At 39.0% G+C, this 144179-nt stretch overlaps 2 protein-coding genes and 1 long non-coding RNA gene across 4 annotated transcripts; 1 reads left to right on the top strand and 2 right to left on the bottom strand.

Moving 5' to 3' along the window:
* Window positions 1-27423: 27423 nt before the first annotated feature.
* On the bottom strand, window positions 27424-42685 carry TBR1 (T-box brain transcription factor 1). Its single transcript, XM_034426209.3, has 6 exons — window positions 41628-42685; window positions 40340-40494; window positions 39796-39917; window positions 38928-39086; window positions 37128-37189; window positions 27424-32509 (listed from the first exon to the last, which is right to left on the bottom strand). The coding sequence occupies exons 1-6, from the start codon at window positions 42539-42541 to the stop codon at window positions 31579-31581; spliced, it is 2343 nt and encodes a 780-aa protein (XP_034282100.2). The 5' UTR covers window positions 42542-42685; the 3' UTR covers window positions 27424-31578.
* LOC148116589 (uncharacterized) lies at window positions 32186-35037 on the top strand. Its single transcript, XR_015731131.1, has 2 exons — window positions 32186-32268; window positions 33121-35037. It is a non-coding gene; the product is annotated as an uncharacterized LOC148116589 (long non-coding RNA).
* A 6411-nt stretch (window positions 42686-49096) lies between the features above and the next one.
* PSMD14 (proteasome 26S subunit, non-ATPase 14) lies at window positions 49097-110632 on the bottom strand. Of its 2 annotated transcripts, none has more exons than XM_034426185.3 (13): window positions 110411-110632; window positions 106302-106355; window positions 101742-101820; window positions 100114-100166; window positions 85744-85815; window positions 84467-84586; window positions 83542-83612; window positions 82486-82636; window positions 58832-58939; window positions 55847-55921; window positions 52972-53097; window positions 52242-52304; window positions 49097-50595 (listed from the first exon to the last, which is right to left on the bottom strand). In XM_034426185.3, the coding sequence occupies exons 4-13, from the start codon at window positions 100159-100161 to the stop codon at window positions 50497-50499; spliced, it is 933 nt and encodes a 310-aa protein (XP_034282076.1). In that variant the 5' UTR covers window positions 100162-100166; window positions 101742-101820; window positions 106302-106355; window positions 110411-110632; the 3' UTR covers window positions 49097-50496. The 2 variants fall into 2 exon arrangements, with proteins under 2 accessions (XP_034282076.1, XP_034282086.1); XM_034426195.3 differs by having other exon boundaries at window positions 101742-101817.
* Between the last annotated feature and the right edge of the window lie 33547 nt (window positions 110633-144179).

Here is a 144179-nt window from a genome sequence, read left to right as displayed (position 1 = left end):
GCTCCCGGTTGGGACCGGATTGCCTGATCCGGTAGTGATGGAGGCGGGTGGTTCAGAGAACCAATAGCAAAAATCCCTGCCCCCCCCCCCATTACCCAGCTGAGCCGCACAATCATCAGAGGCTTGTTTTTTATTTTTAAAAGCATTTTTTCTGTAACTTCTTTGGCTGAAAAAATGGTTTTAAAAGTAAAAAAAAAAAAAAAGTTGGCCACGCCCATTCAGTCATATTACACCCCCAACCAGTAGTAACAAATTTTACATTTCACCACTGCTGCAGTTGTAAAGTTAAACCAGAGGTGGGTTTCAGCAGGTTCTGACCAGTTCTGGAGAACCGGTAGCCGAAATTTTGAGTAGTTCGGAGAACCGGTAAATACCACTTCTGACTGGCCCCGCCCCCATCTATTCTCTGCCTCCTGAGTCCCAGCTGATCGGGAGGAAATGGGGATTTTGCAGTAACCTTCCCCTGGAGTGGGGAGGGAATGGAGACTTTACAGTATCCTTCCCCTGCCATGCCCACCAAGCCACTGCCCACAGAACTGGTAGTAAGAAAAATTTGAATCCCACCACTGAGTTAAACACATGGTTGTTAAGTGAATCTGGCTTCCCCGATGACTTTGCTTGTCAAAAGTTTGCAAAAGGTGATCACATGACCTTGGGACCCTGCAATCATCATAAGTATATGTCAGTTGTCAAGCATCTGAATTTTGATCACATGATCATGGGGCTGCTACAAAGGTTGTAAGTGTGAAAAATGGCCATAAGTCATTTTTTTTCCCAGTGCTGTGGTAATTTTGTGAGTCAAGGACTGTCTGTACCTTCCCTATTATTATTATTATTATTATTATTATTATTATTATTATTATTATTATTATTTGTATACCGCCCTTCTCCAGCAGGACTCAGGGCGGTGAACAGCCAGAATAAAACAGAACATACAAAATTTAAAAACAGTTTAAAAAATAATTAAATATTTTTGGCCACAATTTAAAACAACCCAATTAAAATCAATTCAATTTAACCGAAACAGTGGGATCAAGCCAACCTGGCTAGGTGAAATAAATAAGTTTTCAGGGCCCAACGAAAAGTCTGGAGGTCTGGTATTGTGCGTATCTCTGGGGGGAGGTTGTTCCAGAGGGCGGGCGCCACCACAGAGAAGGCTCTCCCCCTGGGGGTCGCCAGTCGACATTGTCTGGCGGACAGCACCCTGAGGATGCCCTCTCTGTGCGAGCGTACTGGCCAGTGGGAGGTATGCCCTCTATGCAAGGGATCTCACAATCCCGATATTAGCTTTCAAACATGATGCGTAGTTTTCGTTTTATATCTTTCCTGCTAATTTGGAAGGTAAAGTGGACCTGCTATCTTGCTTCTTTTCCTTGTTGATGTAACACCTCACTTCCCTCACTTCTCAACATCTCAACTTTCCAGAATAAGCATCATGTTGTGCCCAAAAGACTTGGCCTCCTTCAAAAGCTTGTCTAGTACTGTCTGGCTCTCATACACAACTTTCTCTACGCTCCTTTTATGTCTTCATTCTGAGGGCAATTCTCCATAGCTAAGCTGCTGCTCCCAGCTGTTTTTGAAGCCAAATTCCTGAGTCGAGATTGCTGTGTTTGGCAAAAAATTAAACTGGTGCTCAGACCAAAGTATTGCCACTGTAGGATCTGACTGGACGTTCCCCTACTTCATGCCCTTCCTATCCATGTAAGAAAGGCAAGACGTGATGGTTTGCTTGTGTTGAATCTCTCAGTGTTTGATTTTATTTCCTTTTATTCTTCCTTCTTAGTCTTTGTCCTTTTCCTTTGTTTTCCCAAATATCTGCACACATGGACACCTTCCTATTCCCTTCCCGAATTCTCTTCTTGACACTTAACATAAACTCTTTTTTCCCCCTTCCTTTATCCATAGTGTACTATCATTTGATGCTGTAATGATTAAAGCAAAGGGAAAGGTTTTCCGTTTGTTCCTACAGTATATCCCACTCACTGGTGAAATCCAAATTTTTTTACTACCGGTTCTGGGTGTGGCGTGGCTTGGTAGACGGAGTAGGGGAAGGATACTGCAAAATCCCCATTCCCACCCCACTCTGGGAGCAGACAGAGGTGGTATTTGTGGTGATACCAGAGGTGGTATCAAAATTTCCACTACCAGTTCTCTGAACTGCTCAAAATTTCTGCTACCAGTTCTCTAGAACCTGTCAGAACCTGCTGGATTTCACCCCTGATCCCATTGTAGGACCATAGAAACTTTATAGCAGTGCCTCCCAACCTTTTTTTCCTTCATTACCACAAATTGCCTCCCAGAAAGTTCTTTTTACCCAGTGGAGGTGAAACACTTTAAGTCAATTTAAAGTGACTTTAAATATTGTGATTGGGCAACGGCTTTGTACGGTGCTACCCAAAGAAAAGCCACCTTTACCCAATTTGGGGTAAAGTTTGGGAAACACTACTTTATAGCAAGAGAGAATGGATGGTTCAACTTCAAAGAATCCAAGTAGCGTTCACTTAACTTTTATGATTTCATTCCAATGTGCCTACAGAGATTGGAGGGACAAGAAGGAAAAAGAAGTGTTGCTATATAATGGGCCAAGAATGGAAAAGCATAGAGAGCATGTTTCATCTGTTGGACAGAAACTAGAGCATATAGGATGTGGTGGAATGTAGTCCAGATTCCCAGAAGGATGGGAGTACATGCCAACAAATAAAAGAAAGCTGAGAGGAAGAGGGTCAGGCAAACTCCTCCCTAGAAGTTCTCAGACTAAATCTTTGACAAAGCAAGTAGCTTACTTTAGTTTGGTAAGATTCTGTCTATAAGTGAGGAATAATAAAGTAAACTGCTTAGAAATACTCTCCATGTCTTCCTTGGATTTTGGAGGCTGACATCGCCTCTGATTTGGCCTACTGCAGACTGGTAACTCAAAATATTAATATTCACACCACTGTCTCTTCTTCCATAATGCACTGGCTGATGATGTGCCAGCATTAAACAGCAGCAACTGACTCTTTCTGGGTCAGTTTTGAAACAGGTTTAGCTCAGTATTGTAACATTTTAAAAAAACGTATAGTCTCCTTCACTCTTCCAAGTAGAAAGAGAAAGTTCCATGGTTTGTTTTTTGATTACTGGGTCTCTGGAAGAAAGGCCTGAATTTTATAGTTTCTGCATTAACCCATCAGTTCACAAACTGTTAATAGAACCCTCAGAATAGCCTCAAATAATCACAGATCACACACGGGTTTCCTATTTTTGTTTTCATACTTTCTCAGCTTTTAACGATCGTCAAATTAGAATTTATTAATAATCAATGCATATGCTCAACAAAAAAAGACGACCATTTTCATTGCAAAGGAAGATCAATTTTTGATGTATTAATCTGTTCCACATATCCACAGAAAGGTTCTTAATTTTTTGATTATATGTGGTGTATAAAGAATTAGAAGACATTTTAAACTTAGAACAGAACAAACATCTTGAAAATATTTCATTGGAATGTCAAGAATTCCACATCCCCATAGAGGAAAACGCAACACAATGGAAGCTCACAATAAGCCCTTGCACCTTTATTTTTTGTCCTGGTAAGGTAAAAGTAGCTAATGGTGTATACGGGTTACAATAAAAGCTTGTTAACACTCCATTTTGTAACAAACTAAACTCAAGAATGCTAACAGTCCTAATAAAGGAGAATATTTGTAGCTCAGGATTGAAATGAGGGGTCCTAGCACTGAACACCCATCACTAGCACTGATGATGTTGCCTGATTTGGGTACTGAAACGTCAGGAGGTGATGTTATTGTATAAGATTAATAATATGGCAAAATGTACAACTAAGAAATTAAATATTTATTAGTCCAATTTATATGCCGCCCTTCTCCATAGACTCAGGGCGGCTTACAATGCATTATAGCAATATCCTGCATACTTTTATGTATATACCTGCTTATTAGGGCTTTCACCTCCCCAAGCGGTGTTGTTCTATACAAAGTTGTCTTATTTCCCCCACAATCTGCGTCCTCAATTTACCTACCTCGAAAGGATGGAAGGCTGAGTCAACCTTGAGCCTGGTGAGATTTGAACTTGCACTAATTGCAGGCAGCTGGCAGCTAAGTGCTAGCACTTAACAGCACTTAGTCCACTGCACCACCGAGGCTCATATCCTCAAATAGAGGATGTTTTGAATACAAAAAGAAGCACATTAGATGCACACATAAGGTTAATCTATTTGAAAAAACACATAAACAATTGGTGATACTATAAAAAGATAAATCTCACAATTGTTGTTAGTGAAGTGATGAATCTAACCATTTTTAATCTGGCAACTAGGTGTAATAAAATAAAAGAGGACTATATTTCCTCCTGCTGTAAAAGAGAGAACTGAATAAAAAAGATTATATAATTTAGGAAGCATTATGTTGTTAAATACAGTTTTTAAGAAAAATATTAAAATGAAATAAAAGATGACACAGACAGACAGCAATCACTCATTAATAATTAAAGAGAATTGAGCTAGTCAATACTGAAATGTATCCAACATCCATACAACTCCTACATCCCATTTTGATGAGACTAGTGGCATGTAAGAAAATATTCCTAACAACCAGCTCTGATTTTAAGGAAAAAGATCTAATTTAGCAGGCATAATGCAGACTTGTGTTTGTTTCATATGAATGGTACAATCTTCATTACTATTTTGATTTCTAGCAGGCAGACAATATAGTCTCAGTCTTCATTATCTGAAAAAAAAAAATCCCATGATATTCAAATAGATTTATTCTGATCAAACATCCGTACAAGTATTGTTTCAACATATCATTCGCCAGAGACATATTAATCCTGATCAGGGTGAATTTCTAAAATAAAAAAATAGGTCTATAATATGACAATGAAACTGAATAGCACTGAGATCAATAATGTTGAGGAAACCTTATTGTTTGGAGAGTTCCAAAGCTTACTAGAGCTTCTAAACATGCAGGTGTCGTTAAAATTCAGATGGCATAATGTTTGAATCCCATGCATTGTATATCGCTATTAAGCAGTGTAATTTTTACCATTAATCATTATTTTTCTTGATGCATACTGAAGAGATTTTCAGTGCACTGCTGATAGCATAATTAATGTTTCTTAATACGGCTTTATCCTGCTTTTACTTTGGGTCAGCTCACGGCAGCATGCATACTTAGTGTCACTGCCTTCTATCCAGTGGTGGGTTGCCCCCGGTTCAGACCGGCTCTATAGAACCGGTAGTAAAACAGGCAGGAGGCTCTGCCCACTGACCCCAACGTCATCAGAACATCTTCTGCAGGCACAGAAACGCACGCGGCCCCATTGCGAACCAGTAGTAAAGGTAGTTAGAACCCACCCGTGCTCCTATCTTCCCCAAAGCAAACTTGCCAAGTAGGTTGCAGTGGCTCAGAACTCCTACTCGGTGTAGGTAATTCTAGCTCTCAAGGTAGAGGGGAAGAGAGCTGTGATAGACGAGAAAAAAGCTTTTCTGTGGCTGATACCCAGTTGTGGATATTAGCTGTATCCAGGAGAACACACATGGCTGGTGGTTTGATTCCTTTCCTTCTTGTTGTCATAACTGCAACCCACAAATCTGCTCGGAAAGGTTGGAAGACAATCTGAAATAAATGACTGGAGGCACACGGGGACAAGAAAAAAGACAGCAGGGAAAGCTCACATTGTGCAAGCAGATGTCTGTTCATGTGACACCAGACATAGCCTTAGATAAGCAGCTGATCAAAAATATTATATTGTTTCAGTTAATACTCTAGTTATCTAAACGCTTGACGTGTCTCCCAATTCTGATTATTCTGATACTTTGAGAACATCACTGCATAGTTTTAAGAGCACCGTCGATGTAATGGGTTTCATGGAATGAAACTTCCATATGATCTAACTCAGTGATCTAGCTGGAGTAGTTTTTTTCTTCTTCTTCAAATGAGTGAGCTTTTTTCCCTAGCTAAATCAGTGCAAATCTTTCTACCGTTAAATGCCAACCACCCATACATCCTAATTTGTATTATTTCTTTTGTCAATAGTTGGAAACTGAAACATTACAAAGCAAAAATGTTATCGTTCCATTTACACCAGGAGACTCTTTAAACATAAATTTACATATCCCTCAGCTAAGACCTGAGCTTGTCGATCGAAAGGTCAGCACTTCAGCGGTTCGAATCTCTAGTGCCTCGTAACAGGGTGAGCTCCTGTTACTTGTCTCAGCTTCTGCCAACCTGGCAGTTTGAAAGCACGTAAAAAATGCAAGTCGAAAAATAGGGACCACCTTTGGTGGGAAGGTAAGTGTTCCGTGGGCCTTTGGCATTTAGTCATGCCAGCCACATGACCAGAGACGTCTTCGGACAGCGCTGGCTCTTTGGCTTTGAAACAGAAATGAGCACCGCCCCTAGAGTTGGGAACAACTAGTACATATATGCGAGGGGAAGCTTTACCTTTACCTTTATTTTCATGTAGTATTATGAGATTACTAAATTTTTCTGGTAAGCATTATGAATAGCAAGGTTTTGTCTTGAAGCAAGACTTAATTTAGTGTTAGTAAATTCTACTCCATGGATAGAAAAACATAATGAAACTTGAAGAATACTGTGTAAGAATGCAGTGCCATTCTGGTTACAGGTAGTCCTCTAATTACGACCAGAATTGAACCCAAAATTTATGTTGCTAAATGAGAAATGTTTTAAGTAAGTTTTGCTCCATTTTACAATTTTTCTTGCCACATTTGTTAAGTGAATCACTGCAGTTGTTCAATGAGTAACATGGATGTGAAGTGAATCTGATTTAACCATTGACTTTGCTTGTCGGAAGGTCGCAGAAACGGATCGTATGACCCTGCGACACAACAACCATCATAAATATGAACCATTTGCCAAGAGTCTGAATGGAAATCACATGACCATGGGGATATGCTGCAGCGGTCATAAGTGTGAAACATGGTCATATGTCACTTTTTCCAGCGATGTTGTAACTTTGAACAGTCACTAAGTGAACTGTTGTAAGTTGAGGACTACCTGTAGTATGAATATAGAAAAAAGTCTGACATGAGTGAGGTACAATAATGAGAATTAGGGCATAATTCAAGGGGCTGATTTGTTGTTATAGAAATGGCTATATTAATTATTAAGTATAAATCACATTAAGTATGTAAAAATAAAAAGTTGAGTCTATAATGTTGCTATTTTATTCTACTGTACTCAAAAAAGTTGGAAGTCAATGCTTTTCTTTCTTTATTTCCCCTTTTTTCCTTGTACCTTACTCTTCTTTCTCTTCCCTTTTCCCCTCCCCCTTTTTCCCACTATTTTCATTTTCTCTTGTATTTTATATCTTGATAAGCTTAATACAATTATTAATAACCAGGAAGGGGATAAAGTCATTCCATCCTGCCGCATAGATGAGATGTAGATTCAAATCCCCATCCTGAACCAATACAGAGGTCCTCAACTTACATTCATTGGCATCCTTCAGTCTCAAGAGACTATGGTATCGTGCTCTGGAAAGAGGTCCTAAAAGAGCCTCTCGTGTGACTAAAAAGGCCAATTCAAGAATGGCAATCCCTTCCACACTGAGGACAGATACATTCTGTCCCCTGCCCAGCCCCCAGATTTCGCTGGTTCCAGGACTGCCTCTTTGCCTCAGCCTGCCGAACAAGTGTCTCTTTTTATTTATTGACCATTCACAGTTAAAAGAGCCCTGAAAAAATTGACTTATGACTGTTTTTCACACTTACAACTGTTGCGACACCCCCATGGCCACATGATCAACATTCAGATGATTGGCAATTGACTCATATTTATGACGGTTGCTGTGTCCCGGCGTCATGTGATCACTTTTTGAGACTGTCTTACAAGCGAAGTCAATGGAGAAGCCAGATTCACTCAACAAGTGTGTTATTAACTTAATAACTGCAGTGATTCACTTAACAACTGTAAATTGCTAAGCAACTGCAAATCGTTGTTTGCCCATAAAATAGGACAAAATTCACTTAACAAATGTTTCACTTAGCAACAGAAATGTTGGGCTCAGTCGTGGTTGTACGTCAAGGACTACCCGTAAAGTACTGTACCGCTGTATTTGAAAATGTATTTGAATGTGACACTTCAAGAAGGAATTCCAAATAAATCATAGAAGTGGACTATAAATAAAATAATGTTAACTGTGATTTACATTCAACCTCTTTTTCGCAGATTAAAAACCTTTTTTTATTATTTACTGCTTGATTTTAAGAAAAACCCCTTAAGTATCTCTGTTCCTGGCAATCTTAATCCAACCAGGCAAAATAGATTCAATACTGAAAATGACACCCATTTATGTGAGACGTCTTTCTCAGGAGTTTTAGCCACACGAGAGCAGATTGGGAAATGGGACGCAGGTTTAATCCACTGGCTGAATGGAAAAAAGGAATATGATTATGCCCTCCGCTATCAGGAGCCCTGGTGGCATAGTGAAGTACTGCAGGCAAATGCTACCCACAGCCTGGAGTTTGATCCTGACGTGGCTCAAGGTTGATTCAATCTTCCATTCTTCTGAGGTCAGTAAAATGAGGGCCCAGGCAATTTGCTGACATTGTAAACCACCCGGAGAGTGCTATAAAGTGCTATATAAACTATATAAAGTAGTATATAAGTCTAAATGCTATTACTATCTAGATGGATCTCTTCTGTCAGGCTACAGAAAAAGGAGAGATGGAAGGTAGCGATTTCCATCAGTTCTTTAAACATCTCTTCCATTTGACTTCTGCTATTCATGAGTTGAGATGTCCCTTGGCAAATGCATGTAACTTTAACCAAATGGTGTCTGGCTTTGTTATTTCCCTCTTCATCCTCTTACAATGTTTCTCAATGTTTTAGAATGTAAGGCTGAAGGCAGAAACCACCTAATTTTGACAAAATAATCTTTTTAGCTGAAAAGTGGGGAGTTTTTCTTTTTATACAATAACAGCCATAGTGGCTGTGGTCTCGCAAAACACTTTGAGACAGAAAACTGATACTGGAAAGGTTTCTGCAGAAGTGGGTTTCAGCAGGTTCTGACCAGTTCTGGAGAACCGGTAGCCGAAATTTTGAGTAGTTCGGAGAACCAGTAGTAAAAATTCTGACTGGCCCCGCCCCCATTTATTCTCTGCCTCTCAAGTCCCAGCTGAGGAGGGGATTTTGCAGTAACCTTCCCCTGGAGTGGGGAGGGAATGGAGATTTTACAGTATCCTTCCCCTGCCACGCCCACCAAGTCATGCGATGCCACGCCCACCAAGCCACACCCACAGAACCAGTAGTAAAAAAATTTGAAACCTACCACTGGGTTTCTGCCTACCATGATGCTCTCCAAATCAAAAAAACTTTATTGCAGTCATTAACCAGCAGGAAGAAAGAAGAGAAGAAAGTAGTTTTCAAATATCCAGAGCAATCAAAAATAAATGAGGAGGAGCGATACATAGGAAAATATGCTAGAAAGTTTCATTTGTTTTTTTAACTAAAATCTAGAATTATAGAGCCCCTGACAAATCTGAGGAAGGTGTGGTGCTCTCCATACCTCAATTTACTTTGGTCTTTTGGAGGAGAGCAGGTGGGTACACATCCAATCAGGGCATTGGGCTGCTGCCCCCCCACCCACCCAATCATTTTAATTTTATGAGAATGCCTCCATGCAAAGATAGTAGCACTCTTGGAAGCAATAATAATGCATGTTAGCTTTTCTTTTGATTGTTTAATGGAAAACACCATAAAAAAATATTAGGTGAGGCACATTGGTTACCAAAGGAGATGTCACTAGGCACACTGGAGCCTTTGAAGTTAAGATCCCAAATAAAAGCTCTCTTTTTTTGGCCCATTTAGGCACTCAGTCAACATGACAAAACAAATATAGAAGGATTGATTCATTTGAGGAAGAAATTTAATATAATCATGTCAGTACGGTGATCTCCATTACCCCAAATTTCCAAATTAGAAAGCAGTCCTCCACGAGGGACTTCGTAATACTATATGAAGATGGACTCGCTGAATATATAGAGATACAGAAGTTAAAGCCCACACTGGAAATATGTTTGGTAATCTCTGACTTCATTTGCAAATCAGCCAGATGGCAATTAGTGTGGAGGTGTATTTTATTCAGCTTGGAGGACACAGGTTAGCTTTCACTGAAGGATATTGGCTCTGGCTAGGAAAGGGTGAATAAGGTCTCAAAAAGAGGGGGGAGGAAATCAGGATCTTATATTGTAATAATTACTAAAAATGCCTATGATCAACTCCAGAGAGACCAGCAGAGTGAAAATGAAGGTGATGAGGAAAAAGAGAGAGGCAGCTCTAGGGTCAAAATGCTGTTAAACTACATCATGCAGGCAACCCACTTGAGCTTTGCTTTAACACATCCAATAATGAGCTGTGCCCATTTAGACCTTGGGCAACAAATCCAACCTTTTGGAAAAGATGTGATAGAGTTATAGATTGCATTTGTTGCTCTGTTTGTAGCCAAGAGTCTAGCTTAGTGTCTAGGAGAACTTGATAGAACCTCTCTGAACTGGCAAACACTCAGAAGCACTCAACCTGTTTTTCATTCCTTCACTATTCTCGACACAGAAAATCCATTCATCTTAAAGGAAGCTTGGGCTTAGTGATCTACTGGGTAAATAAATTAATCTTCTCCCCTCTACCAATACTGCATTTCCAGATATTTCCTTGCACACACACACATAAACACCTACCAGTCAATACATAAGATAGGATACATATTGTTGAGGATAAGTTGTTAAAGTGAATTTGAAATGTGCTTCCCAAAATATCATTTACACATTTACCAGATGGTAAAATAAACATGTAAATTGTTATCAAGTATACACCAACTTCATCCTGCAAATTTTAGGCACCAGAGGGATGGTGTAAAAATTGTTGCATATTGTGTTACTTGTTCATTTAATAGTTTATTAGCATTTTAAAGTAAATATGTATAATCTTCCCTTTTTAAAAAAGGCATTGATATTTTAAAAATAATTCTTAACAACTTAACACTTCTCCAGTTATGCAGCAGTTCCAAGTCCCACAATGTAAAAATCAGGGACATGCTTAAATTTGTAGCTTGTACTGTGAGATGATAAAGGAAGGGTAATTATACTAACCAGAAATTAATTTTGTAGAGAAAGGAGCATTTTAAAAAATGGCTGACAGCATTACCTTTGGAGCAAATAGGAAAGAGGAACAGGGTGGGGTGGGTACTAAGCACTGTAATTTAACACCAGCTGTCTGCAGTTAAAGTAAGATCGAATCTTGACAGGCTCAAGGTTGACTCAGCCTTCCATCCTTTCTAAGGTAGGTAAATTGAGGACCCAGTTTGTGGGGGCAATAAGCTGACTTTGTATAAAAAGTATATAAAAGTATGAAGGCTATTGCTTAAAGCACTGTAAGCCACCCTGAGTCTCCGGAGAAGGGCGGCATATAAATCAAATTAAAAAAAAATCAACTAACATATGAATACTGCTGATTTAAATAAAAATCCACTGCTGATTTTAGAGATCCACTGAAACAGTTCTCTTTTATCTTTAGAAAGATTAAAACCTTCTAAACGTCATCTGAAAAAGCTCCCTAGAATTACTAGGGGTAATAATGCCTTCCTCACTTTCTTCTCTGTGTAGATTTATTTATTCTACTACAGCTATAATGTGGATTGTTTAATTTTGGCTCAGTATGTTAGGTGAACTGAGCTATTACGGTTTGATTTAGAGGTTAATGTATGTTTATAGGTTAGCATTATGGTTGGACCAGACCACTACATTAAACACAATGAATAAATCTAGCCATAACATCTAAGCTTCAGGTGGATCAACTTAAACATTGGTGCAACCATAATCATGGAGATCTGAACCCCCAAAGCAAGTGGTTTTTATCCTTCAGCTATGGAAAGATCATAGAATCCTAGATTTGGAAGGGGTTATTTCCAACCCCTCACTCTGTGGAGGCATCCAGATTACCACGTCCCAGAGAGAGTTGTAGGCTAAACAACTCTCAGAGGCTAAAGAATAAGCCAAATTTAAGACATCTGGCTGGTTTGAATACAAAGTAATATACTATCCAAGTCAGGGAGCAGCATTCCTACATTCATTGAAATAAAAACCTCTATTGCTCTCTCTTTCTGTAAATAAAAATTTACATATATTACTCACATTTTGTGACATTCTTTATTTCCTGCCTGAGCTGTCCCTTTCACTTCTAATTCATGATAAGTATACCCCTGGCCAAAGATTCCTGAGGTAGTAGATGCATGTAGGAAAATAGCTTTCTGGGGGGGAACTTCCCAGTGTATGGTGCACTTAGCAATCTTGCACTATTGGTAGTTTAAGAAAATTCTGTCTGGACTGAGACTCTTGAGAACAACTTGCACAGTGCTCAAACCACCGGCTATGAGGTCCTGCCACTGGACAATTCCCCTGCTGCTGTTTCCTCCCACCTCTCTCTTTCAGGAAAGCAACTCATTTTTTTCCCTGAAGAGATGTGTGTGTGTGTGTGTGTGTGTGTGTGTGTGTGTGTGTGTGTGTGTGTATGCATATTCTTTCTAGCCAGGTTTTACCTACGTAAACTAAGTTGTTCTATATCTATCTATCTATCTATATTCATACACATAAACACATGGGATGCACTCTCTCTTTCTCTACCTCACATACTGCACAAAATGTCTATGGAGATTCTCAGTCATCCAGGTCATGGTTGTCCCAAAGGTACTTTTTCAAGAAGCAACTGGACTTTCTGGTTTTTCCTTTGGAGAAGTTTTGCCCACCATCCAGTCAGAGCTGAAGAAGCTTCTTGGATGAGAAGCAAAACGTCTTCAAAGAAAAACCAGAAAGTCCAGTTGCCTCTTGAAAAAGCACCTATGAAACACACGGCACAAAAGGTAATTTTACATATACAAATGTATATATAAGTAGTCCTTGATTTACAACCACAACTGAGCCCAAAATTACTGTTGCCAAGTGAGACATTTGTTAAGTGAATTTTGCCCCATTTTATGACCTTTCTTGCCACAGCTGTTAAGTGAATCCCTACAGCTGTTATGTTAGTAAGATAGTTGTTAAGTGAATCTGGCTTCCCCATTGACTTTGCTCGTCAGAAGGTCACAAAAGGTGATCACATGTCTCCAAGACACTGCAACCGTCATAAATAGGAACCAGTTGCCAATCATTCTAATTTTGATCACCTGACCATGGGGATGCTGCAACAGTCGAAGTGTGAAAAATGGTAATAAGGAATTTGGATTTTAAAGCTGGTTGTTGTGCTGCAACGAACTTGTACAATAACAAGCTTAAAAACCCAGATTCCTTTCCTGCTGCCTTTTAGAGCTACGGTAATGTCTTCTCAAGGTACTTTTAGCAGTGAAGCTTCAACAGATACTAGAAAGATGGGCCTGGGAGGTCATCCCTTAATTTGGAGAGTTTGCTACTTCAGTTCAGTGGGGCCTGTCTTAATTCTCCCTTCAGCCTGTTCTACTATTCCTCTTTACTGAGACCTTGCAAAGAGAAAATCGCTGGAAATCACAGCAATAAATCCCAGCAGAAACTTTTTTTTTTTTATAAATACTCCTTTACTTTTTTTATAAATACTCCTTTACTTTACTCTCCTACTTCTCCATGACTTTGGAAAGGTTTGGAAGGTCTTTGGTGAGAATGGGCTGAGATAAAGGTTGGCACTGGAGCAGTTTGCCTCTTGAAGGTGCTCACTTCCACTAGTTTTAGAGGTGGGAAAAAAATAAAGATTATGCTTCCAAACTGTCAAATTTGTATTCACATTGCTCTGACAGAACTCCAATGGAGAGATAATTAATTCTCACATACAGTCATCTTTATGTACGCTTTCGTTTTAACACTAGAACTGTCTGCTCTTTTGTAATCAGACGGTATGCTGATGAATTTATCCATGTTCTCCATACACCTGTGACCTAGGAATGACTGAAACAGATCTCACACAAATAACACAAGTTGTATTTGACCTTCTTCAGAGCTCACATACGGAAGCTATCAATGCGCAGACCACATGTCTATTTAGAAATACTTCTGCTATTGTCATTCTTCAGCCATTTGTCTGTTCACAATTTTTTTTTGTGCAATATCTTTTTCCATGCTCATCTTGCCCTTCAGCATTAGATTTCTATGCTTAGGATTTTATTGCTGTCTTGCATACATAACAGACTCGTCGCTTCAGGCAAAAGGGCAACAAAATCCATGTTATTTTAAATATGCTAGGTGCTGTATCTTTTCTCTCTCTTGGTTTTTCCTTACCCAAAGTAAATGCCTCGGGAAGTGACTCTAGTCTAGGCGGACTTAGAGAAAGCTCCGCTGTTTCTGGCTCTAGATGCCAGTAGATCAGTGGTGGGTTGCTCCCGGTTCGCACCGGTTCGCAAGAACCGGTAGTAAAAATTTGTAGTAGTTCGGAAAACCGGTAATAACATTGGCTGGCCACAGCCCCGAACCAATCCCTGGCCCGGTCACCGCTCGCTTACCCCACCCACCACATCAAAGGTTGTTTTTTTTTACTTTTAAAAGCATTTTTTCTACAACCTCTTCAGCTGAAAAAATGCTTTTAAAAGTAAAAAAAAAAAGCCTCCCATGATCACGCGGCTCAGCTGGGATCGTCAGAGGCTTTTGAAAGCATTTTTTTTGCAATCTCTTCAGCCGAAGAGGTTGTAGGAAAAAAAATGCCTTCAAAAGCCTCTGGCAATCCCAGCTGAGTTGCCTGATCATCAGAGGCTCCTAAAGCATTTTTTTCTGCAACCTCTTAAGGTTGTAGAAAAAATGCTTTTAAAAGTAAAAAAAAAAGTTGGCCACGCCCACCCAGTCACATTACCGCCCCGACCAAGCCACACCCACAAAATAAGCCATGCCCACACAACTGGTAGTAAAAAATTTTACAACCCACTCCTGCACTAGATGTGTTGTTGCTCCTGCTGTTCTGACCTAGGCTTCCTGAGTCAGTAAAACACATGAGTAGTCCCAAAAACCTGTTTTATATTAACAGCTGTGAATTCTGGTCATTCACAGATGAGTCCCAAATAGTTGTAAAGAGTCCTTCAGGATAAGGCTGATAATCACCCATCTTTATCTCTCTTGACACGCTGCCAAAGACCTAATTGGCAAAGCCACACAGAGTCCAGAATCAAACAGAGCTTCAGACTTTAAACTGCACAGAATTAACAACATTGCTTCCTGCAAAGGTCCACGTGCCTTTGCTCCTCTTTTAAGTCTTATGGGAGGGGCCAATCATCTCCAAGCCCTACTCCCGAGTTGTCTCTTTTCTTTTAACTGTTCTTGCCTTCTGGCAGCTCTGTGCATGCGTGCACTGGGAACAGGCTCCCCCTGTTCCTCTGCCTCATTGAGGTCCGACTCTGGAGGCTCCAGAAGCAGTATGTACCTCCCAGATAGCCCTTTCTCTGCCTCCGACACAGAGCCCTCGTCCGAGCCTTCCCCAGACACCAGGACTGGCCCATGTTCCTCCCCAGCCTCCTCACTGTCCGACTCTGCTGCCAGCTCCTCAGGCTGCTGGTGGACCACAATACCTGTCAGATATCTTAGTCAGTTGGAATCAGCAAACCACCAAAAAATATTTGCACTTGCACGATGCCATGCACTTCTATTGGCCATTCTGTATTGCAAGACTCTGTCCCTGCAGCTCAGGAGTGGTGGAGACTGTGAGTCACATGCTCCTTCGATGTTCCTTTTATACGGAGATTAGGAAAAAACATATTCTGCCAATAACTGCTAGGTATCCTGGCTGCTCCAACACTACCTATCTTCAGTGGCTGCTTAAGGATGAACAGTCCATAACTACAGCACAGGTGGCCAAATTCTACGCAGCAGCACTGGGGATTCATCGCAAATATGTGTCTTCTCCACCATAGCGATGTATATAACAATTGTGGCTAACCCTTTGCACTGCTTAGTCATTTCGCTTTTAGCGTTGAACCCACAATGGGCCACACAAGTATAGGGATTGTAACTATCGTATAGTCAGACCGTGTATAATGGACACTGGATTTTATTATAGATTTAATTGTCATTTATTATTTTATACTAGAATTCTTAAGTGTATATATATATTGAGTGCTTTTATTTGTTCTGGTCAAAGACTGTAATAATTAATTGATTGATTGACTAGTCTTGGGAAGATAGAGGCTTTGTGTGGTTTTTTTTTAAAGTCCTTGGAGTCCAAATTTTAAAACTGATGCAGCAATTTCTGATGCCCCAAAATCACTTTATTTTACATTTAAATATCACACCCAGAAATGTATATTTATGTTACATCCTCCGCAGGGGTGTAATTTACTTTCTCTTTGAAATAATTCAGAAATGACTGTTCTGTTTTTCCTCCTTAGAAATTAGTGAAACTAAATCCTAACATATATTTTTTTCAGGCTAATAGGATATCGTTCTACATTATTTGATGCATTACAAAATCAGGGTTTAATGTAAATGATTGCAGACACAACTACATATTTATACAGTGCCGATGTAAAGTGACTAAATAAATAAATAAATAAATCTAATTTCACATATTCTTTACCTGTTCATCCTGCCCTTTCCCAAAAGAATGACAATACCTCAAATGACATGCCTGAATCGGCTGTATATGCAGGCATGAAAATTTACTTGTCTCTTCTGCTTCAGGAATCTCAGGGTGGGGACGACTTATTCCCAAAAAATATGTCACAATTTATTTCTAAGTCTTTTTGGAATATATGTAGATTTTACTGTTATAAACTAAGGGTACCTTGATACTATAACTGCTTCTATTCCCCTTGCTCCTTAAGAACAATCTGAGTATGAGCCATGATTGTCTTCTGCTAATTCTGACAGCACAGAGGAGAAATTGTTCCTCATCTTCATTCGAGGCAAAAGATAATAAAAAATACATTACTCCTCCCTCTAAATCTATATTTCATGTTGTGGACCACTTTGTGGCTGCGTACAAAAGAAGAAACAGGAATCCTAGAAATTCCCCTGGGAAGGTCATAGAGAGTTGCTTTCAAATTGGTGCTGAATCCTATGCGGCAGTGCTCTAATATTAAAAGAATGGCATTGGGTAATTCCCACAGCTACCCCAAAAGATTCCCCACTTCCAGCAGGAAGAGGATCCACCATCCCAACCACTTCCTTGGATTTGCATAGCTCTCCCCTGATGGCTAGATAACCACAGCCTCACCACTTAGCCTCGGTTCAGCAGCTGGATGGTTGCTCAAGGAAGTCCTCAGGGCAATGCTTTGTGAAGTGATTGTGGGGAGGCCACAACTGGGGAAGCCATTCCAGAAAGCCATCTGCCTGTGATAATTTACTCCCAGTTGCAAATCAGGAGGAGAATTAGGAAGCCCCTAAATTGTTACATGTCCCCAATTTAAAGCTTCACTTCATCAAACAATCAGACCAGCTGCATGTAGTCCTTGACTTACAACTGGTCGCTTAGCAACTGTTCAAACTTATGACAGACCTCCCCAAAAGGAACTTACAACTTTAAAGTTCCAACATCTCCCACATGACCATATATTGGGCGCTTGGCCAGCCCACATATTTGACTTGCTCTCATATGAGTATGATTTACATTTTTGCCAGAAACCAGCATTTACTTCCAGTTTCATGCAAAAACAACCCCACAGTGAACAATGGGTTTACTTAACTACCATAGAGTTCACCTAACAGTTTCAGTGTTTGCTTTATGACTGCCATGTTCGCTATACAACCACTGCAAAAAAAAAAAAGAGATAAAAATCAGTCTGGTCATATGGTCACTCCAGAGGTGGGTTCTACTTACCTTTACTACCGGTTTGCAATGGGATCGTGCATGCACAGATCGCCTATGATGACATCCGGGGCGGTGGGCGGAGCCTCCCACCGGTTTTACTACCGGTTCTTTATGAGTGTCACAACATTCAGTCATAACTGCCAGGCTCAACTAGTGGTGAAATCCAAATTTTTTTTACTACTGGTGTTGTCACAAAGAAAAGGGAGCCAAACTATTCTCCAAAGCACCTGAGGGTAGAACAAGAAGCAATGGGTGGAAACTAATCAAGGAGAGAAGCAACTTAGAACTAAAGAGAAATTTCCTGACAGTTAGAACAATTAATCAGTGGAACAACTTGCCTGCAGAAGTTGTGAATGCTCCAACACTGGAAGTTTTTAAGAAGATGTTGGATAACCATTTGTCTGAAGTGGTGTAGGGTTTCCTGCCTAAGCAGGGGTTGGACTAGAAGACCTCCAAGGTCCCTTCCAACTCTGTTATTCTATTCTATATAGTCTGTCACCTCAATTCCCATTTCTGGTCCTGACTCCAGAACCCTTGATTACATTGCTCTCTGCTTTACCATCTTAATGAAGAAAGCCAATGATAACTGCAGCCTAAGCCTTAAAAGGAGATCTCATAAAGACATCTCCCACCAAAATGTCATTTGTTTTTTGCTTTGTCCAATGAGATTGCCTATTCTCAGTGCATTGTGGCTCTAACCAACTTGGTCCTTTAGCAACTGCCCCCCCCCCTCCAAATGACATACCCGCCTGGCCTACACAATAGTTGAATAAAGCAGTTCCAGTACGTTAATACATTACCGAGAGCAGAGTTTTTACTCTAATCACTATTTATTCCCATTTGAAAAATGAATTTATTTATTTATTCAATTTCTATATCCACCCGAAGAGGCTGGCTATAGGAGGCGGCAAAATTAAGGGATAATTGGCTCCACAAGGGGATCAAACTAGTTTATTATTATAACTATTAGATAATAGGTATGTAGTTATTATACATTATATAATTATCAAATAATTATTTAATTATTAAATAATTGGAAATAGTATAATTTATTTCCATTTTACAGAATAAGAAGGAAACACTGAGGCCTAATTGAAACCTGAAGGGCTCTCACACAGGTATACAGCAATGCCGTCTCCCACAGCTGAACTAGTTATAAGGTACTAAACAATTACATTCTACGGGCCTGATCCTGCATTTTTAGAGTATGTTTAAGCATTTCTATAGCTACGTCCCTGTATTTTTAAGGTGAATTTGCAGTGTTCCTTATACTATAAACTCCCCTGTATTTTATAAAGGAGTACATTAAAGTAAATAATATGCATTTGGTATTAGTTAGATCATTCATAATGGAATCTGGAATTTACTGCTGCTCTTTACATTTACAGGGACAAACTATTAATTAGATAAAGAGGATTCTAAGACACAGGGCAGCCCAAAAAATGACACGTCTCACAAAGAAGCTATTTTTCCCTTTTATTAATGAACCCAAAAGTTAAATGTATTTAAATGTTATGTGATTAACACTGAACAGACAACCAACACTATTTTTTTATTCTTAGTATGCAGGTTCTCCTTTCCTCTTTGTTAAATATCATCACTGGGTCCAAAATGTCACATGCAGCCAACAACCATTGAAGTCAGGAATGCGGCTCACAGTTATTCATACAGAAATCCAAGTAAAATCAAGGTTACTCACATACATATGAATCAAAATGATCCTCAAGAAATTAAATTAAGACATTAACATGAAGAACACAGCACCTCTAGGAGTGTTAATGAGAGTATACCAGAGGGAACAAAACTGAGCCTAAAGTTGATGAAATGTATTTATTAAGATGGAATATATCAACTGTCTTGCACAATCAATACCAGCCATCCATTTCACATCAAGCAGGGAGAAAATGTTATTAATCTCCCTTTTTGGGGGAAGTTCAGGGGACTGAAATAAGAAGTGCTTCTTTTCCCTGGCAATGTTGGCCCTGTGAATAGCCTCCTGGTAAAGATCAGGCCAGCCTCTTCCTTGTTAACCTTTTGGAAGCTACGGGTACTTAAGATGGAACTGTTTCAGAGAGTGTGCGTCCCATTTTGTGATGTCCTCTTTGTTTCATCTTTTTTTATTGTTTGTACTTTTTTATTTTTTGGTTCAGTGTTGTTTCTATTGCTTTTATAGAAATGTGTTCCATGAATGTTTTAATCAGATTTTCTGTGTTTTGTAAGCTGCCATGAATTTTTTGATTGCCATGGGATAGAAATGTGTAAAAATAAATATTTCAAATATCACTTCGATCATGAACCCATTTGGTGGGTTAGGCAAGTCGGTGTTCTTGTAGTTTCATCCTTCCCATCTATAAAATGCTTATAATGATTATCTTATATACTTAATGTTACTGAAAAATATTTCTACTTTGTCCCGAGCACCTAAGAACATGCATTACATGATTTATAAGAGCATTTCTTGCATACACAACTATTAAAGTTTGAAATATCCATGTTTTCTAATGGATACAAATATACCTTCTAGTAGATATTTGAAAGTGCACATTGAAAGAAACCTGCATTCATCATTTCTGTATTTCTGTATTTTGGGTACGTAGTATATTGTACAGCATATTATAGCTTTGCCAGAACACGAAACTCTAACAGACTTGCAGCTCAACTCATACATGTCTGAAATATCAGTAGTTTACTTAATGCTAGGTCAACAGCAGAAAAAGTCACAAGCAATTTTATGTCCTAATTATCTTTGGAATAAGGTAAGATACATGCTTTATGTGGTCATTAATCCATACCCCTCCAAGAGGAATGGGTTCTGTACATATAAACTGTTCTTGGGCACAAAAGCATGATGCTGCTTCATCATACAGCAATTTGTATGTTGAAATCTCATAAGGCTCAATATATTTTGGCTGGGTTGCTACAAGTGATTTATTTATCAAATTTATATAGTCACCCATCTCTCCTAAAAGGGACTTCATGTAAGTCAGACAAAGTTCAATGTGTTATGTAAACCACAGGCATGGATTGTTTTATTGTGCAAACATATCCACTAATTATAATTCCAAGCACACACCATGGGACAAATGACTTGCATCTTCCTGGCATCTTCTCATGCATAAATCCAAATAAACAGAGGTTGGCAGCAAAGATTCATAATTTTCTGAATCTTTTTACAGCCATCTGGATTGCACAGCTCAGATCTAGCTTTGTTTTTTAAAAAAAAAAAAAACAGTTCTGGTCCAAATACTAAACTCCACTTACTGGAATTTAAGGCTACAGCTCTAACCATGCTTTCAATCTATTGAGTTTAACAGGGATTATTTTGAGTGTACATGTAGTAGGAGTGTATAGGCCACTACCTCAGCAAGCTAATTTGGAAGTAAAGTGTAACATCATGGACTATTTTCAGTAAATAGTCCTGGTCTGTAAATGCTATCAGATGTGAGCCCCACCAGAATTACTTTTAAATAAATTGTTTAAAATGGCAAACAGAGGCAGTGCAACCCTTTGACTGTTAAAAAGTACTGAACTTTCATTTCAAGCATACTTCACTTTGAATCAAAAAGTGAAATTTACTTTTCCCCACCCCATTAAAAACATCCAGGAACAGAAAGCTTATATATTGAACTGAACACTTCATATGTTTTCTATTATTTGCAACAAGTACAGTATGCCTTAAGTGTGTGTGTGGGGGGGGGGGGAACGGGACCCTTTTTATAAACCAAAGCACAGAAAATAAGTCCAGAAGCATAATGTTATGAGGAAACTGATGATGGAAATGGATCATAAACTAGCAGATCTGAGCAGAGTAGCCTGTATCCTATTTACTTCACCCCAAAGATGCTGACTCAAGAGGAGCTTAAAATAAGGGAGGAATTGGAATATTATATACCTACAGTTCCCCAACTGATGACTCCCAAATATTTCAGGATTACCAATCCCAAATTCCCCAGCCAATTTCCTGAAAGGTTGGAGATGTGTAGCCTGAAGGCCTCTTAGAAGACACTAGGATGAAAACTGCTTCACATTACATATACTTGAGAATAAACTCAACTGGGTTAAATTTACTTTGATATGAATAGCAACTAGTAAACTAGAAAATCAAAATCTGGCATGAAACTGGAAATGCATGTATTTATTTACTTTTTAGTCTGGAAACAAGATCAGTGTTATTCCAAATAAGATGAAGATGGTACAGTATGGCTTCTAGCTACATTCATCCTTTTACTTGAAGCTCTAATTTAAAACATAGATTACTTCTTTAAAAACAAAAACTGTTCCATCCTTTTTGACCAGAAGGACTAGGAGGAAACAAAAAGAATTCACACACATCAGTTCTTTCCTCAAATGTTAGATTACAAACTCCATCATCCACACCCAGGACAGGAATCAGGGGTCATAATGTCCCACATCTACAGGCTGGGAAAGGCTCTGCTTATTACAGACGAATCTGCAGGTACAAACATTAATTTGCACTAAAACTGCTCTGATATAAAAATATAGAAAGACAGCAGAGAGAGAGAGAGAGAGAGGGAAAATATTCAGTGGTTCTGTCCCACAGTCTGAATTCACACAATATGCTAAGGCAGGTTTTCAACATGATGTGTGTAGTATGTCCTAATTACCAAGTTCATACAACATGCTGAGATTTGGGCTCTTGTTCCTTTTTTTGCCCGCCAGTAAGTTCACACACCAATCGATGATGTCCGTTTATTTTGCCAGTCTCGCACTTTCATTCCAAGGGAATGGGTGAGGGTTACTGATCCGTGGTTGGTAGTTCCTCCTGTGAATGTTTATAACCATGCCGCACATTAAGGATCTCCCACTTATTTCGACAGTCTCTTTGATGGCAAAACTTTTGGGAGACGTTTTGTCACTAAGTGGTGGGCAAAAAGGGAACAAGAGCCGAGCGAGCTTCAAAACCCTGCTTGTCCCTGGCTCGGTAAACCGAATTCTCACTTCGCCCCCTAAGATGTAACCTGGTTTGGCTTAGGTTTGGCTTGCTGTGTTGTGTGAATCCAATCAGAGTTAGTATCCTGTTGGGTAGAGAATTTGGTGAGAACTTTTAATAAAAGAGTGGCCGGCCTGGAGAAGAACAGATCAAACAACGTTGGGTGGAAAAAGTAAAAAAAAAAAAAAATTGCCACGCTGCTCGTGGGGAAGGGGGTGGGAATACCCGCCAAAATACTTGACCCTTGAAAACACTCTGCCCACGCAGACACACCTGCCTCTTCCTTTAGGCGTAGCAGACACCGCCTCCTTCCCTGGTCACGCCAGGGGCCTGTTAAATCCAAGCCTTCTGTCCTTCTCCTTTCCTCCCCGAAATCGCCCACGCGAAAGAGCGCAACTTCGGAAAGGTTTCCAAAAATATGCAGGCCCTCCTCCGGCACAGCGCAGGGGCTGCGCGCGCGTGGGCCTCTGACGTGCGCGAGAGCGAAGGCTGGAGCGACCCACTCGGAGGCTGCCGCTGAGCCGCTGCGGATTTTCTGCGAAGGGCCGGCGGATTGCAGGCAGCTTCGACTTCATTTTTAGTTCTGTTCGCCTCGAATAACGAAACGGACCACATTTTCTCTCTCTCTCTCTCTCCAGAGGATCAGATTCTTAGGTTTTAATCTTTGACCATAAGTTTAACGAGGTTTACTTCTGAGTAGATTTGGATTGCGTTGCATTGGGAGGGAGCAATGAGGTTGCAAATAAAATTGTAGATTTTTTGTTTTTTTTCTCCTGAAGCTTTCCTTAAAAGACGGGACAAGCTTTTAAAGCTTATTGGCACACGATTTTCAGAGAATGGAAAGAATACAGAGAGAAAGAGTTTTATGTTGGTTTCGGCAGGTTTAGTCTGCTTCAGTAAATACACCACAAAGTATTGTGACATCTTGTAAGACTAATAAAACTTCTGAATGATAGTTATGCCACATCAGATAACAAAACTTTTTTTTTTAAAAAAAATACATTTCTTTTGTCTTTAAGGTACCACATGTTTTTCCTTACATTTTTAAGGTGGTAATGAGATTTTACTTTTGGAGGAGAGGAAGCCCTATTTGAATCACTGGGATTTAGTTTTAAGTAAACATCTCCAAGTTGGATGCTAAATTTATAGGAATTTTAACCAACTCAGAGTGTTGAGAACTGGACAGAATATTAAATAATTACCGTAACTAATTATTTGTTCATACAGCTATGTTTTTTTTTTAAATAAATCATATTTGACAGAATTCACATTGCACACTAAGACATAAGCCATGCCAATTATGCTATATTTACACCACGTACCAAATGATTTTAAAAACCCCACCCATTATGGTTCAGTGTATTATACAAACTACAAAGTTGATAGGATTGTTTGTTAGGCTGCAATCACATTTGAGAGTAAATCCGAATGATTGAAGAAGAGCTTCCAACTAAACAGGTATCTGGTTGCACTGTTTGTCTACTTCCGTTAAAGCCAGACTCTTTATAAAACTGGTGGATCAATATGATTTTATTGTTTATTATCCTGGACACTGACTAGGAGCTGAGGTCCAAGCTTATACTCATCCATGGAAACATAGGGGGTGACTCTGCCCCAGTGATTGACATAGCTCTATGCCAAAATGTGGTTGGCCTGTTTGGGGTCTTGCATCTTGTAGCAACTCAGCTATTATTCCTAAACCATGGTTCATGTCTTAGTGTATTGTGTGAACCCATCAAATTTCAGTTGGGGAACCCAAACATTACAATTCAACCCAGTGTATTCCAAAGCATTGGGGGGGGGGTGTTATATTTTATAAAGGAACATTGTATTCTCTCTCCCTCCCTCTCCCTCTCCCTCTCCCTCTCCCTCTCCCTCTCCCTCTCCCTCCCTCCCTCTCTCCAGTATATTACATCCACCTGCTTGAGTTATCAGGAACAATCATCTATTGAATTAGTGCACATTGATTATGATTATGGAAAAATATGAGAGAAACCAGCAGTTGATTGTTGTCAGTATAAGTATGTGTGTATCTCAGCAGTTAAAGACACAGTGAAACTTTGAAATAGCAAAGAGAGATATACATTTTCCTAGGTGAATAGCTGAGACTCAACCATGTTTTTTCTCTATGCACTTTTCCCACATTCTCTTTTCGGTTAAGATTTCTATTTCACAAGATATTAAGTAAAAGAAGCCTGTCTCCAATGGACCATTGACTAGATCTAATTAATATCTTTGTTTGAAGAACTCCACAGTTATTGTCTGAGATTATAAACCTGCCTTCTCTCATGCTGCCCTCGAAATGTGCTGTTGGGACAATGACTCCCATTATCTCCAATCAACATGAGTTATATAGACTGGCAAGGATGGGAATTGTAGATCCAACATATCTGGAGAGTACAAATGAGAGAATCTTAAATATATTGGGGAGCCAGAACATGGGACTTGATGAAAGAGAGATCCTAATCCATCATTCTTATTTCCTAATCCTTGCAACAAAGACAGGTCTCTCACAAAATGTCTGAATTCTGTTTTCCAAATGCAAAAAATTAAATTCATTCCCTGAATAAAATTTGGATATTGCAAAGCATTTCAGAATAGCTACTGCTATTCCAACTTTTAGAGAAAGGTCATTCCAATATATTGCCTTGAAATTTCTTGAAATACTACTCTTTGTCCAAAACATAAAAAAAAAAAAGGAGTAATTAAATGGTGTGTATTTCACATTGGGATTTGAACAAAGGAAAGAGGAGGGAAGCCAAGACAAGCAATTGTCCTGACTTATGACAATACTCACTGACTAGTCATTAAAACACATATTTACTCATTTAAAAAGATTAACATTCAATGTTATACTTAATTACTCATACATAAAGATCCACATTTAGTCTGAGCAAAATAATAATACAAAAATAAATTCAGAGAAATCAAACATTCCTAAGGGGATCTGGAACATGTACTATGATCTGCCTTCTTTTGACTATGCTTTTTGTTAGGTCCATATAGTTCCTTAAAACATTTGCTACAATAAGTCAACCTCTTGTAACAAAGCACATCTAACACAAGTGGGAATATTTGTCCTACCGGTACTAATAGTTGCAGTTGTTAATTTCTCTTTATTAATATAAAAACCTGAAAAGTTTTCTCTTTCAAGTTCCAAATGTTATCTGTCTAGGTTCCTCCATGATGCTAAAGCTTCAGAAAAACCAATCACAATATGGTTTAGCATGCTATTGAAGCCTTTCTATAAACCATTTTCCAAGTCAAGAATTCCAGAATTTTACAGCATAATTTAGTTATTGTTGTAGAGACATATTTGGATAAAGGCAGGGTTTTTATCACTATAGTGATACGTGGATGACACAATTTTATACATCCACTAAGGTTACTGTCAATAATCAAATGTTGTATACAATTGATTTCTATTGCTTCTGGCTTATGATCTGCACAGTTGAAGAAAACCAGTGAGTCGGGCTGAATCTGGAGGTCAATGTCTGTCTCCAGATATTGCAGAGACAGCAGAGGAATAGCAGAGGAATTCACTAAAAAGGAACTTTCTTTTCCAGAATATACTCCATTTAAAAGCTTCATTAGATGAGATGGTTGTTATGCAATTTGGCAATACATTCTCATTAAATCTGATAGTTTTAAGAGCAAGTTTGTACGTGAGAATTACAAATCATAATTCTCTAGTACCTCATGTGATGGCTGAACAAGATACAGTTTTCAAAATTAGGCAGAAATAATAGGAAATTAAACTAAAAACTATTACTACCGTATAACAAAGATTAATGTTATACCTAAAAGCTCTTGAGAGTTCTCTGTTAAACCCCTGTTTTCTAACCGGCTGTCCTTTTACAGAGTATGTAAAAGGCTTTTCTGAAATCATTTAACTTTTTTTTTTTTTAGAATAATTGGTCATTGACAAATATTATCACACATTTAAAAAAAGAAAAAAAAATCTTTAGTTTCACAGTTTAAAGATAAATTTCCCCTTCATGGCAGAAGGCAAAGAAAGTGGAATAATATAATGCAGTTCATGACAAGGAGAATAACAATCCATCAAGAGACCTCTAGTGGCAGGTTGCAGAATCACTCAATAGTGTGGCCGAGTGCACACATAACACACAAACGAATAGATCCCAGCCTCAAATTTAATTCCTCAATTCCTTTAGTTTTTTTAGAAGAAGTCAGATACTACAGGCAATCTCAGATGTCCTAATCCTGGGAAATTGGAGATTTCTTCAACAGTTCACATGCAGTAAGACAGAAAGGGAAAAAATTATTTCATAGGATCTACTGTTAACTACTTCCGTTTTTTATAGAATTCTTAATCAGCACATTATATTTTACCTCAGTTTTAGTGATTCTAAACTGCAAATGTTTACATTTTTCCCCACTGTCAAATTTTTTTTTAGCTGCATTGCAACCATAAATTTTCCCCAAAGTAACTTACATCTGGATGCACCCTTTTTTTTTTTAGCTCATTGCATAGCGGGACAGGATATGATTGTACTTGTCCAAGCTGCAGCGTAAAGGTGAGAAAAACAGAAATACGTTATTTTTTGTGTTGAAGATCAAGTAGCTGGTATTAGAGGAAATAAATTGTTCCTGCTCCGTTTGTTAAAAATTTCCATCTACTCCCAGCACTTGTACTATTCTTAGTTTACTCAGATCTTCCAAAAGGAGCTACACATAAAGACTGTCTATTTTTTCCAAGTTTTATTATGCTTTTTGTACACAGACAATATAAATGGGTGAAAAAACAAAACATTTTTCCCGGTTACTTGTAATTTGAAGAAACAATTATTTATCTACACAAACAAAACAAATGTGTAAGGGAGGTTTCTTTTTTTAAAAAAAAAAAAAGGAGAAAGAAAAATGTCCATCAATTACAGAAGGACATAAATATATATATATACAGGATGAAAGTCCTGAATTTCTATTTGGGAAGGTTTCTTTGCCGATTGCAAGTTAGCCTTGATCATTTTGCCTGCTGTCTATTTCACAGTTCATTTCTCGCCCCCACCCACCCACAATATTTAAACATGGGTTGATCAATTATATATTTCCTACACAAAATTTTGAAGACTCACTACTCTACATCAACAAGGGGAAAGACTAAATTGAGTGTAAAACTCTTGACTGAACGAGAAAATTAAAAAGAAAAAGAAGAGGTCAGAGAGGGAGGTGGGAAATTAAATTTCTTCAAACTGGTGCTGCCTATTCCCAAAAAAAACTCTTTCAGAGATACTTCCTTATGCATAGAACAAAACGAAACAAAACAAAAATTCAAACTAAATGCATTTTTTTTCTTTTTTTAAAATATACAACTCACAAAAGTCATTTTCACTGGACTACACTACGGGCACCAACAGGTCAATAGCTTAGCATTGGTTGTAGTTTGTTCATTACAAAGATTTACAGTCGTCATAACTGAAGTGGGGGAGGGGGAGGAGAGAAAAATATTGGAACAAGAGCACCTGCACGCCAACCAGGGATGGGCTTAGGAATCAGTGAGGGGACAGAAAAGGGCATAAGGAGAATATGATCATTAGATGGGTAATGTGAAATGCTTCTTGGAACTGAACTGGGCTTTCAAGGAGCTGTTCCACTCTCTCTGGCCACCTGTCTCTAATAGAGTGTTAAACTGTGATGCTTAGTTGATAAAAGAGTCAATGGCCCTGTGGGCAAATCCCCTTCCCATACACCCACTTGCACACCTGATTGAGCACAACCTACAATCTAATTGAAATAGCGCCTCCATGACCCAGCGTAAGATTCACCTGAGTTACTCTGCAAGAGCCCATCCCAACTGGAGTGATTCCTACTGGAATTTGAGTCCTAACTCTCTAGCCCTGTAAACTAAATTACTGTATATCAGTTTTAGTTTAAGTCAACTAGCAGTGAAATCACAGGTAGGTTTACTTGGAAGGAAGTGCCTTTTTTTTTCATCAGAGTTGGAATAGTTCCTTAGTACGATGCCAATCTAACATAGCCTGCTAGGGCTGTGCTGGTAGGTTCATACAACATGCCAAGCCAGCAAGTCAGACTTACTTGTAGCTCAGTGTATTGAATGAAATGTGCAATACCTTATAGGTAAATTGTCACTGAAATCAAATGACAGGTTAATGCAGTGTGTTATGCGAACCAAGGCAGAGTTTTTAGCCCAGGTTTCATCTTAACTTTTGTTTTTGAACTTTTAAAGTGCTTTATTTAGAATTCATATCTCCCCATCTCTTTAAGTTGGTGTCCCTACCCATTTCAGTAAAGTTTGCTCCCAGTCACAGGTACCTGGAGAGACCACCTGCTTATTCCGAGTACTCCTACGACTACACTTGTTAATATGAGTAAATTAAGGGAAAAGTCCATTAGTGTCCTGCTGAAGCCAGCGGGGTCTCATCTATTTATAGACGCCGAGCTATTAAACGAAAGCTTTACTTTTATTGAGAATAAGTTCTGATCAGGCAAGAGATGTTGCATCCAGAAAAGGGAATTGAAGCATTATTCTCCTTGTGGGAAGCGAAATCCTACTGAGAGAAGTAGGAGTAATTTCCGCCATTACACAGCGCTTTGCGAAGGACAACGACGCTAAGATCGCACAAACTCGGAGGAGACTTCCTTCCAAGGAAACGCGAGTGGAACCAGCTGGGAAGAAGCAGCTCGGGACGTTTCCTGACTGGCGATTTCTAGTGTCATCGTACCATCGCTGTTGTCATGTATCAGGAGGGTAGGAAGATGGGCTTCGCATCACCACAGCTGATGGTGCGGTGATACTGTCGAACAACAGTAAGGAAACGGCATAAGACCTCCTTTCCAGCTGTTTTCGAGATATTATTATATGGAATAAATTTAATGGAATATGCTGCTGAATAAGTGCCTATAGAATTATATGGAGTTTAAAGCCCATAGTGGGAATTCGGCACGCTCCTATGGATTCCTCTTGATCCTAATCCGAGTAAACATCTTTAAGGCTGCGTTTTAAACTTGATTCACTCACACCCCAACTGAAGCACCTGCTCTACGTGTGTTTATTTTAATCATGGTTGGCCAGATAAACCACAATTGGCTGGATGTCTAGGAGAAGCATACACCATTACACCAAGCATATACTATTATAGCTTTAGTGCAATGTGTGAACAAAAACTACTGCATTTCTTCCTCAAAATACTTTAGATAAGGTCAAGTTTCGCACATATTCCCAATCAAGACACGGAAGCAAAAAGGCGCTTTTTACTTGAAAGGAAACTTCACTTAAAATGCAAGGCAACTAACACGAAGCTTGTTAAATTTCTATTCCAACACCAGAAAGCCAAATATCGCCTTCTAAAATCAACATAAATCCTATCCTACGGAATCCACGCTTGAAATTTAGTGTTGATTAAATCAGAAATTATTTCGGTGAGAAGCACAGTAAGGTCTGGCATGCATTTAAGTAAAATTAAGTCCTACAGAGGTGTGATTATTTAGATGTTAACTGTTAGATATTTGGATCCATTCGGACAATTTTATCAGGCTTAGCTTTGTTGAAATGATTATAAGTTTAATTTTGTTTATTCAAGTTTAAGTCACTTTGGACAATGCTATAAAAATACTGACACACTTCCTAACCACACACCCGACTTTGTCCTAATATTATTATGCAAGTGTGTGGGTGAAGATAAATGAGAAAAAAGGGAAAGGGGTTTTTAGATATTTTAGGCTTTGCTTAGAGCAGCCAAATCCTACTGTAGGACTCCTTACTCGTTATTTGAGAACTGTACATATACATTTCCACTGTGATTATCCCGGAATAAGGAAGGGAAAAGGGAAAGGAGGAATATCCCTTCGAGTTTTAAGCATATGGTGCAAGGACAGAAAAACGGTTAGTTTGCCTGTTGAACCTTAAACCAAGTTTACTCGGAATTACGACCCATTAAGTCCAAGCAGGGGAACGGTTGTTTTTCTAATCTAAATGAACAGGGAACCGGAGATGTGGAGGAGAGGGATCTAGGAGAACCCCAAATTTACTAAGAAACCCTTTAAAGGCCCGCACAATACCCTTTCATCTTGCCCACCGTTTTAATACGGCAGAATAAAAAGCATCTGCTATCCACCTTCCTGATCAAAGAATGTGCAGGATCCTAAGGAGAGCTGCGAGCCCTTCGCTGTAAAAGCTATTAAACGTCGTGGGGCTAATTTCAAACAAATGCGTGCATGTGACTGAGCTGCTGCTCGCTAGATGGAAGGTCATTCGCTCTCGTGCGCTATCGAGTTAAGTTTAGGGTAGCTTTAAAAAGGTTTGAATGCCCGTGTCGCCCGCCAGCTAACGTTTAGGAAGGGACACACACCCCCCCCCCTTTACCACACCGAACGTGGGATGGGCACAGGGATAATTAAAGGGTTTTCTTAGGATTTTGGAATAATCTACCTATTCGAAACACCCGAGATTGAGATCTGGTTTTTTTTTTAAAAAAATTAAAAAATGCTTGGGCCAAGGGAAAAACCACGACACGGTTTGTTCTGTGCGGGGAAGGGTTGGGGGGGGTCGCTAAGGAAAGAGACATACAAGGTGGAGAATGAAGTGTCATGATTTTCAGCATTTCGTTGTCATCCACCTCCTACTGAAGAGACGTTGGGACGGCCCCACGGTTTGCGGGCTTTCTGCGTGTGCGAGGAAAGGGGGGGCGGGGGGGGAGAGAGAGAGAGAGAAAGAGAGAGAGAGACTGCGCGTGCGCGGTTGTAGGTGCGTGGCCAGCCAGAGCCGCTTTCAAGTGACCGGGAGAACCAGCGCTCGACCCGGCGCGCAGCGCAAAGCGCCGGCTGCTTCGGACGGGACGGGACTGGCGGGCGGGAGGGGGCGTGGCCAGAGGCGTCTCCTCTCTAGCTGTGCGAGTAGAAGCCGTAGTAGCCGATGTCCTTGGCGCAGGTCTTGTCGCAGTCCCTGGGGGCCAAGGCGGGCTCGCTCTTGAGGGGCGAAGAGCTCTCGGAGGCCGGGGTGCCCACGGGAGAAAGCCGCCGGCGCTTGGCCTGCTCGTAAATCCCAGAGTCGGTGGAATCGATGGACTTGATGGACGAGGGGGTCTCGATCCAGCTGGAGTCGGACAAGTCCTTCGGGGGCTTGGAGTCCTCGGCGGGCGGCCCGGCAGCGGGCGGCGGCGGCGGCGCCACCAAAGGGGAGCGCTCAGGGGGCGCCAGGCTGTCGGGTTCCTCCCCGCCGCCAGCCCCGGCGGGCAAATAGGGGTTTCCTCCAGCGCGGGCACCGCTGCTGTTAGGCCAACACGACAAGGATTTGGCGCAATACTGGGGCGGGCTGCGCGCCCCCCAGCCCGAGGGGTCCGGGTAGTAGCCGAGCGGGCGAGCGGTGCAGCCGGCCGCCTGCAACGGGAGAGCCTTGACGCCGGCGGCGGCGTAAGATAATAGCGTGGCGGCGTTTCCCGCCAAATCTCCGGCGGGGTCGTAGGCCGAGGCGGCCGCGAAGTCCAGCCTATTGTTGGCGGGCGTGACGAACCAGCGCTGGGGCGAAGGCGCGGCGGGCTCTTCGGCTTGCTGTGGAGACAGCAGCCCGTTAGGGTGAGGCACGCCTCGATCCGGCACAGGCCCTCCGGGTCCCACGCCGCCTCCGGCGCCCGCTCCCGGGTGGTGGTGGTGGTGGAAGCCGCGGGATTTGGCGTAGTTGCTGACGAACTGGTCCTGCAGGAAGGAGCCCGCCGCGGCCGCCGCCATCGCGTAACGAGCCCCCGGCACGATCTGAGAGCGGGGAGAGTCATTGGGCGACGGGGTCAAGCGGTCCATGTCGCAGCCCGTGTAGATCCTGGGGAGGACAAAGGGCAGGGAAACAAAGCAGAAAGGAAGGGAAGGTGACTGGGCGGATTGGCGAGATGGGGAGGGCAAGAGCCGGTCCTTCCCTCCCCCCCACCCCCCAGCCCAAAACAGGGCGTGCATTCAAACCACTGAAGGATCGCGGGGCTTAACATCTGCCTGAGCTGGTAATTCAGCCTGCGAGTGAAAGTTGGACTACAGTTCTCCACCCCCCACTTGTCCAAAACTGGCAGAGACGGCTCTACATTGGGGAAAGCTCGAGGCCTTCTTTCACTAATCCACTTAATTTATTCCGAGAGTGTCTCTGAGCACGTGCAAAGTAGCCGAACCACCACTGCTGGAGCACCATCTCGCCCTTAAAACTAAATGGCAAGATAGCCCAGCACCGTTGCCTCTTGCATTGACGATATAAATAGGGCGTCTCTATCGCGATATATTGCCCCGGTGACTGCTGGCTGGAGCTCTAGAGACTGGAAATACACTGTGATCGGTGTCCCAGTGACTGAAGAGGTCTTTTAGGCAAGCTAGATTTAAAAGGTATCTCTGGTTTTACAATTCCTGCCTTCATGGACCAGGGATGCTATTTTGCCTTTCTCGCTGCAGGCATCGCAACTCAAAACTACTCCACCCCTCTGCCGCGCAAGAACTACGTGAGATGCCGAGAGTGGGTGCCCGGGTCTCTCCAAACTGTGCCAAAATCAGGGCAAGGTTTTTTGATGGACGGAGGTTTTCTCCAACCTCTGCAGAAACTTCCCCAGGTGTAGCTTAGCGGAAGAGAATTCAACAGACTGCGGACCCGGGATAAAAAGCCCTCCAGGGGTCAATGAGGACGGCCAATAAGAGACAGTGGCTTAGCTAAGGACATGCTTAGAATCCTAAAAGCTTGAGATTCTGGATTGCCCTAGAAATCAACATGCTCGCAGAAATTAAGACCAGAGACCACGCTGAGGACAGAAGCACAAAAGACTAAAATTCTCCGACTGGAGAGAGGGGTGAAGAATAGACTCTCTACACATTTGATTTCTGCTCTGAGGCGTATAAACCAGTCTAGCTGTTTCTCCACAACTGCTTTTCAGATGAGTTGGGCTGAGAATAATAGAAATGGTAATCCAATGCAACAAGGGGAGGTTACTCCAGAGATTCCAAAACTAATGAGAGATTAATGAGACAGGGGTCCTTAAAATGAGTGTAGAAAATAGAAACCCAATGAAACTAACTTTCTTTGGGGAGGAGAAAAAATACTGTTTAAAGTTGTGGAGAGCCGCTCTGGGAGAGAATGGAAGTACCATGGAAATGGTGGACCTCCAGAATTTAAAAATCAGAAGCAACTGATTAACTTATGTGGCCACTAGACTATATCTGGAAACCCTCCTGGATGCAGATCTTTACATAAATTCCAAAGGGCTATAGGCTTGACATTGTGAACTTACAGCACTGCAAAGCTTCAAAATTGTAGAATTTGTTTCAGGTAACACTTTGTATTAGAATAGCTTTTCCCTTTATAAGCACTCGGCAGCCAAATCCAGATACAAGAGTTTTGCTTTACTAGGAGTAAGCTGTATTTCTACCCTGGGTCTAATTAAACAGGATGACCTCGCAAAAAGTAAGGACTCCCAGAACTTCCCACATAAGGCTACTTTTCCTAACCATTAAATGAAATAGAGGCCACACATAATATGAAGCTCCGAGTTTCCAACAAGGTCTCCACCCTTGGACATCCAGAAAAGAAGAAACTCACTACACAGCTTTTTTGAGCCCAGGATCCAACAGAGGCCTGATCTGCTTGATAACTAACCAAGATATGAAACAATAGATTGTGTTGGGTTCACTAATACACACATAGTAAGTTGCTTTAAAACATGTTTTAAAAAGCCCTTTTAAGGGAAGAGGGAAATCACGTCTGAAATTCTCCCTGGTTAACTGAGTCAATCCCCATTACCTGCTGTTAAAACTGCTGTTGAATTTGAAAGGGAGCTCCCTATCTATTTTCCCAGAATTTGTCCTTCCTTTAGTGGGACAAGTGGCCACAGGCCCAGATACTCCTGTTCCAGAGCCATTTGGTAGGAACTGCAGGCAGGACAGTCTGGGCACATTTATCCCAAGGGATTTATTTTTATTTATTTTTATTATTTCTCTCCTTTGTTATTTTGAGAACTCAAGATAACAAAATATAGCTAATACTCCTTTCTCCTATTTCCCCCCACAAACAGCAGTTGGGCTAAGAGAGAATGACTGGCCCAAAGTCACCCAGCTGACTTTCATGTCTAAAGTGAGACTAGAACTCACAGTCTCCTGGTTTCCAGTCGGTGCCTTAACCGCTGCACCAAACTGGCTCTCTAGCTCTCCCTGGCAGCTTCCAGTGTGCCAGTAGCAGGGCAAGAGAGCTAGCAATACACTCTCATTCAAAATCCATGCCATCATCAACTGTCTATCAAAGGGGACGGATGGACAAATGATTGCATCCTTTTCTTCTGGATTAATCAATCCAGATAAACTACCTCACCTTTGGCTTCCTCCTCAGGATTGTGGCTTGTCTGATTTTGTTGTCATTGTCATGAATTGGGGTGGGGTGGATTAGAGTTAAATTGTGGATTTTTAATGTTCTATGCAACCCAGAGTCACTGTGTGTGAGTTGGGCGGCTATATAAATGTATTTAATTAATGAACACATAAATGGATGAAGAAAAGGCACTCAGTCCTGGCAGTAGCAGGAGAAAGTTTATAACTTGCTTGGAGCAAGCTGGTTAATGAATCCTGCTGTACTTCAGCCCGATTTAGTCTCACTAGCATTTCATTGATGCTTTTCAGCTTCCGGGTTTGGTGCCCCCTCCCACATTGGTTCTGGCCACCGTGACCTTACACCCTAGTGAGATATCTAGTTGGTGAATCACTCCTGGAGATTGGAGAACTTCGGGACAGGAAAGCAAGGTAGATGTACAATGTGACACCTTTTGGGAGCATTCTCCACTGTAATTTCGTATATCTTGGGACATCTTTTTTGTCTCCTGATCTGCTCCCCAATCAACCACACTTTCATTTAAATGTATGCAACTATTACTCCCATGAGTCTGGGAACAGATGACTGGGAATTTTGGGAGTTCTAATCCAACTCACTTGTAGGGCATTGGAATGCCAGGTTGTCAACCTTTCAGCTGCCCTAGTTTTGTTTCCTTCAAGGCAAAACTTCAAAAGAACTGTCTTGCCCCCCCCCCACTTCCCAAAGGCCTATTTTCCTGAGGACAGCTGGCTCAGCACTCTTTCTACCTTTTTCTCCAGACAAAATGAAGGTGCTTGCCAGCCCCCATTGCTCACTCTTAGCTGGGAATGCTAACCCCTACTTCAGTTATTTTTGAATAATCTGAGTAGATTGTGACAAATTTCAGGAGTCATGCTGGACATCAGCATCCAGGTCACCTAGAAAGAGGTCTTTCCTTCCCTTCTTTCAAGCTCAGTTTGGAGCTTTACCCCTCTGCCAACCCCGAGATGGTTTGCCTATTTACAGTAGAAGGGAAACACCAGGCAGTCTCTTGGCATTGGTGAATAACAAAGCTTCCTTGAGTGCCTTTTTCAGCGGAAAGGTGGACTACAAAACAATACCAATAGTACTATTGCTATTGCCACAAGACCCTGATTTTATCCTCACGCTAAGAGGGGGGGGGGGAGGAGGAGTTGAGAGGAATAAATGACTAGTTTCTTCTAACGCTTAGTTTAAAATTAAATACAGGCTTCAGGACATCAGCAACACCTCCGCAGTGTTTGTAATTGGAGATAATCCGGGAGAAGTCCAACCAAACAACGGGGTACTGATTAGACAGAGACCCGCTGGGGGTAATGGAGTTCTTCGGGGCTGAGGAAGAACTCTGGGCATCTCGCGCCTGAATCCTAATTGCTTGTTTCCAAGGGCCTGGTTTTTCGGAGGAAGGTTATAGAGTTTGTAGTCGGGACTGATATTATCTCACTAGATAACGAGCTGCTTCTGGCGACCCAGTGGAAAGTTCCTGCTGCTTACATTCAAAATATTCCCTTCACTTTAAATTCTGTCCGCTTCGTATTCCAGGAAGAGTTCGAAAGCTCTCCCTGGATCCAAAAGGGCTTAAATAGGACAGCGGCAGGCGCGGGGGGGTGGGGGTGTCTGCAAGTCTAATGCTAACTCAGAATGATTGGGGTCTTCATCGGTGGAGTAGGCAAGGGAGCAACTATCTTCGTGCCCTGCTGCAAAAAAACCACTCATCCTTTGGGATTTACCGCCTTAGGTTGCGCGTTAAACAAATACAAGTTTTACTCTATGGACGGTCTTTACGGAGAAAAGACAAAATGCAAAGCTGAGAGCCACGGATCTCTCCCGTAGCAAAGCCTTCAAAGGGCATTTTAAGAGTTTCATACACGCCCGCCATTGTAGCCACTGTTCCTCTAGTTCACATGCTAAGTCTGCGCGCTCCCCCAGTGGATTTATCCTAAAGGTATCCCCAATAGCACATATAATAACCCGCTCTCGAAAGTCCTAGGGTCTTCTTTGGATAAGTAAAAAAAAAAAAACCAACCCACCCGACATCCATTTAATAGGGCTGGACGTGCCAGGGCCAATGAATGGCTCAAGACAAGGAACTTACGTGTCGTAGTTGTCTCGGAAGCCTTTTGCGAAGGGGTTGTGATCGATCTTCAGCTGTGTGATCTACAGAGGAGAGGGGAGGAGGGAGAAAGAGTCAAACAGTGGTCTCTCCTCTACTGATTCTCTGTGTAAGATAAGCAGATGCCTAGCTTTTTTTTTTTTTCCCCCAGAGTGGATTAATTCTTTTTAAGAGAACAACGCTGGTCATTTCCTTGTGAGAATTTCTCTCATGAAGAGAAAAGGTCTGGAAATAAATGAGGGCTAAGTGGCCTCTTCCCCAGCACGTGCACCACACAATCTTCCCTGCGATGTTAGTCATTCTGAAGGATCAACGGGGATCTGGGAGCAGAGAAACTTTGTCTTCCAGTTGGCTTTTTGTTCTGCCTCAAGGTAGTTCTGACAACCTCCTTGGAAGGACCACAAAGTCAAGGTCCGGTTTAGGTACCTTTACGCTTCTTATCTAGAATTAAATTCCTCCTAATTAGATAAGACTAATAAGACTCACTTCGGAACAATTCCGCCGAGGATAGCTATGCGAGAGATTAGCATCTAGACACATGCTTGGAATGTGTCACAAGACTTTTACTAGCCAGTCGAATAAAACGTTTAGCCCAGGGAACATTGTAGAAACTAAATCTGGACCAACAGCTCTGGATCATTTGCAGTGAAATGGAAGGTTCTCTGAATCGCAGGAGTTTTTTTTGACAATGACAGCAATATAGTAGCATATACTTGCTATGGTTAATTTAATGTAATGCTCTTTTTCCTAGTTTCGATAGAGGCTAAACTACAAATGAACTACAGGTTCCCCCCCCCCATAATACTAAGCTGAAATGTGGTTGACTAGTTTGCTATTCAGTAGGTCGAATAAACACATCCATCCCTTGGCTAATTATATGGTCCTGGTGAACTAAAACTAATCTTTCCTATGTCTAGTAAAAACACATAATAGAGTCCCCAAACCTGTAGTTGGCTCGTTGGCGATTTAGAGTCTAACACAAAGAAGGTGGTGATTAAAGTCAGACTTTAGATAGAATTTGTTAGTATGGGTTGCTATACCCGTTTCCTGGAAATTAATTTAACTGAGGCCCGAGCCCTTGGGTTTTTTTTTAAATTATTATTATTTATTTCTTTTGCGGATGCATGTGGCATTTTCAGGGCCTACAATAGAGAGGCAAAAGGTGCCCTCCACAAATCAAGGCTCAAATATCCTGGATCCAGCCAAGTTATTTTGGCATTCCTCTCGCCTTCTGCGATACTCAAAAGCTGTAGTCATGCATTAAACAACGACCAATCTGCTGCCCTTCAAAGGCGCGCCAAACCTGCTCTTGAGACCGTGGCTTCACCCTAGGGCCGGCTTTACCTTAGGCCGCAAAAGTAAACAGTTCCAAACAAATCTGACCGGGAAAAGGAGAGGTAACTTTGCTCGTGGAGGACGATGAAGGGCGAAAACCAGTCTATAGAGAGGTTCATGCTTTCAAAGCTGGTTAAAACGCCCAGCTTAAAGCGATCTGAAATATTTAATGCTCTAGGAGAAACTGAGAGGCTCCTTCCCCAACCCACCCACCCACCTTTTTTTTTTTTTTTTTTTTTTACAATTGGGGTGGGAAGAATCGGGACTCGAAAGCAGGCTTGAATGATTTCGCAAGCAGTTTAGACAATTAATCCACCGCCATCACTTTGTGGTCTGAAATCATGATTCGCCTCCACCCTCCCGGCCTCCATAGCTGCACTTGTGCCCCCCCCCCGCCCCCAAATCCCGAAAAGGCCCAGAACCGAGCGAGTGAGAAAAGCACTTTACATCGGTGTTCTGATAGGCAGTGACGGCGATGAACTGCGTCTCAGGGAAAGTGAAGGTCTGAACCCGACCCGGCTGGCTGGTGTCTTCAGTGCCGTCTTCGTTCACCTCCACCACGTGCAGGCGAGGCTGATATTTGTGGAGGGACTGCAGGACCACCATCTGCAGACGGAGAAAAAGAGTAAGGGGGAGCGAGGAGAAAAGTCGGGGGCTGGTTTTTTTTTTTACTTTGCATGGGAGAAGGGGACCAACTTTATATTCCAGATCGTCTCCCAGATCTCCCGAGAAGCCGAACCCCCACACCAGTCTTGCCTTCTCCAAACTTCTCAATCCCTCCCCAGTTTCGCGGTTCTAAGGAGGATCGCTCGCCGGATTTCGCCACCTGTTCCAAAAGCGCGGATCTGCACCTCGCTTCCACACACCCCACTCCCCGCAAGTTACTAGAAAGCTGAAATTAAGAACGGGAGGGAAAAAGGAAAGAGCCCGGACACGCCAGGCTATTCCTCTGATCCGGACTCCTCTCTCCCCGCCTCTCTTATTTTTTCCTCTCTTTAACTGAAACGCAATGCCTGGGGAGAAAAAAAAAAGCCGAGGCCGTTTTAGCAGCTTTCCACCGGCTCGATTCCGAAGCCTTCGCCTGGGAGAAGACGGTCTCCTGCTCACACTCTGGTGCAAGCGCATCTCCCTCGCTTAACCTGTCTATTGAATTGGCCTCTTTTCCCCCCTCCAGGTTTGTACAATAGGGGATGGATTTGCAGAAAAAGCTCACGCGCAAATGAAATGAATGTGGAGCGCAGGATGGGATGCCCGCGCGTGCAATCTCTTGGCCATGCAGGGCGCAGTGCCGCCTCTCTCGAGTCCCAAAACTGACCTGCCCATTGTTGTTGGACGCCCCTTTATTGTTGGTCAATTTCAGTTTCCCGAAGGAGATTTCTTGGCGCATCCAATGGGCTCCTGTGTTGGGCGAGTCCGGGTGCATGTAGACACGGTTTCCTGAAGATGAGAACTCCGGGTTTGTCAAAGAGCAAACAAATGTTGGAGAGAAAGACATTCACACAATGAATCTTCCCTTCCTTCTTTTCCTTCTCCCCACTCTAACCTTTCTTATATGATTCCTACAATTTCCCCAGATATCCCAGTTTCGAAAAGACAAAATTGCTCCTTCGTTTTAATTTACTATTATATGGTATGCTTTTAGGTATTTCAACTCGGGAAACCAAAGGAAAGAAAGCGGGAATGGGGGGGGGAGCCAGGGGAAGACCTTCAGTTTTAGCCTCCCCCTAAGTTTTGTGTAGCCTTACCGGCCCAAGAAGGTCCACTAATGAAGTCTTCTCACCTAAGCCACCCGAGCCTAGGATGCAAGTCTTTGTGCGCACCCACGTACCAGGGAAAAGAGGACCCGAGGAAGGACTTGCCTTGCACGTTGGTGTCCGCTTTGCCACAAGGTACCCATTTGCCGCCTTGGAACCGCCAGTGGTTTGGGTCGGCCAGGATGACATCCACAAAAATATTGTAGTGAGCCGTGGGATCCAGACCCGAAATATTAAAACTTAAGAAAGGGAACATTCGCCTGTTTTAAGAAAGAAGGCGGGGAAAGGAGGGTGAGGAAAAGTGACGGGATTGAAAAGGAGGGAGATCATAATTTTATAAATACATAACTGTCCCCCTAAAATTCTCAAAAACCTTTTCTTGAGCGAATGTTGCAGAGGAAAGTACCCGAAGGGTGCACCGATTTTAGGCATCTCGCTCCGCGCCTTTTTGTCTAGCGGATCGAGCCTGGGAGGAAAAGGTCCTCTGCGTACTCATCTCCAAGTGAATCCGGCTGAAATCGAGGGTTATTTCCGAGGAAACCGGGCTGGCGGGTTGGCACATCGGCTTGTAACCCAAAAAGATCCTCGCGGGTTTCTACTGTAATTTGCCCGGAAGTAAGTCCCAGCGATTTCATTGCCTTTTGCCTTCAACTGATGGACTGTCAAATTTCAATGTGCAAAAACCAACCGAGAAGTGATGGACTTCCCCATCATTCGGGGATCAGCAAAGGAAGCGAGGCGAAGCCCTTGATCGCCAGAAAGTGCGGCAGAAATGGCCCAAGGTACACCGGAGACCCCGGCGCCCGTTCCCAAGAGGGAAGCAATCATTCTTCGTATTGTTTATGACTCTTAAATAAGTCAGAGCGAGGAAAGAAAATATCGTAAATAAATGGGGGGGGGGGCTTATAGGCCCAAATATGTATTTATATATATATATATAAAACTAAGAACTGGATTATTCCAGCCCCAAAAACGAGATTGCCATTATTTTTAATCTTAAAAACCTGAAGCAAAATGAAAGGATATGGGAAAAGGAAAGAAAAAGGAAAGAAAAAGAACACGAGAGGTCTACAGCCAAAGGAGAAGGAGAAAGAATAATGACGACAATAGCAATAATATTAAGAGTTGATGAAGATGCAGATGAAGATGATAACACAAGAGGTGCGGGACAAGAAGAGAGGAAAAAATGGCAAAAAATAATAATAATACTTTGAGCAGAGCCCGGAGTCTCGGCAGGAAAGCCGACTTTTCCCGCGGCCAGGCACCCGGGCTCGGGTTCGGAGGGTGCTCTTGCTCGCCCTTTCCCGGTCCCTCAGCCTCCCTCGTCCTCCTCCGCTTTCTTCTCGGCGGCGTTGCGCCTGGCTGGCATCCTTCGACCGCAGCCGCCGCTTACCTGCCTTGCTTGGTAATGATCATCTCGGTCTGGTGCCGGTGGAACTTCAGCCAGAGCGGCCTGTTGCATAGGTAGACTTGCGCCTTGCCGGGGACGAGGCCAGCCTGGGCAGAGGGGAACTGATAGAAGGGCGAGCCTTGGTAGGAATGACCGTACTGCTGCGGATAAGGGTAGCCGGCAGCCGGGTAGCCTTGAGGCGCCGCGGAGTTGGAGAGCAGGCTGTTGTATGCTCCGTTGGCGATGACCGGGTGGTGCGCCATGTAGCGGCTGGGGCTGGCGAGCGAGAAGGCGGCCGCGTGGTTGTGCTGACCCGGGTAGGGGAACATGGTAGCGGCGGTGGCCGGGGGAGCCGAGGCAGCGGCCGGGGGCTGGCCGGAGGAAGCTGGCGTGGAGAGCAGGTATCGATCCGCCGCGGCTGCGGCCGCCGCCGCCGCTGCTGCTGCTGCCGCTGCCGCAGCCGCCGCCGCTCCATCGAAGGTTGGACGGAGCTGCTCCTGGCCGCCGCCGCCGTCCAAGACGACAGGCGAGAGTTTGGCGCGCTGCTGTTGCTGCTGCTGCTGCTGCTGCTGCTGAGGCGGCGGCGGCGGCGGCGGCTGCTGGGCGTCCCCTGGCGGGTCTTTGGAGTCAGGGAAATTGTCTGCCTCGGCCTGATTCGTCATCCCCCCCCTGGCGAGTTTTTTCAGAGGTGAACTTCTCTCCAGGTTGTCAGCGCTCGCCGAAAGGAGGGCGGCGGCGGCGGCGGCAGCCGGATGGTGATGGGGGTGCGGGTGGAGGTGCTCGTGCAAGACAAGCTCGGATCCGCCCGCGGCAGGCGGGTAAGCGCCGCCGCCGCCACCGCCGCCGCCAGCGCTCACATGGAGAAATTTCTTGGAGAGCATCATCGACGGAGGCGACAGACAATGCTCCAGCTGCATGGCTCCAGACCCGGCCCGCTTTTTGGCCAAAGCCTGCCCGGGGTAGCGTAACGGTAGCACGGGGTCGCTTGGGGGCGGGGGACGGGAATCGCTTAGGGCCCCCAGCTCATCATCCCGGGACCCTCGGCGGCGAGGGACCCAAAGCAGCTTCTCCCACCACCCAAGGCTGGTCCCGATCTGAAGCCACGGTTCCCTCCCCCCCCCTCGCCACCACCAAAAGCACCGCTCCCTGGGAGAAGAGATTGGCCAATTGACACCGTGCAGCAATCAGCCAAGCCGCACTTTTGATCTCCCTGGTTGCCGAACGCATGAAACGGCTCCTGCCATTGGTTAACCGCTGACAGTAATTTAATTAGATAGACGTTAATTAGGATAATCACCTGGCTCCCGGTCGCGCGACGATCGAGGCAAATGAATATATATACATATACTTTTTACTGTATGTATATATGTATATATATATATATATATATATATATATATATATATATATATATATATATATATATACGCACAGAGATATATACAGTAATATAGATATATATAGATATATATAATACTTTTTAGAATTATTTGTGTGTGTGTGACGAATAAAGAGAGATCCTACGCAGCCCTCCACTATCCTCTGTGGCTACAGTGTAAGAAGTCTTGAGAGAGAGAATTTGGGGTACTGGCGTCCCGCCCCTCTCCTTTCGCGCCAGCCTCCTTTCTGGCTACGCGACTCGGGGCTTTCAGGAGCCCCGAAACAGAGCCACCCCTCTCTGGGCTTCCTAGCGTCGCGTTTTCTTTCGCCTCGGAGGCAGCTCCAAAGCCCCCGCGGCGTTCGGAGGCGCTTCGTCAGAGGGAGAGGAGAGGCCCCACCTCCTCCTTAAGGTGAAGCGCTTGGACGGGCCGCCTTGTCCCAGAGTTTTCCCTGAGGGAACGGCCGGAAGATTGACCGGCCCGGTTTCCCGCGCATTCTGACCCAAGAGCTGCCCCGTTCCTGGTCCAAGCGGGAGCTCGGGCTCTTCCCCAGGCCCGCTTCTCCACGCGCCCTGCCTGCCCGCCCGAAGGAATCGCCGACCAGCCGCAGAAAACGAGCGACTGCGCCACGGCGCCTCTTCCCCCACCGCCATCCGCAAACACCCCAACTCTGATTCTCTCTCTTTTGCTTTTGAAAGAAGCGTCATCTGAAGTGCCTGAATGACTGACTTGCCTTGAAGTTGACGCTTGGCTTCCTCGGTAAATAAATATTTTATTTGCGCGCAGGCATGCGGGGTAAAGGAAGGGGGGGAGAGAGAGAGAGAGAGAAAGAGACGCTCCGAGAAAAACACGATAACAAACCAGCATCCAGTCAGAACTCGATTTTTTCCCCTCTTCTCTTTCCCCCCGTGGCCCTCTCCCTTCTTTCCTTTAGGCTTATGTTCCTTCGGTGTTTTGAATACTTTTCCCCTCACGCCCAGCTCTCTTCTGTGATAATAAGCTTGTCACAAGTAATTACCTGGATTTTTTTGTAGGAATAAATTAACGTCTTGCTAGAATGAGAGGGGGAAAAATGCTTCGGGATTGGTTTGTGTGGGGGGGAAGGGGGGCTTGGGGAGTTCACACACGCACCTTTAAAACAGTAATAAAGGTTTGAGAAAAACCGAGCTTGGATAAAACACGGAGGTGGCCCATTGGATTCGATTAAAAACACACACAAACACACTCACAACCCTCGGTCTGGAAGTCCAGAGGCCACCAGGCTGCGTGTTCCCTCAGCCATTGTTCATCAAAAAAAAACCTTTCTCGGGTAAGTTTGCCTTGAGAGGAATTTCCCACTTTAAAAATCGCTCGAAACTTGCCCGAATTGTCTCCGGGGTTTTTTAACCACATTATATATATATTTTAAAAAGCATAGGAAAGGTATATAATAGCAGACGTAACAGTAACGATAATCATAACCGCAACCAAGAGAAAATGAGAGCGGCTAGGAGGAGCGAATCGGACTCTCCGAGTACGTAGGAGCCCTTGGCCGTTGCGCTTCTTCCTCCTCCTCCTCCTCCTCCTCTTTTACTTTTCGCTGTGGAGACCAGGATGGTCCCTGATTGGCTGTCCGTTCCACTAATCACAGGTTGGCAATTTGGGGCAAGCTGGGGGCCGTATTATAAGTGGTCAGTTTTTCTTTACCATTTAAAAAAACAAACAAAACTGTTTTAGATTACAGCTAAAATTGAGAATACCAGGCTTCCCCCCCCCGAAATTAATTCCACCCATCTCTTCCCATATGACGGTGACTGTTTTTCCAACAAAGAGCTGGAGGAAGATTGGAAACCTAGCATTTGGCACTGCAAATTTTAGTTGAATCACAGGTTATTTATTGTACTGCCTACTTGAATTTCAAAATTTGCTTGAGGTTTCACAATTCCCCCCCCTCTCTCTTTTTTTTTTTTTTTTTTTTTGCCATTCTGACACACAATGTTTGATGCAGATTAAACATTGGGAGGAGAGTCATTAGAATAAGTGGGTGGGTTTATTATATAAACCCCGGAATTCAAGCTCTGCTTTTAAAAAGCTGGAATTCATATTCATATTTCTTAGCTGAACTTATTCTATATGAAAGTTAATTCCACATTTCCAGAATTAATCTCTTCCAATGTCACAATACAGATAGGAATAACATTTTAAAAGGGGGAATGAGAGTTCTTAGGAAAATGACAAAATATACTTCCCTAATGTGTTATTGAAAAATGTTTCAGTTCAACAAAAGATATCCAGTCAATTAAGCAAAGTTTAGTCTCTTGTCTTACTCCCATAATGAATGAGACTTTGTGGGTTTTTCTTTTTTCTTTTAACCATACTGTTACAAGCAAAACTTCAGAGTCTACCACATGCAATCAGTGGACAGAAATCTGGCAGTGTGTATGCCTTACTCCTATATAAATCAGTACAGAATTCTAGCCCCAAAGTGGTAACACACTTCAGTCTCCTGTTTCCCAAGACATTCTGTTGTAGCCCATAAAGTTGCCATATTGCAACAACAACAAGAAGTTTCAAAGGGAAACTCTCAAACAAAGCTGCTAAGTTGGAGTTAATTAATACATTCCCTGAGGAACAGTTCTTGTTGGTCTGTTTCAGCAAAAGCTTATGCCACAATCTAGTCATTAGTGTTTTAAGGTGGTGTAAGTTGTGAGCAATGCAATCTTGTGGTACTAATGTCAGGCATAAGAACTACCTTGTTGCAGGAAGTACTTTTGTCACACTTCCACTGTTTTGAGTGAGCAACAATTTACTTGAGCTGTAACAAATTGTGTTGTTGCTTGAATATAGCAGTACATTAAACAAATACACTGGGAATAATGGAAAAATCAAGGCCTGCGTAATTCAAAATAGCTTGTGAGCCTTGTGAGCTTTGAAGAAACCTGACATGATTAAACTTCTAAGTACCTTTCATTTGATGTCCTACTAATGGTCACAACAAGTTTATGGTAGGTTTTATGTAGAGGATGGAAGATGAGCTACAGTAAGGAGACCGAGATCTGTAGATTGAATACATGCTAAAAATAATATCCCTATCAATTAAAAATGGTGAGAACTTGTGATTTTTAACATAGGAAGCCATTGTTTTGCATGATATAAATACTTCAAATCTACGGCTGAATGATCAACACTAAATTCACATTTTGTTTTCTAGTGCCGTTTGTTTATTCCAGGTTTATTCAGTTGGAATGTTTAAATTCCATATTCTGTTATTAATATATAGTTCCATCTTTTTCTAAGAAACATATATGTATGCATAAATGTGCTTGTGTGCCATACATCTTGAAAGAGCTAATAAAATCCATATTTTTAATGCTTAAAAAATTCATTCTTAAATTTCAGATCAGTTTTCATCACCAATAGGCAATACTCATGTGTATTAATTCTGTAGCAATTAACACTACTAGAGAAAAGATTGCCATATACAAACTCTTATTCTAAAACTGGTTAACAAGGCCCAACATAATGCAGATTTTGACATTAAAAAATGCCTCATCTGACCAAAAGAAAGGTGGAAGATAAATTAAAATATTAACAGAGTGCTGTATCTCTTAGAATTGAATTGGTGCAAGAACTATTAATTGGTGCAAGAACTATTGCAATTTCTAGCTTTTTAAAAAAAAAACTGCATCCAGACCCCCAAAGTTCATTATTACATTTCCATTAATTGACTGAATAGGTTTCAGTTGATAATTAAGGAGTTCTGGTCAACCTAAAGCACGGGTGTCAAACTTGCGGCATCACGTTGCTATCATCGGACATTTTTCCCATTCACGAAGGTGGAGTGGGCATGGCCTGCATGTGATGCATCCGGCCTGTGGGCTGCCAGTTTGACACCCCTCACCTAAAGGCTGGATAAGTTCAGTAGTGAGAGATTACTTAGAGTACTCTCAGCTCTCAGTGCTCTCTCAGCTTGATTGTTTGCTTTCAGATGTGACATTTCCTGCTATGTTAGAGTTATGTTATTAAACTTGCTATACTGCCAACTATACTAAGTTCTTGGTCATTTAAAATTGTCAGAGAAAAATACTTGATGTCTCTGGATTTGTTTGCTTGCAGACCTTCATTTACCCTACTAAATTGCATCATCAGTGTTAGTAAGTGTGCGGTTTAGTTCCTATACTTATATACCAGTGATGGTTAACCTTTTTGGTGCCAAGTGCCCACGCAAATGCACATGCCAGGACCCCCAAAATGCAATGCAAGTGCCCACCGTGCATGCGCCCCCCCCCCCCCGCGTATTTCCAAGCATTTCTAAGAATGGATAAGTTGATCTCACTTTATTTAAGCAGCTTTATATGTCATCAGTTTAACTTTAAAGCAGATATGCGTACACTCACTCTCTCAGACCTTTTTAGATGTCTTGAGCTACATCTCTAATCAGGTTTATTCAGCAAGGCCAGTCAGAAACACCTGGAGTGCACTATGCTGTCACCATGCATTAGGAACAATAACAAAGGTTAAAATAAATGTAACATTGTATAGAACATATTTACAATATATGATGTAACATTAAAATGTTTGTGTCCATTTACACATTATTTATAACTCACCTTTCTGCCCAAAGTGACTTAACGAAGTTTAAATTAACATGCAAGCTGTTTTAATACTAAATCCAACTTAAAACATTGTAAACAGGATGTAACTTGGAAGGAAACATTACTTCTGACTTCTGATGAAGTACATTCATGGCCTGGAATGGCACAGGAGTAGCTCTCCATCACAGATCAGAAGCTGAGGGAATATCTTCACATTTATTCCTGAAGATATTAAGTGCAAAACAAGGCTGAACTATTCCATTTGATTGTCAGATTCTCTTTTGTTTGTTTGACTGGTCAATGTTTTATATTGTATCCAGTAATTAACTAGCTGCAAGTGGTGATTTTTTTAGTGCAAGTGTCACACCATTATTGCATTTTGTCCCAGTTAGCTTCTGCATTTCACCAATTGAAGTTTCAAGGTATTATCAGAGACAGACACACAGAATATTTATTAATAGTCAAGGTGGGATATAACTATTCCATGGGAAATTTATGACCAATCTGATTTGGGGAAAAAATGTAGCTGATAGTTGGCCATAATTTTGGAAATTCACTATGTCAACTATGTATTCAGTGACAGGTAGATCAGGCCTTTTCATGTCAATGGGAGATCTCTGTGGGACACTGTAGGTCAGCATCTTAGACAGAGGAAGGAGCAGAAATATAAAATAGTATCCTAAATGCCTAATCCTGCCACACAGAATAGTATAATGGATGGTATTTTTTAAAAAACGGTCCCAAAAAGATTGAGTAGGCTGCACTCTCCCTGTCCATTTCAGTATGGGTGATCACTTAATGATCAAAGCATTATCAATACCATATACCAGTCAAAAGCCTAATTAAAAATGGTCCAGATTCTCAGCATAATCTAGGTGCATCTGGAGCTGTGAGGTTATCATATTTATGATTACCATTTCCAGTAATGAAATGTCTTGAGACTAGCCTATAATTGCACAGATCTGCTGGATCAAGGGAAGATTTCTAAAAAAGAAAATAATAAAAAATAAGTCTAATAACTGCCTCCTTCAGGCAGGGGGTAACATTTCCTATCCTCAAGGAAGTGTTAATTAGCTAGAAAGCATTGCAGAGTATTGATGTTTCACTCCATGACTATTGGAAATTCTGCTCAGTGCTTACCTAAATTGATATTTCTTTTATAAAATAAAATATTTCAAATTTAAAGTATGCCAAAGAGAAAAACCTCATCTTGGAAATAATATTAAGCTCTTGTATAAGAGCATGTATAGGGAGCACATTAAATAAAGCAATTATATATTAGGGTTTTTTTTAAATGTTATATTTATAAAAATAATAAAGGTGGGATAAAAATCAACAAATAATTGATTTCTGTTGACTTATACAGGGACCATAGCGAATAAAGCAATTACATATTAGGGTTTTTTAAATGTGTATTCATAAAAATAAAGACAGAATAAAAACAAAAAAATAAAAAATAGTAGTGAGAGGGTTAAATATATCAATTATACAAATAAAAAAAATAATTACACTCAGAGTATTTATTAGCAATTGGTATTCCTTTATTCATTTATAAACTTGTACTTCATTTACAAATTAAAAATTGGTTTCCATAACAGTATCTCATAAAGCAGTCAATATTTTTTCCTTTAGTTGTGTAGATATTGGAAAGCCCCCCCCCCCCGCTTTCTTTCAAAAATGTCTATTTTTCAGTTAAAAAGAAAAAAATTCCAAAATAAATTGTAATTTAATGTTTCAGCATGCACTTCAATGGTATTTACAGAGTAGGTTGACAAAGAATATCCATATTTTGATGACCTTGTCTGTAACAGACTTGTTGTAACTTTTCAGATGTTAGTTCCAGGCTTTTATTATCTTCTGTGCTTTGTTCATACACTGTAGAGCCATTTATACTTATTTGAAGAGAGGAAAGTTGGGGATGGGGACAGAAAAGTATACTTTTTGGGAAGTCTACTGAGTTCTGTGTTTGACAAAGCAGATGTGGAAGTTACAGAAATGTCATTAGACAGAAGGTTCAACAAAATTTATGACCAGGTTTTCATTGGCATTTTGGCAAGATTAATAGCATGTGTCTCATCTCCATTGTTTCCTGTCTACAAGTATTGTTCAAATGTATCAAATTGATGTTAACTATCATCACTATCTGCAATTACTATTTGTTAGGTCAGAGCCAGACAGTCTCAAATTATATTTAAAAACCATATGCAACTCTACCCTCCTTGTGGTGAATGGTCCTGATCCATTGTTAAAGGCAACCGAAACAGGTTTAAGCCTACCTGATGTCACATCCCTCTGATTTAAAAGCTTTAATCCAGGGGCTTTTAGAAACAAACACTATAGTTAGTCATGGGAAGTGCTTTGCATTTGTCTACAAGCTTTTCCGTTTCTTTCTTGTATTGCAAGGTCGAGACCAAGCTGGTAAAAATACTGTGGGACTTAACCGTGATTCATATAAAAGGGATCTGAAATCTGAGTAAGTTTTTGAAAAAAATCATGTCCATGGCACAGGTCTTTATAGATCATCAGTTGACCAAAAGGCATTTTTCTCCTTGTTGAATTTTGTACAGTATTGTCAATAATTGATTTTCTCAGTTACAATGTCAGCAAAACACTGAGTTTAATAGACTTTTTAAAAAGCTATATAGCAATAATTAATGTATATATGTGCTGCCAATTATCTTCAAAAATTAAAATGAAAATACACTTTTTAACCCGGTTCTTGAATTTTTTTAGAATCTGCAGAGATCTTGCATTAAAAAAATAGCCAAAGTAATTGCACAACGTAGATGAAAAGGTGTTAGAGTGATGCTCTTAGACTGCAAATGATGCCAGATGTCTCTGACATCCAAATATATCTTAGCCTCAGTGCTTTAAACAATGGATGATTATAGTCATCAAATAACATTTATAAGTAAGACATTATTTAAATACAACAGTATCCAACATTGCTGCTAAACACTGGACAATGTTGCAAGTCATCAGCACATCCACATGTTCTTCTAAATGGCGTTTAGGATCCTAAAATATAATGTTAAAAGATTGTTTATAATTTATTGAAATAACACATTTACAAATGGTGGTTTCCATTTAATGCAGTACTGATACAGTTAAGAAGCAATTAAAGTTCAGAGTTCTATTATGCAAGCATTGCTGAAATTATGAGCTGTTAGATTGGCCAGGGCTGCATATTGTTTATATCTGCCTGAGTACTGTCCCAATATTGATATAAAATTGGAATTTTGAACACTTGGATTTACATTTCTTTCTATATATTAGTTATTTATTAAATTTGTTATACTATCAACTATAGTATTTTCTTGGTCATTTAATATTATCAGATATAAATACTGTAGAGTCATTGATGCTCTATAAATTTGGTTATTTATTTCAGATGTTTTATTGCCCAATTTAAGAAATGGTGGTGCTATGTGCAAAGTTTTAAAAGGTATTAGTCAGCAAACTAATTATTTTATACTGTGCAAATACTTTAATACTATTTATTTATTTAGCGTATGGCAAATGCTAATGTCTAGCTTTAACAACTTTAATACTGCCCAGCTTAAAGAACTCTTGATGATTTACATTCCAGAGTTTGGTTTCATATTGAAATTTTTTTATCACATCTTAATCACTACTATGCTGACAGTTTACTGGAGCCATGAGCTTGTCTAAAATAGACTTTCAAAACACTCAGGTCATTTTACAAATGATTTTTCTTGAAAACCAAGCTATCTTGTAAACCTAGGCCAAATATGATGTACTTTTATATATATGATTATATATGATTTAAATATGATTTACTTTTATATAGCGATACAGAAGTAACAATGATGTATATACATCTCATATGCTGTATAATATATTTAACTACTTATATATATATATATATATCACATTTGTAAATTACTAGTCAATTTAAATAATAACTCCATCATAACATTCTTTATTTATCAAGTTCATTACTGAAATCAATGGGAGCTTTGCCATTTGCTTCCAATGGAACTGGGATTTCATCCCATGTTATTTTAAGATATACTCACTCAAAACAAAAGCACTTTCCAATTAAATAAATGAAAACAAACCATAAAATACACTTAAAGGGGGGGGGAACCCTATGTTAACATAGAAAACCTGAAGTACCACTATTGTGTTATTTTCAGAAGTGTTTAATGTTTAATTTATGCATAGTTTGCCACTGGAGTGAAAAAAAAGTATGTCCATGTCTAGATTGGTTAACGTGGTTTCATTAAGGAGTAGATTAGCTTGGAATATGGATTCCTCAACGAATCCAAATCTCTCCTCATGCTTTCCTGAATCCCTTCCATCAGGCATGTGATGAAAAAATAACTTTACAATCCTCATATTTATGATCCTGACAGCAAAGGAAAGCTACATTAAGATAATAAGCACAGTCTTGGTATCACTTGGTGTCTGCTTCACTTAACCAGATTTCTGGTCCCAATTGTGGTTGCTAAATAAGGACTGCCTGGATATATCAGTGGCAGATGTCAAATGTCCACTGTTGATATACTTTTAAGTCACCAACTTTAAGTAATTATAGTGGAAATAAATGGCTGTTATAGAAATTAAGAACAAAAAAAATCACCCATGTATGATTAAATAAACACACAAGTAATTTTTTTCATGCCAGTGTAATTCCTCACCTGCTTGCCAACATTTTTTATTGCCAGCTGTTCAGGTGTCATTTTATCCTCTTCTTCCACAGCCTGTAAAACAAATGTAGAAAAGGTTAGTATTTAGTATCTTATTATTTCAAAAGCTTTTCAAAATATAAACTTTGTCTTTTTCCATTGAAGCTGAAGCTTTAATGTTATTTTAAGGGACACACACGTACAAAAACTCCTCACTGTGGTGGTTCAACAAAGGAACTAACTAGTACATCAGGATAGAAGTCAACGCCTTCCTCAAAATTATTTGAATGGTTTTTAGAAGCACTCAGTACGGTGTGGTTAATATCAGTTTGGTCAGAGCAACATACCTTCTCAATATAATGAAAAGAGAACAAAACCAGAAAGAACATGGATTATACAAATGTCACTGATTCTAACACAAGTTCCTCTAACAACATAAGCAAGAAGTCTTTTCACTACTCTTGATCTGCACATCTTTTCACAAAACTCAGTATTTCATTGCTGTTGACTGCAGCAATGACTTGGGTTTTTAAAAAATTAAAAGCCAAGGTCTGTCCATTTCCAAAATGTTAAAATAAGTTGTGCTAATTTCTTGAAATGATTAATGACATTTTATTTTTTCAAGGTTGTGTTTTTTTTCCTCCATATTACATTGGAATCAATTTTTGAATCGATGCTTCCAGAAGCTCATCTGACAAATCATATGGTCAAATAATTGTCTGGCAGAGGCCCAATATGGTACCTTGTTATAGTTCTTTGCTAGTTCCAGCATTTCCTTTACCACGGTTTCATTGAGCTTACAGTGTTCGCTGTAGTCCTGAAGGGTTAAACCTTCCATCCAACTTTTCTTATGTAAATTCAGTAACATCTACCCAAAAGAAAAAAAAGAAGAAAAACAATAGAGAGCAAATAGTAAAATAACTGTATTTGTGGCTTATGCAGGAAAATAATTTATACATTTTGAACATGAAAGTGGTATTAGGAGGACATATGAGAAATCACAAATATCTACTGGGTTAGACCTAAGTTCTTTGTTAATTTATTTATTATTAAATTTATATGTTGCCTGTCGGTATCCAGAAAAACTCTGGTTAAAGGTTTAATGTTTCTTAATTTTTAATCATTTTGTATTATCTCATTATTATGCTATAAATCACTCACAGTAAGACGGGTGGTATATAAATTTAATAAATAAGTATAAATAAATAATACAAACATGTCTTAAGATGAGTTCTAATCCAGAACCGGGGGGGGAGGGGGGGAGAAAGGGTCAGATGACTGGGATATTTAATAATGTTCTTTTCCTTTCTAACTCCCAGCAAGACCACTGACTTTTTTTAAAAGTGATTCCTCCCTCCATTCTTTAACGTAGAGGGGCAGGAGAAAACATGGCACAACAACAGGTAATCTACAAGACTGCTGAATCCTTCATTTCAAGGGGTACAACATTCCAGTGCCAGACCAGAAGCATTTTGTCTATAGGAGGCAGAATATGGAGTTAAAACTACCTCAGTTATGTTTTATCATAATAAATACAAAGAGATACAAAAGTTTCTAACATAGGAGAGTTTAAATTTAGAAAACTGGTGTCAAGCCCGAATTACCTAGGCTACCTCAGATAACTTTTTATGTCTCATAGATTAGATCACCATAGACTTAACTATCCATTCCCTATGAGTCCATCTGAGAAGATAAAAATTGTTTGCTATGTAAGGTCACTGTGAAATTTGAACCCACACTCATAGGGGGATTTATGAAGACATGATTGAGTGCTAAAACATGTTTGGGTTCATGTGGTTTTAGGCCTTTTGCCAGACTATCAGCTTCCAATAAATAATTGGTGTTAAAACGGCAGAAGTCCTATTCTCAGCCATGAGTATGAAATCATGAATACAGACAAGGAAGATATAGGAAACATGGATGCCAGGACACTGGGCAAAGCCTGCATACCTTGATGAAAATAATTTTCATTTCTTAAACCCTTTTAAAATCACACTTGACAATTACTGTTATCACCTTTATAAAAGTGTATGCAGTGAAATGCACCAAAGTAATGTTTCCATAGCTTAATTTTAAAGCTCAACCTCAAGAATACAGAGAAAAAAAGATGATGTACTGTACATACCAAGATGCAAAAAACCCCAGCTCAAATATCACTTTTTCCATGTCTTGAAAGTACAGGTATATCACATAGAGCATCTAAGATCACAAAGCTGTTCCCTACATCAACAAAATTGCCCTCCTGTGTTTACTACAGCAGTGAGAATTTGAAGCAGCGAAGACCTTAGCACTTGATTCTTGCAAGCCCAACTGAGCTCCTGGTGAGAAGACTGCTTTTCGGTTTGAATCTGTCACCTTCAAGAACACTACTGAACACTTATGATTGAACAATGACCTTAGTTAATGTCTACATTCTCCTATAAAGATAATTAGTGTGGAAAGGTATCTGAACAGTTACAGTGCCTCTAAAATCAACTTTAATCATGAACAGATGGAATCTATTGTGGGCATAAAAACTAAAATGTCTGCATTGGGAAGAATTAGCAAACTTGGAAAAAAAGGATACAGAGAGCTATGTTTTTAGTTAAACTACTGGAATTATAGATACACAAGTATACATATATACTTTTTTGTGGAATATTTGTAGGGGGAAAAATTATACCTGTGGCTGATCTAACAAGATGTTCACCGAATTTACCTCAGAAAATGAAAGAAATATTGTAATTTTATTTTTTTTAAAGAATAATAGTGGTAGTCCTGATGTTACACAAGAAGCTCCTTGAGCAAAGCTGCCAGTGCTCAGTCAAGCAAATGTTTGAGATGGCTGGTAAACTTATTTAATATGCTTTGCAAAATAAATCTTCAATCAATTGCTGCCATTTATATGTTTGTTGGTTGTAAATATTCAAGAATAGCTGAATTATTTTTGGATGGATTATATGGATAAGCTGGCTTGTGTAATCAGGTTTGAACTATGTAAGAAAAGAGTGTATATGCTTTTAAAAATAAATAAAGGCAAGAAAATTAACAGATTCATTGTAATAGCACTACAAAAACAGAAAATAGCTTTCAGAAACATGTAGCTTTAAAAATAGAATAGCCATATTTTTATCATAATTTAAACAAAGATGTTCATAAATTGTCTAAGTCAGACTGATTTTTGCCAACCACATATTTACTAGCACATTGACTACTTATGCATGCAGATGCCTTCTGGAAGAAATGTTGCTTTCGACCACAGAGTTCACATTGAGACTTTATTTGGGGTGACAATGGATCAGCTATATGACATTAGGCAGAAGTGGAGACCCCAAATTATTGTGGTTAATAAATTTCAACAGCATTTTCTTACTAGCTGGACAGGAATAATAAAAAATGGGTTGTGTTAATCCTTAAAATAGACTCAATATAATTTGGAAAAATACCCTATAAAAACAAAGGAAAAATATCTTGAGGTAATTAACCTCTCCAACCATACCCCAATATATATTGGTAATACTGCCCCATCCGCTGTAGCTCTTGGTCAGAAAAATTCCCCTGCTGTGATAAAGAATCGAAGTGACAAATATATTTTTTGTTGTTAGTAACTGGAAATATTCTAGGAAAACAGAGCTTGCCTTCTGTTCTAATTCATTCTTCCTGTAGTTGATAGTAATGGAATAGTAATGTCTGTTCAACCCATGGATTAAAGCCTAGAAAGAGAATGTTTAAAAAGAATTACTAAAATGCACCTGATCATTTCTGCCAAACAAAACAGAACAGTTATCTTAAAATACTGCATTCAGGCTGTGTGTTATTTGAACTCCCCCCCCTCAAAATATGCAGCTACTTAAATATATCTAGATGTTCTGGTGTTGTAAACTCAATGAAACATATTTTAAAGGCAGGGAAATAAATATACAATAGGGCAGAGATACTTTTAAAATAGTAGCTGGCATACAGTATAATTAATCATTGTCCTAATTAATGGGTTTAACTTAAACAGATTTAAGTTGTTTTGTAGTGTGAATCTATAGTAGGGATGGCATATAAATGGTGTGGAACACATAAATATACCACAGATTATAACTGTGGAGCATTTATAATGCAAAAGTTTTTTAAATGATTATAGGCAAACCAGCAGGAATCTGTATATCTGTTAAAATTCAATTCTGATTTGATTCTCTAGTTCAAACAAAAGTTAAATCAATGCCCAGAACTATTTCTGATTAGGATCCAAAAAAGCCACAGATGTACAAAGCAGAATTAAATCCTCAACTGAATACTGCTGCTAAGCTTTTCTTCTGTTGCCAGTGTTTCCATTGAAGAGCAGCCTACCTCTTCAGTAGTGGAAGCAGCTGTATTACATTTTATGAGGAGATATTACCAAACATTATGCAGATCCCTTTTTGGTAGTTCTTTTCCTAACAAATGGGATGTAGTAAGTTGAATAATTTTAGAGGAAATGTTTAAATATACTGTACAGTAAGTCAGGGTACAGCCGAAACAAGCAAAAAGCAATCTTATAGGCTAACTATACTTGTATATAACAGCCGAACTGAAAGTAAGATACCGGTACTTCTTAACTTTCCAAAAGCAAACAATAAAAAATAGAAAAATTAGGAAGCAGTAAAATACCGTGGGGTTTGCATAAGAGGTCATTACATACTGCCTTGAAAGGCCCAGTAATATATTCTCTAGAAACATACAAGCACAGGCTTGCCTGCACCCAATCAAAAACATTAGAGGGTTCTTCCATACTCATTAGGCTTTGTAGTTTGTACCAATTCTAATCGGGAGTAATTTTATTCATTCCTATTAAATAGAAATTCTTTGGTATTGAAAAAGTTGTTCTATTTTATTAGGGAAATCGGTAGATAATTATTCATGAAGCCCATATAGTTTTTGAAATATGAGCATAAACTATTGACAGATATAAGATTGTCAAGATAAGAACAAAAATTGCAAGTCAACAGTAGTATTTGCTGTTTTCAACTACAAGTACTGTGTTTGCAGCATGTGTTGCTATTAGAAGTCCTGTAATTAATCTTCAGAGAAATAATTAGACTTCTGGTGGCAACTAAGTGGGATTTTTAAAATTCATTTTAAAAGAAAAATAATATTTTTGGCAATATTACCTTTAGAGTAGGAAAATGATAATGACAAAGCAATAAGCACTCACGGGGGAATACTTGTTTAAGAAACAAAATACTTTCTGCATGGAAGTCTGTTTACATCCATCACTTACTATGGATAAGTAGATCTCACATTCAATGTTATTTATAAGGTTAATTTAGTATCTTGGTCTGAAACTTACAAAACGAACAACAAGCTGCATAATTACGTCCTCTTTCCTTCTAGCAAGTTCCCAGAACAAATTCCCTTACTCTCAGCTCATCCAGAAGATTTAAATGCATCCATACAAAACTTCACTGCAGCTAAGACAACACTGTGTTCTCTAACATTATTTAAGTCATCTTAAAACCTGGACCAGTGGGGAATATGAGAGGCATTGCTTGTAATTAAGAGAACTACTGTAATTCTTAACAGTAAACAAAAATATAAATTCATCTGCAGTGATGATGGAATGGGAACATGCTTGATGACTACTTCATATTTCTAAAATGTAGTTTAAAAATTAACATCTTTATAAAGGAAAGATGGAGTCAATTAATAACAATATGAAATTTTATTTCCTGAGAGATTTCATCCTTTCTGACCTGCAGTCTTGAGGTTCCAACTTATTTATTTAGGAAATAGTAAACAATTACGTATTTATTACAAAATCATTATTATACTTGGTTGTGCAGTTCAGCAGATGTTTAGATCACCAATATGGCATTTTTATCCACCTATCAAATCCTTCCAAAGCATCTGGGGTTGTTATTATTTTTATTAGGAAATAAGTTTAAGAATAGTAATTTGCAATCCTTTGCATATTTCATGGAAGTAACTCCATTAAAAGACATAAACTATACTTAAGGATTTCATTCTGAAATTATTTTCTGGATTCTGCCCAATACTATGAGAGGGCTTTTGGATTTATTGCCATACATTCGAAGTTACTGATAGATATCATCCATGGTCTATAGGCTCATGAAGGAAAATACACAAGTCCCCTGCCTGTTCTCAGGGACACTATAAACAAAGCCTCTTGAGGAAAAACAAGCAACATCTTCTGAAATGAAAACGTATTTGTGGCATATATGTACTGTAGTCAGTATCTGTTTTCCAAAAAATAATCTAAACTGGCCTGGTGATCACTGTATCCATAAGGAAAATTAAGGCGAAGAGTAACAGAACCCATAAACATCAATAAGGCACTGCCTTCCCTATCATATAATAGTCACAAACATGCATATATGATTTGCAAATGATTTGAACAGTTTAGCGAAAAAATCTGCAGACAATTTCTAAAACAATATAGCACATTTTATCAGGATAGGTAAAGGTAAAGAGTAGTACATATTACTAACATCTTCATGCCATCTGAAATTATTAAAAATTCAAGAAGTAATCACTAGATCTAAATCTTTATCAAAGTAAATTTTGTGTTTGTCTGTATATTCATAGGCATACACATTTTAAGCTACATTCAACGTAAATACATTAATATTAAATACCTGGATAGATGGCTTGTTTAAGTGACCCAGATTTGAAGTTGTTTGTCTTGGTTCATGTCCTAAGACCATCATATTAGCATTGATTAATCTGAAGGCATCGATAACAACCTGTAAAAACAAGACAGAAAAGTCAATTCTCTGAAGAAAATGCAAGTGATTGCACCAAGGAACAGCAGAGACATCACAATCAAGTCACATCTGTTTTTGGTCTTTTTCCAGAAAATTATTTAATTATAATATTAATAAAAAAGAACCGCCTGCTGGCTCTGCCATCAGCAGCACACCAACTCAGTTTAGTATTGCAAGAGGACACCAATTACTACATTTTTCAAGGTGATGAGAGAAAATAAATTAAGTTTCATGCTCTCTTACCCGCTTTTGATAGTTATGTTTACATACATACATATATACACACAATGTAACTTTAAAAACATCTTCTCTACTCAAATTGAATAATAGGGAGACTAACTCTGAAACTGAGCACAAGCTAAGGGACTCTGTGTAAAGCCCAGTCGTGTCACATCAATTATACCAACGGAACACTTGAAATGACAACAAAATTATAGCCAGCAAGGAACTTGCCCCATGTATTCCCTCCTAGTCAGATGCTTTTTATTTCCTGCAAGTAAGAAAGAGGCTACACACTGTCGGATGGATTATGATGACCTTGTCAGTGTCATGGCCAAGAGTAAAAGAGAGCAAAAAAATAAGGCAAACAAAAATAAGGTCACAATGATAATACTACAGCTGGTAACTTTCAAAACTTTATGATTTCTTCTTAATTCTGTAAAATGCCATAAATGGTTCCCTGGTTCTAAGAAAGATAGAATGTGGAGCAATACAGATTAAAGATTGGAAAGGAGATTTTCAAACTATGCTCTGTGGTACTCTAAATCTTAATGGGTTCTGTGAGAGACTAAGGATGGGGGGGAATGTTTCACTCAAATGAGTCAATTTTATGTCACTAAAACTTTGCCTTTGATTGGAAGTGGCAAGATTTTTTTTTCTTAAGGTAACAGTTCTGTAGCCTGAAAAGCTTCAGGTTCAGAGGTTTGAAAACCTCTGAACTAGAGTATTACTCATACAGAGTCGAGCCATTTCTCAATTTATCTGAGCTCAACATTCTAAGAACATACACATGTCTGTGTTGTTTAGGATGAGCTGTACATTTAACAGCCTGCAGTCTGCTTCTCACAGGTGCCTTTTGGAAAGGTGTTCTCTCCGCTGTACACAATGTCCTACACAATGATATACAGTATAAGGAAGTGAATGAACGTGGCTGTAAATTTCAACTGGAGAAACATAAGAGTGGTTTTCAATAAATATGCATGCATTTGCATATGATGAATTGTCCAAGAACAGCAATCATTTCCCTATGTGTATAATGTTTTTGTATAGAAGCAGCATTTTACTCCAAATGCTGCTTCTATACAAAACAGTGGCACGAAGAGAGACGACGATCATATCGTTACCCAAAGGAAAGCATAAGGAAGAAGTTGGAGGCTCAATAGCATCCAATGAGATATCTAAGGCTAAAATAAATGAAGGTTTTAAAAAAAAACAAATTTGTGACCATCAACAAAAAATAATTATGAAACTACACAATTGTTTAGCCCTTATTTCAGTTTATTCTGATGGGCAGGCAGCAGATAGGAACTTAAGCTGTCTTCTGTATCTCTTTTGCAGCAGAAGTACCAGATAAATGCATAAATGTTACTCAAAAATGATGTGAGATAATTTATAGTCATTATGCTTTTTCACAAGGGCAAGACAGCTACAACCAATATATTAATGCTCTAAAGATATGAAATATGCATCATCTACACATTTTACTGCTCAATAAACAAGAGAGTTGAATGGGAATCCTGCACACAAAAGTTGCTTTAAGCACTGAATAAATGAAATAAACTGAAATCTCAGTTTGTTGTCATAATGATCTTGCTTTTAAATTAGAGTTCATCTGGTCTTCATATTTTACTTCACACAATGTTCAATCTGTACATTTTAATATGGTTACCAATGATGAAAACAATATATAACATCTGAGTTGCACATTGCACTAAGCCATGCTGTAGCTTATTTGTTTTAACTTAGCATGTTATGTGAATCTGATGATTGTTTGCAAGCTACAGACATACTATTTATTCAACAAGCAATGATTAAAACAGTCTTTCACCCCACTAGTGTCACGGGTTCCAAATTTTGAACATATTATATCAGTTAGCCCATTTGAGGTACCTTGGTTCGAAAACTGTTCCCCTATGATTTACTGTTTGCTCAATTAAAGGTTACAGATAATAGGTTTTAGTGGTATAGAGATGCTAAAGCCCCAAGATGAAGCACTGGCATTTCCATTTTAGGACTAGGAATGCATTTACATAAAACTCTAAAGACATAAGAAGCCTATGTTCTCACACAAATTTCATCAATATGGCTCCCACTAAAATATGGAATTTCAGCAACAGACTCTGCCCCCTCATGGGGTGAAACAAATTAATTTTTTTTAAAAATCCTATTTTTTTCTAACTTGTTCTAGAATTAAGAAAATCTCAGGAACAGGTATATAGATTTTATAACTTATTCATCCTACTCTTCTTGCTCACAAATCCTACAGAACACCCTTACTCCTTACTCCTAGGTCTATATTAAACAGAGTGTTTCTGTTTTCAAGCAACTTTGGCCTTTAATAACATTATACAGTAGCATTAACTTGTGCAGAGAGAACCTAGGGGGCGAGGGGAGTGAGCATAAATTTATGTGGGGTTTTTTTCAGATCACCCAATCATAATTTTAAGGATCTTGCCCCTTCCCTAAGAAATTTGCTTAGACTCTGATTCTGAAATGTGTGAATGGATAGAACTTGATTCTCCTTAGCAGTAGTTCCTAAAGGTAGAAAATGTCTTTATGCGGTAACCCAATGCTCTGCATATTGCTGCCTCATGACCACTTTTGGATACCAGTTGCACTCCATGTGCCATTTCAAGAAATACGTTTATGGTTATTGTCACAAACAAAACTATTGACCAAATAATGAGGGGATTAGATTTATAGTACAAAAATACTGACATTGTAATCCTTCTGATTTCCTGTCAGCTTCCTCACTGACTTTGCTTATTGGAACCTGGCAGAGAGTGTCAGAAATCATGATCACTATCAGCAATGCTGTAATGACCACAAGTTTGCAAATACAACTGGTCTGAAGATTCTTAATATTTCAATGCTATGACAGTAATGGGTCCCAGATTTTATATGCATTTTTTTAGTTAGTACATTTGAGGTACCTTGATTTAAAACTTTTTGCGTTATGATGCACTGTTTGGCTAACTGAAGATTCCAAAACAGACAGGAGAGTTTAGTAGTATATGGATTGAGTCTTATAAATCTCCCAAACTCATGAAGCAGCATTTCAGCCATATGTTCTAATTTTTGAACACCTGTAAATGCCCAACCACATAGGAGTATAAATTAAAAGTAAGCAAAAACAGAACTAAATATCCTACACTGTAGTCCTCTAGAGATTTACTCGATAAGAAATGACACAAATAAAGAATTTACTCAGAGGGGAAGTTACAATTACTTGGCACTGTATCAGAATCACAAGGTGCTTTGTATTTTAGAGTACTACTAACACTTACGTTCCTAGAATGGATTAGAACTGACTGCTCCACTAGAAAACATGGAACCTATCCAAGACAGCAGTGTTTTATAAGAGAATTGTTTCTACTCAGATTTGAGCTCCATATGCACTTTTCACGATGAGCTATTTGAATGGATGCTAAAAAGTGGCCATACATCAGTTTTGCAAGTGTGCTGGGATTACAGTGGCCCATTTTTACAAGGTCATTTTTAATAATCTTTCTGAGAAATGCCTTCAGCCATCTAGTGTTCTGCAGTGGAATTTCAAGGAGAAAATTGTTTTGGAACAGACTAGATACATTCGAGTTTAAAAAATTTTATTGTGTAGAATATGGGCTAACAATTCTAAATACCAATGTAACTGCATTTGTTTATTTCATTGTATTTTTGATCAGTAGTTGTATATGTTTGGGTGGAAAATGCTGTGCTTATGGGCTTGCACTACAAAATGTTACTGTGCTTAATTCCGTACTGTATTCTTATTATTTTTTTAATAAACTACTGGACAAAAGTATGACTTGAGTGACATTTTGCTTCTACTTAACAGCATCAATTCAACCCATAAGGAGGAACATTTTAACTACACCAAGATTAAAGGAATTCACTGCAATCACTATAGCAACTGTCTTAGGGAAAACTAACATGCTGAACAACCTGCAGCCTAAAATTAGATCTGGGACGCAATAAAAAGCATAAATGCAGCAACACACCCTACATTTTGATTTCTAAGCTATCTTATAATTGCTTTTTTTTGCACAGTAAGAACAAATAAGTTCCTTCTTTAGAGAATCGTATAAGAATAAATAGGCTCATTAATGTCCAGTACGCTAATGAGCAATGGATGAAGGAGGTGTTAATTATGCTACAGTAAGATTCAAGGATAAAGCCCTGGTGAGCTCTTGGATATATGTTGTAGCTTAAGCCTTCACTAGGTTTGTGTACTTTGAAGTTCTCTGCAAAGCACGATAGCAATGTAGTAACCTTACAGTCTGCAAAAGAAATTTTCACAGGCAGCTGGATCACAGGGTCAATTGAAGGGGGGGGGGGAATTAGTACTGCTTTAATTTTGTTAGCATTTGACTGTTTTAAAATCTTAGCTTCCTTTGACCACAATGATTTCTAAGTGCATTAAAATGCAGCCTAAAGGCTTAATGCAAAATTACTTCTTCCAAAGATGAAGAAATAAAGACCTTCCTCTAATGCCATGGTGGGGAAAAGGGTATAGATTAAGGTAGCTTTTTATTATTACATGATATTTGCTCCGATTCTTCTCACCAACTGGACGATTTAATTCTGCCTGGTGCAAGTGCCTTGAGACTTTGCAGAGGTCACTTCAACAGTAGACAGCTTATAACAAAACCATTAGCGGTTTGGCTAGCTTAAGGAAACCTCTTACTTTTCTTTTTTTGTTTATTATCACTGCATGAATCTGCAGCATATGATAGTTTATAATTTCTCAGGCTTGTTAAATTCATGTTAAAGGTCTGTTTTCTTGTTGAATAAATTTTGTTCATATAATGCTGCCTATTTCATACAGTGAGTCTTTAATAGCACCTTTGGTCTATGCGCAACTCACAGATCAAAACAGAGGACTAAAATAGGGGTTGATGATGCTATTTACATGTGTGATTCCTGCTGTCTTCTTGTTAGTAGCTTTAATATAATAGAAGACCTTGTCTGTTTTGTAATTAACACATCTTTACTGGAGAGATATTTGGAAGTGATTGCTGTGAATATACTGGTTAGTAAAATAAACACAATCACACACCACTTTCTGTTATCAGACAAATTTGTGAATTGTACACATTATACTCCAGATCAACAAACTGTGATATAACAGCCAAAGAGAAGACACATTTATATAACCCTATATTTTTTTCTGAAAACATGCATTCATTCTGACCTTGTAAATATAATTAGTTTGTAGGATGCATGGAATTAAAAAGCATAGATTCTTTAGTAATTGCAATGACTGCAAGTAGATACCCAATATTTGAAAACTACATAAAAAAAATCAAAACCACATTTTTATTTACATCTGTTTCTTACAAATCATCACTATCTGGAAAATACTATCCATCTTACTTTCAGTTGTTATTCAAATCAATAATCTACACCATCGCTTACCTTTATCAAAAGATGGCTTTCAAACAGCTCTTCTAGTAACTTTTTCACCAAATCATCCTACTGTTATATACAAATCCATCTCTGGACACTGTTTCTAGCATATTTTTATTACTTACAAGTCTTTCAGCAATGCATTTATTTGTTATAATTAAGCTTTTTCCAGAGGTATTACAATTGACAAGTGCCCATATATCTCCAGATATTTACTTCTTAAATAACTCAACATATCACTACAGTACTTTTGGTGGGGGGGGGGAGGGAGAACAAACTCCTAATATGGGTGTAATATCTTAAGTGATGGACTGCAATCAGTTAATTTAGCACTGTTAGTTAGAACTGAAGCCCTTTCTGACGTCGCTGTATTTGAGGAAAATGTCCCCGAAGCCCCATGGCAAATAGAAGCTATCTTTCAAAAATGCATTAAGGTGCTTTGCAATTCAAGCATCCAGCCATTGTTCATGCACATTTATAAGTAAACAGCATTGTATAAGAAATCCTGTGTAAAGGCTATAATATAACTATTGCCAGGTGTGGAAGGAGAAGTGATGTCCCATCTAAAATCTCCTTTATCACCTGCAACTGAACTGTTATCGACTGCTTAGTTGGTTTCTAGATTCTTTGAAAAATTAAATGGAACTATGACCCTCAAAGTGCAGCTGAAGTTTATGACCACTTTGATATTTATGCTGGTGTGCACACTTAAACAACCGTGACCAAAGAACATCTTGGGTCCCCTCTAAGCCCACAGCATAAAAAATTCAGAGAAATCTTACTTTTATGCCATTTCCAATGAAAAGCACTAAGAACAGAAATTGACTCATGCCAAATGCATACCACCGAATTGCTGTGATTGTGAGTTTTGAGGTCTTACACATGGTAATTATTTATAAAAATGTCAATTTTAGCTCTGAAAAAAAGATTCCTAGGAGTGCATACATTTTCTTTCTTTATCCTTGGAGGATTTGCTTGCTTTGGTCAGGTTTACTATGCAACCTGAATATCCAGAATGGAGAGACAGCTACAGAATAATACATTTAGTCTGACAAGCAAAGGCATGCATTTGTAACCCCAAAAGCAGAAAAACCACAAGTTTCCAAGCTTTATGTCTTTCCAAAGAGAGATGGATTATTCTACATCTCCCATGGTAAAAGGCATTTAAAAATTAATACTATTAAATCAAAAGTGTACTCAAAAAAACTTTTTCATTTAGAAAAAGGAAATAAACTAAAATAACCCTTTCAGTTTAACAAGCAAAAATAACTGTCTGCTCTGAAGTATACCAAATTGAGTGTTATTGCATTAAAAAAACACCTTCAGCATGAAGTTTCTCTATGTTTAATGAAGCGTTCTATTTGGAACTTTTATTCAACTATCTAATATAACTACACACAGCTGAGAAGGCAATAAAAAACCCAACCATGCAATTATTATTTGTATGCCATATATATGTATATTTTATCTATAAAATAATTACTAGGCAGAAAGAAAACATGAGATAAAAATGGAAGAGAAATGAAGCTGGAAATACACAAGAGCTTAATTCAAATGAACTTCCAACTGCAAATGAGCTGCAAACTCATACATTTCTTTATCCTCCTTCCCCCTCCACATGCTAACACAGTACACATTTTTCTCTATTGCTTGTTTAGTACTAACCAAAGTTCACTGCGATGTCAAGCTTATTAGAGCCTACATTCCAGATGGAGAATCAGAAACCAGCCAAGTTTAATTTCTGGATATGTTTCAGAATGTCCACTGATTCAGTCAAACATGGCAAACCACAGTTTAAGCTGAACATGTGAAGCTACAGAGGGAATAAGATTCTAGCTGTGTGGATCCATATCTTCTGGGGGTTTTTTTTCTTCAGAATATGGACTAATCATGAGAGGTAAAATATGGTTATATAGTTGTGCATAGTTACAAATGCTAGCTAGTACTTACTATCATTCAGCTGAAGTTCTTAGTAAAGAATATGTGAAATTGATACCTCTCAGACATCAATAAACAGATTCAATCTCCTATGTATGAATCTCTCTTCTGTAAAGTGAGTTTTTTCCCCCAGAATTCCCCAAGCAACTTAGCCATTGGTGAGTGTTCTAGAAATTGAATTACAGGTAGTCCTCGATTTACAACAGTTTGCTTAGAGACGGTTCAAAGTTACAACGGCACTGAAAAAAGTGAGATGTGACCATTTTTCATACTTATGACCGTTTCAGCATCCCCCTGGTCACGTGGTTTACAATTGACTCACATTTATGACCGTTGCAGTGTCTCAGGGTCATGTGATTCCCTTTTACAACCTTCTGATAAGCAAAGTCAATAAGGCAGATTCACTTAACAACTGTTTTACTTGCTTAACAACTGCAGTGATTCATTTAACAACTGTGGCAAGAAAGGCAAAATTGAGGCAAAATTCACTTACAAACGTCTCACTTAGCAACAGAATTTTTGGACTCAATTGTAATCGTAAGTTGAGGACTACCTGTATAAGTTACCTGCACTCCTTGCTCACAATTCTAAATTTGTCCAGTGTGTTACTATATAATGAGGGGGTGAACTAGCATCGGATTCTCTGTCAGTTTTTAAAAATGGGCAACCCACTGATTTTGATAAAAGGAGAATATTTCTAGGATTGAAATAAGGGCTCCTTGGTGTTTGCTGTGCTTGGTTGTTTTCTTATAGACGGTTCATTACCCAAACTAGGTAACATATTCTAGGGAGTGGGGCTTGCTCTCATTTTATATTCTAGTGCAGGGCTGTTAAACTCGCGGCCCTTGGGCCGATGCATCACACACTGGCCACGCCCGGTTTAGCAAGGGGAATTTTTTTTTTTGATACGTCACAACACCACCATGATGCAAGTTTGACACTCCTGTTCTAGTGGCTTGCCCTGTCAGTGTTGGTGGGAGTGGTTTTGGTGGTTCTTTGGTTGGGATATTTACTGTTAACTTGTTCAAAAGTTGCTTGATTGGGATATTGTTTACTTCTTGATTGTTGCTCTAACATTAATCTAGGTGTTAATCTCTGCTCATCTGGATGTTGATTGCTGGTGAGGGGGTGTTCTGGTCTTTGGTTTGTTGATTGTCTCTTCTGAATGGTATCAAGATGTTGTTTGTCTATATGACACTAATGGTCGATTTGTCAAAGTGCCTGGCTTCCAGGAAATCTCTCACATTTTTGGACTTGGCTTGGTCTAGGATGGCCATAGTTTCCCAGTTGAAACTATGGTCAAGTCTGTCCATGTGTTGTGAAATTAAGAAGTTTTCATTGTATCTTCTGATTTCTAGTTGATGTTCATGGATGCACTCTGCTAAGTCTTCTGCCTGTTTGTCCTATGTAGTGGCTATTACTTGTACCGTATGTTGTAGAAGATCCCTGGGTTTTTTTCTGGGGCTGTTGAGTCTTTTGATTTCCTTAGGATGTTTTGGACATGTTTAGTTGGTTTGTATGCTATGCGGTGTTTATAATAGTCTGTTGATGGATTTTGAGATGTTTTTGATGTATGGCAGTGTTATCCTTTTCATAGTTGTGCTGGTTGTACTATATTGCATTGAGTGGTCAGGAAACATTTTGATGAAGGTGTGTGGATATTCATTTTGTTGGAAGATGTTGCATAGATGATCTACTGTATTTCCTTTTTCTGATGTTCAAAGTTGTTGCAGTGTGTTTATGTTAGTCTAAATAATGTTCTTACACAGCTTCTCTTGTGGGAGGTTGGGTTGTCACTTTGGTAGTGGAGCACTTGATGGGTGTGGGTGGTTTTCAATAAACCTGTGTTGCCATTGCTATCTCTGCTGATAAGGATATTCAGAAAGGATAATGTGTTGTTTTCTTCTTCTCCTGTGAATGTTGTACCTCTGAAGATGTTAATGGTTGCAGTGTGTTCTCTAATTGGCCCTTTTTTATTATTATGACAAAGGTCATCTACATATTAGATCCATATTTTGAGTTGTATGCATGGGAGTGCTATCAATTCCAGGCATTGCATTATGGTCTCTGCTATGAGTCTTGAAAGCAGTGATCCCATGGCTGTCCCTGTTTTGTTGATATATCTGTCCATCAAATTGAAGGTAAGTGGTTAGGCAGAGGTTGATAAGATCCATGATTCTGGGTATTTCTGTCTTGGTGTATTTGGTTATTAGGTCGAGTATGCTGTGGACAGCTTTCACGGACTCTTCGGTTATTATTATTATTTAATAATAATGTATGGCATATCATACATAGACTAGCAATATATATTAATATTTCATCCAGATTAATAAAACACAATGAAATAAAAGTGTTAAAAGGATCTATGTTCAAATTCCAATGTTTAGGCCATCTAACCAATGAAGCACATCATCATTTATTATTTTTAAAAAATCAGATACTGGACTGGTATATGCCCTCAGCTTACAACCAGTCATGATGGGATCTATAGTTTGACATGGGATCCTGCAGTCACATTGAGAGGTGAATACTATGCCACATTCATACAGTGAATTCTGGCAGATGCCATATAAAGTACAAATCCTATTCAGGAAGAGGGAGTCAAATTATTCTCCAAAGCATCAGAGGGCAGGACAAGAAATAATGGTTGGAAACTGATCAAAGAGAGAAGCAACCTGGAATTAAGGAGAAACTTCCTAACAGTTAGGGACAATTAACCAGTGGAACAGCTTGCCTTCAGAAATCATAGGGGCTCCATCACTGGAGGTTTTTAAGAAAAGACTGGGCAGTCACTTGTCTGAGATTGTATAGGTTTTCCTGCTTGAGAAGGGGGCTGGACTAGAAGACCCCCGTATTCTATTCTAGTCTAATCTTTTTTTGTGGGATAATTTATACGTCTGGGCATTCAACAACTCATTGGGAATCAATATGAAAGTTGTTGGGCAAATGTTGTGGGCTTCCTGGATTTAAGTTTTCTGGCTAATAAATGAGGAAAGTCAGCATGGTAGGTAGGAATTGTTTATAATTTTCTGTATTCTCTCACTAGTGTATCTTGCCTTTATAAAGTTGGCAATGCTATATGGCTCAGAACAGGAAGTCAGATTATCAGAGTGGTTTTAATACAGTGGTTGTAATCCTCATGGTGTTGTTGAGTTTGGCATCTAGCCTATTAGCATGGCAGCTATAAAGCCATTCAGGGGCACAGTATTCTGCTGCGTAGATCAGCCCTAGTGCTGATGACCTGAGGGTGGGAGCTGAAGCCCCCCATTTAGTTCTACATAATTTTTGAAGTATGTTGCTCCTAGTATTGATTTTTGCCACCATATTCTCTAGTTATATCTTATAGGTGAGAGTCTGGTCCAATGTTACTTCAAGGTACTTTGGACGGGTGTTATAGGGTAGTAAATTGTTGTTGAAGCAGAATTTAGGGATTTCATATGCTAGTTTGTTGTTAAGGTGGAAGCACATAGTTATTGTTTCACTAGTACTAGAGTAAGCTTCCAATCAGTGAAGAATTTTTCCAAGGTCTTAAGATTTTTGGACAGGAGACTGTCACTTCTATGTGGTGGGTTTTTGGTTTTTTTTGTACTGCTATGGCCAAATCATCAGCATATCCAAATTTGCATACTCTTGTCGCCAGTGTATCTGATATATCTAAGTTTGTATGTTTGGCTAATTCTGGGTCTATAGATGTGATTATGGATGCTAGCCGCTGATTTTCTGAAATTTTATTTAGACAGCCAATTGTATCATTATTTTCATCTACTTGCGTGCCTAAAGATCCCATTTATTACAGAAATTGTTCAGAGCCAAATTGTGATATTGAAACTAGCTTTAATACAGGTCAGCTTTTAATACACCCTAATTAATACAGTTTAAAATGAGTGCCCTAGAATTCTGATCTAGCAAAGGTCTTTTTGGATCAGAATCAGTGGAATCCTCATTTTTAGTAACCATAGATTTAGCCATGTTTGCCATTTACTATTTCATTTTAATGTTCTGTTTCTTCTCCATTGTTGGATTTTCTTTCTTTTTCTTTCGTATGCTGCCCAGTCATACAAGTTGTGAAGCCATATAAATGCTTTAAAAAAACAAACAAACTTTTGCAATCTCTCTCCTGTTCCCTACTAGGCACCCTATAAATGCTACTGGAAATAGAAGTACAGATAACTTAACTAAAGCTATGTAAATTAGTTCCAAGCCATTCAGTCACATATTTGGGGTTGTCCTTTCTTTCATTACAGATCTGAAAGAATCAATTACAATGGTACCTTGATACTCGACTGCTTTGAAACTTGTCAGATTTGGTACTCAACATATTTGATGTGAAAATTTTGTCCTGGTACTCGTTTGTTTGGTACGCGAGGTGCAAGCTAGAATTTGTTTGTGTCGGCGGCCTCATGACCCTTTCCAGCCAAAACAAATTTGTTTGATACTCGTCATTTTTGGTACTCGTTGTGCCTCCCGGAATCAATTAACAAGTACCGAGGTACCACTGTACTTGTTCATTGTAATGCACAAAGTTCAGAGAATCAGCATTGTAGGTTTTTTTTAAAAAGTGGTCTTTTCAGGTCTGTTAAATTTTGAGTATTTACCCAAATAAGAATTATTTCATCAAAATAACTTAGATTAAAGTATTTTAAAATGGGAAGCATTCACTGCAGAATAACAAATATAAACATTAAACTGAAGCAATTTACATTTAAAAGTACTACGGCTGAATCTAGAGCTACTAATTCAGCTATTAATTCAACAGAAATTATATCAGGAGAAAACTTGTCCAGTTTACAACCATGCTTAACATTAAAAAAAACCCACAATTTATGAATTATTGAACATTGTTCAGCAGGACTCTCCAAACATGAAGCAGCAAGAAGGGAAAGCCCAGATTAGAAAAAATAGAGAAAACCATTGTAGAAAATATTAAAAATGCCTTGACGGACAGAGGGAAGATCTGTTATAAAGGCAATGTATATACAACTAAAAGTTTCCTGTCCTGGCAATCTATATATGTCTAAAACTCTCCTGTTGGTTTGATTATTTGTAACCTTCAGCTGGGTGAAATAGTGCATCAGGGCAACAATTTTTGAATAAATATACCACAAATGGGCTAACTTACAGAATGCATCTAAAATGTGGGATCCATGACACCCGTAGGACTGAAATTTGGCAAAGTTGTGGCTGCTTCAGTGTTGCAATGGTCAGCAGCAGTCACATGATCATCATTTCAATGCTCCCTATAAACTTCCCATAAGGAAAATCTAGGGCAGTGGTTCTCAACCTTCCTAATGCCGCGACCCTTTAATACAGTTCCTCATGTTGTGGTGACCCCCAACCAGGGGTGGGTTCTAATTTTTTTTACTACCAGTTCTGTGGGCATGGCTTATTTTGTGGGCATGGCTAGCTGGTCATGTGACTGGGTGGGCGTGGCTAGCTGGTCATGTGACTGGGTGGCCATGGCTATGTGTATAGGGACTACTCAAAGGGTTGAAAAAAGTCATTTCTGACAGGTCCTCGCACTTTTGACTGATCCTCACACTTATGACCATCCTCACATTTATGCCTGTGCAGCATTCTTAACAACCATGTCACTCATTTCACAACTGCTTCTCTTCACCATGGTGACAAGATAGGGCAAAAACGTAAAATGTGAGGACAGTCGTAAGTTCGAGGACTCGTCAAAAGTGCGAGGACCAGTCAAAAATAACTTTTTCAGCCCTCTGAGTAGTCCATATGCATAAAAGGATACAGCAATAGAGAGGGATGAAGGAAGGGAAGCAAAATTAGAGTAGGGGTGAGGGTAAGAGAGGGAGGAAGAGAGGAGGAGAAGGAGAAAGGAAGAGGAAGTAGGGAGGAGAAGTGGGGGAAGAGAAAGTAAGAAGGAAAGAAAAAAGAGAGGTGGTAGGTTTGAGGAGAAAGATTGCTGTACAATAAAAAAGATGAAAGGGAAGAAAACCAACCCCAAACAAATATGAAGATATTAAGATAAAGAATGAATTGTTAAACTTTAAAGAATAAAAGAGAACAAATATGAATAAATAGCAATAAGTAGAAACACACATACAAATATACAATGTATTTTCTTTGAACAGAGTATTTGGCCGGTTCACAAATTTAAACAGTGTTTAGTCATTTCAATTAAATTTACAATTTCTATATTTCCTTTTTGCCATATTTATTCATCATCTATTTTTTAAAAAAACCAATATTACCCTTCATTCTCATCTCTAATCTTAATCAAATTCAATTTTTCCCTTCTATTCTATATTATACCCCTTCGCATTGTCATCCAGTTTTATATCCATCCTCACAATGGTTAATTATGTAATTATGTAATACAGTTGTTTAATACAAATTCAACACTTTAATATAAATCAATTAGTTATATAACTATCTTTTTTGTATATTAATCAATATGAACATGAATATTCCAATTATTTCCATGCAATCCAATTTCTTACAAATCAATTAATTATATTTACCAATAATAATAAACCCAATAATTTCCCCCATATATTCCTCCAAACCACAACTTAACCATTTCTGCTTTCAACACAATATACAATTAATAGTATCTCAATTATTACAATTCCCTAGTTAAATAGAGCTTTTTTTCTTTTTGTGTTTTAAAATCTTGAACCTCCTTTTTTCCCATTGTTTGCAGTTTTGCACCTACCTTTTTTTGGTGAGGAAAAGAAAAAGAAATCTCTCTCTGCCTCATTTTGTCACGTTTGCAGCAAAGACCCTCCTTTACTTTCATTTTCGTTTTTTCAGCATAGCTAGGGGAAAAAAAATCTGCTCCAGATTTTTTTCTCCCTGCAACAGAGCCCTCCACAAAACAGCTGAGAACAAATCAGCTGAGAGTAGAGGCTGATCTTATCAACTTGTGGTAATTAACCTATGCTGAAGCTGAAAGGGGCTGTTTTTCTATTTTTGTAAGCACCGGTCTACTCATTTGTTTTCTTTTAACACTGATCAGCTATGGGGCGACCCTTTGAAGCCCCGCAGCAAGAATTTAAACAGTTTTTTTCCCTCTAGCCATCAGCTGGGACTCAGGAGGCAGCAATAGATTGGGAGTGGGCGGGGTAAGCGAACGGCCGGCGATCCAACAGAGGCAGAAAGTGAGGGTGAGTGAAGGCATGGGGGGGGGCGAGAGAGGGCTTTGGCGACCCCTGTGAAATGGCCGTTCGACCCCCAAAGCGGTCACGACCCCCAGGTTGAGAACCGCTGAACTAGGGGGAAGCTGGCAGGAAGACAGAAGTCACTCCTACGCCCACTGACATTTTGCCCGACCATGGTCATTCTGTTTCTCAGTTTAGTAAGAAAATATTTCTGAACAGGTTAAAGATTGTGTAGTAATTACATAAATGAAGCTTTAGCTCATACTAACAAAGAGATTTTCAAAAATGCCTTAGACAGCCTCTCTTTTTTATATGAAAATAAAGAAGAGAGAGGAAGTACATTCAGAGTTGCAAGATTCTGTTACTATAGCTTTTAAAAAAAATAAAAGTAGCTTTATGCCTACATGGTTTCTCTTAGTGTGGTCTACTTGTGGGACTGACAGTTATGCAGGCTAGGAAAAAGAAATTAGCTGGCTCTGGGAACAAAGTGGAACAAACTGTGGATGGCAGACAGTATACTAACATTGAGAATCACCGAAGGTAAAGGTTGGATGGCTGGAAAGAACTGCCAGAGGGAGTATGAATGACAAAAGGGGTAGGAGAGAATAGACTAATATTAGTTAATTGATTTGAGAGTAAGAAACATTGATGAAGGATTCTTCAGATATTGCTGCCCATCATGGCTCTAAACCAGAGGTCCTCAAACTATGGCCCACGGGCTGGATCTGGCCCACCGACCCAATGTATCTGGCCTATGGAGTGGAGGGGTTCAGCCCCGCCCCTCGCCCCACCACTCGCCCCTCTCCTCCCAGCCACTCCCCACGTGGCTGGCTTTTCCTGGCTGACGGGGGCCTGGGGAGGAGGTCCCTTGCCTACTGCACGTCGCCCACATCGCCCCTCCTCCAGCTGTCACCCTTATCTTCCACTATCCAGCCACACTTCCCACTTCTGCTCATTTCAATGGTTCAATGCTTACCACACCGCTGCTGCCGCAAAGGTAAGGTCGAAGGGTATGGGTGGGCGGGCCCACAGGTGGAGGCGTGTTGCCCTGGAGGGTGGGCGGGTGAGCCGCCACAGCCGGGTCCCCTTGTCACAGAGAAGAACCAACTTCAGGATGTCTCTGCTAGCAGCCGCAGTCTTCTTCACATGGGATTGCCCAGCAGCTTCACATGAGATCGCCCACTTAGGCCAGGGCAACTTTGGGGAAGAGGGCTCTGATGCTTCCATCTCCCACATGCCCCCCTCCCCACCGCCGTTCTGGCCACAGTTTCAAAAATTGGGAGGGGCGTGCAGGAAGAGAAAATGCAGCAAAACTTGCAAGAGCGGAGATGGGAGAACAAAGCAAGCGAGTGAAACTTCGGCCTGCTGGCTCACCTCCAAGGAAAGCCCTCTGGGACGGCAGTGGCAGCACACGTGGCTGCAAGAGGGAGAGAGACTGGGTGAGACCCAGACACTTTCTGGCTCCCCTTGTCACAGAAGCATCAACCCCACACTCTCCGCTCTTCGTTAGCAGCTGCCCTGTTTTTCACATAGGATCGCCCAAGAGGGAGGAGGAAGAGGGAGAAGGGGGCAGCTGCTAACAGAGAGGAGAGAGTGCGGGATTGATGCTTCTGTGACAAGGGGAGCCAGAAGACATCTGGGTCTTCCTCTCGCAGCCACTTGTGTTGCCGCTGCCGTTCCAGAGGCTGCCTCGAGAGTGAAGGACAATGAAGAGGCCAGCTGGCAGGCCGAAGGTTTACTTGCTTGCTTTGTTCTCCTATTTCTGCTCTTGCAAGTTTTGCTGCCTTTTCTATTCCCGCACGGCCCTCCCGATCTTTCAGAGTGCGGCCAGGTTGGCGGCAGAGAGGGAAGGGAGCGCAAGAAAGATGGCTGTATCAGAAGCCTCCCTGGCTCTTCTCTGAAGCATCTCGCCAAATCTTGCTTGGGACGCTAGCGGCGGCATTTCGGACAGGACGGCGGGGGGGGCTAACGAAGCTTCCCAGAACACCACCTGGCATGGCTGGCGGCAGGACTGACACACGTGGGGAGGGAGAGGAGCACACGAAAGACGGTGGAGTCAGAAGCCTCCCTGGCTCTTCTCTGAAGCATCTCGCCAAATCTTGCTTGGGACGCTTGCAGCAGCATTTCAGATAGGTGTTCTGCCCGAGCTCCGGATTCCTGAGGATATTGACACACACCAACGGTCCTTATCAAATTTATTATGTAGCAAGAATAAACCAAAGTCCAGCAAAGGTTGGCAACCAGCCCAGAAAACAAGATACAATAAAGACTTTTCCAAAAATGCTCTGATGATAATTACAAGTTGTTTTCAGCAAGAAACTTACTAATGGCATGTGACTTAAATAGGCTAAGGGAGTGGCCAATTATCCTCAAGCCTTACTCTTGAGGAGACCTCTTCCTCCTGAGTAGCCACTCCTGCCTTTTGGCAGCCCTGTGTGCTCAAGCATTGAGGAGAGGCTCCTCCACTTCGCTCTCTCCACTTGAAAGAGCCTCTGGAGGTTCTGAAGGCCCAGGCTGAGTCTCTGCCTCTGGCACCACATCCTCTTCAGCCTCCTCATTGTCCGACGTGAGCACCAGCTGCGCAGGCTGCTGGCGCAACCCACCAGCCTCCTCGTTGTTGGGATCAGCCACGATCCGCGTAGACCGCTGGTGGGCTACAACACTAGGACAGCGGGGGAGGGACTAGCAATCCTTCCCGGAACACCATCTAGGATGGCTGGCGGCAGGACTGACATGCGTGGGGAGGGAGGGGAGTGCGTGAAAGATGGTGGTGTCAGAAGCCTCCCTGACTCTTCCCCAAAGCACCTTGCATCAGCCGAATCCCCTGCCCTGAATGCCGCCACTGCTGCTCCCCGCCTTTCTTGGGACACTCACCCTTTGCTGCCCAGTTCCGGTGGGGCAGAAAAAGTTTAATTATAATATCTGCCTCTGGGGAGCACGCCGAGGGGGAGCTGGAGTGGCAAAATCCCTTCCAGGAGGCCCTCGTGATAAAGAAGGCTTGTCAACCTTATTTTGCTTGTCAGATGGCAGTGAGGCAACGTCACCAGCACGACCTCCCCCCCAACTTCTGGCCCTGTGGATGGCATCTCTGCTGTGAACGGGTTTGCAGGGTGGTGGTGGGAGCAGGAGCCCTGCACTAAAAGTGGTTTCCTTCTTCCTCACTCAAGAAAAGGGTTTTTTTGGCACAGCATTCTGAAAAAGCAGCATTGTAGATTTTAAGTTTTCTTAATTGGAAAATGTGAGCACATTTCCCGTGCTCCCCTATCCCTCTTCTTAGGTTTCAGATTGAGGCTATGGGCTCCCTGATCAAGAGCGGGGCTGAGGGGAAGCCAGCCTTAATTTCAATAGCCAAACTGGGGTCTGGGATGGGGAGGGGGAGAGAGAGGCAGCACTTTCTGGGAAGGCAGGCCAGTCTAGTAATTCCTCATTTTGCCTTTCCCCCCACCAATTAAGGGGGAAGGCAGGCTACTATACTTGGTAGTCTAGCTCAGCTCAGGAAGGCAGTGGCAGAAGGGGCTTCCCTGGGTCTCATGGCTGCTGCTTCAGCCACAATGAAATATGTTATCTTGGCAAAGGAGCTATTGGGGAGGGGGCAGAGGAATCAAGCCCAGAAGAGAAGCATCCCTTTCCTTCTTCTCTTTTCTGGAACTGAGCAGCAGTGGAGGGAGAGCAAAAGGAGCCAGTGCTGGTTGGGGGACTTGGCCGGGGAACAGTCCCAAGTATGTGGAAGGCTGCTGCTGAGGGGTGCTGTTGTGGCCCGCCAGTGGCCTGCGCGGATTGTGGCTGATCCCGATGAGGAGGCTGGTGTGGGGTCGTGCCAGCAGCCTGCGCAGCAGGCACTCGCGTTGGACAGCAAGGAGGCTGAAGAGGATATGGTGCCAGAGGCAGAGACTCAGCCAGGGCCTTCAGAACCTCCAGAGGCTCCTTCAAGTGGAGAGAGCGAAGTGGAGGAGCCTCTCCTCAATGCTTGAGCACGCAGGGCTGCCAAAAGGCAGGAGTGGCTACTCAGGAGGAGGTCTCCTCGAGAGTAAGGCTTGAGGATAATTGGCCACTCCCTTAGCCTATTTAAGTCACACACTGTTAGTAAGTTTCTTGCTTGTTTCTTGTAATTATCATCAGAGCATTTTTGGAAAAGTCTTATCTTGCTTTCTGGGTTGGTTGCCAACCTTTGCCGGACTTTGGTTTATTCTTGCTACTTAATAAATTTGATAAGGACCGTTGGTGTGTGTCTATATCCTCGGAAATCCAGAGCTGGGGCAGAACAAGTGCCTGTTTCCAGGTTCTGGAGTAGACCTGTTCCTTTGCCTCTCCAAGGAGGCCCAGCTCTTGGGCTGAGTCCCTTGCCTCCACCCACGCAAAACAAGGAGAGGCAATGCCTTCCCTGGTTTGTTCTATTTGTTGATTGTAAGCTCCTTGGGGCTGAGAAAAATTGCTGCAAAACCGAGTTTCCTGAAGTGGACCACTAGACTCCTAAACAACTTAAAAAATGATCTAGTAAAAGGAAAAGTCAATCAAAAGAGCAACATGCAAACAAAAGCAAAACAATACACTCCTAGGAACAAAACAAATTAAAGTTTAATTTGTGTGTATTCTTTAGACTGTTAAATTGGCCACGCCCACCTAGTCACAAGATGTAGCCACGCCCACCCAGTCACATGACCACCTACCCATGCCCACCCAGCTGGTCCAGCCCCGCAACAGTCTGAGGGACCATGAATTGGCCCCCTGTTTTAAAAGTTTGAGGAGCGCTGCTCTAAACAGAACTATAGAGAATATAGTCTCTAAATAGAACTTGAGTTCTATGCATAGAATTCAACTGAACCATTTTTGAAAGTTACTCATAATACATAATAGGATTGCTCATGTAACCAACATTTGTATAAAGATAAGACATTTTATAAAGATGGGGACATTTCAGCTCCTCCTTTCTAGTGAATGTTTCTACTGTAAGTATTTTAAGGATTCTTCCTCTATATTTTAGAGACACATTGGTTTAGTGGAAGGAAGGTACATTTGGCTGAAATTGAATCAACAGAATAACAGAGTATGTTATATATATAGGAATATTGTAGATGAGGGGTTTGCATCCATTGTTATATGCAAACCCCTCCACCTAAATATTGAAGTCCAAAAACTTGTCATTTTCTGACACTATGAAGTTATTACACTCTCAGTTGGCTTACAGGCCAAATAACTCTCCAGATGTAGAACCAGTTAAGTGCTAGCTGTATACAACTAATTAGCGAAGAGCTAGTTTTTGGAGACCATACAAAAGTGGAGTAGCCAATGAAGACAAACCATCAGAAGCACAAAAAATTAAGTCTTAAGAAAAACTGAAGCTACAGAAACATCAAGAGATCAGATGATCCAATGTGGCTTGGGGAGAAGCAAAGACATACTAAAGTGTGCCATGCTAGTGTTCAGAGCAGATGGAACACAACAGTTCTTGGTGTTTGCAGTTAAAAATCAACAAGGTATTTCTACAAACCACACTCAAGAAATCAGCTCTGCCAAGAATCTTGTATAAATTCAGGCTTTGATGAAATGGAAGTATACATTAAGATAGTACATTGAAATTGAGTTTGGTTTTTGGAAGGGAATTTGATATATTTTCCAAAGTTATAGAAGTGGGCATGTATTTGGGATTGTCATACTTTCAACTAGCTGCTTTCTTTTTGTCAATCTCAAAGTATTTGGAACAATAACTAATCTGAAGATACTCTTTTAACCTTTATCTGTACTTTTTTTTCTTTCCAATAAAATTATCCTTCCAGATCTTTTCAATTCTTTCTGTGCTTGGGGCATCAAAGTGTGTGATTCGGGTTTCTTTTCTTATGATGATAGTAGCAGATATTGGGTTATAAAAATGAAAAAGCTGTTTCTATTTTTCTGGAAAAAGAAAGGAATAGGAATTGGATTCCATCTTCCTCAATGTGGTTGATTATAGGGGCCTCCGGGGTAGGTACGGCAAACTGAAGACATCTCCATGAAAGTGGAGCTGACAACTGAAGAAAGACCAAGGAACCAGTGAGTAGACTGGCTCCATGGAACATCTTTGGATAAGGTGATGATGGGAGATCACCCACGCATGCTCCAGATGGTTGCTGCTTGCAAGAAGACCACAGGATATAAGTTTTGCATGGGTTTGAGCACTGAGAGATAACGAGATCATCCCTCTTGCTCAAAATGTAGCACAGCCTTTTAAAGGATGCTTCATTTGCAAACCTCATTTTCTACTCACTTTCAGAAATTGTCTATTAACCATTTTAAAGCTATTGAAGACCTTCAGAATGACAAATTGAAAAAGTCATCAAATGCAGGCATGTTCTTGATACCAGTTAATACTGGTACTTAGAACATGACTCAAAACATCAGAAACCTTAAAGGAGATCTTTGAAGAATGGAGTCAGAAATTAAAAATTATAATGTCAACACTGTTTTTATGGATATACAATGTCTAAAATATGTTATGAAGAATGACAGGTGTGGAACAAATACCAGAAGTAGAATTACAAATGACATGCCAGGATAATGATTTGGAAAAGGAAACTTCACTGGATATACAAAAGAAACTGGTTAGTTTTAAGAATCAAAATGATTAACCAAGAGAATGGCCAGGAAAATGTTTTCTATTGTTATAAAAATGGCTTTTAAAGTCTTGAAGGAATTTGTGCAATGGGATAAATAAGAATCAAAGAGAAATCAAATCCTGCAATATTTGAATTAAATATTAAGACTGTTAGAAGTAAAAGAAAGGAATATAAAGTTGGCTTATTTGATCAAAGTTAAGTAAGACATGCTCTGTCAAATCTTTGTGAACTTTTTGCAGATTGAAAAGTTGATATTTTATGGATTTGCTTATAAATAAAGGATTAGGTATAGAATGAAGGCACCATGTTCAGGAAGGCTATTTGGTAACGTTGAAAGTAAATAGGTAACTAAAACACTCCTTGCAGGATAGGTAAAAGCATACACCAGCATTTTCACTGCAACATTCTGGCCCAAGTTCTGAAGTTTCTAGTAAATATAAAACTTCACTACAATAATGTTGATTAAATGCAATACCATCAGGTCTGAGGCCTTGTCAGAAACAGTTGGCACAACAAGTTAAGCAAAAATACTCCTATATTTCAGCTGCTACCTAATATTCAGGTGCACAAAGGAGCTGGAGAATATTCTCAAGTATTAATCTGATTCGTCAGGAAAGGAGATATTCTATGAAAACTTGTAGAATTCATTCTCCGAACTATAAGCACATCTCTCTTATTAAGTTCAATTTTAGAAAATATAGATATTAACTTTTTAAGAATTTTAGAGAAATACAAAAGCTTACCCAATCAACTATAAATATATTCAATCAATTATAGAAGTGTCTAATGAGATAGGATTATATTAGACAGATTTATCAAGAAAAGTTAGTGAATTACAAAAAATGCTTGGGAATATAGAATATAGAAACATCCACAATGCCCAAATCCTCACTGTAGTTGTCAACCTTTATATGAATCAATGGGCAATCTGTAATAATACAAAAGCATAATTTTGTATCATAGGGGAAATTTTGAAGCTGAGAAGTACTTTCTTTGCCTTAGATTTTTTTTTCTCCTTTCCTAGTATCATTGTAACCTGAAATGCTAAGCATAATTTTGTATTTTACAATTACATATTTAAGTCACCTCATTTGAGGTTTTTTGTTGGGGAGAGGGATTGTTAACTGGACACACATATAGAAATATACTAACATTTAAAAAGAAAATCAACAGTTAACTTGTCCATATGTTGCTATTATTATACTCATACAAGTGATCATTTCATTCTATCAAGAAAGTGGCAACATTTATAGTTGGTTAACCAGCTTACGATCACAGATCCATTAACACAAAAACTTAAATACTTAAAATATTTATAACATTGCACAAATGTCATACATATTAATTGAATGACTATTCTGTAATACAATAGGAAAGCATGCTGAAACAAAACACCTCAGCAGTATTTTAAAGCAGTAACCATCTAGCCAATTTCTGTATGTTCTGTAGTTTTTCTAATCCACTCTCCCTGTGGCTGAGCAAAATCGAATTGCCTCTCACATTTGCAGACAGCTCTGTGAAGGTGATAATAGAGCTGCTCCCTGCTGTCATGAGGCAGGAAATAGGAAAATGGCATATGGGGCTAGAAAGAAATAAAAAAAGAATCAAACAAGAACAAAAGAGATTTCAACAAAGGACAAACTATAACCCAATATGCTTTGCAAGTTAATCTCTTTTCATAAGGATTCTGCATAATCATTCATCTGCAAACTTGCCCTAAAATGTGAATGGTTGCAAAGTTGTTAGGGAAATTTTTATTTTGGAGAATATGCAAAAAGTACCCTATTCTATCTCAAGAATGAACATTATGTATCTCTAGAGAAGGATTTAATCTATCTTGACCTGCTATTTCATTTTGAAAAGACTGAAGGTTTTACCAACCTAAATTGTATTTATGGTCTTGACCCTAAGATAGAAACTGTATTAGATTTAATAGAAATGCCTACTATGTAGAAAAGTTTTTTTTTAGTTTCTTTTTAATTTACCCATAAAGACCAAAGAGTTCTTCAAGAACAAAAGTACAGAAAATAATTAAAGGAAGTGAAAAATTTCTATATACATCAAGATAGGTATATTTAATTTAAGCAAAAAAAGGGGAAAGATAGTTCTCATATTTTTATCTGAAGAGATGGTTGAAATAACATATTTTCCTGATTTTTCCATGTAAAAGAATCCATAATACAAGATGTGATTAAAAAAAACATTAAAAGAGGCACTTCCCCCCATTAATAGGGGGGAAGCTAGCACATACCTTTCCTTTTACACTCTGAATGGGATCCACTACTACTGCCACAGCTCTTTCTGAAAGGGCCTCAAAACTCTGTTGAGTATTGATATCCACACCAGACAACCAACAGCCAAAACCAGGATGACTATGATACCAGCCAACAACCATCTCAGGCCTGGAAAAAAGGAGGCATTGGTAAGTTCAATTATTTGCAGCAGGATATATGAAAGGCAACAGTGTAATTTATAGAAGCATAAGAAAATACTAAAGTAAAAAAAAGTGCCAGGAGAAACATTTATATTTATGCTCACCACATTATAATAAAAACATGAAAATGTGGTGAAGAAGTGCTAGCATTAAGGGAGGTGTAGTAACAAGTGTAGGTCAGGCTCTCAGTTTTTCATCCTGTTACCACCCCTCCCATCCAATTTTTATCCTTTCCACATTTTGGGAAATATCTCCTCTGAACACATTAGAGCCAAGTTGGCTTTTCACCGCAGAATATCTATTTCAAGCATGGATGATAGGATCAAACGACATCAAAAGATTAAATATCAATTAAAGCAGAAGTAGAGATTTCCTCAAAAAGCAATTTGCACTGTTCTCTTTGGTGGTCAAGACTTTTGTTAACATTAATTCTTATAAGCTTTTATATCAGTATAAAAATTTCAGCACAAAGATGGCACCTGTTGAGACATTCCAAATGAAGTCCTGATTTTTAAAAAAAATATTTTGAATTGTTTTTTTCCAAATACTTTTTGTTGGGTATACAGAACAATGGTTGAAAAGTTGGAAAAGGGTGGTTAGTTGTTACCTTTTCTATTGTGTTAATACAGAAATTTAACCTTATTGAATATTGTAATTGCTCCATACATGAAGAAAAACAGCGATAGGAATCTGAAAACACTTGGTTGGCTTTTGACAATATATTAAATCCATTATTAAATGTAAGCAATCTATCATATAAACCGCTCAGAAGAAACAAGGTTATATTTAAACACTAATAAATTTAGGACAGGAAATCAAGAGGACTTGGTTGTTATTGTAACATATTTTATAGTCAATAAAGAAAATCCTAACCTTCCAGTCTGTTTTAACATATCCAACATTTTGGCTTGAAACACAGGATCAACTGCCTCCACACTGACTCCCTGCATTTGGAAGCAGATTAACAAAGGCAATTTTAGGTACAAGTAAACTTTCATGATCGATTCAGGACATAATAATATGATCTACTAACAAAGAGAGATGTCAGAAATCACAAAAATATTTCTTTTAATGAACACACTTAATTCATTTGTATTCATTGCTCTCTTTTAGGAGTGCACAGCAATTTAAGCCTAGAAGATTCTAAGAAGTGAGCTGTGACTGCTTTGTTTAAAATACCTTACTTCATCCCCTACCATGTATCCAGTCTAATCATGCTTTGAGAGCAATTTAAAAAGTAAATCATCACTATTTATGGCACTTAGCCAGTAGCTTTCAGATAAAAATCCAGCTTTTTAATTAATATCCCAAGTGTATAAATGTAATATTTTTTTAAAAATAAAATTGAAGAGGAGTCAAAAATGGATTTAGTCTAGAATCCCTACATGAGCACAAGAGGGCAAAGTCTGACACCCCTCCCCCCCTTGAATGCCATTCAACCTTATCTAGTCTCAACCAGTTTGAGAAGATCCTGTGTATAGGCTTAAGCAATAAAACAATTAATTGAAATCTTCAAGTATGGGCCTGGTTGTTTGTGCCTGACAGATTGAACCTTTCATATTGTTTACCATAGACTTTAATGCTTCATGCAACTGACAACATCTAGTTACAAACCAACATAGCTATTCATGATTGGAAAAGATATATAGAACATAAAGAATCGCGTTATTTATAAGTTCGGATATATGCACTGCATGTATGAATATTTTCTTCAAAAAATTAAGCATGTTGGGGAAGAACATTTTTGAGGTACAATTATAACAGTGTTATAGCACATGTGCTAACTGAAAGAACTCACCGTTCCTGACTGTGGCATAGCAAACACATCAATCACTCTGACAGTGTAGTCATCAACAAATTCTCCAAGCATTAGTCCCATAACTTCCATGGGAACACCAGCTCGACCATGCTTCAACATCTGGAAAGATCAGAATTCTACTGAATAATATTTAAGGAACAGGTGCTTGATTCTCTGGTGATTTTTAAATTACTTTTCTATTATAGATTCACATCTTTAAGAGCTGTAAGGCCAAAAGCATCTTTCTTTGAAAATACTATAGTATCACTTGTCTTACACAAAGATTCATAGCAAAATATTATTAGTGAAATCAAGTTTCTGATAGCAATGGACTGGCAAGAGAATGGTTCATATCTCAGAAGATGATGCCTTTAAAAAAGAGAAGCGAGTACTTTATAAAATATATGATTCCTTCCAATGCCTATTAGTTCTGTTTGTATGAAACAATCTACAAAAATTTATGCTCAAAATATCTTCATTGGAAAAAGAACCTGGAGACCTATGAAGAGTATAACACAGAACAGTGAGATACTGGTGGGGAAAATCTCTGCTTTTATAGCACAAATGTTGTCTCTGACCATAAAATAGCTTTTCTCTTCTTTGATCAGTGTGCCAGTTATTCCCCAGGTCTGAGAACAACAGACTAACTATCATAATCAATGCCCTGCTAGCTTCTCATTTAGGGTCCTGCAATACAGTATATGCCATATAGTGGGACTTATAAAGATAGTACCATTTTACTTTGTATCCTATATTGTACCATATATAAAAACCATGAATAATTTGAATAATTCACATTTAGAGGTTATGTGTAAAGCATCTATAGGCATGGAACAGATAGCTGCCCAAAGTAGTAAAATTAAAGCTACTTACCAGTGTCATCAACCACTTAAAATATACAGTGGAGAAAAAAATGAAGAACAAAGAACCCATAAAGAGTTCAATGAGAACTGAACATACTCATTAAATGCTAAGTGTTGAGCAATTTTTACTGGCCAGGAGGAAAAATTGAATGGAAGTTAAGAATATGAGAAATGACTGTATCTGAAAGGTAGCGTTATCTAGATGTTGTTTGACCACGTCACTCTCAGCATCCTTTGCCATTGCTGTGAGCTGTACTTTTGCAACACCTGGAGAGCTTCTGATTTCCCATTTCTCATACCTGATTTTTAAATACCCCTGAAAATGTAACTTTTGATATAAGACACAGCAGAAACATCCCGCTTATAATATATTCAGTGCTTTACACAATACTTAAAAAACACACAAATATTTACCTTTAGAAGTGCAAGCGAAGAAATGTAAACTTGCTCAGCTGTGTCAACTGCAGGTGCATCCGTTGGAGGTCCCTAGATAAAAAAACAACACTCTATAATATACACAACTCTATTTTATAAATAAAATGAGCTTCATCTAAAAAGACACTGCAGGAATACGTTTGGTTCTATTAAATGCATAATTTTGAAACAAAAATGGTAGCAGCAATCCCAAACCCCTACTCTACTATTGAAAGGTTTCAACTTTTTCTTCCCTGACCATTTAAAAAGACTCATGTGAAGAATACAAGGCTATTGTGGTTGTTTCCATCTATGTGAAACACTCAATATTCTTCCCTGCACATATGAAAACAAGCTTAGTAAGACACTGAACTATGAATTAGAAGACCTACTGGTTATTCAAACTCTGCATCTGTCATAAGCTCCTGTTTTTCACTAGCTGGCTTCACACTACAATACCCCAGTGCCATGGTTTGATGAATAAGCAAAGTGGTTATTTCTATATATTAAGCCAAAACCTTACATGTCTCATTGTATCCTAGCACAATATGTGAACCCTATGACTGTTAGTATTGGCCCTGAACCTATGAAGATTACACAGATCCTTCTCCCATTCATACAATGCCGATTATTATTTATATATTTCTCAATTCCAGTCAAATCTATTTGGTTGTGCAGTATTTATCTAGCCAGAATAATAATAATAATAAATTATACATACTGTTCTTTCTCCCTCTCTCTCTCCTTCTCACATACACACAATCTCCAATTAACTACATGTTTCTTACAGTGGTGTGAATATAAATGCTGCTAGGCTAGCATGATTAACTGGCACCAACACAAACACAATTTCCCTTTGCTTCATCAGTTTTTAGTTAAAGAGAACTTGGAAAAAGGCTACAGGAGCATTTTGCAGATCCATTGGTGCAGTGAGAGAAAAAATGGACCTCCAATCCCTAGGCAGAAAAGCTGTGAACAAAATACTCTGCTCTTTGCTTTATGAGTAGCTAATAAAAAATTAGCACAATTGTCCCAGGTGTGAATGACGACCAAAACCAAAATTATGTATTGTTCAAGTGCAGAATGCCATCTATAGCACCGCAAAATTAAAATTATGCAATTCCTATTAATAATGACGTAGTACAAAATATTTTTTTAATTGTGGTTTGTGACCAAGGATAACTTCACAGGACCCACCACCACCAATACATGCTAATGATCAAGCATGCAATAAGCATTTCTATTTAACACTTTATTAGTTTGCTTCATTATATTTAAAATTAAACTATTTAAATATAATGAAGATGTACTTAGCCCTAAAATATCAATATGTGAATTTTCAAAGATGAAGTAGATATCTACAAGAGATTCAAAGAATTCAGCCCACAATTTAGAAATCCTGCTTTTAACTCCTGCAAATGACCTCACTCTAAATACTACAAATGAGAGAACAATTCATGGCAACAGCTGTACAATGAAACAGAAGTTTCATGATAGCCATTATGAAAATAATTAATAGAGAGCATAGGTAACTATTAAGAATGTTTTATAAGGAAGGACTATATTAGAAAATATAAAATTTAGTGGCAGAAAGTTTGCTAACAAAGTTTCAGTGATTTTGATCTCTCCACATTACAGCTCAGAACTCTGGAATACTCAATTCTATTTCCTCCTTTTATACACAATCATCATTTTCAATTAATTTTTGAAAAAAAGCAGTATTACTGTTAAATAATTTGGATTTATCACACAATTGGTGCTTATATTACTATTTAAAATAATACTAAATACAGAATGTAACTTCTAATATTTCATTCTGCTAATATCCGTTTTTGAACTATTTTGTTATTTTGTATATTTGCTTAGAGAAGATCTTTTTCCCTAGGAGTTTCTAAATATTAGTGCTTTGCCCTCACTGATGTCAACAAAGTTTCTTAATTTAACCACAAGTTAATATACAACTATATAGTATTCCCTCTTCTTCCTAAACAAATTTCTCTAATGTGCTCTATAGCAAATACTGTATTCAATTAGTTGATTTAAAATCTTATGCCAAATATTATGATTAACAAGAAAAAACTAGATAGTTTCATTTGATATAAGCCAACAGCCATTTGGTCAACAGGACTTCTCATTTTACTTATAGTGCTTAATCTTGAGGGTTTCTCAATAGTTAAAATAGATCTGGTGTTCAGGATGTTAATAACGGCAAATGAATCGATTCCATTGCATGTTGTCATTCCACTGGTATATGTTACTCAGATACAATTAAGAATCAATTCTTTTATCCTAGGCTTGCTATCTTTAACTAGTCTCAAATGTGCCAATTCAGCTATAGAGCCTATTTGCATATTCATTTGAAAATATAGTGTTTTGTATAAGAGTGCATAATTGCTACCCCTATCATACACTTTTTTGAATATTATTACAGTATTTCAGAATGAATACTTTCAGAGCAATGACACAAATATGATTCATTATGGTACTGTTTTGAAGCAAAATTCTGCATATCTATTTAAACAAAACTGTATTTAAAATCTTCAATCATGTAAATTGTTTAGTTACCATCCTAAGTACAAAAGTAAATATTTTTTTACTTTTGTAATAATTACTACAGTAATTTACAGCAAATTATTTTTAAGAGACTAGAAGAAACACACAGATACTGATCCAATCAAGTACGATGGCCAGAAAATGACTGTCTGTAGATAGCAAGACGCATTGGGCACCCTTAGTTTCACCAGAATGATGGATTATTTTATAATCTTCTGTACCTATGTATAAGCTCACTGACATCTGTATGCCACTAACTGTAGAAGATTCTTGTGTTTTCTCCTCTACTTTCCCTTCCCATTTACAATTGGGCAACATTAATGAAGATGCACAGCACTTGTATATTAAATTGTTAAGATTATACATCAAACCACATCTGCCTGTCATTTTCCATTCCAACCAGTGATCTACAAAGGTGATGAAAAGTAAATATACTTTTCGCTGATATACCAGATGCATGAGAATCCCCAGAGAATCAATGTGCTAACATCATCACCAAAGACTAAAACCGAAGCAAGCCTTTAAATTTGGTCGTTTACTTTCAACTAAAGTAAGCCATAAAAATAAAATAACACAACTTTATGGCTTTTAAAAGTTCTTTTGTATCCAGTGCATACAAAAACAAGTGAGGAAAATCATTCCTGATTATACTTTTTAAGAAAAGAAACAGATGCTTCTTTCTGACTAAACTGTCTACCAAGTGTTAGACAGTGAACTGACCTGCCTGCAGGGCAATCGCATCAGCTGTAAGCTGCATCAATCATTTCTTTTAGCCATTCCTTATTAGCTAATGCAGAATTTAAGGTAGCTTTTTACAATTAAAAAAACATTTTGGCATTTTAAAATACATATACAATGTTTCTAAAAACCTAATAGAAGAAAGATCAAGACAATCAATCCAGTGAGATTAAAATGAGGCATTACTTTTCTTCATGAGCATTCGAATATAATCCAACTATAAAAGCTGTGACTTTTCCTTGGGCAGCCCTTGTTGACTAAGTGTTAAAAAAGGCATTTGCCATTCTAACAGCATAAAACTAATGCCTTAAAGTGTTATCTACTCAGGCCTTTTAGCAAATTTGTTAACACTTTTAGGTATATTACTCCACCTTTCTCTTAGTGTGAACTGGTATCAATTATTTAGCCAGTTTTATTATGTTATTAGAATACCTGCTGATTTATCATGAATCAAAGTGTCATTTTAGAGCACTGCCCTTTACATCACCATACATTTCTTTAAATGTAAATGATGGAAAATAAATAAAGCCACAGCTACAAAAAGAACCACAGACCTAGAAATCACTTAAAACTCCTACTGAATAATCTTCCTCATTTAACCGTGCTACATTTTTTAAAAAAAGTTTTTAAATGTGGAAAAAGTGGTCCAAGTCTTAAAAATGTCATTATAAAGGATACCACTGTAACAAAATTATTAGATAGCTAGATCCAATGTTATTTCCATCCATTCTTTTTAGGTAAAACCCCTTTAAAATATAAACACAACAAAACAGACATAAGCAAATGTACAACTATCCAACACTGTCATGTTTATTCTTACCCAATAAAATAAAAATAGGAACCTTTTAATACTTAATTTTGTGAGTATTAAACAACTAGTGTGAAAAACAAGATGCATGTAAACTACTTCTACTGCCTCTGCCTCAATGACTAGCTGAGACAACCTGTTATAGGAGGTGTTAATTGGCAATAGGAGTGCAAGTCAGAAGCATGTTCCCCATCGTCCTAACCCAGCAAGGCTAGGTCATTAAAGTGGAAATGAATTCTTTCATGCTGACTTAACTCTTGGAGTACAGATTTTCAGCTGTTACACCTACAGACAATTGAGAGTGTGTGCTACTTCAGATGGCACAAAAAGAGGCATTTTCCTCTTAAAAATAATTGTATTATGTATACGGTTTATTATGCACTATATACCAGAAGTAATCTGTGAATGATCTAATGGTTAAGGCACACATGACTAAATGGAGACGTACAAGTAATCAAGGGTACAAGTATTCTGAAATGCACAACAGTCTGCAGACTTACAATAGAAGTCTGGGACAAACGATTTTCTTTAACAAAGGAAATGGAAACATGTTACTGCAATTCTGCCTAATTGTATCAGAAGTTGCAAATATCTTTCTCAAGATATTAGGCACAATTGACAATAAGATTTAGGAATGGAAAAGCACAGAAACAGAATGAAGTAAATAACTAAGGAACTTTATATTTTTACTAATAATTGGGCCACCTAAGAATAATTTGAGTAACATGAATATATGGAGTAGAACACAAATAAGAGGCTTAGACTTCTGCTCCACTGTAAGGTTCATCAAGCAATGTTCAACCAGTTATATAACCTTTTCCATGACTCTTGATCTGTAGAGCTGGATTGTATACACTGGTCCTTCTCCTTTAGTTTCATGCATACCTGGATTCACTCTCTGGGTGTTGCCTTACTGTAAGCAGGTGACAATTGAATCAGAGGTCTCAGAGTATAAATTTGAAAGAAAGCAGAATTTCTGCACAACTGGAGACAGGACTTACAGGATCCCTAGGTGCACAATAGACTCTATACATCTTAAAGGAACATGCATAGAACTCCCATTCAGACTTGTTCAGATCAACAAGTAAAGATTTGGGACTGAAGTCTGTGTGTACTGATGATATGGCGTGCATGGCCAGTAAGTGAAACTCATCTATTACATTCTTTTAAACCTTGTGAGCTTTAGGTTAAACATCACAGAAGGTTAAGGAAGGCAAACACTGAGTGACTGACAGATCTGCCCTGAAATCAGAGTGATCTTTTCAATTAGGCCATTCTTGCAATTTCTTTAGCTGTTGAAAGATTTTGGATAAACTAGAAATATTTTTGTTTTATAATTCACTTTCACAATCCCAAGTTGAGCATTGATTCTATTTTAATTGGTATACAGGTAGTCCTCAACTTATGGTCACTTAGCAACTGCTTAAGGTTATGACAGACCTCCAAAAAAGTTATACAGGATTCAAAATTCTGACAACATCCACCTTCCTCACCTGACCACATTTTGGTTGTTCGGCAATTGGCCCTCATGGCTATTCGCTGTGTCCTGCAATCACATGGCTGCAATTTACTTTTTTTTTTCTTTTTTTTTTTGCCAGAAACCAGTGTTTACTTTATTTTTCTGGCAAAAAAGTGCTCCATGCTGAACTGTGGACTTCCTTATTGACTGTTGTGTTTATTTAATAACCTTGTTTTATGATTCACTCCATTTCCACTTCCAGATTCTCATGTTGAGCAGTGATTCTATTTTTAACCGGTGAACAGGTAGTCCTTGACTTATAATCAATCACTTAGCAACCCCTTAACATTACAACAGGCTTCAGACTCAAATTTCTGACAAACCCCATCTCCCCGGTCATCTGGCTACATTTTCGGTATTCAGCAATCAGTGCTCAATGACGGCCATTTGCTGTGTCTTGCAATCACTGAAATTTACAATGATTTCACTGGAAACCAGTCTTTACTTTCAGTTTTCAGATGGAAAAAATGTTCCATAGCAAACAGGAAGCTTGCTTAATGACCTGTGTTTGCTTAATGACCATTCAAAAAAAAAGGTCATAAAACTGGGCACAGTCATTATAGGCCGCTTAATGACCATCACAAACTATGACCAAAATTGTAGACTCAAAGCTGCTCCACTTTATGAAAGGCATTATAAAAGTGAATTAACCCTTTATACTTCCATCTTAATCAGCAACAATCAACTCCAGTGCAGCCATAACAGATATCATAATTTGTTACAAACACCTGTTCTTTTTGCACAAAACATTTTTAATTGTGCCCATTACAAACTTGTTAGCAGTTTTTCATTGCAGGGACTACTACTGTTGCAAATTTCATCAGTTTGTCTCAGTCAGACAGCTATATATTTACATATATTTAAAATTAGCATGGATTAAAAATCATTGTATCAACCTGTATGACATTTTGCACATATCACCTTCCCATCAACCTGCTTGCCAATTTTATTCTAGATGGCTAAAAAGCAAAGGCGATATAGACAGTTATGTTCCTTCCATATTAGAGTATAGAATAATAAAGATCATTTTTCTAATTTACATTTCTGTTCCTGGCAATGATCCAGAATATCTATGTCCAGTCCAATCCAGAATACACTGGACTACTTCTTGAACATTAAATTAGGCCCACAGATTATACTAGTTAATATCTGCACTCTACTAAGTAACAAACCATAAAAGAGTCTACTTTATGAAATGTAGTGAGAAACTGCGTAGTTGATTAAATAAGGTTATAGCAGTCCGTAAGTACATGTGAAAGAAATTAGGATGGAAGAAGCCAAAACAATACAGGAACAAAGTATCTTTTTTTATAGTAAGGTACTCTAAGATTTCCTTCTTAGGTACAGTAGAAATTATTTTCCATCCATGAGATTATCAGAACATTAAAAACAGAACAGCTACAGACATTTACAATGCTTTAAAGAGTATCAAGAGAAAGGATGTGGAATATTGATTATATCTGTGTTTTGGATTTTATGACTTAAAATAATCTAAATAATAATAATAATCTATATAAATTATTTGAGAGAAAATGCATGACCGAGAGAGCAGCAGTCAAAGAGGGAAGAGTCAATGTTTAAAAAGTGGAAATGCAAACAGGTTGACATGGTGACTCTTCTCTGAGCAAAGCCATATTGAAAGCTATATTTTTTGGAAAGGAAAAAAAGGCTGCAAGTAGTTGTCTATGCCTCATTGTTGGATCATTTCAATATTTATACAGATTTCTATTATTTTTATTTCATGGGGGAAACTTTAAAGACATTTAAACTCAGTTATATTACTGAAGAATTTAAATACAATAGTAAAACACTTTAGCATAGGGATTCAGTCCATATTTGTCAAGCAAAAGGCATTCTTTCCTATCTTCAAAGGTGGATTTGTAGTATGTAGGATAGCCCAATATGCTTAGCCCAATACATAGGAAGAAATGTGTAAGCTAGAAACAAGTTTTCTTCTTTTTTCCTTTTTGGGAGCAAGACTGGGCTTCTACTCACAGCTTCATGTTTTCAAAATTTACTTAAAGAACAGAACAGGAAAGGGCAGTCTGAGCATAATAAGACCAATATAAAAAGTCCCCTCATCTTGCATTTATATCTTTTTTCAAGAAACTATTTAGGAAAAGATGTGGACCAATATTCTTTAATATGTTTTTATTCTATCTTTTAAATCTGACTGATCATATTTATAAAAGGTTACAGCTTTAGAAATGTCACTACAGTTAAATAAAAATACAAAATTTATCTGTAGGCAGATAAATGGCAAAGTAAAAGATATTACAGTAATTCCTAATACATCAGACTATTGAAATATCAAACTTCATAAAGCTTTCAAAGGAGAGACCTAAGGCAGTATTTGAAAGCAACCTTACTATATTGATCTTGAAATATTAAAAGGAACAGTCCTTACATTTAGTCCTTTTAAAAGGCATCACTATTACATAATCCAAAATGAAATTAGATTACAGGGTTAAGATCTACATATATTAGACCAGTTGTAGATTCAACAAGATTTTTAGATCAGTGGCAGGTCTTTTAAGTGCTACAGGTTTTATCAATTCTACAGCATCAAGCAGTGCAGCACTTGAAACCTTTCAAAGTGACAGTTTTCAAGTGCCATGTACAATGCCCTAATCTGGAAGTGTCCCAACCAACCCATCTGATCAACAATTTCACAGATGGAAGCACTTGATGGCTAATTGGCAAGCCGATTATTCAAACAAAATAGCTATTTGCAATTCTTGCTTCTTTATTTCCAGTAGAAGTGCTAACACGGCTAAGAGACAGGTCACCCCTCCTCCATGCTCATTTTTAAAATAAAAGATCTACCTTTCTAGCTATTCCCCCTGGGTACCATTTAAAGCACTGAACTGAAGTTGCACTAAGCAAATATGACAAGATATAGTGTTCTGTATAGAAGGACAGACTTTTTAGCGTTTCGGTTACTCTTTTTGAGGGCTGTATACAGTGTTACTCTGGGTTATTTACCCACCCACGTCATCATGTCACCAGCTGTCAGTGCTATTGTGCACTCGAAATGACATTTTAAAATTCAGAAGAGGAAATGCAGTAAGAACACTTAATTTAAATTTACCAAATAACATGGGTAAATTCTGAACCATTGCTGAGAACATTGCAATTGTATAGCTATGTCCTATATCTTACATGCTTTGTGTACATTATGGATACCAGCAAATGTAAGAACAAGAGAATGGTTCTAATGCTGCTCATTATAAAGGTTATGAACACGCATGGATATCTACATCTGCTATTTGGGAAGTGAGAATTATTTGCTCTTCTGCATGTTTGTTGCAAAAAAAAGTAGTGCAGAATACTGTGTATGTACAGTATTACAACTTTAACTTTAAAAAAATACAATCCATGAAAACATTCTTGAAAATTCACCCATACCCTACCTTCCTTAATATACACTTTGGTGTCAGAAAAAGTGCAATCAACTAGTTTAAAAGACTGTTAACCCTTTTCTCCAAAAGGTAATAGTCACATTCAAATGTACTGTGGAATCCAAAATCAATGTTCTGGGAACTCAGCTGAAAGCAAACTATGAATTCAACAAACCGTAGTTTATCATAGGCATGTATCTTTTCTTCTTGGGCACAGAAAAGAGAGATATGGGGGTACCCACTTCTAAAGCTTGAATGCAGAGTTCTTCAACTGATAATCAGAAATATGTAGTGTGTCATAGCCAGGAACAGCAAAACTATATCCATATTTAGTCTAAATCCAAAAGGTATCACAAAAATATCCAGGTGGTCTCAAAAACATGTAACAGGTCAGATTTTGACTTTTATATGCTTCATTGAAACAGACAGGTAGAGCAGAAAATGGTACTAATTAATATATTTAGACCTTTCATCAATCTTCTATACTGGTGCAGATTCTTTTAGTTTACACAATTGTAGGTATACTATTTTATTTCTTTGCAACAATAGGAATTCTTTGCTTAAGAATTTAAACTGCTTTCAAAAACCGAGGAAATTTCAAAAGTAGTTTGGGTCTAATTCTAAAGGTGTATGCTGGATGTTGGAATTGTTTATCTAGACTTTTGTCATAATTATGCAATATTATACACAGTATGCAATATTTTAGATAAGGTGCTTTTAAATTTAGAAATATATTTTAAAAATTCAAATCAAGTCAGTCATGGGCATACAAATCTCATTCTCATCTTTAAATTGGACATGCATTCAATCATTATGTATAATCATGGCAAAATATATAGTTTATAAGCAACCAAACTATATTCTACTTAAAAGAGAGTAATCTTAACACATCACACAAATAAAAGTTTATCCCACATAATGTGCATTACTTTTCATGAAGAAAAGTTTCAAATATTATAAATATTATCACCAGTATTTACTGTATTCTAAATTGTATGGGAAAACAGGGAACAATACATACAATCCTCATGTTAAAATGCTCTGGGAGATAAAGCCATTAACACATTTTACCTTCAAAAGTAAAGAAAGTATTTGAATGAGAATTTGTTATAATAGAAAACAATTCAAATATAACCAATCAGACATATCTTTTTAACCCAAAGAAATCTTTTTAAAACATAGAAAGACTATGTATCATTGATAGTTCTGTGAGGTCCCATCATATAAGGATAGCTGGCATGCATAATGACTGCAACTTTCAAATTGCTGAAATCCTACCAATTACAGCAGTCACATGTCTAAATCTAATCTTGAGATAAAAAGTAAAAAGTTCAGCTCAATTCTTGATGATTGCATCCATCCTTGGCGGGATTGCATCAATGGATTTCCTAGGCTTCTGTTTTTGTTTTTCTGTTTTTTTTTTCAAAATCCCAGTTGAACCGAGAGCCTGGGATTCTGGTCCACTATAGAAATGCTAACCAGACCAACTCTGCTCACCTTCCAAGTTTATCTACTAAGGTACAAAAATCCTCAGAGAAATCTAGTTATACCAGAAATTAACAATCCTGTACAGTCCTGTAAGTGATGATGGAGTCCAAATCCAAGCATGGATTATAAGCAGGTAAAAGAGACTCAAAATCTATTTTCACATATAAATTGCAATTTATTATTACAATATTCATGATATGGACTCTTACAACAGTGGCATTTGTTCTAGCATCTATCTCCACTTACAGAAAAATGGTATCATTTTTCCCAATTTCTCCTTCCTCTTGGGGCTCTCCGAACTACATGCCACCACCACTTCCCTGTTGAATCCTCTGATTGTTCAGAATAGCTTTTAGAAGGCAGGGGGATACAGAAACAATTAGTGAAAGTCGTCTTATTTTGCTGATAGGGCATTAACAAGCAGAGATGTATCAGAATTTCATGATTTTCCAAAGGTCTTCTATTCAGCTTTTAGTCTAAAAAATACCTTCAACACCTCTGTAGCAGGATTTTTTTCCCATGTTATCAAAGACTTGTTTCTACCATTGCATTTCAGACTTCCATACATTAATAATATTCTACATGTAAGAAAATACTGCAGATTGCACCCCTAAGGTGTTTATGCTCATGGAAAGACTTGATTTTAGTGGAAGCCTCAACTAACTAAAACTGGAAGAAACCATTTCTCCTATTGTCTGTAAACCTCCAAATCTGTCCTCAAATATTTGAGAACCTCCAGACCAGCATGAAACAGAGTATGGAGGAAAACACTCAGCAAAATTCTTTACTTTTGTTTGAAAAGATTTAATGCTTTGCAGTTTGGAATGGCAGTACAGTTCCCATTCAATCAGAGGCTCCAGGCAACCAGTATTCAGTCTTCCATGTTTAGATGCAAGTTGCCTCTAGATTTCTGCCTTCCTGGACAAATTGAACTAGCTTCATACCTTGGACAATCCATTTTATAAAAAGGTGTCAGTCATAATGAGACTGATTACTTTAATTATGTTGTCATTACTTAACCAAAGGAGGCTGAAAGCTACCAATTTCCTTGCTTATTTTAAAAATATGTTGACTTATTTATCACAAACCCGCACTATCAAAATAGATCCGCGCAAGAGACAAAAAACCACAAGGTTGAGGCTTTTTCCCTAGTATTTGTCATGTATGATTGCAGAGTCTACTTATTATTTGTGTTACCTTGTTCTTACAAGAAAGCTATCAGTACATGATGCAACAAGATCTTATGCAGAGTGGTGTGCTGATTAGGACTGAACTGGAAGTGACTGGCCCAAGGATACACATCTGGCTTTCATGCCTAAGCGACGACTTGGGTTTCCTCACTCCTAGTCTAGCACCTTAACCATTACACCATGCTGCATTGCAAGAACAAAGTAACAGTTAATATATTAAATTCAGCATGTGTCTCTTTTCCTAATTTTCTAACTAAGAAAAACTTCAATAATTATGAATCTCTTATTGTGTTAAAGAATGAGGCTCAGGAGAAGTGTTCCAATTGTATAGTGTTAAAAAATGTATTTTTAAACAGTATTCACTGAGAAGCACCTGGAAGAAAGTGCAAAATGCAAATACTTGCTATAAAATTTAAAAAGAAAAGCTCTGCTTTGGGTAATACACTATACTCTTGATTAGTTGTACAATCACCTAAAATAAATACCTAAACTAATAGCGCAATCTTAAAAATTCTATGAAATATTCAATTTCAGGGAGAAAAATAATGTCTGTATCCTAAGATACCTTGTATTAAAGCAGAAAGTCTATAATTGAAAATAGGGAGAAATATAAACGCAGCTCACAGTATGAAGTCAAAAGGAATAGTTTTACATCTAGCTCCTTAGCCATTGGGTAGCCAAAAGAATACCTTCATCTGTAAAGTTTGCTCATGCATTAAGATATTCAGAAGTCCATTGATAGTTCTGAGTATTAGAAATATATTATGCATTTACAAAACAGCAAGCCTTCTCTGTGGTGGCACTCTAAATTTGGAATGTCTTCACAACAGAGAGATAATTTGCTTTCCTTTCAGCATCTTGTCTGAACAATCCGTTTTGCTGAGGCATTTTACATTTACATTAAAAAATACACCAAAGTATTCATTAGGGCACTTGTTGGTTGAAGAGTTCTGATGATCTTTCTTACAATTTTATTACTGCTGTAGATCGTATTTTAAAATAATATGCAAACTATAAATGATTTATCAATTTAAAAATGACAGTAAGTAATCTGTATAGCACTAATAAAATCAACACTGCTATTTGATAAAATGGTTCTCATTTATCTGTTTTGAAATCAGTGGGTAGCAGTTGTATAAACATCCACAGGCATCTTTTCAACTGAAATGTATTTGAATATAAGTAGCTCAGGTTGGTAGTTGGGCTGTTGGGCTGAGCTCCAAGCTTGGCAATTTGGTTGCCAACGTTTCGTCACCATTCAAGGAGACATCATCAGTCTCCTTGAATGTGCTTGTCTGTCAAGAGCACTGGTCTTTAAATACCTTTTTATGTTATGCAAATTAGCGTGGATGTTGTTTGTTCAGCTACTTCTGAGTTATGGACTGACTTTGGACTGTTTGATTGACTGGCTGTTGTTACTGAGGCATGGTCTTTGGTTTTAAGTACTGTCTGTGTGATGTAAATTAGTGTTGTTTGTTTGGATACTGCTGAGTCATGGTCTGGTTTTGGTCTATTTGAATGGCTGGTTGTTGTTACTGAGATGTGGTCCGACTTCTTGTGAGCCAGGTCGGACCACATCTTAGTAACAACAACCAGAGCAACAACAAACCAAAGACCATGCCTCAGTAACAACAGCCAGCCAATCAAACAGTCCAAAATCAGACCAAAAGAAAATCCACGCTAATTTGCATTATATAAGGTATTTAAAGACCAGTGCTCTGACGGACGAGTACAATTTGAAGCGCACTGATGATATCTCCTCAAATGGTGAGAAAACGTTGGCAACCAAATTGCCAAGCTTGGAGCTCAGACCAACAGCCCAATCTTTTCAACTACTGTTTATATGGATAAGTCAAGAACATGATTGAAACTGTCATTCCTGTAGAAATGAGAAAGCTTAATCTGGATGACAAGAGTGAAAAAGATGGCGTATTCCATAACTGGATCCAATGATGTGATTATGTTTTATTGCTGATATTCTTCCTGTGGGAGGATTTTTAATCTCTTGCAAACCTGATCCAGAAAGCTGGATAACACTTTGGGGCAGATCTGGGATCTCACTTTGAGGTGATAGAGCAGAAGTGACAGCCCTGTCGCAACAGCATAAATGAGCACATGCAAACGGTTTGAGAATAACATCTGCCTAACTAATTGGGGAAGATTTTGTTTATAAAATCATGTGAAATTTTCCAGTACCTGATGGATCAGAATGTATAATACCGTGTTTGTCCAAAAATAAGACCCTGTCTTATATTTTTTTTGAACCCTGAAATAAGCGCTTGGCCTTATTGCCATGTGCTCAAAAGCCTGATTGGGTTTATTATCAGGGGATGTCTTATTTTGGGGGAAACCAGGCATATGACAAATAAAAAGATCTTGCTTCTTAATAAAAGTGAGCAAATATAAGTTCTGTTTGGAAAATTAAAGTCAGTGTCAAACTTTAAGGTGAAGGAGGATACTGCAATGTTTTGTTACAGCAAATGTGCAGGTATTCTTTTACAATGTGACAGATAATCTATCAAAAACATATGCTTACTTTTCTGCACTTACTATACATACCATTTCTGGAATTGTAATTCTGTAATTCCTCAAATGGTTATTTTTCCAGGGAGGGGCAAGATTTAAGTTTGTAATCTAAATTCAAAAAAGGTTACTGGTAATCTGGATACTAACCTGTCCTAGACCAGGCATTCCTCCTCCAAGTCGTAGAAGTCGATCCATATTTCCTAAAGAAACAAACAGATAGCATACCTAGGTTCTAATGTGTTTACCAAACTGTTCTCCATAAAATTCACCTTCAGTCACTCATTATGTCAAAAATATTGGTCGTAATTACAACACAACATCAGACTTCCTGTTAATTAACACCACATATTAATTCAAGAAGCTGTCTTCCATACTAATTAACAACTGCACTTTAAGCGTACTGATTTTGGGTATCCCCAGTTTTAAAAAAGATAAGCTTTTTTGTTTAACTCTCTTTTTTATTGCAAAATTCATTTATTTCCTCCTCTGATCCCACCTACCCCCAAAAAGCATCTGCACAGCAAACCAAAGAAAACTCAACACCAGCAGATTAATTTCCTTCAATTTATCCAGAACACATCAATATAAAAATAATTCAAAAGTGAAGATTTTTAACATCCTCATTAGTAAGTTCTGTGCTAATTAACTTACAGCTTGTCAGTTAGCATCAAAACTGCATGTGAAAGACACTGAACAGATTAGATTTCTGAATTAGCATCAAAAGCTTTTTTTAATGAACTCATTACACCAAAAGAACACCATAAAGTAAACATTAAATGCCTTTAGTTAAAATATTAAGGGCTACATAGTTGTTGCATATATCATTAAATATGAAATACTGTGGAAAGAAAATGAATCTCATTGCTGTTTGTTATATTGCTTTAATAGTAAAATATTTAACATGCAACATGGTAATATGACTGGAAACATTTTTAATACTATTAGCATGTCACCAAGTGCCGACTTCTGGATGAATAAAAACATCTAGCATTCCTCACTAAGACTGTGCAAATCATTTAAAGGAGCATTTCACTCAAATTTTTTGAACAGCCCAAGTCTCCACCATTGTCCATATTGGCTAGAATTGCTTGGAGCTGTAGTTTACCAACATCTGGCAGGTCCTAGTTACCACCTGTGACCTAGACTGAATACAATATTCAAGAGGGCTTTCCAAAGCCTTTAGGAGATGCTTCTGAAACAACAGGACAGAAGCTGCTCTGTGTGCACATCTGAGTAGAGTCAGTTAGGAGCAAAAGATGTAACTGCTGCTATGAAGTGCTTTTCATGAACTTTAATGCAGTAAGCAAGATGGCCTGAAGTTCTAGGTTAATATCCATCTCTAGCTACATGCTGCTCTCTATGTCTCTGGTCTTACCACATTATGTCTAACTGTAGCCAGGCAAAAGCAAAAGCTTAAAAATACTAAAGGTTTCCCTAAAGATTTTTAAAAAATCAGAATTATAATCATGCCCACAGGGCATAATCCAAAAGAATTCTCATTACTTTTAATTAAAGTTAATTATCTCAAATCATCATCAAGGATCCAGTTAATACAATGTGAATATAGGATCCAATTAATACAATGTGAATATTTTGGTAAAGATCAATCAATAAAAGTTAATTTTTCTTCATAACTCATGATCTGAACTGAGACTGAATACACAAATATTTACATGGCCCTTCTCAATATCCTTGATGCTAGAATGACATTTTTGAGCAATTTAAATAGAACTGCCACGAACCAGTTCATGTACTTAATTTTACATTGTACTCACCTGGTTTTCAGCTTTTTTCTATAATGTTTTTCCAGTTCTTAGTGAAGTCTCCAAATTTAGATGCAAAGTGAAGCTCCTACTAAACACAAGTTAATTAAGTTAATTAATCAAGATATCGTTCAAAAAACCTTCATTTTATATCCTGAAACACTGTTTCAACTCTAAGCAAACTTTTACAGTATAAGAATGTTCTATTAACAAAAGACAACCAACCTATACAGGTAGTCCTCAACTTACAACAGTTCACTTAGTGACTGCTTGAAGTTTCAACAGCACTGAAAAAAGTGACGTGATCATTTTTTACACTTATGACCATTGCAGCATCCCCATGGTCACGTGATTTACATTTGGATGCTTGACAACTGGTTCATATTTATGACAGTTGCAGTGTCCCAGGATCATCTTTTGCAACCTTCTGACAAGCAAAGACAATGGGGAAGCCAGATTCACTTAACAACCGTGTTATTAATTTAAAACTTAAGTGATTCACTTAACAAAATTTTACAACAAAGTTGTAAAATGGGACAAAACTTACTTAACAAATTTCTCACTTAACAACATAAATGTTGGGCTCAATTGTGGTCGTGAGTTGAGGACTATCTGTTCTTAATTTTCTATCTACTTCACAAAATATCAGCCCAATCTATCTTTAATTGCACCTAGGGCTACTCTACACTTAGGGCAATAAGCTGACTTTGTATAAATATACAAAAGTATGAAGGCTATTGCTTAACGCATTGTAAGCTGCCCTGAGTCTTTGGAGAAGGGCAGCATATAAATTAAAGCAAAAATAAATAAATAAATAAATCACTTAACAATCACATGATTTGTTTAACAACTGGGGCAAAAAAAATTGTAAAATGGGGCAAAATTCACTTAACAACTGTCTTGCTTACCAACAGAAATTTTGGGCTCAATTGTGGTCATAAGTTGAGGACTACCTGTACACGTTTTTCCAAAAACAAAAAACACCCCCTCCCCAAAAGAAAAATGGGGTAAGTGGGATTTCGGCTATTACTTCTCCAATCTCTGTGAAATTAGAGAACTGGAAGCAAATACTGGAAGCCATTCTCCCTGCTTTTCCTGCTTGGGAGAAGGGAAGCAGGTCTTTTGGTGCCAGTTCTCTTGTATATAAAAAGATCTACTCCCCACCGCCCCAGAGGTTCAGCTGTACTGCAAGAGTGCCACCCAGTGATGCTTCCCCCCACAGTAGAGCTGCTCCCATCTTAGGCCCTGCAAGATTTAAGCCTGAGGGAACTGTCCAGCAATCAACTGTAAACCACTGAGATACATCAAGGCATCACAATTCCAGCACTCTTATCAGTTGATTGGTAGACAAATAAAATACACACACAAATAAAATAAAATAATAAAACAAAACAAAACAAAACAAAGCTATTCCTGGCAACACTGTTGGCAGAACTAGCAGCCTTGTGAGGAAGTCATAGTGAAACTACCTACAGCTTCCTGGCAGCATTGCCAGCAACCCTACATGGAAATCACCAGTAGCTCCACCATGCCTCTGCCTGCAGAAGAGCAGCTGGTAGCCCCATGCTGGAGCTGCTCTTTCACTGGCACCTATGGGCACAGCTTTACTCAGAAGTGCCTCTTTCACTCTACTTCCCTTCCCTTGTTGGAAGGTAAGTGGCTCTTTGGTGTTTTCCGCTCTGCTAGGGGAAATGGAGAGCTGGCACTAAAAAGACCTTCCCTTCTTTCTTTTCCTCTACGAGACGTGTTGGGGGGGGAGGGGAGAATTTTCTGCCAATTCTCCAAATCCCATGGAACGATCGCTCCATAGAATTGGAAATCTGACAGCTGTGGACCCATCCCTGAATCAACTGAAAGTTTAATTTGTTTTTTAAATCAATAGTCTTGTGAATCTGGAGGGGAGTTTGTGGTCAAATAGAAATTGTCTGAAATAAATTAATTTCTTTTTAATCATAAAATGTTGATAAAATTCTGTTTTGTGCATGTTAGACGAGTTAGACAAAGTTAATAAAGGCAATGCATATGTGGGTTTCTATGGAGAGTCTCAATCATCCAGGTCATGGTTGTCCCAAAGGTCCTTTTCAAAAGGCAGCTGCATTTTCTTTTTTGTTTTTTTGTTCATTAAAAGCATTTTGCTTCCATTCCCCACCATTCAGTCAAAACTAAAGAAGCTTCTTGGATGAGAAGCAAAACTTTTTTAAGGGGAAAAAATCAAGCAAGTCCAGTTGCCTTTTGAAAAGCACTTTGGGATAAATGTAGGTTGTTGCTAGAGATGCAATTTTAAATTTGAAGTATTAATACATATATCAGTATTTGTCCTTGTGCCAGAGTTTGGGCTGAAGTATCAGTATTGTTAACATAATATTGGAACAACCATTTGCTGCTTAAATATACTCTGTTCTGCTTAGTTATATCCAGCATTCAGAGTCATCAAGAATTCTGGGTTTTTCATGCATGGGAAATCGTCAAAAAGTATTATTATACAACACTGAAAGGAGAAATCTATTCCTAACTGCAGGAACAGATTGTTCAAATCTACAAACCATTTGCATTACATTTCTCAAGACAGAATTTATAAGGTTGTTTTGTCCAGGTCCTGCTTTCTTTTCTTTGCCCCATTTCCCCCAATAAGATGGTTTGTTTCAAGTTAAGAAAATAATGTATATTTTCTTTTCTTCGTAATTAGTTTAATGCAATGAAATATCTTAAAATATTGCAGAAAGGCAGAATGCAGAAAAATATGATGATGCTGAAGAAGACATGGGCTATTTCATCTTGGAGTTAGATCTCTTAATATATGCTATGGGCAGGGTGGATTTGATTTAAATCGAGTTGATTTAGATCACGATTTAAATCATGATTTAAATCACTAGTAAAAAGGCTTGATTTAAATCAACTTGATTTAAATCATAACTTTTAAAGAGCAACTGTCATCTCTGCTACTCCTTTGACCCACTGTTGACTCATCGATAGTCCCAGTGGTGCAGAATATACAGCCTCATGCTACGTAACTAAGCTCCATTTCATGCTGAATAAACTAAATTATTTATGTATCTTAAATAGAAAACTATCTTACGATCGATTTTTACCCCAAAAGTTTTTTATTAAAATAAATTCGATAAAAATAAAAAAAAATCCGATTTAAATAAAAAAAATCCGATTTTGTTGATTTTTTTTAAAAAAATCATTGATTTTTATCCACCCTGGCTATGGGTCAAACTTAAATAAACTTTTTTTAAACATCTCAGGCTATCATATTATAGAGCCTAAAAAACAAAATAGTTTCAATTTGGCAAATAAAGTTAGAGTTGTTTATTTAAGAAACACAGGGTATCTTATGTATTGATAGGTGGAAAATTCAATCAATCTGTCTTTACAATATAAGCTGAACTAACTGGAAAAGTACCATTCTTATTGAAGTCAAATTTATAAATTAAAATCAACATATTAAAACTATTAAGATATTTGTTTGTGAATTATTGAGGACTGAGTTCCCAAACATGGAAGAACAGTTGCCAGAAGAAACATTGTTAAGCATTCTATTCTCCATTTAACTGGCATATTGTAATGTGGAAGATTCTGGCTTAATGTGCTGTTTGAAGCCAGACAGATGTATTCACTCAGAAAACTAGGGTATAAACAAAGTAGGACTTAATGAGAGACATAAAATATATGAATGTGTATTTAGACTGTTGGATTTTTACTTAGCGTGTTATTTGAATCCCATTAATAATAAATATGGTAAATTTGGGGTAGATATACAGTAGAGCCTGTGGTCACGACCATAATTCGTTCCATAACTTTGGTCACAAACCGATCTGGTAGTGATCCGAACCTAATTTTGTAAACTTGGTGCTTACAAAAAAATGGTGCGGAGGGGGAAATTGGCCACAAAAAAAAAAAAAAAGTGAATTTTTTTGTCAGAACCCAATTTGGTCGTGGTCAGAAGCGTTCGTGACCGTGTAGTGGATGATTATCAAGTTTCCATAACTATCTGTTATGGAATGCCTGCATTTTTCAATGTTGAATGACATTTAATATTTTTACATGACATAGATAATGCTGTTGAATCATCAAAAATTAATAATTGATGAAGATGAGCATTAAAAACTGTCCATGAACAGGACTTCCCAATTACCTTAAGCTTTTTACTTTTTAAATTTCTAGTTTTCATTATTCATCCAGTTAAAATATCCCAATTAACTAACACTTATTATGAAGGCATTCCTGTGTCAGTCCCTAAGAGACAGATAAGAATCTAGTACAAAATTATCATCATTTTTTTTAAAAAAAATCTTCCGAATGAGCTATTTATTTGAAACAGACAGCTAATGATAGATTTTGGTGCCCAAATTTTGCTCTACTTCCCTCCTCAATTTCTTAATTTTGCTCCTTGTTTGTTCAGAAACAAAGTAAAACATATGCTTGTTACAAAAATGCAAATAAAAAACACTGAGGTAATTCACTTCATTTACTACTTTTAATTCAGAAAACTTTATATTTATATATATAAATAGAAATCACAAAAGATTTTTGTATAAATCTGAGTAATAAAAGAGTTACTTTTTTTACCTGTCCTAAATCACTGAGATGGGACAAACTTCACACAACGTACTCCAACAATAGCTGAAAGATAAATATATAATTGAATGTATATTAAAACAAAGCCAACTGAGTTTTAAAATACAGGTACACCTTACTTAACAACAGCAATTGGAAGTTACGTTTCCGCATAAGCTAAGCAATGTGCTTGTAAAGCATAATGTCAAATGACTGTGTCGCTTAGCAACAGCAATCCCAGCAGTTTGTATAGCCATCCTTAACCAAAAATCATCAATGAGAACCACCTCATGATTTCCAGCTGGCTTTCAACAAGCACAGTCAATGGGGAAGCTGGCAGGAAATCTCAAGTCCTGGGCAGCTTGCAAGCAGGCTTGTGGGTGTGTGACTGCAGTATCATAGCACAAGCGCAGCCAGTAAGTAATGGCTGATGCTGGGTGAGGGTGAGTGATTACTGCAGGCGCACACTATGGAGTATAAGATCCCTGGGATCTCGTATTCCGTAGTTGAGATCCTTAGGAGAAAAAGTAGTGGGAGGGGAGCAACTTACTTACCTGCAATTATTGACTTTGATTGTGGGAAGTTGGCAGAGAAGGTTAAAACCAGTAATCATGTGACTGCAGGACACTGCAACCATCATAACTTCAAGCTGGTTGCTGAGCACCTGGATTGCAATCATGTGACAGCAGCGGTGCTAGCACAGCCTAAATTTTGGGGACCGGTAATAAGTACAACTTGTTCAGAGCTGTTTGAACTTTGAATGGTCACTGAGGAAGTAACAGTTAATCAAAGATTACCTGTATTAATACAGGGCAAGATAGTAAATGGAAATGCTTTATTTTTTAATCCTTCAGATCTGTAGAACATCTGTAGAACTGCATTTGCATTCTTACATTCAAATCTACTTTTTACAGCAGAAGTACAGAAAAATGAACAGAATTTATAATAATGGAGTTAAATATTGTTGTCACAGCAACAAAAGCAAAAGGCATCCAACAGCTTTCTTGGCAAGAATAACTTCTGAGAAATAACTAGTGAAAATATTATCTACTAAAAAATGCTAAATGAACTACAGGTAGTCCTTGTGTTAAGACCATTTGTTCAAAGTTATGGCAGCACTGAACAAATTATACTTATGCCCAATTCCTGAAATTATGGCCACTGCAACACCAAGGTCATGTGATCAAAATTCAGGCACTTGGCCGTCCACCCAAATTTACAACAACAGGGGTGGTGTAACTCCCACCTACCCATCTTCTCCCCCATCCCTGCAATTTTGGCCCCATGAACTCTGCAGTCCCTTAACACCTTGCACTTTGTCACCCACAACTGACATTTGGCATCTTCTTGCTCCTCCTGCTGACCATGCATGCCCAGTCTGGCTCTTCAGGAGACAACCCCTGGCTGGGCAAGGCTTTATTCGAGTTTAGTAGCAGCAGCTACCTCATAAGAGGTGAGGAAGAAGGCCTTGTATGGTCAGCAGTTGCTTCACAAAGAACCAGAATGACCATGCCTTGTTAATAGCAGGAGCAAGAAGAGAGCAAAGATCACCTGGGACAGTGGAGCACAAGATGGTGGGGCCTCAGAATGCAGAGTGGCTGTGTGTTTATGCTGAAGGCTGGGGCAGCTGGGGTTTCCCGGGGGAACTGGAGCTTCCCAGGGTAACTGCAACTTTGTACTGCAGTGCTGGGTTCAACTGGGACATCCTAGGGTTTGTGCTGCATTGTGGCTCAGGGGCTTCTTGCAAGGCAGGGTAGCCAAGATTGGAAGAGATGAGGGAGGCAGAGAATAAGCACTTGGGGGAGCTGAGGGAGAGGCAATCCCCTACCTTGGCTTGGGGAATGGAGGCTTGGGTCTGGGAGGACCAAGCCTTGAACAGTTTGGATCAGGGTTGGTCTTCAGCTAACAACTGATGGGATTCAGTTAAAAACAGCCATGGGAACTGCTCGGATTGCCATTGCTAAGCAATAGTCACATGACACCGAGCTTAATGAGAGAAATTCGAGTCCTGTTGTAACTCAAAGATTATCTGTATACTGGACCTGTAGAAGCTGAAAAAATGTGAGTAGTTAACTTTGGTTTCTTCTATGCCAGCCTTCGATTTCCTCAAAATATTTACAAAAGAAATTATGTTTAAAATTTATATAACACCCAATTCCCAACAACTGTGGGTGGTCCCCAAGTAAACAAGGAAAAACAAGGAATAAAACAAGGAATAAAAGACCACAAACTGGACAGGAATAAAAAAAAAAATCCACACCACCTAAAGGGGTCTTTAATCACTTCACTCAAGCCTGGATGAAGAGCCAGGCAAGACTACTCGAAATTCCTGCTGAGGCCATCTGCACCTTGTGGGGGAACCTAATTTCAAAGAACAGGTTGCCAGGCAGAAAAACTGACTTCTGGGAACCCAACTGATGGTATTAATTGAAGGAACCCAAAATGGCTGATCTGGCTGGATCAAATTGGCTAGGCCCTATGAAAAGTGTTATTTATAGGTAATGACCAGCACCTTGAATTTCACCTCGAAACAAACTCACAACCAGTGCAGCTCGCAAAGTATACCCATGTAAATGTATAATGTAGGAAGAAATGTATATAGCGCAGATGTCAAACTTGATCGCATCACGTGACATCATGATGTATCATGATTTTGCCTTTGCAGAGCTGGGGTGGGCGTGGCCTGTGCATGATGCATCCGGCCCACAGGCCACCAGTTTGACACCCCTGGTATATAGTATGTATGTATACATATATATGTATATAGCATATCTATGTGTGTGTTATGTATGCGTACGCTTTTGAGAGCAGGCAACAGAATTTCATTTTTAATGTGTGCCAGTGTGACAATAAAAGTTATCTAAGCATTCCCATGCTACAGCAGGCAGCTCCACATACAGTACATTGCAGTAGTCAAGTTATGAAGTGACCAAGCTGCTAATCTGATGGGCCTCCAGATCCAGGAACAGGTGCAGCTGTCACATCAGATAAAGTAGTATAAATGTCTTCCCGGCTAGAGCTACCATCAAGCAGGAGCTATGAATTCAGGAAGGCCCCCATAATGTTTTTGTTTCAGGTTTCTAAAATTCCTATGAGGAACACACAGAATAGGCCAAGCGAAGCGCACCAGAGCTGCTCAGCATCGAAAGAGTCGCTCTGAAGTCTCATAAATCCAAATAAGCCCTTTTTTCGGCTACAAGACCAAAGCGGCTGCCGGTTTTGTTTTTTTTAATAGGGGTCCCATCACTCCAACTTCAAAGGGATGCAACCTTACCAGACTCTCTCAAACTTGTATGGAGGCCAGGAAGGCTCAAAGGGAATATAAGCTCTCAACGAATTCAAGAAAAGTTCACTCGTAGTTTAGGATAGATGCAAAGGTGTTTTTTTTTTTTTCAGGAGGCAACTGGACTTTCTGGTTTTTCTTTGAAGACGTTTCGCTTCTCATCCAAGAAGCTTCTTCAGCTCTGACTGGCTGACAGGATTCCTTCCATTCCCTACCATCCAGTCAGAGCCAAAGAAGCTTCTTGGATGAGAAGCGAAACGGCTTCAAAGAAGAAAAAAAAAACCAAGAAAGTCCAGTTGATTCTTGAAAAAAAAAACACCTTTGGGACAACCACGACCTGGATGACTGGCTGAATCTCCATAGACATTTAGGGCAGACAAGTGCAGCCTCAGCCTGCTTTCATATGCCGGGCGCCTCTTTTCTCAGCCGCCTCAGGAGGAAGACCCAACGTCCCTCAGGACCAAGAAGTGTCCACCCAAACTGGGTCAAGATAAGGCGCCTTTCGAGGCAAGAGCTCCGTCCGGCTGAACTTTTATTTCTCACCACCTCCGTGAAGTTTCCTCTTTTCACCGAGGGCCTCTCGCTCTTGGGATTAAAAGGAGGAGGCTCGAAGGGAGTTTAAAGGCGCCGTCTCCTCAGCAAGCCTTACTCCCGAACAAGCAGGGGGGGGGAGAGAGATAACCAACGGCCACCCGATTAAAAGGGCCGCCCGCTTGGAAACAGCCCCCTACGAGCTCCTCCACAAGCCGGACCGGCTCCCTTTCCTCCTACCAGCAGAGCCCGGCGGTCGCGCGCTCTCACCCTCTCTCAGCGCCTGCGTAGCTCGCACGCGGCCTACCTGTCTGTCGCCGTTGTGTAGTTTGCTGGAATCCCACTTCGCCTCGCCCCGCCCGACACCTTCCGCTCAGCCGGGCCGCGATGAATCAGCCCGATTCATTCAAACCCGGTGTAGCGTCCCAAGCACCCCCCCCAACTCGCTGTGGAAATACTTCCGGGGCCAAAGAGCGACACCCGCTCCTACTACAGGCCCCGTCTTCCGTTGCTGTATTGACAGCCAATCGTATAACTCGAGCTGGGAATCCTAGCAACGAGTTGTCCCGCCCCGGCGCTGGGTTCTGCCTGTCTCGAGGCGCGCGTTTGGAGTTGCTTCTCCTGCAACCTGAGGAGGCTGGTAGCTTTGGGCTTATTATGCTCTGTGTCCTTCTTTGGTTGTACTAGGTACGCAGCGGGTTTTTTTCCCCGGCACTGGATGTTAAAGAAGATAATATCGCTGGAATCCAAAACCAAGTAGTATTGCAAGCCTTGATGCATAAACAGCAATTTGCAAATATCAATTATAGTGATTTATACACTGCCTTCCCTCCCCCCCTTTATAAGAATGCTTCCCTTGAAAATTGGTGTTGTCAGTACAGATAGTCCTCGGTTTACAACAGTTCATGTAATGACCATTCAAAGTTACAATGGCACTGAAAAAAGTGACCTATGGCCATTTTTCACTTACAAAATTTGTAGCATCCTGGCGATCATGTGATCAAAATTCACAAAATCGGCAACTAGTTCTTACTTATGACTTGCTGTGTCCCAAGGTCATGTGATCACCATTTGCAAACTTGACAAGCGAAGAATAGAATAGAATATAATTTTTTATTGGCCAAGTGTGATTGGACACACAAGTAATTTGTCTTGGTGCATATGCTCTCAGTGTACATAAAAGAAAAGATACGTTCATCAAGAATCATAAGGTACAACACTTAATGATAGTCAGGGTACAAATAAGCAATCAGGAAACAATATCAATATAAATCGTAAGGATACAAACAACAAAGTTGCAGTCATACAGTCATAAGTGGAAGGAGATGAGTGGTGGGAACGATGAGAAGATTAATTGTAGTGCAGACTTAGTAAATAGTTTGACAGTGTTGAGGGAATTTGTTTAGCAGAGTGATGGCATTTGGGGGAAAAATGTTCTTGTGTCTAGTTCTGGTGTGCAGTACTCTATAGCAGGGGTGAAATGTAAAATTTGTTACTACCAGTTCTGTGGGCATGGCTTGGGGGTGGGGGGATAATATCACTGGGTGGATGTGGCCAACTTTTTTTTTTTTTTAACTTTTCAAATGCAAAAAAATGCTTTGAAAAGTCTCTGCTGATCAGGAACACAGTTGGGATCATCAGCCTTTTCAAAGCATTTTTAAACCACCTCTTCCGCTGAAGAGGTTGCAGAAAAAAATGCTTTGAAAAGCCTCTCTGATGATCCCAGCTGAGTTGCCTGATTGTTTTAAAAAATGCTTTGAAAAGTCTCTCTGACGATCAGGCAACTCAGCTGGGATCGTCAGAGAGACTTTTAAAGCATTTTTTTCTGCAACCTCTTCTGAGGAAGAGGTGGTTAAAAAAATGGTTTGAAAAGCCTCGAGATCCCAGCTGAGCCGCGCGATCATCAGAGGCTTTTTTTTACTTTTAAAAGCATTTTTTCAGCGGAAGAAGTTGTAGAAAAAATGCTTTTAAAAGTAAAAAAAAAAAAAAGCCTCTGATGATCGTGCGGCTCAGCTGGGCATGGTGGGGGGCAGGCTGCAGGGATTTTTGCTACCAGTTCTCCAAACCACCCACCGCCATCGCTACTGGATCGGGTGATCCGGTCCGAACGGGGGAGCATTTCACCCCCGCTCTATAGTGTCATTTTGAGGGTAGGAGTTGAAATAGTTTATGTCTAGGATGTGAGGGGTCTAAATATTTTCAAAGCCCTCTTTTTGACTCGTGCAGTATATAAAGTCAACAGGGAAGCCAGATTCACTTAACAACAGGTTACTAACTTTATCAATTCCAGTGATGCACTTAACAGCTATGGCAGGAAAGGTCGTAAAATGTGGCAAAACTCACTTAACAAATGTTTCACTTAACAACAGATTGTGGCTGTAAGTCAAGGACTACCTGTATTGAAAAATGGTGGAGATGAAATGGCTATCAGGGAACATCACAAGCTGGATACTTTTATGCTCAATACAATGCTTTATTTTCACTGCACAGGGCAGAAAGCAAGATCTCAAGGAATTACACATAACAAAAAGGGGATGTGAGTGCCTTCCTCAAACTGGTCCATTGGCTGAGAGTTCTGTCATTTGGGGTAAACATGGCCTGTGACACTTGCAGTTGAGGACATCTAAACAGGTGGTGGAAAAGTGATCCACAACACAGTACAACACACATCATGTAAGAAAGTCTTTAAATTATCTTTCAGCTTCTTGTTAGATTGTATTTTTTAAGTGGACCATAAATTATGTGCTTAGAATGTCACTGATGAGAATTAAATTATCTTGGAAATATAACATCACTTTCTGGCATTTACAGCAAGGTGCCTGAAGTTTCCACCTTTTCGTAACAAAAGGTCTGTTCTATGTTTATGCTGTATGGATTGGATTGACTGGGAACTGAGCCAATTCAGCATTTCTTTCTATTGAAAAGACAGTTTGTAACTAGCGCAATGGTATTATGAGATTCCAGTGTTTTACCCAGATAATCATCTTGATATCACAGCCTCTTGCAGGTGCAAGAATCTACACCCCACGTTCACTTGCCAGAGAAGGGGCTTCTTATTCTTATCAATGGATGGAGCAATTCCAAGGCAGAAACTGATTTGCGTACCAAGCTGCTGCTTCCTTTGAGGTAAAGAAACATCTATAGACATACCAGAAGCTATGGATCCGAGTTAATGTTTTCAAGTATTTATGCCTCACATTTTCCTCAGCTTTTACATAATTATTCACATTCTCTGCCACAATGTTTATTGGCATTAGGGAGGGTATATGAAATATTTACAAAAATAAGGTATTCCATCTTCTACATATATAGCTATTCTTTATGTATTCACTCAACTGTACATTTCAGTGTGTTCATTCTGATAAATCCCAGTTAAGTCTGCTTGCATAGAATTATAACATTAGTCATATACTTAATCTTCTATGTTGGTAAAATTCATAAAGTCTAACCCTTATATACCATCTGATAATACTAAATACTGTATTCAAATATCTATGCTAAAAATCCTATTACACCAAAGTAGAGATAGTTATTTCCCACATTCTCAAATAAGCAGATTTACATCTAAAACATTCCAACAGTTATTTTCATCTTCATTTGATTTCATCTGTTTTTTTTTTTTAAAAAAACCTAAATTATTGTATCAGTTTTTAACTCTGAATTAATTAGAACTTATTATCTCTGGCTTGCAAAGTTCCAGTGGCCATTGGATAGCAGCAAAATTAGAAGTTCCATTAATGTATCTCTTTTCTACTGTCTACTGTAATAGTTGTCCATAGTTATATATCTTTGGGTATATATTGGTCACCACCTTTAAAGCGCTCCATGGCTTAGGACCGGGGTATATACGAGACCGCCTGCTGCCAGCAACAGCCTCCCACCGGCCAATACGCTCCCACAGAGAGGGGCTCCTCAGGGTGTCGTCGGCCAGACAATGCTGACTGGCGACACCCAGGGGGAGAGCCTTCTCTGTGGGGGCACCAGCCCTCTCGAATGAGCTGCCTCTTGAGATTCGTCTCATCCCCGACCTGCGTACCTTTCGCCGCGCCTTGAAGACCCTCTTGTTCCAACAAGCCAGCGAAGAAGTGTCATTCGTCATCTTCAGGCTGGTGTTTTTGGCTTTGTGCTTCTAGGAGCAATGTGTGATCGCAGCTGTTTCTTCCTTTTAACTGCCAGTGGGGGTGTGAACTGATTGGGTGGGAGCTTGGCTGTGTTCTGATTGGGTGGAGGTGTGTTCTGATTGGTTGGGAGCTTGGCTGTGCTCTGATTGGATGGGGGTGTGTTCTGTTTAGGTAGGGGCTTGGTTGTGCTCAGGTTAGTCTGAGTTGCAGGGGGATTTGAGCTGGTGAGCTGCGTTGCTGTTGTTTGGCTTCGCGTTCGTGGTCATACCACATCTTCATGGTGGGTGTCAGTTTGCTTCATGAATGGATTGGAGGGGTTTAAAGTAGCTAATGATGCAGCTGTGGTCTGGCTTCTGGTTTGTGGTCGTGCCTAATCGGTGTGGATTTGGGTTTGTTTTTTGCGTGGATGTGTGATGGTGACATCCTATGTGGTTTTTGTGAGTGTAGGTCTGGTGTCATTCTTAGTGTTAGGGACTTGTTTGCCAATAAGGGCGGGTTTCCAAATGGCTGGTAGGCGGGAGGTATCATCTCGTTTATTCATGCTGTGTGGACATTTTTCTATCTCGATGGCTTCTCTGTTATTCTGTTGTTAAAGTGTTCAGTTTTGGTGATAGTTCTGGTCTTTTTAAAGTCAATTTCATGTCCTGTGGCTCTTAAGGTGCTGGACCAGGGAAGAAGTTGATTCTTCTTTTCTGACTGAGTTCTTGTGTTCTTCAATGCGTGCATTTATTCTTCTGTCGGTTTGTCCGATGTATGTGATGGGGCAGGCAGTGCATGGGATTTCATATACTCCTTGATTTTCTAACTCAATTTTGTCTTTGGGGTTTCTTAGGATGGTGGATATTTTTCGGTTTGTACAGAATGCTGTCTTGATGTTGTGTTTGTGGAGGATCTTGCTGATTCTGTCTGTGGTGCCTTTTATGTATGGTAGGAGGGCTTTGCCGTTTTCTTGTTCTCTGTCTTGGATTTTAGTGGGGGTTTCTTTTTGGATTAGGTTGGTAATCTTATTTCTTTGGAATCCGTTGGATGTTAGTACGTTAGTGAGAGTGTGTAGTTCGGTTTTTAGATGTTGTTCGTCAGCTAAGCGTTTTGTTCTGGAGATGAGTGTCTTGGCTACGGAGTTGATCTGTGCTGGGTGGTGGTGTGAGAGTGCGTGCAGATAGTGGTTTGTGTGTGTTTTCTTCTGGTAGATGGTGTGTCCTAGGGAGCCATTGGATTTCTTGTAGACTAAGACATCCAGGAAGGGAAGTTGGTTGTTAGCTTCTGTTCCATGGTGAACTGTATTTTGGGGTGTAGGCTGTTGAGGTGTGTGAGGAAGTTGTCCAGCTTTTCTTTCTTTCTTTCTTTCTTTCTTTCTTTCTTTCTTTCTTTCTTTCTTTCTTTCTTTCTTTCTTTTTCATGAAGCAAACTGACACCCACCATGAAGATGTGGCATGACCACGAACGCGAAGCCAAACAACAGCAACGCAGCTCACCAGCTCAAATCCCCCTGCAACTCAGACTAACCTGAGCACAACCAAGCCCCTACCTAAACAGAACACACCCCCATCCAATCAGAGCACAGCCAAGCCCCCAACCAATCAGAACACACCTCCACCCAATCAGAACACAGCCAAGCTCCCACCCAATCAGTTCACACCCCCACTGGCAGTTAAAAGGAAGAAACAGCCGCGATCACACATTGCTCCTAGAAGCACAAAGCCGAAAACAAGACATCCCCTGATAATAAGCCCAATTGGGCTTTTGAGCACATGCACTAAAATAAGCCTCCCCCCGAAAATAAGCCCTCCCCCAAAATATTTAAATGCAGAGCTGGAAATCAGGTAAAATGGCAAGAGGAGCCCCATCTTGCTCCATGCACCCCAAATTAATAAGACCTCCCTATAAATAAGGCCAAGGACTTATTTTGGGGTACAAAAAATATAAGACAGGGTCTTATTTTCGGGGAAACACGGTATATATCACTACTTTAAAGAAGTTCATAATTGTGGTATGGAACCATAAATAATAGAGTTGAAAGGGAACTTTTAGTTCAGGCCTGCACAACTTGTAGAGGGAAAAAGAGCCACCATGGTAAAAAGAATTGTGAGTCACAGTGGAATACTGATGTTGATCAGCTATTCAGTGACTAGAACTCCAGAGGCAGCATTGGAGTGGGGTATTAGTGATGCATTGTATGTGCTCAGCAGTATGTTTTTTGGAGTAGTGAAGACAGAACCTTCTACGGTAGCAATGTGGCATTCGGCAGTGGTGAGTTTATTGATGTTTTGAAAAATGCCAGTGAAGCGCACAAGGTTGCTTGGTAGTCTGTGATCCATATGTTGCACAGGTCTGCTTTAGTCCGTTCCATCCAATTTCTTGGTCAGTGCAGGAACCACAGCTAAAGCATCTTAGACAAATATGGATGCCTAGTCTCTGGCTCAACCCATGCATGGAAGGGAGCCTAACACCTCAATGGGAAACTGGTTCCATTGTTAAACTTTATTTATTTATTAAATTTATATAGTTGCCCATCTCAATGCTGCAATGGTGGGTGGTTTGCATTACTAGTGGAAGAGTCTATCCAAAGCAGAATAGAATGGATTGTTGCTTCCTGTGATTTCGGAATTATACTTAGGTTAGTACAGACTAAAATTCTCCTTGTCTTTTTTGCAGCTCTGCATTGCTGCTTGTATTCATGGTTTGCAATCAACTATTATTCCAATAACTTTTTTTCCCACTTTTTTCATTACTAATCAAGGAATCCCTAGTCTTATAAGAGATTTGGACTTATCTCTCTTGAATTTAATTTGATTACCTTCTGCCGATTTGTTCCACATTAGCATTAAGGTTTTAATATTTTTTGGAGTCTTAACTGTCTCACTCAACTTTGTATCTTCTGTGCGAGTCTGACAAACATTTCTTCTACCTCTTCACCCCAATCATTAATTACTCAGTATTGATTCTTGTGGAGCCCATTTGATACTTTTCTCCAATTTGAGGAGAGACCACTGATTAAATCTTATTGAGGTGGATGTTTGAGTTAGCTATGGATCTACTTAATTGGCATGCCAGTCACACTTCATTAAGCTTACTAATTATCATCATGGGATACTTTGCTCAAGTCAAATTATATGATATCTATAGTATTCTTCCAATCTGTTAAGGGAGTTATTTAATTTAAAAGTGAGATAAGGTGACACTGCAAGATTTATTCTTGACAAAAGTTCTGGTTATTATTGCACTGTTTTTAGGTGTTTATAGACTGAACACCTCTTTATAAGCCACTCTAGAATTTTCTCAAGTATCAAAGCCAGATAGATTGATCTGTAGGTTGTTGGGCTTTTATTTTCCCTTCTGTGAAGAGAGGGGAAAGATTTACTACCTTCCAATCATATCCTCCAGGATTTCTAAAAGATCATACCTAAGAGTTTGGCCAGACCATCTGCTACTACTTTTATTACTCCAGGGTAGAATTCCCCTGGTCCTGGAGATTTAACCTACAGTAATTCAGAGAGGTGTTTCCAAACCCTGTTTCTATCAGTCTCAATTTTCAAATTTATTTATTTATTTAATTTATATGCTGCCCATCTCACAGTTGGAGTGACTCTCAAATTTGTCTTTTTTCCCCTGTCTTCACAACTGCCTAATTTTATGGAACCTACAATATTTTTGTTAGAAAAGAGTAAACCAAAATAGAAGGCTTTTCTTTTTTATTATTTGTTTTCTTAATTGAGCAGCTGGAATACTGATTCTTTTGCTTTCCTGACACTAACTCTATAGTTTGGAGCTTCTAATCTGTACTCTTCCTTTTTGACTTGGCCAATTTCCCATTTCTTGTATGTGTTCTTTTTTTCTTTTCGGATGCTAATGAAGCTTCTTTATGTACCCACATTGGCTTTCTTTACTGCCTCTATTTTTCCTCCTCTCTCAATTTTGCTCTTATTATGTCTCTCCTTTAGCATTCTGATCCATCTTGAGATCCTTTCTCCCATTTGCTTCTCATAACAGCGGCATCAGCAGAGAGATCAATCTGCAGGGATGCACGGGAGGCAGAATGATAAATGTACTATTGTGCCATTGTGATGCAAGCCCCACCCCTTTTGTATATGCGTTGTGATGTCCCATGCCAGTCCCATAGGGGTGAAGCTAGTGGTGTGTTGGCAGGTAGCTCATTCTGATAAAAGCAGCAGGATGCTGTGGATGCCCATATGTTCTACTTATTATTGTTCTGACATTATTAAAATCTATTTGAAGTCCAAGATATGATCAGATTTGGTTTCCCTTCAAATCAAAAACTACAGAATTGTCGCTTTCTACTTTGTCAAGTATGTCCTCCCTGTTGTTGAGTATCAGATCAAGAACAGCTGATTGTCAGGCCAAGGACAGCTGATTAATCAGCTAATAGTTGATAAGAGGATTCTAGATTAGGCATACTTTTCCATAATTGAAATTGGCTTGATATGGTAGGAATCTGGATCTGGAATTGTTCTCCTGGATAAATGGAAAGATCCTTCCACGGTCCCAAAATCTGCATCTAGCAACAATCTGCCAGATGCATCTGGGAAGATTACAAGCAGAGTATCATGGTGATAGCCATCTGTGATGATCCTGGCTGCTGACACAGCTACTGCCAAAACTATTTTGGGTGATAGCCAGCAAAGCTCTCCTGGAAAACAGCCAGAAAAGCTGGTTCATTTCACACTCTCTCTATACATTATCTGGCGATGAAACCTAGCTCTCCAATTTAGTTAACAATAGCTTGGACAATTTCCTGTAAATACAAATACATTAGTAGTCCTAGAACCTAGATGACTACCTAGATAGAAGATATGTAAATCAAATATTCCATCTTCTTGGGAACCCACAGTAGAAAGGGAAATAAGCTAGCTACCTGAGTCTGGTAGCTATTATTTGCCCAGCTGTACTATAATTGATTCCAACTGTGACATTATGGTTCTGTTTCCCGGAAAGGAAAATAGTTTTTTCCTAAAATAATTTATTTTTAAAACGGGGAAAGTTGAGAAGGATTTGCTGTGAAGAAGATTATAGAGACAGATGTGGGGGGGGGGGTTTCTGTCCAATTTTTGGGGTGAGGGGTCATCTTAACTTCAAGTGACTTTTCCATTCAAATAGATAGAGTTTTGATAAGGGGTGAGGCTGTGGTTGTGGAAAATCCACTGAGTTTAGAAACTGGAGCATTGAGCTTTTTGGTCTGATACTGGAAAAGGATGCATTTTTGCATTTGGGTGACTACCGAATCTTCAGAATAAAATACCTAGTGCATTGGACACTACCTCACTGAGATAATCATTCCTTTCTGTAGCCAATAGCAGCAAGGTATTATTTAGACTTCGTTTTTCTTTCCAGAAGGTACCGGTATATTTCTGTAGGGATACTTTCAGGTTTGAATAGCTTTTAAGCATAATTTTCAAGGACAACCTCCCCTTATGACTGAAGATAAAACTTTTTGACCAGTGTGTGCTACCTGCTCTAACATATGCCAGTGAAACATGGACACTAACCTCACAATCAATATAAAAGCTAAGAGTGCCACAAAAAGCCATGGAAAGACACATGCTTGGCATTACAAGACAAGATAGAAAGATCTGCACGTGGATTAGAGAACAAACAAAAGTATACGATATCGTCAAGAGAGTAAAAGAATTGAAATGGAAATGGGCTGATCACATAGCAAGAAGAACTGATGGCAGGTGGACCAAGACAGTCATAGAATGGATCCCACTTGATAAAAAGAATCCACCAAAGAGACCTAAATCAAGATGGACTGATGACATCAGCAAGTATGGTGGGCCCAATTGGCAAAAGAAAGCTCAGGACCCTATTGGTTGGAAACATGTGGAAGAGGCCTTCATCCTGCAGTGGATAGACAATGTCTAGAATGATGATTAGCTTTATGAACAAGCCTTAATTGTCTCTCCAGAATTTCCTCTTAAGGAAAAACAGCCATCTCCTGCACTTCAAAGGCAGCACAATGGTTGCTGGTGTGGCCTTGGTCCTTGCTGTGGTGACAGGATGAGCTGCCAGGACAGTGCTGCTCTATCTGTTTCTGCCCCTTCTGTATTTTATGGAACCAGGTGTTTGGCAGTATGGAAAGCAAGAAAGCTGGGTAAATTATGGCCTAGGAATAAGATAAAGCTAGCACCTTGCTGATAGGGATAACATAGGGATTGCTAGGATGTGCTATAACTACAGCAGTGAAATAATAAAGTTGGTCTCCTTTAGAAGAAAATTTGTCCATATCAATGACAAAAACACCAAGGAACAGGGAATAATGAAGGGACAGTTTAATAGGAGCACCGACTCTACTAAATGCCTTACTTTCAATTATTTCTAAAACATGATCTGTTTCTCCCACCATAACCACTTTGCCAATGCTTTTCTCCCATCCTGGGGCTGACAAGAAATCACTTTGTGCCAAATCCAGGGGTGAAATGCTCCCGGTTCAGACTGGATCGCCTGATCCGGTAACGATGGCGGCGAGTGGTTTGGAGAACCGGTAGCAAAAATCCTTGCCCCCCCCCCCCACCATGGCTGAGAGGCTTTTTAAAATGCCTTTAAAAGCCTCTGACGATCGCAGCTGAGTTGCCTGATCGTCAGAGACTTTTAAAAGCATTTTTTCCTGCAACCTCTTAAGGTTGTAGAAAAAATGCTTTTAAAAGTAACAAAAAAAAAAAGTTGGCCACGCCCACCCAGTCACATTACCCCTCCCACCAAGCCACGCCCACAGAACCGGTAGTAACAAATTTTACATTTCACCACTAGCCAAATCATGCTGCTGTCCCCAGTGTGCCCTGAATGCATCTGGAGCGGAGCTGAAATTGTTGCTCTCTATACATTGCTATGGCATAAGGTTGGGAGGTCAGTGATTGGAAATTTAAATTATGTTCAATGTCGCCAGCCATGGAGAAAGCTGCCATGGGTCTGGTCATGTGGGTGCCTTGACTTAGGACTGCAGTGGCAAACTTTGTGATGCAATATTCATACATTTCATATTAACAATGGAAAAGTCTCATATTGCTTCGGTGGTAATAAATGAATTTTTAAAATTTATTTATCAAATTTATATGGCCACCCATTTCATGTCTCTGGGTAGTACCAGTGGTGAGTTTCTACCGGTTCGCCCCGGTTTGGGTGAACCGGTAGTGGCGGCAGTGGGAGGCTCCACCCACCCGCCCAGAGGTCATCACGGACCCTCTGCACATGTGCTCAGAGTGCGCTCACAGTTCCGAACTGGTAGCGAAGGTAAGTGGAACCCACTACTGGGTAGTATACAACAATCCAATAAACAATAAATGTAAAACAACAGTTACAGTACCTAAAACCATAATTACTAATAACTGTGAAGAAGCATTAAAAATTATAAAAACAAAACTAAACAAGAGGACAATAGACAAAGGGGTATCAATAATAATGGAGTCACCTCATGAATTCACCCATCCCTTTGGGTTCCATGCATTTGCTGAAAATCAACTTTTCATTTATACATAATGGGAATATCACTTAGCAAAAAAAGGAAATTAAAAGAAAACCCTCAGATAATAGAGGTTATAGAGAAATAGAGATTTTAGGATTTGATATTCCACTTCATCCAATATTTTCTTTGTTAATCAATACATGGTACATCAGAAACATAAAGAATGTTATATTTCAAATTCAAAATCACCAGTCATACCTACAATTATAAGAAAAATCTGAGAATTTATCTTTATGGCTTAATTAATACATTGTATGAAAACAAAAGAACAAGGACAGGATACTTATAGTAATTTGGATCTTGCTTATTAAATATTATGACAAATGTTTGTAAGTTATTAGTGTAATAACTACTTGCTCTGTTTTCTCTTGGTTTTTGGTGGAACAGCTTAAAATCGGTATATTGTTTTCTGTTTTAATTTTATTAAAATTTGAGAAGTATATAGAATAAAATATTATGGTTATATTTCCTTTTTATATGTTTTTTAACCTATAAAACAACAGTGTTGGATTATAGGTAGAAAGAAAACAAAATATCAGAGTCACTACCATTTCTCCATTCATTTATTTTTCCTTTTGAATCATGTTTTTTTAAGATTGCACAGCTGACTTCCAGTGAAGATAGCCAATTAAATGACATGCCCAGAGAAAGATCCCTCAAGGATTTTTCCCTGCCTTCACTTTTTCAATTTACCAACAGAAGGAGCTGGAATTACGTTTATATGACTCTCCTGGATTAGGGAAAATCCTAGAATCATCCCACAAGATCCTCCACAGCAGGGGTGTCAAACTTGTGTCGTCATGGCGGTGTCACGTGACATATCGAGACTTTTTCCCCCTTCGCTAAATCGGGCGGGGGGGGGGAGCCTGTGACCAGGGTGAAATCCAGTAGGTTCTGACAGGTTCTAGAGAACCGGTAGCGGAAATTTTGAGCAGTTCAGAGAACCAGTAGCGGAAATTTTGAGCAGTTCGGAGAACCGGTAGCGGAAATTTTGAGTAGTTCTGAGAACTGGGAAATACGACCTCTGGCTGGCCCCAGAGTGGGATGGGAATTGAGATTTTGCAGTATCCTTCCACCAGGAGTGGGGAGGAAATGGGGATTTTGCAGTATCCTTCCCCTGGAGTGGGATGGGAATGGAGATTTTACAGTATCCTTCTCCTGCCACACCCACCAAGTCACACCACTCCCACCAAGCCACACCCACAGAACCAGTAGTAAAAAAAATTGCTCAGAAGCATGCTGATGAGATTTTTTAACATGTCCTGATTTTGAAGAGGCCTTATGGCCAGAATCGATCTTGCAAGATGACTGGTCTGCCATGGCGATGGTCAGGCTGTAATACAGCAGAAGATCTGTACACAAATGGAACAATGGTAAAGGCATCAGCAATATTATCCGCATTATTAATTTTAGTAACAATAATAATAGACAACATCATCAAACTTAATTCCACGCATAAGCGTAAAGTAATCAGGAAAAAAACTTTGGTAGTTGTTAGGCCAGAAGAAAAAGAAGCCTAATCAAAATGGCCGCTGTGACAGTCAAAGCTGTCAGAAGGAAAAATTCCTGTGTCTGAAGACAAAATGGCTGCCCGGGAAGAGACCTCCAGGGCCAGTCAAAATGGCCGCCAAGGGTTTGAAATTAAATCTCCAAGGATAGACCAAACCCATTTACACCAGACCTGCTTCTATTCTCTATTTTTTTTTTTTAATTCTGAACACAGCAAGATTCAACAATCGGCATTGGGAAGCAATGAATAGCTCACCGAATGTGAAGTCAAGGCAGGTCTCAGCAGCCAACAAGAAAGGGCGCGCAGAAATGGCAGCGGCTGTAATAACGGCTGCAATATGGCGGCAGCAGAAATTGGCGGGGAAGCGATAGAAACTTCCCACACCAAGCCGATAGCGGCAGGAGCCAAGGCGCCACATTCCCTGAGCGCTGGGAAGGACGGCGGCAGCAAGCAGAGCCGGAACGAAGAGCTTGTCTTCGCAGTGCTTTCTTCCGGCTTTCCGACCCTCAGCTGATGAGCGCTGAGGCGGCAACGGCCAGCGGAGCGAGGCGGCGACGTCCGAGGAGAGAACGAGGCGCTGGTCTCCGCGGCACACTTCCACTCTCCCCGCCCCTCAGCTGATGAACGCTGAGGCGGCAGCTGTCAGTAGAGCGCGGAGGCGGCATTTTCAGCCGAAACTGAAATGGCCCACACGCACAGCGCTGAGAAGAAATGGGGGCTGAAGATAAACACAAAACTCATGTTCCTCTGGTGATCGAGAGGCAACGGAGGCAGCACTAGATGCTGAGGCAGCGTTTTCAACCAAAAACCCCCAACTGCAGAAACGATCTCAATTTGGTCAGAAGTGAGAGACTCAGCGAAGCGACTGGTCAGAACCACTGAGTCGAATAAACTGGAAGGAATGGAGGCCTGAGGAGGCGTGGCCAAGATTATCCGACTCAGTGATTGGCCAGACGGCTGGATCATCCCACTTCTGACCCACTCCACATCCTAGTGGGAGAAAATTGCATTTCACCACCACCCATCCAGCCCACGGGCCACGAGTTTAACAGCCCTGCTCCACAGCAATGGGTCAGCAAATAGCTTCAAAAGATGTGCTTAATAGCAGCCTACTTGCAGGCAGCTGGGAGGCATGGCTGCAATCAGTTCGTTGGTGAAGAAACCATTTTGGAATTTATTTTTCAAATGGACAGTAAGTTGTGCCTTTCATTTCTTAATCATTTTAAAGGACTATTAAAAAGTCCTTTTTTAAACTAAGAGAGGCTCTTTTGAGTCACAACCTGTTATTCCTTTTTGAAGATCTACGCCATTTTGAAGATTTCTTCATTGTTAAACAACAAAAGAAGGCTGCTGAGGCCAATTAAAATAAGGAAGTGTGGAGTATCTTTTTTAAAAAAAGTTGATGGAGAAATATAAGGGTAGAAATTTGTGGCTCTAGTTTATTATTTTTAGTCATTTGTAGCTTGGTCTGCTTTGCTGTGAGGGGTAGCTAAAACTTTCTGATTTTTATGATTCCTGATTGGCCAGCAAGTTTTCACTGAGTTACAAAAAAGCTACTCTTTGACTAAAGAGGGAGTTAAAAAGATGGAGGAGCAAACTATTCAAGATGTATTTGAAATATTGTTAAATAAAATCCAAGAAAATTCATAGACCAGCTATGCTGCAAGGATGTTAAAAAAATTACTCAAACTACTTCAGAGATGCAAATATGTGCAGAAAGTTACCAAACCATGAGGCAATTTCACAGATAGCTAACAATGTATAGGAGTCAATTGCAATTTTGGAATATAAAACTGATATCAATCTTTATTATGATGGTTTAAATATAAACCTCCCAACACTATTGAAGAGTTCCAAGAAAATTTGCAATTTTCAAAAGGACAAATATGGGACTTTTTCCACATGGACACTAAGAAGGTTGAGAAATCCTTGAATTAAAAAGAAGTTTATACCTATTTGTTAAACATTCTAGAGAAGAAAGGTTGATCTGGTCCACTAGCTAATTTTTGTTGATGGGGCCAAGGTCTTAGTCATGCTAAGGATTCTTTGGATCCTGTTGGCCTTTTCTGCTGTGGCCCCATGCCCTCTGGAATATTCTCCTATTAGAGGTGAGATCCATGCCCACATTCCTGGCCTTCCAGAATAGCTGATAACTTAGTTTTGCTGCTTGGCCTGGGGTCCTGACCAAAAACTGCTATATTGGTAGTGGCTGATGAGCTATAGAAGGTTCTCAACTCAGGCTGCCCATCATCTTGCTTTTAACTTTTAATCTTTTTATTCTAATTTTAATATTTTTTTTGCACTTCTTAATTTTTTATGATTGTAAGCCACCTCTAACATAGAAATTAGGCTAAAAAATCCAGACAACCACTAAATATTAATTACTTGTCTTGTGGAAGGAAGAGAAACTAGCAGTGTTATATTTTGTGACAACTCTCTGAACGATTACTGTATCTTTGAGAGGTTACAGTGATCACAATTTCATTAAAATGGAAGTGTGGCTCTTTTTACCCATTTAGACGTTCTTGGTCTTAAACTCCTTTATCAATCTTACCCATTTATTTGATGCTTTTATTATTGTATAGTAATGCATCCTATATAAAGATTTGATTTAGACTAAGCTAAAATAGTTAATGATGTTTTGGTGGAGGATTTCAATGGATTTAGAAGGTAGAAGAAAATATGATGGGTGGATTAATTTTCTTTTTTTTCTTTTCTCAACTACATGTGAAGAGCAGACCTAAAAAGTATATCAACAAGATTTACTGAAAGTGAGGCAGAGCTGATTTTACTCTGCGCAGAAAATCTTAGAATAAAGGTTCCCACAGAAATTTAATGAGAAACATGAATGTATTGGCCCATTAATGCTATGAATCCTCGTTCTATATTCTGCCTCTTTATATAAATTGGATTTTATATTATAGAAATACGACAAATCCTTTCTGACTCTATGAATCCCCGCAATCTCCCCATTTGGAAATGAGATTCACATCCATATCACAATACCCATATTTTTAGTCAAAGAATCGCAGAGATTTGGTATATTCAAATGGGACAGTCTTACTGGACTGATTCCTCCATTTCCCTTCATAATTTCTAGTATGGGGTTCTTATTACAAGGTTATCAAGAATGCTGTCAAATGCAGTATGATGGGGAAGTTCTAATTGATCACCCAAGATATTGGAAGGATCTTTGTCCCTTAATTCTTTGTCCCAGAAAGCACAGAAATAGGGCAGGAAGGTGGAGAAAAACCTTATCTTCACCAGACAGGAGTCTAGCGTCCTCAAGGCTTCTTCGGTTCTTTTTGCTAAGCTCTTTAAAACCTACTGCATGAATCCAAGACAACAGTAGAAATAACACTCCAAACATTACATGAATAAATATACATTCAGATTTGTGTTTTAGTCTTTATTTCAGTGGACAGAATTTCTGTTGCCAATTTGCACTAATAAACAGAGAGCTAACAGCAGGTTTGTGCATGACCTAAGTACACTTGAGTCTCAAATGAGTACTTTATTCCTGTAGAAATAATAATTAAAATGCACTGTCTTTACCCTGCAGGTTTTTACAGAACTTACATGAAATTTTAACACATACTAACTGGCTACATTGTATCTCCTAACGGGTACTTTTTTGAGATATATTTAACTATACACTCAGACTTTAACAGAAGAGTAAAGTGCATGGATGAAAAAATGAAGGGCCTCCAGATGTTCCAATATTCCAGCTTTCTCTATTAGCTATATTGGCCAAGTCTATGGGGAGTTAAAGTTGAAAAATATATGGGAGCCTATAGATTTTCCACTGCACTCTAGCAAATTCACAATAATTTTACTGAAGCTTCTTTTGCTACCAAATATGGGCTGTAAAAATCTGGAAGACAATTAGATGACAGGAAAGAGATTTTTAAAAACACTCTGCTGCCATTGAGTTATTTGGATTTTTCCCCCCAATCCAGATATAGTAACTTAAACTATCTGACCATTGGTTTTGTCATATTAGATCAGTATTTCTCAAGCTTTTAGCAATCATGTAACCACATATAAATATTCAGAAATTGAAGCAACCACCCTATGGAACCAAGACTCCCCTCCTTAAGTTATCATTGTTAAGAGCATGGCAGTTTCAGTTTTTGACAAGAAATATGATTATAGATGAATATGTATAGGTTTCCATTTTAAAGGCATTTTTAAACTAAACTGTGCAGCAAAACCATGTTCCAGAATTAAATACTTATTTACTACTTTATGCACTTTATATCATAATAATTATTGGCACAAACTTGCTAGTTTATAGATATTGCAACAGAACTGGCTGTGCTGCATGTGACTACAGTATAATGGAATGGAATCTTGAATTTGTGTAACTGACTAGTACAAAATAGTGCAAAATCATGTTAGGAACATAATAGTTTTATCATTTCAAGTGTACATTCCTATGCTAAATCAAATACCATTCCAGATGATCCCATAGTGATAAAAATAGATTTTTTTGGAAAGGAAGGGCTACAGATAGAATTAAGTAGAGCAGCCCACTAAATGAATACAGGTCTACTTATGGCTATCATTCAATCAATATTTCAAGATGACATAGACTTAGTTCACACATTGTACTAACCATAACCTATTAATCAAGTTATGTATGGGTATCTTGTCTACCTACCTACCCGCCCACCCACCAGTGGTGGGATTGAAATTTTTTTACTACCGGTTCTGTGGGTGTGGCTTGGTGGGCATGGCAGGGGAAGGTTACTGTAAAATCTCCATTCCTTCCCAATCAGCTGGGACTTGGGAGGCAGAGAATAGATGGCCAGTTAGAGGTGGTATTTACTGGTTCTCTGAACTATACAAAATTTCCGCTATCGGTTCTCCAGAACAGAATCTGCTGAATACCACCTCTGCCACCCATCCTGCCTTTGAGTCAGATTTAATAAAAAAATGAGAGCCAGGTTGGACTAGTAGTTAAGTTACTAGACTAGTTTCACTCCTGCCTTAAGCAATAAAGTCAGCTTAGTGACCTGGGATCCAGTTCTAGAAAGAAGGTAATGTCAAGGTATTTCTGGAAATGTTGCCTAGAAATCTCGTCCATGTAGATGCCCCAAGTAAAATCTGACTGAAAGGCAGGATAGGTAGGTAGGTAGATAGAATATTATCCACACATAACTTGATTGATTCTATAGGATTCAACTATCAGGAAGCATGAAAATAAATGTCACAATTGCCATAGATTTCGATGGAATTATACAGATTTTTAAAGATGACTTGTACATGTCTTTGGTTTTTAGCATACAGAGTGAAAACAGATTCCCACTGTTACTTTTAATGATATATCAAGTCATAGTATTGTCTTCTAATGACTGATACATATACTGGAATACTGTAAAATAAATACATATTCAAAACAAGAAAAGAGAGGAAACAGGAGAAATATTTACATTAGGAAATACAGCGAATTAATTGCGTATTGTAAAGCCAATATCCAAGTTGTTACTTTTGACAGATGGTATTTTATATTTTGATGTAAAATATACATCAAAATGATTAAGAATATATATATGTCAAGCAAAAGAGACCATATGTTGTTAAACAGTTCCAAATTATCATTTATGCTGAAGGGCAATCTTTTTGCAGCCTTATTTTGCTGTGGTCTGATCCAGTAGGTGAAATATTTAATTCACATACTGGACTAGACTACCACATCTTAAAAATGGAAATAAAAAAAATAATAATGTCAATGTCTAAAATACGTTATTATTGTTCCATTTTAAAAGTCTTATCTTACTTACTTCTTTTGTTTATCTTGCTAAACAAAAGAAAATCAAGATTTGAAAATAGATTCTCAGCTCAAGGCAAAAGTTGGTAATATCAAACACAGTGCAATAATAGCAATAATTTATGCATACATTTATTTTCCACTCCCCCCAACCCAGTCTTCTGTGATCTAATAGATTTGGTAAGTTTTTGAAATACAGTGTACACGAACATTCGGTCCAATGTAAATTTTATATCAGAATATATAACTAAAGAAACTCTTATCTTTCTTTAATGAAAACTGATAGCATGGATGTTGAAAGATAATTGAATACCTATCGGTATGTATTTGTTTGTGTGTCGGTGGATGAGTACATACACACACACATACCGATATATACTGTATTTTTCGGAGTATAAGACGCTCCGGACTATAAGATGCACCTACCTTTTTGGGGGAGGAAAACAAGAAAAAAAACCTGCCTCTGCCTCCCAGCAATTTGCCATCTTGCAGCAAACGGCCCGTTTCAGCTTCACTTCAGCACAGCCTTATTAGCACAAGCAGCTGATTGTTGGTTGGATCGGACTCCTGAAGATCAGCTGTTTCAGGCTGCAGGGATTGCCATAGCCTATTGCCACCTCCGTGTGCCTCATTTTCCGGAGGCTGGTGTTGGGCGGGGCAAATTTTCACCCTCTTTGGGGGGGGGAGTGCATCTTATACTCTGAAAAATATGGTATATATTGTGTTTCCCCAAAAATAAGACCCTGTCTTATATTTTTTTGAATCCTGAAATAAGTACTTGGCCTTATTGCCATGTGCTCAAAAGCCCGATTGGGCTTATTATCAGGGGATATCTTATTTTGGGGGAAACAGGGTATTATTTCATTTTAGTGGCTATACAAATAGCAATGTTTCATAAATTCAAATAAATACTTAACAGTTTACAAGGCAAGGACACTATTAATATTAACATTATACACACCGACATTCAGTTCATAATATTTATCTCTTCCATAGTCTCTTATAACCTTATGTAGATAGTTGATTAAATTTTCATGTTTAGAATACCTATTAACCGGAATGAAGTGCCAAGGTATATAATTTTGAAGTATGTTTCCTATACAATTGTTGAGAGAGAACCTAAGAAAGGGGTTTATATATTCATTTCCATTCATCTTATAGTATTCCTCTCAAAATATTACCACGACCAGTCATAGTTAAATAAGCTGTGTAGAATCAACATTATTACCATTTTTCTCTATTATTCCCACCAGTGCTTAAATAAAGAAATTTTATTTAAAGAATTTTTTAAAAACAAGATAAAGTTCAGGAATAGCAGATTTTATATGATGTGAATAGTGAATTGGATTCAGTAAAAACAAATAAAAGCTTCTGAGTCTATCAGTCTAGAGACAAAATTAGCAGAGAAATGGAAAAAAACAGCGTTGGAATTGGTAAGTTGAATATTCTTTTCTCTGTGTACATGCAACTATTATTTAATTTATTGTATGTTAGCGACTAATCCAATGCTTGAAAGCTACCCACAAATGATTTTAGGGTTACAAGTTCCATGCAAGAGTATCATTTGCCATGCATTTCTGAATGTACGAATTGTTGCAGCCGCAAATAAATCTAAGTAGTATAAAACTGAATTGCTAGAAGCAGACGGACTAATTAGATGGATGTAGCTGTATTACAAGTGACGAACAAATCAAAATGATTCCTGCATATGGCATTGGAAAGAACATGGAAACAATGAGCAACTAGCTTGCAAATACTTTATCTGGAAGTAGCCTGGAGGCTACCCAAAGCCTCTGCAGCCTGGGAATTGGCAGCCAGGAATCCAAAGCCAGGAATAGCCATCATAATCCTCAGTATGTTTGAAAAGCTTCATTTAGAAATTCAATCATACGCAATAGAAAATCAAAACAGTGAAGATGGCATTCCTATCCAGACGGGGATTGGCAACCCCCGAGGCAATGCTTAATATATTTTTTTTAGTGGGGATGGGGAGGTGCAATGGGCAGGGTGATAATCCAAAGTGGTTTGCCCAGGATTTTATATGATTTTTAAAAATAGATTGTTGGGCAGAGAATTGCTTTTTTAAAAACAACAACACTACAGCTATTTTAGCCATTACATTTTTAAAATAATCCCATCTCAAAATTGCAGAAAGCTATGCCATCAGTTTTTAGCAACCATCTATTGAACTGAGCTTTAGCTTATGAAGGCCTCTGTCTGCTAACATTTGCTAATCAAAGTAGTAGTACCAGATTTCTCCTGGATCTTGGTCTGGTAGGGCTCCAAGAGTGGCAAAGGGAGGCACAGGGGCTTTATGGAGCCTTGGGCTGGCTATTCATCTCTGGTAAACTGGTAATGGCATCTCTTCCTCCATGAGAGAGACGGGACCAATTCATGATCCCAAGTAGCAGAATTGATTGATTCATCTCCCCACCTTTGCTGCTTATTGCCTTGTTAAATGTCTGTGGAAATTCTCAGTCATCCAGATCATGGTTGTCCCAAAGGTGCTTTTTCAAAAGGCAACTAGACTTTTGTTTTTCCCTGAAGATGTTTCACTTCTCATCCAAGAAGCTTCTTCATTTCTGACTGAATGGTGGATGATGGAAGGATTTATATTTTTTGCACTCTTTCTGAGAGTTGTTGAGGCCACTTGGAGGTTTATCTGTGGCTGCAGGTTCATCTGAATAGTGCGAATGGGTGTGGAACCTTCTTGGAACTGTTGAAAGGACTATGTTGTAATGTGGAGATATGTAGTATTGTATCCCTCCCCCTCTGTTGAGAGAGTGCTTTTCAATCTTAATATAGATGGCCTCTTTGACCCCCTCTTTCAAACTATCCTTCCCTCCTCAACCATTCAGTCAGAAGTGAAGAAGTTTCTTGGATGAGAAACGAAACGTCTTCAGAGAAAAACAAAGTCCAGTTGCCTCATTAGTGCCACACATTTGGTCCTTTTATATCTGCCACATCACAGCTGGCAGTGGCTGCTTTGTCTAGGGCCACAACTCTGCTGTTGCAGGAGGGGAAACAAAGCTAGTCAAATCCACCTCAGGATGAGAATGCAGGGCACCAGCCAAGTTGAAGGAGGTGAGGGAGGTAGAATCAGTTCTTCCTGACCAACTTAGACAACCCTGGACTCTGGGCCTGAGCTTGCCCACCTCTTCTGTACCCCTTAATTTAGGTGTGTCAAATTGCTGGCCCTTGTGCCGGATGCATCACATACAGGCCACGCCCACCCAGCTCCATGAAGGGGAAAATGTTGCAAATCATATGATGGCAATGTGACACTGCGGGTTTAATACCTGTGCCTTAATTCAATAATAATTTAGTGCCTGGGAGCACATATCATATTGTACCTGATTTTTAAATAATGTTTATTTAGCTACAGTTGGCTATGTTCAGAATATGGGATTGGGGATATATGCAACTTGCTGGCCACAGTTTGTCCACCTCTAGTATAGACCATGTTTACAAACTGATGCATAAAGCTGAATCCAGAGCATTGTACAACCTTACAAATTAGCATACTAACATACTAAATGAACATTTCTTATACTGGAAAGTCAAAGTATTAGTGAACAATTTCAAAGTCCTAAGCAGCTGAAAACCACAATATGATTTTGCATGACCCACACAAAAAAGAGCCTGAACTTCCATCATGCAGTTGTGACTACTATTTTGATCTTTTAACTCCCCACCTCCTTGTAGATGGTTCTGAATGATCTTTTTTTCCGCACATTAAATTTATTAATTTATTTGAAGATCTGTTTGCCTCCCACCCCATTAATGGTTGTGATGTTTCATAGGATTCAATAAAAAAGCCCCTAAAAACCAAATTTGAAAACGACAGATGTAAAACATAAAACTAAACAATGGAATTAAAAGGCCAGGGTAAATAGATATGTTTTGAGCCCTTTCTAAACTGTAATAATGAGGGAGTATAGGGTCAAACCACTATAGGTGGTAAGGCCTTAGTAATGCAGACAGGCCTTTTTTTTCTAATTCTTTCTAGAAAAGTGTCTAACTGGATAGCAATTAGATGATTTACAAAACCTAAGCAGAAGGATCAGAGCTGGTTAATACTTGGATGAGAAGTTACCAGGAAATCCTATAGCCCTGAAGGTATGCTGTAAAAACATCCTAGAAAACAATGCCATGTCACTTTGGTACTGTTCCTGTGATATATCTGTGAAGTCAGCAGAGTCAGTACTGATGGAAGGAGACATCTTGTTTTTCACCTCTGGAAATGGAAATAATGGCGTAATTCCCCTAGGAGATATATCGATGGTGATGATGATAGTAGCTGTGTCATTTGAAGACAAATTTATTTGTTACTTACCATATCTGTTTGATTGAGTTTTTCCTGTGCTATTTACTGCTTTTCCGTAACTACCCTGTTTCCCCAAAAATAAGACATCCCCTGATATTAAGCCCAATTGGGGTTTTGAGCGCATGGCAATAAGGCCAAGCGCTTATTTCAGAGTTCAAAAAAAATATAAGAAAGGGTCTTATTTTTGGGGAAACATGGTATTTATGTTATATTGTTTTTGTTTTACTGAATGATCTGTATCAGTAGCAGCCTTGGCTTTTTCTTAAGGCAGTGAGAGATGTTATACAAAAGGTATTCAAAATTTAAAAAATGTTGAACCATTATTTTGTCTCTCTACAAAATCTGAAAGTCAGCATCTTCAGCAAGCATAGTTAAGAAGATGGTGGACAGCTTTTGGTAGATGGGGTAAGGACATTCTGAATATGAACATGTCCTATTTATTTGATATTTGATATAATGTTTATCCAACCAGTCACTGAAAGTGATATTGAAAATATCAATCATGAATGTGACATTTTATCTCAAAATACGAATTTGGAGTGCTTCATATTTGTTGCCATCATTTGATTGCTTTGATTTTGGTTGATGTCCAATACAAAATCTTTTGGAGTTGTGAACTGCAAAATGCAATCCGATACCATTGCAGGATAATTAACTGTCAAACACCAAACACTGTCTTTAACCTGAATATCAAGTACCAATATTGATTATTTGGGGAAAATATTAATATTTCATTAAGTTCATGTATCAACATTTGCAGACAAGAATTTAGAAATGTTTTTCAGCTGAAGATGAACTGGAAATTAGCTAAGTAAATATATTTAAGTGATGTCCTTTTTATGGTCTATGTATAAACATACCAACATATCAATATATCATTCCAATTAAAATCACATGCATTAAGTTAGTGAATGTCATTGTTATATTATCCTAAAATTTATTGCTTCAAAATTATGCAGCTGTTATTTATCTATAAATATGATTGGGCTATAAATCCTTTTCCTGCTTGTGTATACGTTAATTGCTATATAATACCGTGTTTCCCCAAAAATAAGACACTGTCGTTTATTTTTTTGAACCCTGAAATAAGCGCTTAGCCTTATTGCCATGCACTCAAAAGCCCAATTGGGTTTATTATCAGGGGATGTCTTATTTTGGGGGAAACAGGGTAGTTTCCTAGATCTTATGACAATATTCCAAAAATAGAAGAAAACTAATGTTATTCCATGTATACGCCAGTAAGTGCTTTCTAGAGGTAGCCATAGGATAATGATCAAAAATGGTAGTCATGACATTATGCAGACATAGCTCTACCTGTTTTTTAATGTGTGGCACACATAAAAAACAGGCAGAGTTTTAATCATTATGGCTATAATGTTGACTTTTTGATCACATCCTGCAGACACACCTGGCCTTTACAGTAAATTAATCAAAATAAAGAAACCCTTGAATTGAAACCCATGCAGTTTTCTTGGTAATAATATAGAAATGATTTATCATTGCCTTCTTCCAAGTTGCTTTTCAGCTTCTTAATCTAGTCCACAGCCCTGGAATTTCCTAGATTTCCCATCCAAATACTGTAATGGGCTGTGAGAATAACCTTGGGAGGTAGGAGGAGGAGGTGCGGCAGCTTAGACAATAGTCAGACAAGAGATATTTCAACACACAGAAAGAATGGGGACACAGAAAGGGTTTCAGAAGAATCTTTCAAGTCCTCTGGAAAATAAAGCCAAGGGAAGAAGTGATTTCAGATTTGCAAGATTTTGTTACTGTTACCATACAATATAGATAGTATTGGTATTCATGGTTTTGGTATCCTGTCTGGACTTCCTCAAAGAGCTGACAAATACTAACTTTGTCCATTTAATGCTGAGATCTTCCATTTAAAATCAGTAAACTGGTAATTTTTACCAACTACTTCTTCTTGTGCCATATCCATCATCGGACGTTGGCGATCATGTTGGCAATCCTATTTTTGTCAACAGCCACATGAAAAAATGCTGTTGAGTTTTGTCCAAACCAGTCCCATAGGTTTTGAAGCCATGATGTTGTTCTTCTGTCTGGACCTCATTTGCCTTCAATCTTTCCCTGGAGGATTAAGTGAAGGATGCTGTATTTTTCTGGGTGTCGCATCACATTTCCAAAATATTCTAACTTTTGCTTTTTAATGGCTTTGATGATATCCCTTTGCTTTCCCAGGCGGCTTATCACCTCCTCATTTGTGGTTTTGTTAACCCAGCTTATACATAACAGCCATCTGTAAATCCATATTTCAAATGATTCTAGTTTCTTCAAGTGGTTTTCTGTCAGAGACCAACTCTCTACTCCGTAAAGCAGGATAGAAAAGATGTAATATCTGACAAGCCTGATTTTCAGTCTTAGGCTTATGTTGTGACTGCAGAAGACCTTTTTCATTTTGAAGAATGCTGTTCGAGCTTTCTCTATCCTTATCTTTACTTCACTGATCATGTCCCAGGTTTCATGTAAATTAAAACTGAGATACATGATCCTTTCAACTTTTTCTAGTGGTATTCCTTCCAAATTTATCAGTGGTAAATTAATGGGTTGTTTGCTGATGACCATGATCTTGGTTTTTGAGGTGTTAAGCTTCAAGCCATATTTTTCAGATATTTCTGAGATTCTGTTGATGAGGAGCTGAAGATCTTCATGCTTAATAGGCAAGCAGAACTGTATCATCAGCATATCTTTAATTGTTGATCTGAACACCATTTACTTTGAGGCCAGCATCAATGTTTTCCAATGCTTCGTTGAAAATTGACCATCCGTTCTATGCACTGATTTTGCTAGCAGTCAGCAATAGAACATTTTTGCAGTAGTGGCATTAAAATAATTTTTACCAACATTGTAATAAATTACACGTTTGCTGTAATATATAAGGGATTATATAGCCTGCAACTAGGTACAGCGTAATCAACTTTATGCACACACACACACACATTATCTTGGCACTCATAAAATTCTGTGCTCGAGGAACAGAAATTGGACAATATAATAATGACTTCAAACTGCAAGTATGGTGTTATTTTTTAAAAAAAAAAAACCTATTTTTTTGCAACACTTCAATCAGAAATGCCCTTATTATTACAGGCCAGAGACTCCAAATGAGCAAATCTATATACATCTGTTCAGCATGTTGTTGTTAACTCAAGGAATTATGAATACAAATTCCCAAACTTTTTTTCTCCAACTTTAAAAATGCTTTTTTTTACTTATTTCCTTTATAAATTCTTGATCTTGATCCTTGTCTATAAAGAAAACCATCACTCCCTTTTTTAGACAAATGTGGCTTAGTTTCTTATTGGCTTCTATCTTACAAGGATATTAGGCTGACATAAAAATAATAATAAAAAAACACGCACATACACATTGCCATGCAAATACACAAGCCACAAACCCCATGGCATTTATCATGGCTTAAACATTAGATTTCTGGCAGAATAAATGTGGATTACATTGCTGAAGAATTCTCCTGCTTTGCTGCAAAAGACCAATCTGGCTGTCTCTTTCACTGGATTTATTGACTCCTAAAGGACTGAGCCCCCCCCCCCCCCAGGAAAAAAATAAGGTCAAAAGCTACCATCCATTCTATGCACCGATTTTGCTAGCAGTCAGCAATAGAACATTTTTTGCAGTAGTTGTGGCATTAAAATAAGTAACAGTATGCAAATGTGTGTTAAGCACACCATCTGTGTCATTTTAATAAAAGACCACTAATTGCGTGAGCTTAACACAGGAATAAGGTTTAAGATAAAAATTCTCTTACAAAGTAAGCAAATGAATAAATATCACCACTAGATCATTCAAAATAACCTCAGTTGCTCCAGTACACGCGGTTAACAAGCAAAGAACCCTTCCCTGTTAATTCAGTTATTTATATCAGAGTTTGTTGCAAAATCAAATCCAGAAAGCACATACAGGCAGACTGATACAGCAGGATTCATTAACTTCTTTATATACATGAAGATAAATGTACAATACCAATATAGATTCTTCTTCAATGTAGTAGCAGTTACAAGCAAAACACAAAGCAGGAGAGAACAGTTAGTTTCATTTCAGCAGAGCAGACTAGTTTCAGTTTCTCTGCACAGACTCAGAAGCTGCAGACAAAGACACACCCTGGCTCCAGTCTGTCCTAGCTCCCAAACAGCCCTCATTGGTTGACTTAGTTGCTATACCTATACATTGGCTGACCTTGTTACCATGTCCTATTCCAGTTGATGAATATATTCTGACAATTTAGTGGTGAAAGATACAAGAGGAAGGGAATCCAGAAATCCTTAGTCCTGGAAATTCCTAGAAAAATCTTTATATTAGGAATGTCTGTATCGATAGTCATGTTGAAATTCAAGTTTCCATGACTTGATCTTCTGTACCTTTAGGAGCAACAGACATGGAAGTAATTAGTAATGAGCAAAGGGACTCTGCAAGTTTATCTCCTTTCCTTGTCTAAGGGACTTAATTTATGTGCCTCTAGATAACATTGTCCTTATTATTTGTGAGGGTTATCATTTATGAGACTTCCATCATTTCCTTCCTCTCCCAGCTCAGCTCTCTTTCACCTCTGATCTGATCTATGCAGTTCAAGTTCTCATCCAATTCACTAACTTTCCATAAAGGAAGAGAATACACTATAGGTTCTCAGATAAAACGTAAGGTTTTCCGATCACCATGTTATTTTCTTCCACTCAAGCACCAGATTCCAGAATACCTTCTTCTAAATTATACTTCTTTTATTATTTTTTTAAATCATACATTCTTTCTGCTAGGCAGTGTTGACCAGGCTTTTCTCAAAGTCTACAACAGATCCAGAATGTTTTATGTGTGTATCATCAGCCCAGGTGAGTAGCACGTCGGACACACTATTATCCCATCCACATGAAATCCTATTTTTCTTTTTTATCTAATCAAGTAAGTTGCAAAGTAAAGGTTCTCTGCAGGTTCTGGTATTAATAATGGGATAGCTGGGAGCTGTTGAAATAAAGCTGGATCCAGGTAAGGAACAAATAGTAATTGTCAGTGGATTAGCTTTCCATGGTGATTTCCCTGGTACTTCCCCCAAGGCACACAAATTTGTAACCTGAGGTTGCTCCTGCATCCAGTATTGTTTCTGCATCTCCAGGAAATTTTCTCCTCCTTAGTTAAGTCTTCATTGGCTTCATTCCTGGGGAAGCAACCTCCAGCTTTAATACTGGCATCCATAACTTGCTATCATCCACATGTTGGGCCTATGGCTATGGGCTTTTCTACTTATCAGTGTTGTTCACTGAGAATTCTGGGATTTATATTCCTAAAGTATTTTTTCTTCAGAACTGCGTTCGGTTTGCCCACTTCATAGAATCACAGGGCTAGCACGGATGTTGGAAGTCTTCCAGTTAAACCAGAGCAAGAATCCTCAAACCAAAAAAAATCCTCTAAGAATCCTCATTTTAGAGAAATGGTTATCTAAATCTCCAGCAATGAAGCCCCTAACACTCCAAGAAGCAGGTTGTACCATTGCTTAATTTCTTAATGGACAAGAAATTATTCTTCATTTTGAGTTTGGATCTTTTTCTGTTAAACTACCACCCATTGGTTGATATCCTACTTTGGGGAATTATGGAGAATAAAGCTGCATCCTCTTTCCTGGGGTCTATTGTGCAACTCTGGTACCCAACCAAAAGTGCCAGATGAAGTCTAATCGATAACTAAGTTAAATGTACATTCCTGTATTCAGAGGAAAATTTATGATTTTTTATTTATTTAATTTTGATTTATATGCCGCCTTTCTCCAGAGACTCAGGGCGGCTTACAATGCGTTAAGCAATAGCCTTCATTCTTTTGTATATTTATACAAAGTCAGCTTATTGCCCCCACAAACTGGGTCCTCAATTTACCTACCTTAGAAAGGATGGAAGGCTGAGTCAACCTTGAGCCTGGTGAGATTCGAACTTACAGTAATTGCAGACAGCTGGTGTTAATATATCAGTCTGCTGAGCCACCAGGCCCAGGTTAGTTTAGCATGATTAAGAAAAAAATATAGAAGTTATCTAAGTTTTGATGGCAAGATAGCAAATGGCCATATTTAGAATAGCAAGCATATGTTTGAATGATTATCTCTCCTCAAAAGTATAATGACATTAGAGACACAATCTTTCCAAAATTACTGGTTTTGTGTTTAGAATTGTATCTGGAATGGGGCATGTGATATGACCATTCGGAGTATCTGAATTACAAAACTGGCTGAATTATTCTTTCTGGGTTGAATCCAATTGACAATCAGTTGACAGAAAGACATCTGCCAGTGGAACAAATTCATCCTGGCATCCCATATCTGCTGGGGAATGTTTTGGAGCAGATTGGGGGGATGATAGCAGGGAAAGTCTCACTGGACAAGCAAAAATCCACTCACAGAATGTTGGATGAAATTCTGTTATTTTAGACAGTTGATACATGTTCAGTTAGAAGTATTCATTATACACAGAGTGCAATGTTATTGAAATACAGCTTGCACTGCATCTTTAGAGTGAAGAAAACACAAATTCATCCAACTCAAAAGTGTAGGTTTCTTCATTCTATTCAAAGGCAAAAGCATAAGAAACTACATTTAGTCAACAATATCATTGAAAGCTCTTACCTCTTTGTTACTATCCTTTTTTTGCTTGGATGTCTGAACTCATAAACTTTTCCCTTCCTATGAGTTCTTATTTCAAATATTTCCATGGGGTGGGGTGGGGTGGGACCAGTGGTGGGTTCCTCCCGGTTCCGCTGAGCAGTGACGATATGACATCACCGAACCGGTTCTGCCCCCTCACCCACCCGCGCATTATTCTTACCTTTTATTTGGCCCCACCCTCAATCTATTGCTGCCTCCTGAGTCCCAGCTGATGGCTAGAGGGAAAAAAACTGTTTAAACTCTTGCCGCAGGCTTCAAAGGGCCGCCCTACAGCTGCTCAGTGTTAAAACAAATGAGTAGACCGGTGCCTGCAAAAATACATGAGTAAACCGGTCCCTGCAAAAATAAAAGGATAGACCAGTGCCTGCAAAAATATATGAGTAGACCAGTGCCTGCAAAAATAAATAGGTAGACCAATGCCTGCAAAAATAAATGGGTAGATTGGCACAGCTCTGCAAGCAGTTAAAAGCCTGGTAGACCAGTACCTCTTCTAAATCCTAAAGAATTGTCACATGACCATCAAGCCACACCCACATAACCGGTAGCAAAAATTTTTAGAACCCACCCCTGGGTGGGACCAGTTATCCTGCACTTAAGGCAGGGGTGGGATTCAGCCAGTTCGCACCCCTTCAGGAGAACCGGTTGTTAACTTTCTGAGCAGTTTGGCAAACTGGTTGTTGGAAGAAATCATTAGGGCAGAGAACCGCTTGTTAAATTACTTGAATCCCACCACTGAGTTAAGGTATTACCCAGAGACATAGCAGGCCTGTAAAGGAAAGGAAAGCTGAAGTAAGAGTGTAAGCACAATCGACAGATAGTAGAATAAGATGTAACTTAAAACTACTTATTGCATAACATTTTGAGATATAACAGTCTCTGAGTTCCCCATTTTGTTTCTTTCCCTGCTTTTCATTAGTCCGCCTTCTTCCTGTTTGCTGCACCATCTCCTGAAACTTATACTAACTTCTACACCAGCTGTGTGTCCCACCAGAGAACAAACAGCTAAAATAGGATTAGCAAGCATGACAAGTCACATGTTTGGTAACCTATCAGTTATGCAGCCCTGACAAGAATTGACTTGTTCCACATAAATTCATGGAGAAACAAGAACAAAAGCAGACCAACTGGGAAGACCAAATTGGTTACAACTTCCTGCTTTGGCTGATCTTTTTCTCTTAGCCCTTCACTTAAGAAAGTCTTACAAGAATGATGATGGTAGCAGGTTTGCTTGTTGCCCTGACCTCTGGAGGGGTCGGGGTGTAAATATATAACACAGTAACTAAGTAAGAATTATCCATGAAAGCAAGCAATATACTTCTGAATAATATAGTGCAGGGGATAAATGGCAGAACTTTGCTATCTGGTTTAGGAATTTCTAGAAGCATTTACTGTACCTGGAAACAAAATGCATTTACTCAGCCCAACAATGCTTGGGCTGAGTAAGCCCAAGCTATATCACCATTGTTATCATTGCATCATTTTTGTGGAGCAAAAGAGAATTCTGTTAAGGCCGTGCAAAACATATACAGTATTAAAATAACTAGACATTAATTTGTACTACATTGTTCAGATATCTTACTTCAAAGGAGGAAAAGATTCTCGAGTACAGAAATCGTATTTTGTTTCTTTGTATTTGTGAGGATGATGAATCTAACCCAATAACTCATAAGACACAAGTATATCTTCTTTTAATTTCTTTATTGCAGGCCTGAAATGGTCCTAGGCCCATTCAGTTGATAACCACTGACCTTTGTCTCTCTCTTACAGGTACACATCTGGAACTGTTGGATGGCCTTGTGGTGGGACCTCTTATACCCAGGGGAGGAGTCAGAGGTAAGGTGGAATGATGGGATTTGTGGTTATGTTAACCCTTGCAGGACTATGAGGGGATGTGATACGAATGGGTTAGACATTTAACTTGACAATATTCTCAAATTTATTCCTATCCTTTTTCTTTAAGAAGAAAATGACAATAAGTATTAAAAAAAACAAACAGATGGCACCATTTAATTCAATAAATACTTAATAATGCTCAAATATAAGAATAGAGATTCTGTTTGGAAAGAGATTGGAACTTAAATGGTGATATTTCACTTGCTTTATTTTAATCGTCTTTTGAAGGAGAAGGGCAAGGCCTTTGACTAATGTGCCAGGGCTGAAGTATCCCAACCTTGGTGGGCATGAGACAATTGTCAGCAAGATAAGGGCTCTTCATTTAAGGTTCACAAGGACTTACTTTTATAATTATAAAATTTTGTTTCCCACTTTTCTCTTTTTCCATATAATATTCATAATTACATTGTATTAGTGACTATTGAGGGGACGGGCTGAAGTTGAACCCAAGGTTTTGGGAGGTATACTATACAGGACTACTCCCCGGATTCTGATTGCATTCTCCAATGTAGCTGATGCAATCTTGCTCTCTCAGCAGTAAGAAGCAATAGGGGCAGGACTACGCAGATTTTGCTTCCTTTGGGTAGGAGAATACTGGAGTGCCTCTTTCTCAAATTTGCTTCAAATGAAGTTGTGGAAGCAGAGCACAGACAGAAGCAAAAGAACACGCAGTTCTATAAAGCTACAGATTAGGTCTCTGTAGCCTTAGAGAACTGATTCAGACTCGAGGGCAAAAAGTTGCTTTGGAGGCATGAACGGAGGCATGGATGGAGCACCTGTCTGCAGCTTCTTAAAGCAGCTGCAATTTTCTGCTGCCTTCTGGAGCTGCAGTGTTATCCTGTGAAAAGAACCCTTTGATTTAAGAAGCTGCAGACAGGAGTTACATGCAGATCTCTGTGTACCGCAAAGCCCTTTTATTTTACCTGTGAATTCTGCATGGCTCTGTTGCAGGTCCATTCCTTTACAACAAGCGCCCAGCAAAAAGCCTTACACACTCAATGTATTTTTAGCCTTTGAATTGATGGCATTGGGTAAGATGTCCAGGGAGGCACATGTGGACAATTAACTGTCCTGCTTCCATTTAGTTCCCTACTCAGAGCACTTTTTTTTCTTTCTCTTCTCCATCAAGCACAATCTCTCCCTACATTTTCTGTGTGCATACACTTAACAAGGGAACATACTTTCCCCTTATATTTTCTGTAATTATTAAAAGCCATTGAACATTCTGCTAAGAAAATTGACTCAGCCATGATTCAATACCTTCATTTTTTTTCTTGGAATTATAAATTGATGAGCAAAGTTCTGAAGAAGACAACTGTACAGGCAGGACCACTGCTGTTGTTTCATTTTCTTTTTTTAAAGACCTATATAGCACCACATTTGATGCCTTTTGCCCAGTGGTACTTCTTGCATATGACCAATGTTTAAAAAACTCTTTCTTCTGCTTATAATGCTTTCAATTTCTTTAAAAAAACAATTTCTATTGATTGATTAATTCATTCATTGATTTGATGCCACTCAACTCCAAATGCAAACTCTGCACGGCTCCAATACACATAACTATGTTCTGTTCTTTCTCTCGCACACATATTGCTTTCTTTTACATACAATTTTCCCATTGAAAAATGTCAAACAATACATTTTAAAGTATAGCCTGCAATCCATCTATGAAAATCAATGATTAGAGTGTGTTTGTCTATTCTACGACAGATGTCAATCTTGTTAAGTTAGGTTGGTATAGGTCTGTGATGGCGAATGGTGGGACTGGAAATTGGGAAACGGGCCGTTTCTGGCCTCCAGAGGGCCTCTGGGGGTGGGGGAGCCTGAGGAGGGTGAAAGACAGGCCTACCAGGTCCACCGGGCCATCGCGTGCCAAAAGCGTGGGGAATGTGGGGGGGTCATGTGCACATGCGCGGGGGGGTAGGGTGCATTGAATTATGGGTGTGGGCATGGGGACCCGTGACCCCCGCTTTTGGCATGTGACAGCAAAAAGGTTAGCCATCACTGGTATAAGTAATAGTTTCAGACTAAATATGATGGAATCTTTCATTAGAATCCATCCTATTTAGTCTGAAACTTTTACCTACACCAACCTATCAAGACCAACCTATCACGAAACTTTTACCTAGACCAACCTCAACAAAACTGGCGTCTGTTGTAGGATAGACAAACACACTCTTTTTGATGCTTCATAAGTCCAAATGTTATCACTTATTGCTAAATCAATTGTCTAGTCTTTTGGACCTTGAGAAATGGTTGCTACATTTTTTTCTAAGCGGAGGATGGGCTGGGAGCAATCTGA

The sequence above is a fragment of the Pantherophis guttatus genome, chromosome 1, assembly GCF_059756535.1.
Source record: "Pantherophis guttatus breed Tessera chromosome 1, ASM5975653v1, whole genome shotgun sequence".
Lineage (NCBI taxonomy): Eukaryota > Metazoa > Chordata > Lepidosauria > Squamata > Colubridae > Pantherophis > Pantherophis guttatus.
This window is presented reverse-complemented; position numbering and strand designations above follow the sequence as displayed.

Bases quoted from the DNA above. Each gene is read 5' to 3' on its own strand.
- TBR1 (XM_034426209.3), bottom strand. From the start codon at position 42,541: ATGCAGCTGGAGCATTGTCTGTCGCCTCCGTCGATGATGCTCTCCAAG. The intron at 39,918-40,339 runs GCAAGTCCTTCC...TCTCATCTTCAG, and splicing joins AGCGGACACCAACGTGCAAG to GAAACCGTGTCTACATGCAC. The intron at 39,087-39,795 runs GTCAGTTTTGGG...CTCCGTCTGCAG, and splicing joins CGTCCAACAACAATGGGCAG to ATGGTGGTCCTGCAGTCCCT.
- PSMD14 (XM_034426185.3), bottom strand. From the start codon at position 100,161: ATGGATCGACTTCTACGACTTGGAGGAGGAATGCCTGGTCTAGGACAG. The intron at 58,940-82,485 runs GTATGTGCTAGC...TTGTTTTTACAG, and splicing joins TTCAGAGTGTAAAAGGAAAG to GTTGTTATCGATGCCTTCAG. The intron at 52,305-52,971 runs GTACCATATTGG...TTTGTTTTACAG, and splicing joins TAGCAAAGAACTATAACAAG to GCTGTGGAAGAAGAGGATAA.